This window comes from Bufo bufo, chromosome 1 (genome assembly GCF_905171765.1).
Source record: "Bufo bufo chromosome 1, aBufBuf1.1, whole genome shotgun sequence".
NCBI lineage: Eukaryota > Metazoa > Chordata > Amphibia > Anura > Bufonidae > Bufo > Bufo bufo.
The window spans coordinates 799,019,157-799,163,335 of record NC_053389.1 but is presented as its reverse complement, the minus strand read 5'-3'; the positions used below and the strand labels follow the sequence as shown (position 1 = coordinate 799,163,335).

At 44.2% G+C, this 144,179-nt stretch overlaps 2 protein-coding genes across 2 annotated transcripts in view; both read right to left on the bottom strand.

Moving 5' to 3' along the window:
• Positions 1 to 2,679, bottom strand: part of LOC120986503 — a 13,528-nt gene extending 10,849 nt beyond the window's left edge. The window contains exon 1 of the mRNA XM_040415125.1: positions 2,536 to 2,679. Coding sequence (XP_040271059.1) covers positions 2,536 to 2,593 — 58 coding nt within the window. The 5' untranslated portion in view covers positions 2,594 to 2,679. The remainder of the gene's footprint in view (positions 1 to 2,535) is intronic.
• A 39,438-nt stretch (positions 2,680 to 42,117) lies between these two features.
• LOC120986502 (complement C3-like) lies at positions 42,118 to 117,766 on the bottom strand. The gene is made up of 41 exons (XM_040415124.1): positions 117,616 to 117,766; positions 114,673 to 114,865; positions 112,411 to 112,573; positions 111,143 to 111,213; positions 101,750 to 101,844; positions 101,041 to 101,123; positions 100,242 to 100,329; positions 98,773 to 98,875; positions 97,605 to 97,725; positions 96,455 to 96,570; positions 94,586 to 94,729; positions 91,457 to 91,669; positions 91,174 to 91,374; positions 90,581 to 90,742; positions 90,214 to 90,343; positions 83,088 to 83,153; positions 81,631 to 81,840; positions 80,496 to 80,637; positions 79,862 to 79,947; positions 78,766 to 78,905; positions 77,835 to 78,047; positions 74,079 to 74,145; positions 73,815 to 73,904; positions 73,359 to 73,562; positions 73,197 to 73,272; positions 72,773 to 72,932; positions 71,820 to 71,915; positions 71,378 to 71,528; positions 70,067 to 70,230; positions 69,813 to 69,971; positions 69,102 to 69,161; positions 64,507 to 64,597; positions 64,131 to 64,182; positions 63,943 to 64,030; positions 63,146 to 63,235; positions 62,733 to 62,838; positions 61,929 to 62,018; positions 56,912 to 56,998; positions 44,857 to 44,940; positions 43,108 to 43,243; positions 42,118 to 42,662 (listed from the first exon to the last, which is right to left on the bottom strand). The coding sequence occupies exons 1-41, from the start codon at positions 117,681 to 117,683 to the stop codon at positions 42,524 to 42,526; spliced, it is 4,998 nt and encodes a 1,665-aa protein (XP_040271058.1). The 5' UTR covers positions 117,684 to 117,766; the 3' UTR covers positions 42,118 to 42,523.
• Between the last annotated feature and the right edge of the window lie 26,413 nt (positions 117,767 to 144,179).

The following is a 144,179-nucleotide window of genomic DNA, read 5'->3' as shown; positions in this document are numbered from 1 at the left end:
CAGTCCGATCTGACAGGGCGGTGTATCTCAGGCTGTCATGTGCGGTACGGTCCGATCTGACAGGGCGGTGTATCTCAGGCTGTCATGTGCGGTACGGTCCGATCTGACAGGGCGCTGTATCTCAGGCTGTCATGTGCGGTACAGTCTGATCTGACAGGGCGGTGTATCTCAGGCTGTCATGTGCGGTACGGTCCGATCTGACAGGGCGGTGTATCTCAGGCTGTCATGTGTGGTACGGTCCGATCTGACAGGGCGGTGTATCTCAGGCTGTCATGTGCGGTACGGTCCGATCTGACAGGACGCTGTATCTCAGGCTGTCATGTGCGGTACGGTCCGATCTGACAGGACGCTGTATCTCAGGCTGTCATGTGCGGTCGTGTGCATGAGGCCTAAAGTAGGGAATCAGGGCTACATTCAGGGCTACATTCTGTGAGGACCCAGCGCAGCCAATCAGGAGAGCTCGGGGCGCAGCGTCATCAGTTGCTGGCAGATAGAGTAGCAGCCAGGATACAGAGACCAAGCGGCGGCTCCTCTGGAATGTGTCCGATACGCTTCATTTAAAGGGGCGCTCCACTAATAACCCAGGATACAGAGGCCTGTCAGAATGCAGTGCCCGTGGCTTTAACACTGTATAGGAACAGGGAAACCCCAGGTTATCACTGTCCCGGACTGCACCGAGCAGCACAGAGGATGTCAGGAGCGGAGTGTGGTGATCTTGTGCCGGGCACTGAGCTCTCCACCGTGTGATGTTAGGACTGAGCCCTTTGTGACAGGGGAATTGTCAGGATGGGGTGAGGGGACAGAGCAGGGTCCTCAGCAGCACAGAGGATTTCAGGGAGTGTGTCAGACATATAACATGTATGTAGCTGAGATCTGTGTGCGGCAGGTAATACAACTCCCATCAGAGCTCCACCTCGCTGAATACACAGGAGCAGGCCACGGCTTGTAGAGCGCATTCCTCAGGAGACCACACGTACCAGGAAGCCTCACCTCTCGGTATCCGGGTCCCTCACCGTCCGCAGGGGGCGCAATGTGTAACTGATCCCCAATAGTATGGACAACAAAGGGCTGCCCTCCCCCAACTGTATAAACTACAACCACATATCAGTACCATACAGCCTACATAATACCGCCATACAGTGCCTGCATACTACTGCCATACAGTGCCTGCATAATACCGCCAGACAGTGCCTACATAATACTGCCATACAGTGCCTGCATACTACTGCCATACAGTGCCTACATAATACCGCCAGACAGTGCCTACATAATACCGCCAGACAGTGCCTGCATAATACCGCCATACAGTGCCTACATAATACCGCCATACAGTGCCTACATAATACCGCCATACAGTGCCTGCATACTACTGCCATACAGTGCCTGCATACTACTGCCATACAGTGCCTACATACTACCATACAGTGCCTACATACTACCGCCATACAGTGCCTGCATACTACTGCCATACAGTGCCTACATACTACCATACAGTGCCTACATAATACCGCCATACAGTGGCTGCATACTACCATACAGTGCCTATATAATACCGCCATACAGTGCCTATATAATACTGCCAGACAGCATCTAGATAATACTCCCATACAGTACCTGCATACTACCCTACAGTGCCTGCATAATACCGCCATACAGTGCCTACATAATACCGCCATACAGTGCCTGCATACTACCATACAGTGCCTACATAATACCGCTATCCACAGTGCCTGCAAAATACAGCCATACAGTGCCTACAAAATACCGCCATACAGTGCCTACATAATACTGCCTGACGAAGGCCAGACACGGCCGAAAACGTTCGCACAAAATAATTTTTTTGCCGCATATCCATTGAAAATAAATACCAATGAAAGAAACCAATTTGCTGTGATTTATGATTTTAGATATAATACTGCCATACAGTTCCTCCATAATACTGCCATACAGTGCCTATATAATACCGCCATACTGTGCCTACATAATAAGCAGCAAGTAACAGAACAGGGACAACATTAATATATAATATAATATACATAAGCAGCAAAGCAGGATGTATTTGTGAGATGTAGTAGTGCTGAGTTTGTCAGATTCAGCAGACCAGGGTTTGTTTGTGAGATGTAGCAGTGAACCAAACAACACTGCACCGACACCACTCCTCTGTAACAGCATTAACTCTTTATAGCAAGCCACAACTGGCTGGACAGTCACAGCGTTTCCGTGGCGCTCGCCTCCAAAATCAGTTGCAAACATGAAGCAGACCAGGGTTTGTTTGTGAGATGTAGCAGAGCTGGGTTTGTCAGGTGCAGCATAGAAAGGGTTTGTGAGAACTGTTTTGCAGGATAACAGGCCAAACTGGATGGACAGACGTCTTTTTTTCAGCCTTATAAACTATGTTCCTATGTAGATGTAGCAGAGCTGAGTTTTGCTATCACAATACGCAGTCTTCCGTAGATCTGCAGTGAGATAGCGTACGTGAGGAAACACGCTCGGCTCTGCTACATGTGTGGGCTCCAGTGTGAGTGGAGGACGTACCTGGCCGTGGACTCAGCTCCAGAATCAGGAGGAGGAGGAAGGACGATGGACTCCACATGGTCAGAGGCTCCGTCTGGCAGCGTGCAGCGCACCGACTGTCTCCGCGTGTCTCCGCCGCTCGCTCTTCCCCTCGTCCGCTCTCCGCCCGTCTCGCCCGCCCGTCCCCTCCGCCCCCTGACGAGGTGATTGCTTTCACTTTCATTGTCCTGGACTTTCCCATGACTGATGTGAAATCCCCAACCAGCCGTGGACGCCCACAGCCAGTGACTGGATGGGACACTCAATGTCACTGCTTTCAAGATCTCTGCTTGCTGTCAGTGAATGGGTACATGGAAAGATTATTTCTATTCAGAGGGTGAAAACGTATACAGACCTAACCCTTCTCACTGCTGAGGGTTCGTTACAGTTGTATCCAGTCTAGACAATCCTCTGAGGTCTCCACAATGATACATTTTACCTCTGCTTGCTGTCAGTGAATGGAAGCATTAAAAGATTCTTATTTCTATCCAGAGAGAGAAAGCCTTTACAGACCTAACCCTTCTCACTGCTGAGGGTTCGTTACAGTTGTATCTGGTCTTAAAAAAACAAACTAAATCCAGCTTCCCATAAGGGCTCATTCACACGACCGTGGTTTGGTTCCGCATCCGACCCATTCACTTCAATGGGGCCGCAAAACACACTCCGCTTGCTGTCCGCATTAGTTGCTCCGTTCCGTGGCCCCGCAACGGACAAGAATAGGCATTTCTATAATGGGCCAACAGTTCCGTTCCGCAAATTGCGGAAGGCACACAGGCGGCATCCGTGTTTTCACGCATGCGCAATAGATAGAACAAAAACGGAGGCGGATCCGTTTAAAATAAGAGAAACTGAGTTTCCGTTTTGAATGATCCGTATAAAAAAATACAGCAAATTTGCTTCCGTTTAGACGGATCCGTTATAACCCTGCCTCACCCGGAGCTTCTTTTCTGTATGTAGAGGTATGTACCGACGGACCGTCATGGTCACCCCGCAAACGCAAATCCAAATAAAAAATAGAATGTGAATTATGATGCATCTCAAGGAAATAATCGTCAAAGAGAGGAATGGCCGCCACATCGCCTGACCATACAAATAGCAGGTCATCGATGTAGCGGCCATAACATCGCAGGCTATAAAAAAAACGGATTCGTGTCCGCAAAAAGAAATTGGCTTTCCCACCAGGCCATATAGAAAATTTCGCCCCCATAGAAACTCCTTCTTTTTCTTCTGGCGACCATCCGCCACCGCGAACTCTGATCCTCCGTATTGCGGCCCCATTAAGATGGTGATCTCGATAGTGAAGATTGTGCATGATAAACGTATAAAAAATCCACTCCGGCAGAACGCGGTGATGAGTGGCGACTTTTAAAAAATACTTCTTGGCCCGAACCGGGTTTCGTCAGGCGCAGAAACATGCACTGGGCGGTATTTAAATTCTAGACCGCCGCTTACTATTTTCAATTTCTAAAAACCTTGGGCACTCCAGCTGCTGTCAAACTACAACTCCCAGCATGCACACTTTCTTGGCTGTTCGCCCATAGACGTGAACAAAGCATTCTGGGAGTTGTAGTGTCAGAACAGCTGGGGGGCCGGAGGTTGCCGATCCCTGCTCTATCCATAGTCTTAAAAACAAAACTTTTGTCTTGAGAAACACATAAAGGCCTTCACTCAGAAGTGTCATCTAAGCGCCAGGTCCCGGGTCTCCTCGCTCTCGATATACGTAGACGTACGAGGCCGCTGCTTCGTAAAACTCTTCATTTATACACCTCAGTAATACCGCGTGCCCGGGACAGCCCACCACTTGTCTCCTCCGTGTGACGGCAGGACACTTGGCCTGGAACCTCCTGTGTTATATCCCTATCATTTAGAAGTAGGGATGAGCGAACCCGTGGTGGTTCGGCTTCTTCAGGTTCACCCAAACTTCAGGTCAAAGTTCGGGTTCGGGACCTGAACTTGACCCCAAATCCGATTGAAGTCAACGGGGAGCCGAGCTTCACTTTATAATTTTCTGTTAGACAGGGCTGGCGTTAGGGGAAGGGGGGCAAACTGGGCAATTGCCCGGGGCCCCCATCCTCTAGGGGGCCCCCTCTGCTTCAGTGCCGCTGTTCAGCTGAACGTCCCTGGAAGCGGATGGACGGACAGCTGAACTTTACAATGCAGTGTAAGGCCCCCTCACTGTACACATAACACAAGTCATTACCACAGTGCTGCTCTGCAAACTGACAGCTCTGGACACCAGCAGCACTCTTCTACTGGAGCTGTAGGACCTGCGATGATGTCACCTGCAGGAGGCGGAGCTCAGCAGAGAAGAGGGGGATGAAGGACCTGCCATGACCTCACCATCATTTGACCAGAACAGAAGGCGGAGCTATGCAGTAAAGTAATGAAGAAGACCAGTGATGCATGGGAAGAAGTGAAGGATTCAATATGAGGGAGTTGTAGTCCTCTCCTCTTATACCTCCTGTTATGTAATATCGGAGCACATTACAAGATGAGGTATGAGGAGAGGACTAAAACTCCCAGCATGTCCAGCTTGTAATGTAATATCAGAGTACATTACAAGAGGAGGTAAAACAAGAGATGACTACAACTCTCAGCATGCCCAGGCCATTATTATGTAATATCAGGGTACATTACAATACCCTGGATATGCTGGGAGTTGCAGTCCTCTCCTCTTATACTTCCTTTTATAATGTACTCTGATATTACATATTAACTGCTTGGACATGCTGGGAGTTGTACTCCCATCCTCTTATACGTCCCCCTGTAATGTGCTCTGGTATTAAATAATAATGGCTTAGACATGCTGGGAGTTATAGTCCTCTCCTGTTATACCTCTCTGCATTAGGGCCGGGATGATGGATAGGGGAGGGTAGTCATCCGCCTAGGGCGCCACTTCGCTACCTAAAAAGGGGGGAGCACTTATTGCCGTCCAACTTCACCAGCCTCAGGCCGCTAGGCCTCAAGCCTGTGAGGCATTAGAACAGAGCAAGAAGCCGCAATTACATCACTGCGACCTCCTGCTCTGGGTCTCGCATGATGACGTCATCAAGTGAGACCCGGAGCAGGAGCGGTGATGTCATTGGGACCGCACGCATCAGGACGCAGCAACACAAGCCACAGATAACACTGCGGCGGGGGAAAGGGAGAAAGGTGTTTTTTTTGTTTTCTTTTTACTAAATGTCCGCACTGCTGGGGGCACCAGGGATGGGAATCATCATATATACCTGGCACTACTGGGGAGGAATGGAGGAGCATTATATACTGACACTACGGGGTACATTATATATATACTGGCACAATGGGGGGGAGCATTATATATTGGATCTAGTGGGGGCACTACAGGGGGACATTAGAGCCACTGGGAGCAATATGGTTATATTATTACTATTAGGGTCCTGTAGGGACACCCGGCACCCCTGCCGATCAGCTGCCCTGTACGCACGCGCCGTCTCCTTTCTCTTTTCCTGCTCACTGCAGTATGTCTATGGGGCAGCAGCAGTGGAGAGCAGCTGATCGGCGGGGGTGTCAGGTGTTGGACGTCGGACTGTGTTTTTAGCACATTATTACAAGATTTGGGGGCCCACTTTTGATTTCGCCCAGGGCCACATTTTGTCTAAAACCATTAGAACATGGTTATAGCGGAAAATAATCGCATTCTTAAAGGGGTTGTCCGGGTTCAGCTCTGAACCCGGACATACCTCCATTTTCACCCAGGCAGCCCCCCTGACTTGAGCATCGGAGCAGTTCATGCTCCGATGCTCTCCTTTGCCCTGCTCTAAATCGCGCAGGACAAAGGCATTTTTTGGAGATCCGGTGACGTACCGGGCTCTCCATGGGACTGCCAGGAAGCCCGGTGACGTCACCCGCACTGATGGGCGGTTTTTAGCGCTTCCCTAGCCAGTAAAACGGCTAGTGTAGCGCTAAAGCCCGCCCATCAGAGCCGGTGACGTCACCGAACACACTGCAGTTTCCGCCCGGCAGTGTGATATTGAAAACAAAAGAGCCCTTGCCCTGCGCGGGTGAAAATAAGGGTATGTCCGGGTTCAGCTCTGAACCCGGACAACCCCTTTAACCACCTCAGCCCCCCTAGCTTAAACACTGACCAGAGCACTTTTTACAATTCTGCACTACACTACTTTCACCGTTTATTGCTCGGTCATGCAACTTACCACCCAAATGAATTTTACCTCCTTTTCTTCTCACTAATAGAGCTTTCATTTGGTGGTATTTTATTGCTGCTGACATTTTTACATTTTTTGTTATTAATCGAAATTTAACGAAATTTTTGCAAAAAAAATTACATTTTTCACTTTCAGTTGTAATTTTTTTTTTTAAAACTACATTTCTATATAAATTTTTCTCTAAATTTATTGTTCTACATGTCTTTGATAAAAAAAAATGTTTGGGTAAAAAAAAAATGGTTTGGGTAAAAGTTATAGCGTTTACAAACTATGGTACAAAAATGTGAATTTCCGCATTTTGAAGCAGCTCTGACTTTCTGAGCACCTGTCATGTTTCCTGAGGTTCTACAATGGCCAGACAGTACAAACACCCCACAAATGACCCCATTTCGGAAAGTAGACACCTTAAGGTATTCGCTGATGGGCATAGTGAGTTCATAGAACTTTTTATTTTTTGTCACAAGTTAGTGGAAAATGATGATTTTTAAATTATTTTTTTTTCCTTACAAAGTCTCATATTCCACTAACTTGTGACAAAAAATAAAAACTTCCATGAACTCACTATGCCCATCACGAAATACCTTGGAGTGTCTTCTTTCCAAAATGGGGTCACTTGTGGGGTAGTTATACTGCCCTGGCATTTTAGGGGCCCTAAAGCATGAGAAGAAGTCTGGAATCCAAATGTGTAAAAAATGCCCTGTAAAATCCTAAAAATACAGCCTAGGTGGGCAAAGGGGCCCATATTCCAAAGAGCACCTTTAGGATTTTACAGGGCATTTTTTACACATTTTGATTTCAAACTAATTCTCACGCATTAGGGCCCCTAAAATGCCAGGGCAGTATAACTACCCCACAAGTGACCCCATTTTGGAAAGAAGACACCCCAAGGTATTTCTTGATAGGCATAGTGAGTTTATGGAAGTTTTTATTTTTTGTCACAAGTTAGTGGAATATGAGACTTTGTAAGAAAAAAAAATAATAAAATAAATCATCATTTTCCGCTAACTTGTGACAAAAAATAAAAAATTCTAGGAACTCGCCATGCCCCTCACGGAATACCTTGGGGTGTCTTCTTTCCAAAATGGGGTCACTTATGGGGTAGTTATACTGCCCTGGCATTTTAGGGGCCCTAATGCGTGAGAAGTAGTTTGAAATCAAAATGTGTAAAAAATGCCCTGTGAAATCCTAAAGATACTCTTTGGAATGTGGGCCCCTTTTCCCACCTAGGCTGCAAAAAAGTGTCACACATGTGGTATCGCCGTACTCAGGAGAAGTTGGGCAATGTGTTTTGGGGTGTCTTTCTACATATACCCATGCTGGGTGAGAGAAATATCTCTCTAAAAGACAACTTTTCCCATTTTTTTTATACAAAGTTGGCATTTGACCGATATATTTATCTCACCCAGCATGGGTATATGTAAAATGACACCCCAAAACAAATTGCCCTACTTCTCCTGAGTACGGCGATACCACATGTGTGACACTTTTTTGCAGCCTTGGTGCGCAAAGGGGCCCAAATTATTTTTAGGAGGACATTTTTAGACATTTGGATTCCAGACTTCTTCTCACGCTTTAGAGCCCCTAAAATGCCAGGGCAGTATAAATACCCCACATGTGACCCCATTTTGGAAAGAAGACACCCCAAGGTATTCCGTGAGGGGCATGGCGAGTTCATAGAAGTTTATTTTTTTTGGCACAAGTTAGCGGAAATAAAATTTTTTTTGTTTTTTCTCACAAAGTCTCCCTTTCCGCTAACTTGTGACAAAAAGTTCAATCTTTCATGGACTCAATATGGCCCTCACGGAGTACCTGGGGGTGTCTTCTTTCCGAAATGGGGTCATTTGTGGGGTATTTATACTGCCCTGGCATTTTAGGGGCCCTAAAGCGTGAGAAGAAGTCTGGAATCCAAATGTCTAAAAATGTCCTCCTAAAAATAATTTGGGCCCCTAGGCTGCAAAAAAGTGTCACATATGTGGTATCGCCGTACTCAGGAGAAGTAGGGCAATTTGTTTTGGGGTGTCATTTTTAGGCAGGTATTTACTGACAGCAAGCAGAGATGTTCAAAACAGAGAGACTTTTTTTTTTTATCCCAGATTAACCCAGTGTTGCCATTCACTGACAGTAAGCAAAAATAGGAAGCTGCTGACAGTGTTGGAAAACCAGTATGTGAGTGGCCCTGCGTCCTGGTGTCATGGTATAGCAGCTATAGGGTATGCTGTGTGCGCCACCTGCACAGGAAACAGAAGAAACAGAGGAATCCTGAGGAACCAGTTACTGAAATAATACAGGAAACTGTATTCACCGCCCGGGCACCGCTACATGTGTAATATACAGCGCCACCTCTGTCAGAGCGGCATGGGGAGCCCCGAGGATGTCACTCTGTCAATGAGCGGCCGGCTTGGTGACTGGTACTGTTATGGAGGCACCATGGCTGCTATATGGCATTCTGGCTATGACATCTATAGGGGTGTTTTTTATATGCCTGTCATTGTTATGGGGGCACTGTGGATGTCACTGTTATGGGGGCACTGTGGATGTCACTGTTATTGGGGCACTGTGGATGTCACTGTTATGGAGGCACTGTGGATGTCACTGTTATGAGGGCACTGTGGATGTCACTGTTATGGGGGCACTGTGGATGTCACTGTTATGAGGACACTATGGATGTCACTGTTATGGGGCACTGTGGATGTCACTGTTATGGGGGCACTGTGGATGTCACTGTTATGGGGGCACTGTGGATGTCACTGTTATGGGGGCACTGTGGATGTCACTGTTATGGGGGCACTGTGGATGTCACTGTTATGGGGGCACTGTGGATGTCACGGTTATGGGGGCACTGTGAATGTCACTGTTATGAGGACATACTGTGGATGTCACTGTTATGGGGGCACTGTGGATGTCACTGTTATGGGGGCACTGTGGATGTCACTGTTATGGGGGCACTGTGGATATCACTGTTATGGGGGCACTGTGGATGTCACTGTTATGGGGCGCTGTATGTCACTGTTATGGGGGCGCTGTGGATGTCACTGTTATGGAAGCACTGTAGATGTCACTGTTATGGGGGCACTGTGGATGTCACTGTTATGGGGGCACTGTGGATGTCACTGTTATGGGGGCACTTTGAATGTCACTGTTATGGGGGCACTGTGGATGTCACTGTTATGGGGACACTGTGGATGTCACTGTTATGGGGGCACTGTGGATGTCACTGTTATGGGGGCACTGTGGATGTCACTGTTATGGGGGCACTGTGGATGTCACTGTTATGGGGCGCTGTGGATGTCACTGTTATGAGGACACTTTTGATGTCACTGTTATGAGGGCACTGTGGATGTCACTGTTATGAGGACACTATGGATGTCACTGTTATGGGGCACTGTGGATGTCACTGTTATGGGGGCACTGTGGATGTCACTGTTATGGGGGCACTGTGGATGTCACTGTTATGGGGGCACTGTGGATGTCACTGTTATGGGGGCACTGTGGATGTCACTGTTATGGGGGCACTGTGGATGTCACTGTTATGGGGGCACTGTGAATGTCACTGTTATGAGGGCACTGTGGATGTCACTGTTATGGGGGCACTGTGGATGTCACTGTTATGGGGGCACTTTGGATGTCACTGTTATGGGGGCACTGTGGATGTCACTGTTATGGGGGCACTGTGGATGTCACGGTTATGGGGGCACTGTGGATATCACTGTTATGGGGCGCTGTATGTCACTGTTATGGGGGCGCTGTGGATGTCACTGTTATGGAAGCACTGTGGATGTCACTGTTATGGGGGCACTGTGGATGTCACTGTTATGAGGACACTGTGGATGTCACTGTTATGGGGGCACTGTGGATGTCACTGTTATGGGGACACTGTGGATGTCACTGTTATAGGGGCACTGTGGATGTCACTGTTATGGGGGGCACTGTGGATGTCACTGTTATGGGGGCACTGTGGATGTCACTGTTATGAGGACATACTGTGGATGTCACTGTTATGGGTGCACTGTGGATGTCACTGTTATGGGAAAAAAAGAAAAAATGTGCAGCAGCACTACGAAAAATATAGAATGTTCCTTACTGTGGTGGTGCTCGCTGTGTCAGAAGCCAGTCCTTAGCTTCCCCAGATCCAGATGCAATTGTAACAGAAAAACTGCAGCACTCTCCAGCCTTGATCCTTAATGCTTTATTTCACCAACAAATGCGACGTTTCGATCAGTGTGATCTTTCTACAGATTGCTTGAGAAAGATCACACTGATCGAAACGTCGCATTTGTTGGTGAAATAAAGCATTAAGGATCAAGGCTGGAGAGTGCTGCAGTTTTTCTGTTACAATTGCATCTGTCACTGTTATGGGAGCACTGTGGATGTCACTGTTATAGAGGCACTGTGGATGTCACTGTTATGGAGGCACTGTGGAGGTCACTGTTTTGGGATCACTGTGGATGTCACTGTTATGGGGGCACTGTGGATGTCACTGTTATGGGAGCACTGTGGTTGTCACTGTTATGGGGGCACTGTGGATGTCACTGTTATGGAGGCACTGTGGATGTCACTGTTATAGAGGCACTGTGGATGTCACTGTTATGGGAGCACTGTGGATATCACTGTTATGGAGGCACTGTGGAGGTCACTGTTATGGGAGCACTGTGGATATCACTGTTATGGAGGCACTGTGGAGGTCACTGTTTTGGGGACACTGTGAGTTCTTCTAGTGGCCGTAGTAGTAGTCACCCAGCTTTCCCAGGATCTTATATAACTAGTAAAAGCTGAACACAATAATGCTGATTCTGTGCCCGCTCATCCCTGCCCCCAGAACATGACCCCCTACTCTGACCACCCATGTGACTATGAAATACCACTCTGCTCTGTACCGGGGGTTTCCTTTTTAATGAAAGAGTGCAACTGAAACTGAAAGTCAGTGACTCTACCAGCAGAATAGTGAGTGCAGCTCTGGGATATAATACAGGATGTAACTCAGGATAAGTACAGAATAAGTATATATGTGCACAGTAACAATATTTTAGGCTACTTTCACACTAGCGTTTTTCTTTTCCGGCACTGAGTTCCGTCCTAGGGGCTCTATACCGGAAAAGAACTGATCAGTTTTATCCCCACGCATTCTGAATGGAGAGCATTACGTTCAGGATGCATCAGGATGTCTTCAGTTCAGTCTTTTTGACTGATCAGGACAGAGATATACTGCAGCATGCTACGGTTTTATCTCCGGCCAAAAATCCGGAAAATTTGGCAGAATGCCAGAACCGCCATTTGTTTCCATAGGAATGTGATAGTGCCGGATCCGACATTCAAAATACCGCAATGCCGGATCCGTCCTTCCGGAAAAAAAATTAAAAAAAATAAATGCCGAATCCGTTTTTCCGGATGACACCGGAAAGACAGATCCGGCATTTCAATGCATTTGTAAGACGGATCAGGACCCTGATCAGTCTTACAAATGCCATCAGTTGGCATACGTTTTGACAGATCCAGCATGCCGGATTCCTCTGCCGCAAGTGTGAAAGTACCCTTAATTATATTTATTCATGACGTGTAAATTGTGGGCATGCCCTTTAACTGGATGTACTGGGGTCACTGCAGTCATGGAGTAAGCTTTTAGATATTTCTGTTAAGTTCCACATAGTACAATTTTCTGAATGTCTCAATGTGAGAGGTGGTGATGAGTGGGTGCAAAATATACATTGAGAAATGATCTAACCATTCACTGACAGAAACCTGGTTGTTTCGGCAGTGGGTGTGAACCCAATGTGCCATATAGCCGGTTTTGATGTGGGCTAGCTGTAAGGGCGTTTTCCCCTGGTATTTACCCTTTAACTCCAGTACAGGGGTCTGTTTTTCAATGCAGGGAGCCACCAGGAGGCTTTCTCTTGAGATAGTCCCGTTGTGGTTGACGGCTGACTCACGGGGGTCAGAGACAACAGCACTGAGAGGTCAGATGATATGTATACGTAGTCTGGTAACAGGACAAGGTCAGGGCAGGCAGTGTACAAACGAATCCAAGAATCAAGTCCGAGGTCAGGGCAGGCAACAATGGATCAATACAAGAAAGCGGCTAGGTCTGGGCAGGCAGCGGTAAAGAGTCAGAGTCTGTTTTCAGTTTTGAGTATGGTGCGTGGGTAGTCAGACACAGAATGATACCATTGCTGGTAATTAGATAGTAGGTAACCTAATGCTCAGGCTGGTTAGGGCGCCTTAAATACCTGGAGATGCTCAGTCATTGGCTCCTAGAATAATTTTTGGGCAATATCTGGGCGATGAACAATGGGAAAAGCAGAAGAAGGAGCCTGCTTCAGACTTTAAGAAGCTGATTCTGCCTCTGGAGTCCACTTCTTGGCATAAACAGCTTTGTGGGTCAGAGTGGATATAGGTGCTCTAAGGTGGAGAAACAAGGGATGAAATATCTAGAATAGTCAAGAACAATTTAAGAAGGCGGACAACTTTTCAGGATCCATTTGAAGACCTTGTTTGGAAAGTATATAACCAAGGGATAGGAGGGAGCTTTTCTCAAAGATGCATTTGTCGAATTTTGGGTAGACTCTGTTCTGTTGACGTTACGATTAAGGATTTACTCCAAAACACGTCAATGTCTGTCCAGATGGTGGTGGACCTGGCTCGTTGTATTGCTACTGAAATGTTAAAATAAAGCCTAAGAAACATTCAAACGGTGCCGGAGTTTCCTTTTTCCAGTGTTGACGTTCTCTGGTCGGACCTGAGAGGCAAGTGAGCTGGAGTATTTTACTGTTTGTTAGACTCTGTTCTCTCTTTCCCTGCTAGAGCGCGGTGCGGACATGTTTGTGATGAAATATGAGGTCGGCTGAGAACATTAGGATGTAGTCGAGGTACACCACTACACACACACAGAGGAGATCCCTGAAGATATTATTCACAAACTCACCAAAGGCCATCTTGTGTTAATTTTGAGTATTGGAGGCAGTCTTCCATTCATCACTTTTGTGATCAGATCAGATGATGAGCGCCACGCAGATCCAATTTAGTGAAGAATTGTGCTGCACGCAACCGGTCAAAAAACTCAGGGATTAACAGTAGTGGATATTTTTTTTTTTATAGTAATGGCATTGAGGTCCCGAATGTCAATGCAGGGTCTGGCTGACCATCTTTCTTTTCCAGCTGGGGAAGCGGACTTGAAGATAAAATCTCTCTCTAGATATTTTTTAATAGTCCACTATAACTTGAGTTTTTGAAAGAGATAATGGATATATATACACGCCTTAAGGAAGCGCGGCCTGAGGTACCAAATCAATTGGGCAATCATAAGGATGAGGTGGCAACAACTCTGCTTCCTTTTTGTCGAATACACCCTCAAAACCATGGTATGCTACATGCAGGCCTTTTGAGGTAGTGGTGGACGTTGGAGAGGCTGTACATAAGTCAGGCACTTGGAATGGCCGGTTGATCCATAACAGAATTTTGCTGGACTTCCAGAATAGGACAGGACTATGCGTTTGGAGCCTGTCACGAGGGTATCAAGAGCCACGTCTGACTCCGTTATACCCGGGGTCAGGAAGTCGCAGCGGGTGGCTGCGCGCTCTATATCTAAAGATCATGGTGTTTCTTAGTTATTGTTTTCTGTGTTTGCCTTGCTATCCTTTTTGTCTCTCTCAGGGATCCGTAGCTTCTCCTCCTCAGCTGTTTCGTGTCTGCCACTCCCTACCTCCTTATATTCTCCCCTCACACTTCTCTAGTTGCCAGTTATAGAGCTTCCTGCCTGGACATCTATACTGACCCACTGGAGTGGTTAATCCTGGTTGTTGTTCCTGTGTGCTACCCTCCGGATCCCTGTTTGGCTTATTGTTGTCTCCTGTTGTCGCCCACCTGGGAATATATGTTGAGTCTGTGTTGTCTGTCCTCCCCTTGGTGTTTTCCCTTAGAGTTAGTGGTGCGTACTAGTGTTCCCATCGCCCTGTTCACTACCTAGGGCTCAGCTCAGGGAAAGCCAGGGCTTTAGGCACGTGATCGGCGTACGGGTGAGGAACCCGTCTAGGGACGTCAGGGCAGCCAGGTGCCAGCCGCCAGGTGAGTCAGGGGTCACCATCTTCTCTCTCACTTGGGCAGGGCCTTCCTCGTTCCCTCCCTCTGTGTCACGTATGTGATAGCCACGCCGACCGTGATAGAGCCAAGGTTGTCCCAGCAGCAGGGGACTAGAAGACTTAAGAAGATTCAGCAGAGAGATCTTCTCAGAGTCCAGAGTTCTTGCAGATCCATGGGCACAACGTCAAACTGAATGGACTTGGAGAGAGCCTTCCCATCAACAGGTCTCAGAAGCCGTTGCATGGGTATCCAATATTGATTCACTACGGCCTGATGCAGGAAGTTTCCTGCCGAACCAGAATCCAGAAGGGTCGATATGGTGTACCAAGTACCTGGGAAAGACATAGTCACATGCAAATCCAATCTTGGAGAGAATTGATCTTCACCTATAGTAGACTCTCCTACTGGACCTAAGCTCTGGAGTTTCCTGGCATGAGAGGGCACGGGCATAATGCCCCTTGTCTCCACAATAAATGCAGAGATTACTAGTATTCTTGTGCATGCTCCTCCATCAGCCTGAGCCTGTCCACCTGTTAGGCTCTGATCCAATAACTGAGGTGGAAGTGTACTGTCCCACTACGTAAGGGTGGGCACTACTCAAGGGTCAATTGGGTCACGTTGTTCTCCACCTCCTGTGGAACATGGTCATGGTATTTTATATTGCATTGTAATGTATAATTTCATGTTATTTCCTGTGTACCAGGCCTGTTAGGGGTGTAGTTTCTCCTCCCAAGCTGTAGAGGGAGCTAGGGAACCCCCTAGTATATATAGTCAGGTCTAGTCCAGGGAAAGTGTGTGTGGTCAGAAGCCAAGATTCACTTCAGCCAGGCAGGAGCTGAGGTCCAGCTTCTAACATGCAGCTAGATAGCCCAGGATTTTAACCTGCTTCACGGAGAAGACGTTTCCTGCATTTTGCAAAGTACAGAGCAGTGCTAATTGTGTCCAGCCAAGTAGAAAGCTGAAAGGCAGAAGTTTATTGTACAGCAAGTGGATTTATACCAGAGGAAGGTTTCCCTACCCAAGGATAAAGCCAGCTATTAGGCCTTGGAGAAAGTCAGACAGGATTCTGCAGAAAGTACAGCCTGATCTGTGAGTTTATTCCCTCTGAGTTATCTTGCTAGGATTCTACCTGCCATTAATGTAAAGCCTGCCTGTTACCAAATATCCTTCATATGGAACTGTCTGAAGCCTGTATATAGTTGATCTGTTCAGTAAAGAGGAGTTCTAGTTCACCATAATCGTGTGTACCTCAATTATTCCTCCATCAAATTGGTGTGCCACCGTTACCGGCACTGGCATCACAAACTGTAAGGGATCTTGCCACAGCCACGCTAAACTTCCAACTCCAAGGGCACCTCACCTACCACCCGGCCTGGTCCCTATATTCAGAGAGTGCCCCAGAGGATCTATGTGCCAGCCTCTCTATCACTGCTGTACGCCTGCCGAGGGTCTTCTACAAACTGTGAGTACCAAGAGCAACCCTCGGTCTGCCTATTAACCCGTGACCTCACATTCGCTCACCCTGAAGGACTGGCGTACTGCATATTTTGGCATCACGAACAGGATACGAATATTTCTACGCCATAGTGGAATCTGAACTGTGTGTCATAATTGCCTATTAATTGATAAATGCCCTATCTGTTTATTTGAAAATTGGGGCCAAAGAACTGTAAAAAAATTGCGGTGTGAAAAGTGTACATTGTGGACTGTTTGCTGTTTTCTGAGTCACCGCTTGCTGTCAGTGAATCGACAGCATTATGCTGCAAGATGGCTGCCTAAGCTGACTGGAATTATTGCTGCGCCATCACTACCTTTTGTTGGCGGGAAAAATTTGGCGCCTTCCACTGAGAGAGCAGGAAGGACTGTATGTTTGCGCCACCGCCTCTTCATTTAATCTACATGTATGTTAATATGGACTCCGCCTCCCCATGTTGGAGTACCTAGGGGGCGGCCTCCCAGAGCAGTGGGAGGTCGTGTGCGAAGTCCTGCGTGCCGCCCTGCTGTGTGCAATAGAGGTATCGGACATGTCGCTGAGTGGAGATTCTCCTGCCGGAATGGCATTACCTGCGGACAAGACCCTGAAGCCTGGGATGGTCGGAGAGGGAGAGGAACCACCCGCCTACACTCCAGGACCGGGGAGGCCACCTTTCCCCCCACCGCGGTCGCACACTGATTAGACAGCATGAATATTGCACAGGTGTGCCTTAGACTGTCCACAATAAAAGGTTACTCTGAAATGTGCACAGTCAGTATCTGGTGTGGCCACCATTTGCCTCACGCAGGGCAACACATCTCCGTCATATAGAGTTGATCAGGTTGTTGATTGTGGCCTGTGGAATGTTGGTCGACTCCTCTTCAATAGCTGTGCAAACTTGCAGAATATTGTCAGGAACTGGAACACGCTGTCGTATACGCCGATCCAGAGCATCCCAAACATGCTCAATGGGTTATATGTCCGGTGAGTATGCTGGTCATGCAAGAACTGGGATGTTTTCAGCTTCCAGGAATTGTGTACAGATCCTTGCAATATGAGGCCGTGCATTATCATGCTGCAACATTCCTGGAAGGATATTTTTAAAAGCATCCTAAAATCTCATTGTGAGAGGTATATATACTATAGAAAATCTACTAGTGCTAATGCTACGTTATAAATGTGAGATTCTTGGCAAATTAGTTTTGTCGAAAATTATTTGTGCCTGTCCGCCAACAGCAAGGTGATCTCTTTAGGATGAGAACCAACACAAAATACTACCTCCGGTGTTGCCATGCTGGCCTCCATTAAATTCACTCCTAACTAACCTGTCCATCTCATAGGCTGATTTTAATTAGTACAACGATAAATAGCAATCAACCCGCGCTTACTAGTAGGCACCTATCACTTCTTGTGGGGTATTGGTGGTGATATCAGTTAGATGCTAGTTTTAATATTAATATTCCAAACCCACCGATACCTATTGTGCCAACTGCAATAGAAATAGAATAGTAATAAGACTCCCAGACGAAGGTGACTGACTTTAAGGACCAGTACCCCTGACGAAGGAGACCGAGTTCTCTGAAACGCGTTTGTTTGTTTCTGGTTCCCAGAGGCTGCTGTACTTTTGTGACGTCACACCAACACTTTGGGAAGCCCGCTCTGACTTCTAAGACAGGAGCGTATGCCGCCGGCCGGGTAGGTATCAGTGGGTTTGGAATATTAATATTAAAACTAGCATCCAAGTGATATCAGCACCAATACCCCACAAGAAGAGATAGGTGCCTACTAGTAAGCGTGGGTTGATTGCTATTTATTGTTGTATATTCACCACATAAAGTACGGGCAGGTTACTTTTATTACAACCCAGCAGCTACACAGAAGCCAATAGGAAAATTATATCTATATACATAAGAATCTATACTGATAGGATATTTAGTACAGCACACCCAAAATATTAAGGAGCGCAGCAGTGGACCGTTATTTAAGTTGTGTGATTTGATTTTAATTAGTGCAAGTATAAAGCTGAAGCCCGCTCTCCCTGCTTTCATTGGAGACCATTGTGGCACCACAAGAGGTAAAATACAGAGTGGGGTCAGCAAATATGTGGAACCTCAAATTTTTCACTAAACAAAGGACTAAAATTTTCACCAACCAATAAACTGGACAAATTTTCTACTTTCATCGGCATTGAGAGATTTGTGAGAAAAGTATGCCTTAAGAAAGACTGTACAAGGAATCCAATAGCGCAAGGAAATACAAATCAATATGTATACGAACACACAGATCTTAAAGAAAAATCCAAATAAGAAATAGGACCAGAAATAGCTACATTTCGACAAAATATAGAATCAGATATAAGAAAATTTAAAAGTAAAACAATATTTGACAATCTGACAAGACAGGAGAGAGAAGCCATTAAACAGCTACAAGCTCAGCACAATATTGTTATGAGGCCGGCAGATAACGGGGGCTGCCATTGTGATATTGAATTCTGATCAGTACGATGGAGAATGCAAACGCCAATTGTCTGATCCAGATACATATAAAAGACTAAAAGGTGACCCCACCCTCCAATATCAAAATGAGTTGATAAATTACTGCAATAAGGGAATTCTACTCGAACATGAATACAAAACAGAACTGGAACACCCGTTTTTTACTGAATCCCTAAAATTCACAAAAATTATACCAAACCACTAGGGAGACTTATAATTTCACGCATCGGCTCAATATACAACCAATATAATCATCAGAAAGATGAAAGACAATGTGTGGAGATATACACAATGTATTATCATAACATATTTTATTAAATGACATCATTAAGAAGACAACATATAAATAATTGAAAGTATGAATGAATATATAGCAGCAATGCGGTTGGCGCTGCGAATAAGAAGCTCCCCAGCAGGTACACAGCAGTTAGAAATCCCCCCTCGGAATAATGCATGAAAAAGACATAAGGGACTCCTCAAAAAACAAAGGAGGAAGTCCACTCCAAATAATACAGGTAAAACCGCAGAGGCTACATGAACCCAATAGGTACAGCATGGACAACCAAATGCATATATTCCAACCCATATTGTCACGGGGTTCCGAAGGTGCACTCGGTCCCCCATTGCCCGCAGAACTGTTGCTTAGCTTTTGGAATGAGGTTCTGTGTTTGACCTCATTCCCAGGGCGGCTTTACTGCTGGGTGGCTTCCTGCTCCTAAGTCTGCCTTGAGCGCCGAGCTGATCACTCGGTGCTCAACTGGTTGGTCTGTCGGTCATGTGACGCTGGCCACGTCACATGACCCTCACTCCCACCATAAATACAGGCAGCCTGCTGGCCACAGGTTGCCTGTTAATTTCTAGGTTCCTGGCTATTTGTTGGACTACTGAATACTCACCTGATTCCGTTCCCTGACGATCCTTTGCCTGCTCCTCCTGTACTGCGCATCCCTCCTGGTATTGTGACCTCGGCTCCCACCTGACTACTCTGTTAGGACTCTTATTGTACTTCTCTACTCTCCTGGTATTTGACCCCGGCTTCTCCTGACCATTCTTTGCTTAACCCTTTGTACTGCGTAGCTCTCTTGGTTCTGACACGGTCCGTTCATGTTCCGTATTTTGTCTTGTCTGTCTTCCCTGCACGTATCCTAAGTTAGGGACTGTCGTCCAGTTGTCCCCTGTCATCAGGACTCGTGAGGCAAGTAGGCAGGGCCAGGGGTGAGGGTGGAGCGCAGTGGTCACTATCCTTCCCCCTGTGTGTGTGTGGACGTGACCGTTACACATATACAGACAAATAACAGCAAATACCGGATTAATACCTGGTTAATGTTGAGTAGGGAGAACAAGCCTGGACCTGCAGGGAGCGCACCACGGCGCGCGTTTCGCTCTGCTTTCTCAAGGGACGTGTCTAACCTGCCTTCCTTATCCTCCTAAATACCCCATGTAATTGGTAAATGGGAGCACTCACGTCCCGCGATGCTGTATGTGAATTCGCCGATAACGTCACATCCGCCCGTCCCATCTCGCCAAGATGGACGGTAAAATCTCGCGTGATCTTCAAGCGCTCACGTGATTATACTGGTCACATGATCGGAGTAAGCTACTGCTCCTCTGTCATCTCCGAATACGCAACAGTGTGGCCGTGGTATGGTGACATCACCGGTTCCCATGGCCACACTGTTATTCATCAGAATACAGGTGGATAAAGATCCCTTCCTACACTTAACAAGTTTATATATTTAAAGGGGAGCCATATGTATTCAGCTTGAACTTTTATATTCAGCAAAGATCGGATGTACTCAGCGCAAACTTTCATATTGTACGAAAATGTAATTAGATGTATTCAACGTGAACTTTTATATTTTACAAAAATTTGATGTATTCAGCGTGATCTTCTGTACTCAGCAGAGATTGGATGTATTCAGCGTGAACCGCTATATCGATACTAATGTATTCAGCAAGCACCTGATATATTCAGCAAACACCTGATATATTCAGCAAATACCTGATATATTCAGCAAATACCTGATGTACCCAGACGATTAGCTGTTTATTATCAGCAGGACTTTCTGATCTATAATAATATATTTATAATTTTTTGTTTTTAATCTTATATGTTTTATCTTTTTATCTTTCACGCATTTAGCAATTACTTCATGTATCCAGCCCAAGTTCCTATTTTGCATATGCAATGCTAATGCATTCTGCCCGCACCTATTTCCGTGAGTACTGAGCTTCATTAACAGTTATACTCTCACAGAACAATTACAGATCATGGTTACAGGTCACGGATAGAGATACACACAGTTACACCATTTTTTTTATATGTTTTCTTTTTTCCTCTCCCTATATATTTTTAATTCATATTTTTTCATGTTCAAATGGTACGGTTATTTTATATGAATAAATTAATATTTTCCTACTTGATAAATCACCAGATATAAGAGTGCCTTCCAGGGGCGTACATAGAAATCACTGGGCCCCATAGCAAAAATCTGAATTGGGCCCCTTAACCCCGCCCACTACCCACCATGGCCCCTCCCACTTCCTGACCTGGCTCCTCCCATGCCACACCCCCATTAAATAAATTTATACATGACCTACAGAAACTGTTAGGGATAAACATTTTTATTTTATTATTAACCAACTTTGTTGCAGTAACGTATAAAATGTGCATGTATTTTCCAATAAGGATTTTTGCCATATGGGGAATATATTTTTTTTTTTTCATACAATGGGCGTGTCACTTGCCAGGCTTGCCAGAGTGGGCACAGGACAGTGGACACAGATGGGCCATGTCACTTGCCAGGCTTTAGCAGAGTGGGCACAGGACAATGGACAATATGTATGCCAATACAACTGAGCGAGTGCAGGGCAGGAGCGCATACACATCACTCCTCCTGCCTCTGTCCACTGTGCTAAAGCCGGACGTAAGCCATCCCCCACATCTTAACCCCTTTGCTACCTGCGCCATTTTGTCATCACTTCTCTTACCCCAAACCCCTTTAACTCCTTGCTGCTGATGCTGAGTGTGCACATATGTGCATGTGTTTGTGTGTGTGTGGGGGGGGGGTGGTTTGGCTGGTTGGTGAAATATCATTTGGTGGCTATGTGCACACTCAGCATTAACAGCAAACAGTTAGAGGGGTTAATATCCATCCAACCCCGCCTAATGCCCTCCAAAATGCCCGGGGGGGGGGGGGGGGGTGTTAGGAAGGAGTAGGTGTAGGTGTAGGAGGAAAGCACACTGTCCTCTATGAGCCCCCCCAACCCCAACCCCTAATGCCCCCCAAAAATCTCAGGACAGTGTGCTTTCTTCCTACTTCTCCCCCATGGGCATTTTGGAGCTCATAGAGGACAACAGGACTCACTGGAGTGGGATTGAAGCATGTCCCACCCTGTCCTCTGGCTGTCCCCCTCCCCACCCCTCCTCTCTCTTGCTGCCTGGCCTGTCAGGCTGTCAGTGTCTGACAATATGACATTATCATACCTAGTCTCTGCAGTGCTGACTGAGTCTGCTCTAAGTCTCACTCGTCTCAGGCAGCCAGGCAGGCAGTGACACGGCAGCCTTCAGTTTCAGGACGAACCGTTCAGGTCAGGGACAGATCACACTCACAGGGTGCTTCTTCGTCTCCTCAGGCACAGCCACACTGGCGACGGCCGACTGCAAACTGATTCTCGGGCGGAGATTGCGGAAGAAGAGTTGGCTGAGAAGAAAAGCAGCACAGCTGCATGTCATGAGTGGGCGGGGCCAAATAGTGTGGGCGGGGCCTTTCTCTGCGCTCCGGGCCCCCCAGTGCCACGGGCCCTATAGCGATGGCGTGGTCTGCCTCTATGGGCGGTACGCCACTGGTGCCTTCCTTTCTATATAATTTATACTTGTTCTTTTTATTGGCGGGGGTGTCGCCATTGGATAGTGCACCAGGTCCCTTGGTTATCTGTTGGTGGAGCGACCTACAATATATAGATATGTGGAACCTGCCTTCTCTGAATTTAATGGAGGCCAGTATGGCACCAGAGGAGGTAGTATTTAGTGTAGGTTTTGTGCTAAAGAGATCGCCTTGTCGTTGGCGGACAGGCACAAATGATTATGTATAAAGTGTATTTCCCAAGAGTCTGACATTTATAACGTAGAACTAGTAGATTTGTGCTCCCAGCCATGGCGACATGCACCTGCGCATTGGAATGTGATGACTGACCTTCATTTCTTTCTTTACATTAGAAAGGCTGAGGGGTTGTAGCAGTTGGAGGGGAATTGGTGGGGCTGGAGCTCAAAATGCAAAGTACACTGGTTAATGAATCCCTGCCGTTGCTTAGAATCACCATCATAACCTGGAGGACATGTTAATATGGGGACCGGAACCTCTCGTAGGTGTGGTTTGAGGTGGTGGTACGGGTTCTGTGGCTGTTGCTGAAAACATAAAATAGTAGGACTATCAGGACTATCAGGGGGAGCACATGTCCTGTGTCCCTCACGTCCAGATGGCTGATAGTTGGAGCCCACAGTCGGAAAGCAAACAGAAATTTCTTGAAAAGTGGGGTATCTTTATTCTAGCTCGATGCATTTTGAGGAACCAGTATTTCCTCTTCATTAGGAGTAAAAATCTGAACAAGATCCTTATGTACTTACTTCAAATAGGTCAGGAGGAACTTCGTAAGCGACTTGATGCATGTCAACGTGGAACACAATGGAAGTGTAAAGTATATAAAGCATTCCAGTCTGGGACACATTGCAACTGGAATATCTAGAACATCTCTTTCCTACACAATTGTTGGAATGAACCTGATTTGGGTTCAGTTGGAGTAATTTTGAATCCTGTGCATGGTACTCGAGAACATGTCTTGAGAAATACTCTTTCTCAGAGACTGAGAAGCTCATCCAATATACAGGAGGCCACAAGGGCACTCCACCATATAAATCACAAATCTAGACCCACAGTCCAAGAGTGTTTATTCTGGAAGGTCTCCCCACGTTTCCTGATTGTAGTGGTATGGGTGTTATGTGTGATGTTAGAACTGGGGCATAGCAAGGGGGGGGCCAGCTGGGGCACGTGCCCCGGGCGCAGAGGCTGGGGGAGAGCAGTTCATTTCCATGGTGAATCAGGGAGCTGTCTGCTCCCAGCTTCACTGTTTTGCTGGTCTGAGGCGCTCCCCTCTCAGGTCACACATCGCCATCCTGCTGCTGGATGTGCCAATCATCAGGGAAACGGGTAAGCATTTGTGTTTTTTTTTTATTGAGCTGGAGGGAGCACTAGGGACCAAAGGAGGACATAGTGGCCATAAGAAGAACATAACTACAGTGAGGGAGCACAAGGAGGACATAACTACAGTGAGGGGCACAAAGGTGGGCATTGCTACTATGAAGGAGCTATAGGGAGGACATAATTACTGTGAAGGGGCCACTAGAAGGACATAACTACTGTGAGGGGGCATAATGTGGGCAGAACTGCAATGAGGGGTACAATGTGGGCATTTTTGCTCTAAAGGAGGCACAATGTGGACATTACTACTGCGAGAGGGGCACAATGTAGCCATCGCTTCTGTGGGTGGGCACAATGCAGGCATAACTACTGTGAGGGGGCACAATGCAGGCATAACTACAGTGATTAGTACTGAGTGGTAGCACTAATGTAAAATGCCCTAGATTATACATTGTGATGGCTCAGTCTTACAGGCTGGCACAGATATTTAACATAGACAGTTGCCATCCCTTCCTTATGTGATTATTCTTTTTCACCACAGTGACCTTGTTTCAGATCCAGCGGACATCACGCCTACACACCAGCAACACTCTGGATGAGGTAGGATCAGTTGGTTCTTCTATATAGTGCAAGGTGTATTGGTACTGCTATGTACCCAATGATAGATTTTATTAGGTGGGACTTGGTGAGTATAATTATCCATTGGGAGGAGTTAGAGGAGTTGCTTAGTCTAAAAAAATTTACACACTTTGCTGAACTTTTTCCTCTTTATGTAAATTTGAGTGCCACATGTCCAGGGCTTTGGGTGGGTGGGGTGGGCGCCATGCTGAATCGTTGCCCCAATTGCTGGAAAGCCTAGCTACACCTCTGTGTTAGAACAACATTTATTCCTCACTTATAAACGCCCATCTCCTTGTTTTGTCCTAAGGTATTTACCGTGATCTTTGGGTTTCCAGGAAGCTTTCATTTGGGTATGAGGGAACCACCAGATTCTTCAAAATACGGACTCTCCTGTCTTCGGTCTAAAGGGCACTAGATTCTTCAACAGTGGATCTCCAAGAATGATTGGCCAAAGGGATTCCAAAACAGTTTGTCTATGACAATAGTTCAACCGCCATTTTAGGTAGTCACTCTGCGTCTTAATCTTAGCCCTATCTATAGAATCTCCAAGAAACTTCCTTGGATATCCCTTTGGAAGAAAACAAGTTGGCTCTCTAGATGAGTATTATGTAAGCATCTACCCTGAATTCTCCTCATTTGGCTGTAAGGGATGTTGGTTCTTTACTTACGGTAATGCCAACTGTTGTAATCTAAATAACTGTTGGAATCAACCTTCTTAAAGTGGGTCCTAGTTGTAATGACGTTACTGGAAAACTCCTACAGTAAAAACATAAGATGACTAGCTCTCGTATAGGAAGGTAATTTGAGAGCAAACCTTTGAAGCTTGTTGTCTATAGATTCAGAAAGGTTGGTGGTACGGAAACCAACCCCTCATATTGTCTGATCTCTGGGTGGTTTAGTTAAAGATTTATGATTTTTTTTGTAAAAACAAAGAATATGGGATAGCTGGGTGAAAGATTTTAATATATCTCTTTAAATATTTGTAACCGTCCACTCTATCAACTCATGGAGGGATTTGGTAAAATTGGAGGTTGGGTCCTCCTCCATTTTGGCATAATATTCTGCATACAAACTCTTCCTGGTGGTAATCGGTGGAGTTCATTATAACAATGCCCCCACCTTTATGTGCATTCTCAATCACGAGTTGAGGGTTAGTTCTCAAGTAGTCAGTGGCCAAAGATTGTGGCTTTGAGACATTCCTGTGACCAATATCCCAGTGGGTTCCCCATGGACCTCAGATCAGTCAAGACCATATTATAGAATGTTTTAAAGTGGGGGCTCTGATTCTCAATGGGGTAGAAAGAAGACTTATTTTTAAGGCCAGAAGGAATGGGTTCTTCCTGAGGTACGCTGATAGGGTTCTCACTTTCAGTTTAAAAGGTCCCACACGTAGAGTCAATATCTGAATGGAGAAGAATGGGCCTCCTAGGCACCTCCAGTTCCTTCCTCTTTCGATAACTTGTCCCATTAAGCTTCTTAAGGACAAAAGGTCTCTTTAGGGTTAATTTAGGAATAAACTGGTTTAGGTCAACAAATAAATTTAAACAAATTAGGTTTTTTAGCGGGACCAAAGGTAAGTCCTTTTCTTAAAGGCCTCTTTACACAGGCTGAGAATCCACCAGGTAATCGCTAGTGTTCATAGGAACGCTTGTTACTGATTACTCTCAGTAATGTTTGTTTGTGTAGGCACCTAAATCACTGTTTGATGGCAGCAGATCAGGGTGTCTAAACAGCATATGCTGCCATCAAACAACGAGTTAGTATGGGAACAAGCAATGGCATTAGTGATCTCTCCTCCCCATACTGTAGAGGGGATCGCTGTATGTAAATGTCTCCTTCACTGACCAGCAGGTCATTGTTGTAAAGGAACACTTGCTTCAATACAATTGTCTGCTAAATTCTCCTGTGTAAAGGGACTTTTGCACACTTATTTAATCTCTATTGAGTATAATCCGATAGATTAAAAGGTCCTTTGGTTCTACGTTTGGCCATCAATTGTTTGTTTATTGGGTTCCTTCCTCTTCCCACTCTACATCCCTGTCTTCTGAGTTTAGTCTATTTTTGTTGTGTTGTTGGAGGTGACTGTGAAATTGTCTTATATTGGTGGATTGGACAGTCGGGAACCTCAGTTTGGGTGTTGAGTAATAATAGGAGTCAGTAATTGGATGCTGGACAACACTGTCCTCGAAGTCATTGGTTGGGGGTGAAGGATAAAGTTGATTGAGAGGACGGTCCTCGGAAAGGTTGGTGGCAGAGAAGATATAATATGGACTGAAATATTAGATGGTAGTAGTGTATTATCCTAATCTATGCAAAAAAGGAGGGCTACTAGGTGTAGATGCTGATGGATCAGAGGAAGAAACCTCAGAGAAAGACAATTTGAATGATGTGTATTGTTGAATAGCATCTAATAACATCTATGATAACATCTGAATGAGTCAGCGATAAAACCTCAGAAACATCATAAGGAAGGATCTTTGGATCTATGGATGGAGTAGTCTTCATGATACCATGTGTTAAAGGAGTAGGAAGTTCTAGGCAAACAACTAATGGTGAAGGGTCAAGTTGAGGGTTGTTTTCTTTGGAGGGGGGGGGGGAAATGGTTTTAAATGAGTTACTATTGTGACAGACACAATGTCTATGGCTGTGAAACTACTTGGGTGTAAGTTCTAGTAAGGGGCCCGGCTGTCTAAAACTTTCGAGTAGAATGGAGTGATGAATCCCTAACTTTTGTTCTCATAACCTAATTCTCTTGATATGTTAATCCATAATACTGTTTAATCCCTCTAGATTATTTAGATGATTTTTTCACTGCTTCATTATATTCAAATCTCCAAAAAAAAACACAAATTTTTAGATAAAGACTCAATACTTCTCTCTGCATGCAATAAACATTTCTTAACTTAAACAGTCCCTGTACTTCCACACAATGTCATATCTTTTAATAGAGAATGGTGCATATAGCAATTTTCTAAATCACTTCATTTAGAAAATCTGCCTGGATCCACCTGAAAAAAAAAAAAAAAACAGTAAAGTCATGGCCAGTAGGGGGTCATCCCTGGTAACAGAGACTCAGAAGACAGAAGTGGGGGCATGTCAGAGCTAGCTGAGCTCCTGAGCCAGATAAAGCAACTGCTTCTGAACATCACAGGAGCCTATTGTGTGTCTGTGAGATCTGCCTCCTCATCTGTTCTGTGAGCTCCAGAGCTGAAAGGACATCACAGCTGTACAGTGCTGGCAGAAGTGATATGCTCCCTACTTCTGAGTGAGATGCATCTAGCTGTGCAGCTGAAAAACAGGGAATAATATGGCTAAATGGCTACAAAAATGCTAGAGAAGCCCACACATAGCTGTTCCTTCACAGGTATTATTGTACAGAGAAGCACAGCTATTGTGTAAAATGTTTTTTTTTTTTAAAACCATGTACACTTTAAGTCTCCCCTTTAAGTCTTCACATAAATGAGTCCATGTACTGGAAATCTTGAAGTCAGATTTAGATTTTTCTCTTGTGGTGGTTGTATGGTTAAAATGATACATACATCTTTCTAATAGTCTTGGGAGGTCCCTCAGGATATACTCTCTTCCTGAGGCTGCCAAAATATCGCTGAAGGGAGCGGAAGCGGTAGTCTGGTCTGTCATGATACGTAATCCTCCCCCCCCCCCCAAAAAAAGAAAAAAAAGATAACGGTTATAAACTTTACGCCAGGGGACACTGAATATAAATATGAGAAGGAGGGGACAATAAAAGTGGAGGACCATCAATCAATGATCAGAAGTCCAACCAAGGAGGCAGCCTTGTCTAATCACCAACGTTTCCCATGTATTATACCAGGAACCATGTGACCCACACCACATATACAGTGTCCCACACCTCTCTTGACAAAATCGCTTGTAGTTGGAGCCCACAATCAGAAAGCAAACAGAAACGTGTCCAAAAGTGGTGTAGCTCAACGCGTTTTGGTCAGCCAATACTTTCCTTTCATCAGGAGTAGAGTTGAGCGAACACCTGGATGTTCGGGTTCGAGAAGTTCGGCCGAACTTCCCGGAAATGTTCGGGTTCGGGATCCGAACCCGACCCGAACTTCGTCCCGAACCCGAACCCCATTGAAGTCAATGGGGACCCGAACTTTTCGGCACTAAAAAGGCTGTAAAACAGCCCAGGAAAGAGCTAGAGGACTGCAAAAGGCAGCAACATGTAGGTAAATCCCTTGCAAACAAATGTGGATAGGGAAATGAATTAAAATAAAAAAAAAAAAAATAAAAATTAACCAATATCAATTGGACAGAGGTCCCATAGCAGAGAATCTGGCTTCACGTCAGCAGAGAATCAGTCTCTTCATGCCATAGCAAAGAATCTGGCTTCATGTCAGCAGAGAATCAGTCTCTTAATGCCATAGCAGAGAATCTGGCTTCATGTCAGCACAGAATCAGTCTTCATGTCATAGCAGAGAATCAGGCTTCACGTCACCCACCACTGGAACAGGCCACTGTCACACATTTAGGCCCCGGCACCCAGACAGAGGAGAGAGGTCCCGTAACAGAGAATCTGGCCTTATGTCAGCGCAGAATCAGTCTTCATGTCATAGCAGAGAATCAGGCTTCACGTCACCCACCACTGGAACAGGCCACTGTCACACATTTAGGCCCCGGCACCCAGACAGAGGAGAGAGGTCCCGTAACAGAGAATCTGGCCTTATGTCAGCGCAGAATCAGTCTTCATGTCATAGCAGAGAATCAGGCTTCACGTCACCCACCACTGGAACAGGCCACTGTCACATATTTAGGCCCCGGCACCCAGACAGAGGTGAGAGGTCCCGTAACAGAGAATCTGGCCTTATGTCAGCACAGAATCTGTCTTCATGTCATAGCAGAGAATCAGGCTTCACGTCACCCACCACTGGAACAGGCCACTGTCACACATTTAGGCCCAGGCACCCAGGCAGAGGAGAGCGGTCCCGTAACAGAGAATCTGGCCTTATGTCAGCGCAGAATCTGTATTCATGTCATAGCAGAGAATCAGGCTTCACGTCACCCACCACTGGAACAGGCCACTGTCACACATTTAGGCCCAGGCACCCAGGCAGAGGAGAGAGGTCCCGTAACAGAGAATCTGGCCTTATGTCAGCGCAGAATCTGTATTCATGTCATAGCAGAGAATCAGGCTTCACGTCACCCACCACTGGAACAGGCCACTGTCACACATTTAGGCCCAGGCACCCAGGCAGAGGAGAGAGGTCCCGTAACAGAGAATCTGGCCTTATGTCAGCGCAGAATCTGTCTTCATGTCATAGCAGAGAATCAGGCATCACGTCACCCACCACTGGAACAGGCCACTGTCACACATTTAGGCCCAGGCACCCAGGCAGAGGAGAGAGGTCCCGTAACAGAAAAATGGCCTTATGTCAGCGCAGAATCTGTCTTCATGTCATAGCAGAGAATCAGGCATCACGTCACCCACCACTGGAACAGGCCACTGTCACATATTTATGCCCAGGCACCCAGGCAGAGGAGAGAGGTCCCGTAACAGAGAATCTGGCCTTATGTCAGCGCAGAATCAGTCTTCATGTCATAGCAGAGAATCAGGCTTCACGTCACCCACCACTGGAACAGGCCACTGTCACACATTTAGGCCCCGGCACCCAGACAGAGGAGAGGTTCATTCAACTTTGGGTTGCCCCGCAATATAATGGTAAAATGAAATTAAAAATAGTATTGAATGAGGAAGTGCCCTGGAGTAGAATAATATATTGTTAAGGGGAGGTAGTTAATATCTAATCTGTACAAGGGATGGACAGGTCCTGTGGGATCCATGCCTGGTTCATTTTTATGAACGTCAGCTTGTCCACATTGGCTGTAGACAGGCGGCTGCGTTTGTCTGTAATGACGCCCCCTGCCGTGCTGAATAAACGTTCAGACAAAACGCTGGCCGCCGGGCAGGCCAGCACCTCCAAGGCATAAAAGGCTAGCTCTGGCCACGTGGACAATTTGGAGACCCAGAAGTTGAATGGGGCCGAACCATCAGTCAGTACGTGGAGGGGTGTGCACAGGTACTGTTCCACCATGTTAGTGAAATGTTGCCTCCTGCTAACACGTTCCGTATCAGGTGGTGGTGCACTTAGCTGTGGCGTGTTGACAAAACTTTTCCACATCTCTGCCATGCTAACCCTGCCCTCAGAGGAGCTGGGCGTGACACAGCTGCGTTGGCGACCTCTTGCTCCTCCTCTGCCTTCGCCTTGGGCTTCCACTGGTTCCCCTGTGACATTTGGGAATGCTCTCAGTAGCGCGTCTACTAACGTGCGCTTGTACTCGCGCATCTTCCTATCACGCTCCAGTGTAGGAAGTAAGGTGGGCACATTGTCTTTGTACCGGGGATCCAGTAGGGTGGCAACCCAGTAGTCCGCACACGTTAAAATGTGGGCAACTCTGCTGTCGTTGCGCAGGCACTGCAGCATGTAGTCGCTCATGTGTGCCAGGCTGCCCAGAGGTAAGGACAAGCTGTCCTCTGTGGGAGGCGTATCGTCATCGTCCTGCGTTTCCCCCCAGCCACGCACCAGTGATGGGCCCGAGCTGCTTTGGGTGCCACCCCGCTGTGAACATGCTTCATCTTCATCCTCCTCCACCTCCTCCTCATCCTCGTCCTCCTCGTCCTCCAGTAGTGGGCCCAGTCTGGCCACATTTGTACCTGGCCTCTGGTGTTGCAAAAAACCTCCCTCTGAGTCACTTTGAAGAGACTGGCCTGAAAGTGCTAAAAATGACCCCTCTTCCTCCTCTTCCTCCTGGGCCACCTCCTCTTCCATCATCGCCCTAAGTGTTTTCTCAAGGAGACATAGAAGTGGTATTGTAACGCTGATAACGGCGTCATCGCCACTGGCCATGTTGGTGGAGTACTCGAAACAACGCAACAGGGCACACAGGTCTCGCATGGAGGCCCAGTCATTGGTGGTGAAGTGTGTCTGATCCACACTGCGACTGACCCGTGCGTGCTGCAGCTAAAACTCCACTATGGCCTGCTGCTGCTCGCACAGTCTTTCCAGCATGTGCAAGGTGGAGTTCCACCTGGTGGGCACATCGCATATGAGGCGGTGAGCGGGAAGGCCGAAGTTACGCTGTAGCGCAGACAGGCGAGCAGCGGCAGGGTGTGAACGCCGGAAGCGCGAACAGACGGCCCGCACTTTATGCAGCAGCTCTGACATGTCGGGGTAGTTGCGAATGAACTTCTGCACCACCAAATTCAGCACATGCGCCAGGCAAGGGATGTGCGTCAAACCGGCTAGTCCCAGAGCTGCAACGAGATTTCGCCCATTATCGCACACCACCAGGCCGGGCTTGAGGCTCACCGGCAGCAACCACTCGTCTGTCTGTTGTTCTATACCCCGCCACAACTCCTGTGCGGTGTGGGGCCTGTCCCCCAAACATTTGAGTTTCAGAATGGCCTGCTGACGTTTACCCCGTGCTGTGCTGAAGTTGGTGGTGAAGGTGTGTGGCTGACTGGATGAGCAGGTGGAAGAAGAGGAGGAGGAAGCTGAGTAGGAGGAGGAGGAGACAGGAGGCAAAGAATGTTGTCCTGCGATCCTTGGCGGCGGAAGGACGTGCGCCAAATAGCTCTCCGCCTGGGGCCCAGCCGCCACTACATTTACCCAGTGTGCAGTTAGGGAGATATAGCGTCCCTGGCCATGCTTACTGGTCCACGTATCTGTGGTTAGGTGGACCTTGCCACAGATGGCGTTGCGCAGTGCACACTTGATTTTATCGGACACTTGTTTGTGCAGGGAAGGCACGGCTCTCTTGGAGAAGTAGTGCCGGCTGGGAACAACATACTGTGGGACAGCAAGCGACATGAGCTGTTTGAAGCTGTCTGTGTCCACCAGCCTAAATGACAGCATTTCATAGGCCAGTAGTTTAGAAATGCTGGCATTCAGGGCCAGGGATCGAGGGTGGCTAGGTGGGAATTTACGCTTTCTCTCAAATGTTTGTGAGATGGAGAGCTGAACGCTGCCGTGTGACATGGTTGAGATGCTTGGTGACGCAGGTGGTGGTGTTGGTGGTACATCCCATGTTTGCTGGGCGGCAGGCGCCAACGTTCCTCCAGAGGCGGAGGAAGAGGCCGAGGCGGCGGCAGCAGCAGCAGAAGAGGCCGAGGCAGCAGCAGAAGAGGCCGAGGCGGCAGCAGCAGAAGATGTAGCAGGGGGAGCCTGAGTGACTTCCTTGTTTTTAAGGTGTTTACTCCACTGCAGTTCATGCTTTGCATGCAGGTGCCTGGTCATGCAGGTTGTGCTAAGGTTCAGAACGTTAATGCCTCGCTTCAGGCTCTGATGGCACAGCGTGCAAACCACTCGGGTCTTGTCGTCAGCACATTGTTTGAAGAAGTGCCATGCCAGGGAACTCCTTGAAGCTGCCTTTGGGGTGCTCGGTCCCAGATGGCGGCGGTCAGTAGCAGGCGGAGTCTCTTGGCGGCGGGTGTTCTGATTTTGCCCACTGCTCCCTCTTTTGCTACGCTGTTGGCTCGGTCTCACCACTGCCTCTTCCTCCGAACTGTGAAAGTCAGTGGTACGACCTTCATTCCATGTGGGGTCTAGGACCTCATCGTCCCCTGCATCGTCTTCCACCCAGTCTTGATCCCTGACCTCCTGTTCAGTCTGCACACTGCAGAAAGACGCAGCAGTTGGCACCTGTGTTTCGTCATCATCAGAGACGTGCTGAGGTGGTATTCCCATGTCCTCATCATCAGGAAAAATAAGTGGTTGTGCGTTAGTGCATTCTATCTCTTCCACCCCTGGGGAAGGGCTAGGTGGATGCCCTTGGGAAACCCTGGCAGCAGAGTCTTCAAACAGCATAAGAGACTGCTGCATAACTTGAGGCTCAGACAGTTTCCCTGATATGCATGGGGGTGATGTGACAGACCGATGGGCTTGGTTTTCATGCGCCATCTGTGCGCTTTCTGCAGAAGACTGGGTGGGAGATAATGTGAACGTGCTGGATCCACTGTCGGCCACCCAATTGACTAATGCCTGTACCTGCTCAGGCCTTACCATCCTTAGAACGGCATTGGGCCGCACCAAATATCGCTGTAAATTCTGCTGGCTACTGGGACCTGAGGTAGTTGGTTCACTAGGACGTGTGGCTGTGGCAGAACGGCCACGTCCTCTCCCAGCACCAGAGGGTCCACTAACACCACCACGACCATGTCCACGTCCGCGTCCGCGTCCCTTATTAGATGTTTTCCTCATTGTTCCCGTTCACCACAATTTTGAGAATGGCAAATTTGGGAATGCTTTTTCAACCCAGAACAAAAAGTCTGCTTTTACGGTCACTACAAATAACTTGACCAGCTAAAACTGTGCAGATTTGGTTGAATAGAGATGTGAGACCTGTTTTTTTTTGCGCTGTGTGACAGTTATAGGTTTAATCACAGAATGACACTTCTATCTGCACGCTAGCGTGTGTCTTAGGTTTTTCTGAATGACACTATCAATACCTTCAATGTAAGATTTTCTTTTTGGGATAGATTTCAAGTAGGCCTCAAATACCACAAACTAGTTATTTTCAGAATGGCAAATTTGGGAATGGTTTTTCAACCCAGAACAAAAAATGTGCTTTGACGGTCACTACAAATAACTTGACCAGCTAAAACTGTGCAGATTTGGTTGAATAGAAATGTGAGGCCTTTTTTTTTTTTTGCGCTGTGTGACAGGTATAGGTTTAATCACAGAATTAGACTTCTATCAGCACGGTAGCGTGTGTTAAGTTTTTCTGAATGACACTATCAATACCTTCAATGTAAGATATCCTTTTTGGGATAGATTTCAAGTAGGCCTCATATAGCAGAAACTAGTTATTTTGAGAATGGCAAATTTGGGAATAGTTTTTCAACCCTGAACAAAAAATGTGCTTTTACGGTCACTACAAATAACTTGACCAGCTAAAACAGTACAGATTTGGTTGAATAGAAATGTCAGGTCTATTTTTTAGGTGCTGGGTGACAGGCTCAACTTGCCCCTGATGTAATATATGCCAAAAAATAACCAGACTATTGATGGTTAAATGCACTTCGGTGACACAGGCTCAGCCTGCAGCTGATGTAGGATATAGCACAAAATAACCACACTATCGATGGTTAAATACACTTGGTGATAGCTCGTGCTGGCGCACCACAAGTCACAAAATGGCCGCCGATCACCCCAGAAAAAAAGTGATCTAAAAACGCTCTGGGCAGCCTCAAAAAAGTGAGCAAGTCAATAATAGCACTTCAATGATCCACAGCTGCAGATCGATCACAGAATTAAGTCTTTTGGAGGAGTTAATCTGCCTAATCTCGCCCTAACGTCGCAGCTGCAACCTCTCCCTACACTGATCATAGCAGAGTGACGTGCGGCGCTACGTGACTCCAGCTTAAATAGAGGCTGGGTCACATGGTGCACTGGCCAATCACAGCCATGCCAATAGTAGGCATGGCTGTGATGGCCTCTTGGGCCAAGTAGTATGACGCTTGTTGATTGGCTGCTTTGCAGCCTTTCAAAAAGCGCCAAGAAAGCGCCGAACACCGAACCCGAACCCAGACTTTTACGAAAATGTTCGGGTCCGTGTCACGGACACCCCAAAATTCGGTACGAACCCGAACTATACAGTTCGGGTTCGCTCATCCCTAATCAGGAGTAAAAACCTATACAAGATCCTCATGTACTTATGTTAAATACACCATCTTCATACCTCACTTCTCTTGTTTGGGACGGCGGGGAAAAAAATCACATATGGTGCTTCGGAAAAAGGAAATTACTTGGTGCGTGTCAACGAGGAATGCACCGGAAGTATAGGACAGACGAGGCCTGCGCTGTGCGCTATATAAATTTGACAGAAAGCTTCATACTTCATTTTGCTGACCATCCCTTCCGAAAAGTTTGCCACACCAGTATTATTCATTTATCGATATTAATTCACTCAATGCTTCTTTGTGTAGATGTTGCTGTTACACACTTGTTATGGCGCCCCCTGGTGTTACACACTTGTTATGGTACCCTCTAGTGTTACACACTTGTTATGGCGCCCCCTGGTGTTACACACTTTTTATGGTACCATCTGGTGTTACATACTTGTAATGGCACCCCCTGGTGTTACGTTCTTGTTATGGCTCCCCCTGGTGTTACATTCTTGTTATGGCTCCCCCTGGTGTTACATTCTTGTTATGGCTCCCCCTGGTGTTACATTCTTGTTATAGCGCCCCCTAGTGTTACATACTTGTTATGGCGCCCCCTGATGTTACATACTTGTTATGGCGCCCCCTGGTGTTACACACTTGTCATGGCACCCCCTGGTGTTACATTTTTGTTATGGCACTCCCTGGTGTTACATACTTGTTATGATGCCCCTTGGTGTTACATACTTGTTATGGCGCCCCCTGGTGTTATGTTCGTGTTATGGTGTCCCCTGATGTTACATACTTGTTATGGTGTCCCCTGTTGTTCTTTAGATTCCCTCACGTTAATTTTATCTAATGTGTCAGCGCTGGTGAGAAGAGGCGGCTCTAGTGCTAATTCATATTGTTTGCACACATAGGAGGAATTACTCCACTGCCCATTTACAGGTGGCACAGAGCTACTGACCATGTATGACCATGAGCCCTGGACACATCAGACAGACCTTCTAAGACAGAATAAAAATAGTAAGAAATCTCTGTGTCCTGAATAGCCAAAAAGCCAGATCCGAGTGGGTTAAAGAAATAGAGATTTACAGGACATGTTCATATGACACAGATGTCCGCCCTTCATGACCCTGACACTGGAGTAATGGCTGGCTGAGCTGTGGAGAAGCCTGCAGGAAATAACAGGAAGGAAGCTTTGCTCCTTAAAGTGCAGAAGAATGTGCAGAGAGCTGTAATAAAACCTAACACTTCTGCATCACTGCTGGAGATGTTGCTCCAGTTTCTGTATGTCGCCCCCTACTGGAGCAAGATTGTGCCATTTTTATGACTATTTAAAAGTCGCAGTTTGTAAATCTGGAATGTACTTAATGTAGATAGATAACCACACCCACTTCCACACAAAAGTGACGAGAGCGGTGTAAAATCCAAAAAGTTGCAAATATGGCTTTCACCATCACTTGGGACTTTTTGACGCTGCTTTTCTGCCACGAATGGAATTATAAACTCTCCATATTGATTTTACTTGTTTCATCAGAGAAAAAAAAAACACAATTGCGGTAAATATGCATGCAGTTGCGTTTTATTACGGCAATGTGAAAACCCAGCCTTAATGAAAATAAAGCTGCTAGATTTTTGATTCACAGAGGCTGAAGAGAAGGCTGTAGAGCTTCAAGCTGAGCTGGCTGGTCTCCCATGGGGTCAAACTGGGTTTACACTTGTCCACCAATTATAGTGTCTCTGCCAAGAAGTATAACTGTCAAGCGTAGTGCCTCTGTAAAGAACTATTGTAACCAGTAAGCCTGTGAGAGAGACACTGGAATCACGATGTTTGGTCCAAGAGTTCTGAAGAGTGGTGTTGCTGCCACCTCCATACCACTATAGAGTGGAGCTGAGATCCAAGAGACAGATGCAGAGATATTCTCCTTCTCTTGGACATAATCTGGCATACTCCTTGACTTCTGGTCCCCTGTTGAAGGTACCAAACTGCCATTTCCAGTGTACAGAGATGCACTGGTTCCAAGGGGGTCAAGCTGGTCTCCACTCTCTTCCAACAACCCCTGTATCACTGTAGTTGCTGTGTTCGGTGTAGCATGAGGATCAGCAGTGAAGAAATCAGCCTCGGACCCCACTGAGCCAAGAAGAACATCAGGACCAGCCGTGGACACATTTGGTGGGCCTGGGTCACAGTCTGCTGAGTTGCCTGCTTCACTACTTCTTGATCTGGTACCCCTAGGCCCAATAATAATATTGCCAGTGCTTGGTGACAGGGAGGGCGAGCCAGGTTACATTCAGCCTTGCCCCCCTTCTGCCATTAAAAAGGAGTGGTTGAGTTGTATTATGGAGAGGTTATGCCATGTGATATATCGCCTCTTGACTTTCCTTTACGAGGGTCTAGCAAATAAAAAAATTAGAAAAATGAATTTGTAGATATTTTATTTCTCCTTCCTGCTAGTAATAAATTAGACAGAAAGGATGAGAAGTCTGAGGAGGACAGTCCCCGGCCAATACCACACTTGTAGTAATTGGTTGCAGGCGTTCTGCATTTTTTCTATTATAATGGTTGAGACATATCTGGAGAAATGTTCCGACTTCAAGGCCTATTATGCTGAAGACTTGTGAAAACTTTGGTGGGTTTGGCCGGTTCCAATAAGACGGGAATTTTCTATGAGAATTGGCTTCTCATGCTCAATTACATTGTGGTCCAAAAGATGTCGGCTTGTGACTTCATCTAATGATTCTGCAAATCCGGTGGTCCCTGTGCAGAAAGTTTATTTTGCTGCCATCATGCCGAAAAGGGGCACTCATTCTTTTTTTTAATGACCTGCTAGCTGTAAATCTACAAGCCAAAGCTGATATACAGTCCTTTTTTTATCTCTTACCCATTAGTCCAGCTGCCTTGAATTCTCTTGGTTGTTTTAGAGGCACCTTTTACTTTGACAGATGCCTTCCGATGGGTTGCTCATTTGTCTTTTTTAATAATTTTCTACGTTTTTGGAGGAGGCTGAGGCCATGAATACTATGAAAGGAGGTAGTCTTCATTATTTGATAGATTTATTTGTTTTTTGGTCCAGATGATTTTTTTTTTTTCTTTTAGAATTTTTTAAAATAAAATTTGTTCTGATGTTATGGTGCTATTAGTGGTTGAGAACATGGATCAGTTTCAATTTTTTTATGAGATTTCAACGGCTATGTTTTTTCTTGGTCAAAATCAGTTGGAGCTTTACACGGGTCTGTTGGTTTTAGGATTTTTTGGTCAGATCACTAGTGTGCCGAGGTTGCCTCCCTCATGTGTAGCTAATGGTGTTGTTCCTAACTTGGTTTTCTTGGAACATTTTTGTGGGGTCGCTACTTTACGAATAGAAAACTTATTTTTCATGCTGATAATAAAGGAGTCATGTTTGTTATCATTTATTTGACTTCCAAGTGCCCTCTGGTGGTTAAACCTGAGAGATGTGGTGTTATTACGTTATGTAAAAAAAAATTCTGGGTGAAAGCGGTTCATTTCTGGTGTTTTCAATACTATTGCAGATTCTTGTTCACGTTTACCAATGAAAACATTCCAGGAACTAGTGTTCTTGGCCAATGAAATTGGGGAGCAGAACCTGGATCACCTTGGTTTTGATTTGGTTCTGACTAGAGATGAGAGAATTTCTTGAAATTTGTTTCAGGTCTAATTATAGTGAATCAGTCACAAAATTTGATTCAGGTCCAAATCGATTCCACCTGAATCCAAAGTGCTCAAATTGCCCTGAAAATTGGTATATGATATTCATATTTCTTACTCTCATCTTTCTCTCTTGTTTTTATTTTATTTTTTTAATTTTTGATCTTTCCTCCTCACCCCTTTTAAGCTCATTAACAGAATGACAGCGGTAGTAAATAATTTCAGAGTGACATATATAGCTATGTTCACGTTTACCAATTAAAACATTCCAGGAACTAGTGTTCTTGGCCAACGAAATTGGGTAACAGAACCTGGATCACCTTGGTTTTGATTTGGTTTTGACTAGAGATGAGAGAATTTCTTGAAATTTGTTTCAGGTCCAATTATAATGAATCAGTCAAAAAAAATTGATTCAGGTACAAATTGATTCCACCTGAATCAAAAGTGCTCAAATTGCCCTGAAAATTGGTATATGACGCTCTGAGGTTTCCTAGAACTCATATTTCTTACTCTCATCTTTCTCTCTTGTTTTTGTTTTATTTTTTAAAATTTTTGATCTTTCCTCCTCACCCCTTTTAAGCTCATTAACAGAATGACAGCGGTAGTAAATAATGTCAGAGTGACATATATAGCTATGGGTAAAGGCATGGTTCACAGTGTCAACAAACAGTGTGTTTAAAAACACAGTATTATTGGAAAAAAACTGTGGCTTGTTCTGAGCAAGCCCCCCAAAATTCTTCCATTTTTTTGGAACAGCAGCAGCAGAGGAGAACTTCAAGAACAAGGCAGGAGATGTGAAGCTGTTTAGGGGTAGTAGTAGCGACAGCAGGGGAATAGCAGGCACGACAGACAGTGGCAGTTGCAGCCACTGTCAGCAATGGCAGACCTTTCATTGCCACCAGAGATGTGTGCAAATCCTCATGGATCCATGTGCCTTATTCATTTTGACAATGGTAATGTTTTGGACACTTGTGCAGGACAACTTTATCCATTTGGGTCTGACAAAGCCAAATACCACTCTGAAAACCCTCACTGAGATGACACTGGGGGCTGGACAGAAGTAGTAACACTAGTATAGAACAGAATACAATTTGGGTAAAGACATGGAAGTACATGGCATGGCATCAACTACACCACCAGCAACTTGGCCAGGTGGAAGTTCTGCTTATGTGATGGTCGACGGCCCACAGGGGTAGTGTGAGGTTGCGAGGGCAGATATGGTGGCAGTGGGAGGAAGGAGGTAGTGGTTACTGATGGTGGCGATCCTTCTCCAGCAACGCATACAGTGAAGGTAGGGACACACCTTTTCTTCCCCTTGGGACACACCCTGTCTGGGGGTCTCCTGGTGTTGGACCACCACTGATCAGATAGTGATGACCTATTCAAAGGTTAGGTCATCAGTATTTAAATCTCGGAAAACCCTTTTAAAACTTCATAGATCCAAGTCTGTGAATACCACCTTCTCTGAAGGCATCTACTCACTTTTACTAAAAGCGGCAACGATGGTGTAACATTAGGAAAAGTCGTAAACTTTGATGCAAAATGGTGGTAGCCTCAAAACTTTCCACTTTTGTTAGCTGGCGTACATCCTTTGATAAGATTCCCCTGAGGTGTGTATTTGGAGGGTGGTAAGGGCAGGTTATTTAGTGTGCCCCGGTGGTATAAGTCAGAAACCATTCCAGTGTCAGTTTTTCACATAGCTTAGGTTATGTAATGCTGGACAATCTGACTTGCACCGCTGTGGTCCCGGCTTTAAAGGGGTTTTCCCACTAATAGAATAGGGGATAAGTGTCTGATCGGATGTGGGTTAACCACAGGGACCTCTTTACCGCCAACATCTATATGGTGTTGATGTGTCCCACTGTATTTTGCTCCAAGAACTCCAGATTACATCCATGTGCCAAAAACTAACCGTTTTGGCATTAAGCCAGCAGTAGATAAAAATACTTTAATTTTCACATAGATAATGCATGGGAATAGCGGTGATACTGGAGCGGTGATACTGGAGCGTCGTCACACTGCTCTGACAAAGAGAGGTGGGGGCATATAAGCTCTGGTGGTATATATCTCTAAGGGTTCTGGTGTGTGATTGTGTGTAATGTGCTCACCCGCTGGGGGTGCGGGTCAGTCACAGTGCAGCAGGATCCTGCCACCGATAAGAGCGGCTGTGAGCTAGGCAGACAGCTACAAGCAGAAGGACAGTGAGATCCAGAGACTGCCTGGCAGGATTGAGAGAGAGACCCAGGGCTGGAGGAGATCACAGGCTCGAGAGATAAGTCCTTGTGTGGATACTGGTGGTGTCAATGCCGCTGCACCACAAAGCAATTCACAGACTGACGAGCAGCTGCCCCGTACCCCGCTGATGTCAGGGGCTGTGTATAGTTTGATGTACAGTGCCTTTCAAAAGTATTCACCCCCCTTGACTTGTTTTGTGTTTTGTTACATTACATTACGTTATTATCTTGCACTTAAATTTTAGTTGCCAGATTTTTGACCATTCCTCTAGTTTTCCTAAATCCTTTTCCATTTGGTGTATCCCTCCAGGAACATCAACCCTGTTACAAATCTTTGTGTCATCAGCAAAAAGACACACCTTACCATCGAGGCCTTCTGCAATTTCGCTGATAAAGATATTAAACAATACGGGTCCCAGAACAGATCCCTGAGGTACCCCACTGGTAACAAGACCATGGTCTGAATATACTCCATTGACTACAACCCTCTTTTGTCTGTCCCTCAGCCACTGCCTAATCCATTCAACAATATGGGAGTCCAAGCCCAAAGACTGCAATTTATTGATAAGCCTTCTATGTGGGACAGTATCAAAAGCCTTACTAAAGCCTAGATAAGCAATGTCTACTGCACCTCCACCATCTATTATTTTAGTCACCCAATCAAAAAAATCTATAAGATTAGTTTGACATGATCTCCCTGAAGTAAACCCATGCAGTTTTTCATCTTTCAATCCATGGTATTTTAGATGTTCCACAATCCTCTCCTTAAGTATGGTTTCCATAAATTTCCCCAATATTGATGTCAGGCTTACTGGCCTATAGTTGCCCGATTCCTCCCTTTCTTGTGAATGGGCACAACATTTGCTAATTTCCAATCTTTTGGGACGACTCCTGTTACCAGTGATTGGTTAAATAAGTACCGTATTTTTTTACCCCAAAAGCACCTGCCATATCAGGTAGTTGAACTTACAGAACGCGCGACAGCCGCTCACCTTCTCTTACGAGACATTTCCATTTATTGATACATAGATTATTTCACACTAGAAACTATATAACAGTGATTTACCACTAGTGAAGAGAGGAACAGGCAGCGGTGCTGTGACTACCTGTCCTTTTATCTAGGGAAGCTGTCTGACAACCAACATGGTGTTCAGTTAAGGCCCCACAGGGGTTGTTGTCAAGCCTTCCTGGATGGTAAACCTGCCTTCTTATGAAGTGATACATATGTGATGGGCCATTCCCAACTCTGGGAAAGCTGGATCATGTGACAACCACAGTGGTGGCCATACTGGTTGTCACCCAGCCTTCTCAGGAACACTTGCAGTGTGAGGGCACCTCAGTGAGTTCTGGTAAGGGGCTGGAGGCAGAGGACACTGGACAGGTGGACTCCAGCCTCAGTTGTGGCATCCAAACAGCATCAGATCATCAGCAAATGTTTCCATCTCTTTACACTCCTTCTTCCTGGTGGTGGTGCACTCCTGATCGGAGGGGACATTCTCAAACCACGTCCCACCATTGATGACATAGGACATCCTAAGGAAGGGCAGGCACACAGTCATGGACAAACAGAGAAAATCTATATCTATCTATCTATCTATCTATCTATCTATCTATCTATCTATCTATCTATCTATCTATCTATCTATATCTCTCGTTATATTGTCTATATATTTATTATCTATCCTTCTATCTATATATCTATCTATCTCATATCTATCTCCTATCTATTATCTATCTATCTATCTATCTATCTATCTATCTATCTATCTATCTATCTATTTATCTATCTATCTATCTATCTATCTATCTATCTATCTATCTATCTATCTATCTATCTATATATCTATCTATCTCATATCTATCTCATATCTATTATCTATCTATCTATCTATCTATCTATCTATCTATCTATCTATTTATCTATCTATCTATCTATCTATCTATCTATTTATGCTTTGGTTCGCCCCTCTGTACTCACTTGTTCTGCATTTCCCATATATCTTCTTTGCTCCCCCAGATGATGTAGGTTTGGCCCACTTGGACCTCCACTGAGTCTCTGCAGCTTTTGTGGATGAAAAATCGCCGTTTGTCACCATCCTGTAATTCATCAGATCCTATAAAGAGAAGATCGGGAGGTGACATCATCTGGCCCAGTATTTACAGTAGTAATTGATACCCAAACAATAGAACTAAAGCTCCATCTCATGGTAAGAAAAATCTTTATTGAATAAATATTGTCACAGATATTGACACATATAAAAACAGCAGTAGACAGGCATATTTCAGTAAGGAAAAAACCCGAAGGGGACTGGGGGATCGACACACATGGGCATACAAAAATATTGTGGAGCGCCACATAAAAGCCAAAAAGACAAGGAACCCTGGACAAAAATCCGATAAGAGCATAAATAGGCAATGTGGAATACAAGAAACTAAGAAAAATACCCAAGGTAAGCGCGCCGATCCCTCAGTCTCCTTCTCCCAACGTCGTTTCGCCAGCAACCAGGCTTCTTCCAGGCATAAGAAACTAATAAAGACTCCACCTTCTTATATATCGCTCTCACAGGTGTAAGTTAATGAAATCATCCTCGTTTGGTGTGTGTTGGAGCTAGACTCACCAATAAGGGCTCACATCGTGGGTCAGGTGGTAAGGAAAGGGGGAAGTCAATTTTTTCTTGTATTTAGGGATAATTGTGTATAATACCATACTACACTCTTGGAGATGCCCCCCCCCCCTCCTTAAGGGAATTTGATTTGGATGTCTATTATGATGATCATTAGTATTTAAATGTATTATCCGAACGCTGATGGGCGTGGCCGGCGTGACGATGTGCGGACGAAGCGGTCACGTGTGTATCACGTGACCTATGCGTTATGACGACTGCGCGCTGAACTCCAATGACCCCTATTGACTTCCCCCTTTCCTTACCACCTGACCCACGATGTGAGCCCTTATTGGTGAGTCTAGCTCCATCACACACCAAACGAGGATGATTTCATTAACTTACACCTGTGAGAGCGATATATAAGAAGGTGGAGTCTTTATTAGTTTCTTATGCCTGGAAGAAGCCAGGTTGCTGGCAAAACGGCGTTGGGAGAAGGAGACTGAGGGATCGGCGCGCTTACCTTGGGTATTTTTCTTAGTTTCTTGTATTCCACATTGCCTATTTATGCTCTTATCGGATTTTTGTCCAGGGTTCCTTGTCTTTTTGGCTTTTATGTGGCGTTCCACAATATTTTTGTATGCCCATGTGTGTCGATCCCCCAGTCCCCTTCGGGTTTTTTCCTTACTGAAATATGCCTGTCTACCGTTGTTTTTTATATGTGTCAATATCTGTAATAATATTTATTCAATAAAAAATTTTCTTACCATGAGATGGAGCTTTAGTTCAACTGTTTGGGTATCAATTTTTGTATAGTGAAGGCTCTCTCTACTTTATTATTATTTTTTCATGACCCAGTGTTTATAATTGGTGGGTCTAGTATTTACAGTAGTTAACCACTTGGTGCAGATGTTTGAGCTCCAGAGCTGTACTTGAATCAGGCAGGTACAGCCACAAGCAGCCATTATGCTCAGGATGGAGAAACGTCTGTTCTATCTTCATACTGTTAGTTACTCCACTAGACAAGTATTAGATGGCAGCACACAACTAGAAATAAAACCTGCCTCAGGGCAGTACAGCTGTAATATGGAGAGACAGGAGCACCCTGAGGCAGAGGTACCTACCCCTCTTGATGACATGTAGGACCTCCATGATGTAGATGTCATAGGCCCCCGTCTTCTCAATCATACCCAGTTTGCACTTATATACTGTAATAAAGAGAGAGAAAATATCCATTATAGTCTGGAGATCCATCCCGGCCGACCGGAGACAAGATGTCACCATGGAGCCCAAGCCATGGGAAAATAGATATGAAATAGATAGATAAACAGATAGATGATAGATAAATAGATAGATAGATAGATAGATAGATTATATGAGATTATAGATAGATATGAGATGGATGGATAGATAGATAGATAGATAGATAGATAGATAGATAGATAGATAGATGATATGAGATTATAGATAGATATGAGATGGATAGATAGATAGATGATAGATAGATGACCCCAGGAGTAAGCAGAACTGAAGATGAGCTCCTGAGTTTTCATCACTTTATACCTTGTAATGAGCAAATTTTAAAACAAAATCTGGGAAATATCGACTCCATGGGATACAGAAACGAGCAGGACTAAAGCTCTTCATGAAAAGGTAAAACTTGTGGATTTTAAAGGACAAAACAAGATTTTTGCTTAGAGGACAGATGGCAATTAACAGGACAGACTACAAACAACAAGCACCATCATCCTCCAGAGTCCAGAGAACTGAGCAACCACAGGTAAGAGCTCCTACTCCAACACCAAACCCCCCACAACCTCACTAGAAACTGCTAGAGACCAAGCTCCTTAGAAATAAGGATATCATTTAAGAAATGGAAAACCACAATTTGGAACAAGGAATGTGTAGGAATGTAGATAAGGAAAAGACACAAGTTTCAGCAAGCAGGGGGTCAGACATCCCTGAGATAACATACTCAGAAGGACTTGATACAAATGTAACACCCCAGAGTTGTGTTACTAAACTATTCTACCCCGCTACAATCTGTTAAGAGCCTTAACCTTGTCATCTAATGTGATTTTACATAATATCCTCACAAATGTGCATTGAAAACTTTGTTAATTGTATGTTGCTGTAATTTCCATGTTCACCAGCAGGTGGCAGCAAAGTGTTAGCAGGGACTTAGTTTCATTTTAGTGTTCCTAGGCTGGAATAGTTCATTCCAGTTTAGCTCCCCCCTCTGTGAGCAGAAGTGGGCTATGCCCATATTCTGCCTCATGGGGAGAAAAGGAAGTTAGAGTTAGTCTGCCAGCTCTCCCTGCTAGGGGAAGGCTGTGCGTGTAGAAGCTCCCAGATATAGGGAATCAAGCCAAGATCTTGTCTCGGCTGAGACATTGATCATCACCCCCAGCCTGAGCTCTGCAGTCTCAGCTGGTAGAAGCAGGCAGACATCTCCAGAATTCCAGGAAGAAAGCATACCCTACGAGGGTACCTTACCTGAGATCCAGGTCTCCCATCTCGTGAAGAGAGCTGGCCCCTGCACGTTTGGAGTCTCCCTGGAACCTGTGCATGCTGCGACTGGTGGAGAGACAGTCGATGCCGAGCAGACATCCCCCAAGATGGCCACTGACCAAGTCGCCCAGGCATTGGACCAGTCTGCACCGCTGACGGCACCAGAAGCCCCAGATGACCACCAGGAGGCACCGGAACTGGCCGCCGGCCGCGACATCAGGTAGGAGCAGTCGCTCTCCCTGAGGCCCAGGCCCGGTCCGAAGCTGCCCCTGCATCAGGCCCAGTGGACTTCAATACCCCTGATGGGCCCAAGTCAGCTCCGTCACGCACACATACTTGTGCGGTGGAGGCGGCCGGAACTTCCACTTCGCCGCCCAGAGCCAACACCTCCAGAGCGGGATGCCTTAACCCAGAGGTCCCATTGGAAATCACTGCACATGCCCAGACGGCCTGGGAATACAAATCGGCCGTTGAGGAATGGGTAAAGCAGGTTATGGACGACCCCTGGCACAGCGAACCAAAACGTATAAGGCGTATAGGGACTGTATTATGGTTCGCTGTAGAAAGAGGAGAGGGCTTCCTCCAAGATAGCCATTCAGGGGAGGAAATCTTTGTGGGCCGCTGCTCTGTCAAGCGCCATTACCTACCACAGGCCCGTCACGACCTGTACACAGGGGATCAAGTGGAGTATACCCCTATGCGCTCCATACAAGGCCCATTTGCTGCCGGTGTGACCCTGCTGGCCAAACCTTTGTCCCCTGCAGTTACCCCAGAGTCCTGGCAGGAAGACCCAGGCTCTGCAGGGAAAGTTAGGTGCCTTCAAGAAACTCAAGATGGCAGGTTTCAGTTTAAGGAACAGCATCAACCAGAACCTGAACCACTCATCCCTGACCTGGCCGCACCACCAACCCTATGGGTGGGCCAGATTAATAACTCTGTCCTCACACTTAGTTTCAGTTTAGTGTTCCAAGGCTGGAATAGTTCATTCCAGTTTAGCTCCCCCTCTGTGAGCAGAAGTGGGCTACGCCCATATCCTGCCTCATGGGGAGAAAAGGAAGTTAGAGTTAGTGTGCCAGCCACCCCTGCTAGGGGAAGGCTGTGCGTGTAGGAGATCAAGCCAGGATCTTGTCTCGGCTGAGACATTGATCATCATCCCCAGCCTGAGCTCTGCAGTCTCAGCTGGTAGAAGCAGGGAGACATCTCCAGAATTCCAGGAAGAAAGCATACCCTGTAAAGGCAACTGTGAGTACAGACTAGAGACCCAGGAGAAGCCATATTCCTCCTCAGCTAGTCAGTCCCCAGAGAGCAGAAGATAGAAAGTGCAGAAGCCAAATTCCTGCCACAGTTTAGAGCTACAAAGCAGACGTCTTTTCCTGAAAAGCTCCAGGTACATGAGAGAGCAGAAGATAAATTCCTGCCAACCATTGCCAATACCTGCTGGGACCTAAGACTAAAGCTGTACCTTGCTGGGATGAAAGCTACAACCAGTAAAGACAAGTTTGAACTTTACCCTAGGTCTGGATCTCAATTACTGCTGCAAATTCCTCTATTACTTCTACTAGCACCACACTCATTTTATTGCAAGTGAGCCAGGATCCAGGAGTCCAGCCGTACCCAGGTAGGAGACACCGTTGACACCATTCCCACTACCATACAGAGATATTACACCACTCTGGCATTCCTAACCTGGGGCATGAGTTACAACACCTTAAAGGGCCCTGTGTTAGTACCCTGCGCACGCTGCAATTGGCATCACGAACAAAACTCTAAACTATCACCTACATCTGACCCGGCCATTGCATAATTTGGCGTCAGAGTGCATACCCCGGTCTAGCTCTATTGCACAAGGCAATGAGGACAACTTAACATAGTTTGAAAGAACCTTTCTCCATATTAAAAACCTGGCCCAAAAATACAAGTCAGAAGAAAAACCAGAGACAACCCCCAAAGACCCCCCTGAGGCTTGAGGTGAGGATGCTTCCCACCCAACACCCGGCATTCTCAGAGACTGTTTATCTCAATTAGAAAGAGACTTCGTTGAATTCAAGGAAGAACTTCAAAGAAACCGAAGTGACAAAAATGCAAATGACAAAGCATTTAATGAAATAAACAAACTGAAAGGTGAATTTACAACAGTTCTGGGAGAAATGAAATGTAAACTGCATGCCCTACAACAAGAAAATAGAAAGCTACAACAAGAGATAACAGATCTAAAGACGCAGATACACAGTCAGGAAGGGGGGTCAGGGAAGAGCACAGACACAATGACAAACAGCATCCAGAACTTTATACTAAAGATCCGTAACACATTAACAACACCAGAAATGAATATAACCACAGCAACCAATAGTGGACTGCTACACGCGGAGACAGAGCCAACAGTTATTAGAACCCCAAGCACAAACCAACATGAAGACCCAGTAAAAGGACCGAACAGCACCCAGGAAACCTTCACCAAAGTGGCCCGTAAGCCCCAATGTCCGGATACAGTACTAATCATAGACTCCAATGGGAAATACCTGAACATGAGGCGGCTTTTCCCAAAAGAAAGGGTTAAAAAAATTAATTGTGCAACGATCGAACAAGTCACAGCAGTTATCAACGATTCACACGTCACTAATCCAACCAATATCATCATACATACGGGTACAAACAACCTTCAACACCATCAGCAGAAGATTGTGGAACAGCTGGCAAAAATTGCACAACAGAAGTTCCCGGCCAGTAAAATAATAGTGTCATCCCTGCTGGCCAGAAAGGATGTGCCCAACGATACCATCCAAACCATTAACACTGAACTAGCAGCTAAGATCAGCTCTGTGCCAAACGTCACCCTGGAACAACACCCCACTATCAACCGCCTTCATCCATATGACAGCAAACACCTCAATAAGCAAGGAGTCAGCCTCCTGGCCAAAGAAATGAAGGGCATTGAACTAAACAGAACCCCCCGGCCTAGACCCAACACAGGCCAATTTGGAGACAACAGGGAAAGTCCACAGACAACACAAAGACCTCAAGTATCAAACGCCACACCACAAACCGGAAACAAGGCCCTGTACCCCAACGCGGGCCACCAGAGGCAAAAAACATGGAGGAAACCACCCGCCTCACACAGAGAAATACAGAGCAGAGACGTAGATGAGTTATAAAACCTGCTTAGAACTTTATGTAGAACATTCAAGTGACTGGACAACACAAGCCTTATCTATCATACTAGAACCAGTCAGACCCCCAGCTCGTCCTATGAAACCCGCTCATTGCAAGGTATAAGTGTAGTGTCCCACTAGGTAAAGGTGGGCACATTGTAATGTATATGATGTGTTATGTGTATTTTCCTTGTGTTATCTGGGTATCAGGCCTGTTAGGGTGTAGTTCCTCCTCCTAGACATTAGAGGGAGCTAGGGAACCCCTAGTATATATAGTTAGACCCAGACAGGGAAGGGCAGAGTAGTCCAGGAGGCTAGTAAGTGCAGACTAGCCAGCCTGTGGATATTGAGCCAGAGTTAGCTCAGAAGATTTGTCACCAGGGGAAGAGTTGCCTCCTGAGAAACCAAGTTCCCATAAGCAGAGCAGAGCTAGTATTCCAGCTAGACAAGTAAGCTGAAGGGCAGAAGAATTCACCCAAAGCAAGAATATAAATACCTGAGGAAGTTTGCTACCAAGGATAAAGCCAGCATTAGGGCATACGGGCCTTGGGATAAAAACAGCCAGGAGTTCTGAGGAATAGTGCACAGGATTTCTGAGGAAGAGTGCAGCCTGATCTGTAAGTGTTGTTTTTACCCTCTGAGTATCTTGCAAGAACATTGTACCTGCCATTGATATGAAAGCCCGCTTATTACTGCTGCATTACCTGGAACTTACAAAAGACTGTATAAAGTTAACTGTTTCCAGTAAAGGAAGTTTTGGTTCACCACAACAGCGTGTTCCTCACTTATTACCTCTATCATCAACCGGTGTGCCACCGTTACAGGCACTGGCATCACGAACCTTAAAGGGACCTTGCCCTAGGCACATTAAACATCTGCAACATCCAGGGCACCTCACCCATCATCCGGCCTGGTCCCTATATATAGAGAGTGCCCTAGAGGTCTCCTGTGCCAGCCTCTCCATCACTACTGTACGCCTGCCCAGGGTCTTCCTACAAACTGTGAGTAACCCATAGCAACCCTCGTTTGCCTAAGTAACCGTGACCTCACATCGCCATACCCTGCAGGGCTGCGTACTGCATATTGACCTGCTATGACATCCTTTATAATCAGCAGCTGGAACGTCCAAGGTCTGAACGTGTCAGCCTTTGGATGTAAAGTAAATGATCCAGACTTCTCCCAGAGTTTGAGAAACATCGACATTCAAATCCTTCTAGAAACATGGACTAAGACAGAGAGTAGTCCCTGGCGCCCACTGGATACAGGGAAATCTCTGTCTCTGCTCTGAAAAATAAAACCACCAAACTTGGCCGCTGTTCGGGAGGAATACTAGTGTGGTATAAAGTGGAGCTCCATGAGCAGATCAGACCAGTGAAACGGGGAAACAGCCACATCTGGATTAGAATAGACCGCTCCATCCTCACCTCCCAGTCCGACATCTACCGCTGTGCGGCCTACATACCACCACTGAGTCCCCCTACAACAACCCAGAATGCTTTGAGATCCTGCAAAGGGAAGCCGCCCACTATCAAACCCTTGGCAAAGTACTTATCATGGGAGACCTCAATGCCAGAATAGGCAGGGTAAGAGACTACCTGACCACAGATGGAAACATCTATATATATGGAGCGACAGCTCAGTACATACAGAGAGGAACAGTTACGACAGCACGGTAAATAAAAGTGGCAAAAAATTGTTGAATCTTTGCCGAAGCCTAGGACTCCACATCCTCAATGGTCGCACCAAGGGAGACTCTCTAGGAAGGACTACATTAAACTCCCATGTGGGTAACAGCGTAGTGGACTATGCCATCACAGACATGGAACCCGCAAACATTGGGGCCTTCATAGTCAGCCAACAATTGCACTTGTCTGATCACAACCAAACATCCCTATATATTAAGTCCACAAACAAACCACCAGGACAAATACCTCAGCAGGCCGGGCTCTTCACACTACCTCCATCTTATAAGTGGTCCAAGACATTGGCTCAGAAATATAAAGAGGTGCACAATAAACCAGAAATCCAAGGGATGCTCTACTACTTCAACAACAAGGTGTTTGAGATAAACCCAGAAGGAGTCAATCAAGCTGTAAGAGATCTTAATAATATATTTTACACCATGGCAGAAATGGCTAACCTGAAAAATTATAGCCAACTGAAGCAAAAAGAAGATAACTCCAACCCTTGGTTTGATGAGGAGTGCAGAGCTGTAAGGAAGACCTTAAGATCGGCCTCAAATAAAAAGCATAGAGATTCCAACAACACCAACCTGTGGGAAGTCTACGACACTACGCAGAGGCAATACAAAACCCTCCTCAGAAGGAAAAAGCAAGAATATACATCAACCAAACTTACACAGCTTCAAGATGCCCTCCAAGATAACTCCTTCTGGGAACTATGGAAACACCTGGGCACAAATGAGAAGAAAAACAACCTCCATATTCAGAACGGCAACATCTGGCTCCAGTATTTTAGAGACCTCTACAGAGACATCCCAAAAGAAGAACGTAACCCAGGCCAAGAACAAATGAGGTCAAAACTGAAGAGCATGGAAGAGATACTTAAAGATTTCCAAAACCCGCTAGACTCACCCATAAGACTGCAGGAGATATCAGAGAGAATATCAACCATAAGAGGTAAGAAAGCCAGCGGCACAGATGGCATCCCACCTGAAATGATTAAGTACAGCCCACCAGCAATACAGGCAGCCATAGCAAAACTGTACAACACTGTGCTAAGCTCTGGCTACTTCCCCCAAGCCTGGAACCAAGGTGTCATATCCCCAATAAACAAGAGCGGGGACTGGTGTGACCCGGCCAACTACCGAGGGATATGTGTCAGCAGCAATCTGGGGAAACTATTTAACAGTATCCTGAACCAGAGAATCCTCGGATTTCTCACCCAGCACAATGTACTCAGTAAAAGCCAAGCAGGGTTCATGCCAAACCACCGCACCACAGACCACGTCTACACCCTGCACGTCTCATCCAGAGCCATGTCCACAACACAAAGCAGGGAAAGATATACGCTTGTTTCGTGGTCTTCAAAAAGGCCTTTGACTCTATGTGGCACCCAGGATTGCTCCTGAAGCTATTGGAGAGCGGAATAGGAGGAAAGACATATGACATCATCAAAAGCTCCTACACCGAGAACCGATGCTGCGTGAAGGTAAATGGGAAAAGAACGGATTACTTCCAGCAGAGCCAAGGAGTCAGACAGGGCTGCAGCCTCAGTCTAACTCTCTTTAACATTTACATCAACGAGCTGGCAGCGGCTCTGGAGTCTTCCTCAACACCAGGTCTCATCCTCCATGGCACTGAGGTGAAATTTCTCCTGTATGCGGATGACCTGCTCCTACTATCACCAACTGAGAAAGGTCTCCAAGACCAGCTAGGCATTATGGAGAAATTGAGCACCACATAGTCCCTTCCCATCAATTTAAAAAAGACCAACACTATGGTGTTCCAGAGAAGGAAAACAAAGTCAGCCAGGCCCCCTACCTTCACGCTACACAACCGCCCTCTTACATCCATCAACAGGTACACCTACATGGGCCTGATAATTGACCAAACTGGGAGCTTCAAATCAACCATTGAGGATCTGAAAGACAAAGCATGCAACACCTTCTACAACATCAGAAGACGACTGTACCCCCACAAAGCACCCGTGAGGGTCTGGCTTAAAATCTTTGACTCCATCATTGCTCCAATCCTCCTGTATGGCAGTAAAGTCTGGGGCCCTCACATGTACCCCGACTGGTCAAGATGGGATTCAAGCCCAAAATAAATATTACACCTGGAATTCTGTAAGCATCTCCTCCAGGTCCATCGGAGCACCTCTAACAGTGCCTGTCGAGGGGAGCTGGGCAGATTCCCTCTACACTTTACAATCCAGAAGAGGGCGCTGTCATTCTGGGGCCATCTACATGGTAGTAGTGAAGGTTTCCATCACCATAAAGCCTTGCTACACCAAGGGATCCTAGGCAAAGCAAAGCCCTAAAATCAACTTACTGAAACCCAGCCCGACCAGATAACCACCCCACACCACCTCACAAAAGCCGGGATCAGGAACACAGTAAACAAGAGGCAAGAGGAATACGTCAGTGAATGGAGAAAGGAGGTGAGAGCATCCCAGAAGCTGACGGTGTACCATAGCCTGCAGATAGTCTACAAACTGGCCCCATATCTGGAGAAACTAGGGAAACCCAGAGACCAGAAAATCCTGAGCCGCTACAGACTGAGCGCCCACAGCCTGGCCATAGAATCCGGACGGTATCGACAGAGCTACATGCCTACAGAAAGCAGACTGTGCCAGCAGTGCCACCTGGAGGATGAGGCCCACTTCCTGATATACGGTCCCAAATACTCAGCAGTGAGGGACATCCTCTTTAGGAGACTCTCTGATCTACTCCCAGACTTCAGCTCCATGGAGGAGGAAGAGAAGCTGTCCATCCTGCTGGGAGAGGAAGAGAACACTGTGGACATAGCAGCACAATATATCAGTGCCTGCCACAGACTGAAAGGAGCCTAAAATGCCATGGACTCCGATACCCTGACCCGGGGGGTGTCCGCACCCTTTCCCCCCTGTCATGATACGCCACGGACTCCTATACACCGACCCCGGGTGTGTCCCATTCCCCAACCTACAAACTACAAATTGGCGTGGTATTAAAAAGCAGGAAGTGCTCAACCCCATATGCAGTGGTGCCTCTATACCGGGGGGGGGGGGGGGGTGTCAGATCCTGCACTTGTGGTCCGCTGCTAATGGCAACCCCCAGCAAAAATGCATACAATGGAGGATGTCTGCCCATATGGGCAATACCAGGAGCCAGTGGGCGAATTACAGGAGCGCAAGGTCCGACTTACGAATTACAGGACGCAAGGTATGTTTAGCGTTAGGTCCCGAGCTCCTTGAGAAACCTTGGCGCGGTGCCCGGGCTCAGACATGTCCTCCAAGTAGGATATGTTGGCTAATTCTCAATTTTAGACCAGTACGAGGGTTAGTAAGACCGCAGAGTGCACCTGTCTTTGTTTTTGCTATATTATTTTTACTGTTTATCACATCCACACATTTACTATCCTGTGTAGGATGTCCATTGTGGTACTTGTGGTCCGCTGCAGGCATCCTCCATTGTATGCATTTTTGCTGGGGATTGCCATTAGCAGCGGACCACAAGTGCAGGATCTGCCCCCCCCGGTATAGAGGCACCACTGCATATGGGGTTGAGCACTTCCTGCTTTTTAATACCACGCCAATTTGTAGTTTGTATTTAGAATTTTTTGGAGGTGTAGAAACTCCTAGTCTGAATGTGCCTTTATTTCCATCCACAGGCAGCATTCTGGTGCATATGTGAGGCCTGGGCTATATCAGCCAGTCTTGGGTGGGGCTCAGAGCTCTCTGCCTCCTCCCATTGTATGCATGGTCACATGCTGGAGGTTACTGGGAGATTGCTTTGAGTCGGACTTTGCGCTCCTGTAATTCGCTCACTGGCTCCTGGTATTGCCCATACGGTCCAGGTAGGTTTAGCGTTAGGTCCTGAGCTACTTGAGAAACCTTGGCGCGGTGCTTGGCCTCAGACATGTCCTCCAAGCAGGAGATATTGGCTAATTCTCAATTTTACACCAGTACGAGGGTTAGTAAGACCGCAGAGTGCACCTGTCTTTGTTTTTGCTATATTATTTTTACCCATTCCTCAACCCCCTATTTCCCACAGGCTTTGGCAATGCTAATGTATAATTTTAGACCTGCCAATAAAGCTTTATTGATTGATTGATAGATAGTTAGACAGATAATATGAAATACAAACCGGATTCCAAAAAAGTTGGGACACTAAACAAATTGTGAATAAAAACTGAATGCAATGATGTGGAGATGGCAAATGTCAATATTTTATTTGTGATAGAACGTAGATGACAGATCAAACGTTTAATCTGAGTAAATGTATCATTTTAAAGGAAAAATAAGTTGATTCCAATTTTCACGGTGTCAACAAATCCCCAAAAAGTTGGGACAAGTAGCAATAAGAGGCTGAAAAAAGTAAATTTGAGCATAACGAAGAGCTGGAAGACCAATTAACACTAATTAGGTCAATTGGCAACATGATTGGGTATAAAAAGAGCTTCTCAGAGTGGCAGTGTCTTTCAGAAGCCAAGATGGATAGAGGATCACCAATTCCCACAATGTTGCGCAGAAAGATAGTGGAGCAATATCAGAAAGGTGTTACCCAGCGAAAAATTGCAAAGACTTTGCATCTATCATCATCAACTGTGCATAACATCATCCGAAGATTCAGAGAATCTGGAACAATCTCTGTGCGTAAGGGTCAAGGCCGTAAAACCATACTGGATGCCCGTGATCTCCGGGCCCTTAAACGACACTGCACCACAAACAGGAATGCTACTGTAAAGGAAATCACAGAATGGGCTCAGGAATACTTCCAGAAACCATTGTCAGTGAACACAATCCACCGTGCCATCCGCCGTTGCCAGCTGAAACTCTACAGTGCAAAGAAGAAGCCATTTATAAGCAAGATCCACAAGCTCAGGCGTTTTCACTGGGCCAGGGATCATTTAAAATGGAGTGTGGCAAAATGGAAGACTGTTCTGTGGTCAGACAAGTCACGATTCGAAGTTCTTTTTGGAAATCTGGGACGCCATGTCATACGGACCAAAGAGGACAAGGACAACCCAAGTTGTTATCAACGCTCAGTTCAGAAGCCTGCATCTCTGATGGTATGGGGTTGCATGAGTGCGTGTGGCATGGGCAGCTTGCATGTCTGGAAAGGCACCATCAATGCAGAAAAATATATTCAGGTTCTAGAACAACATATGCTCCCATCCAGACGTCATCTCTTTCAGGGAAGACCCTGCATTTTTCAACAAGATAATGCCAGACCACATTCTGCATCAATCACAACATCATGGCTGCGTAGGAGAAGGATCCGGGTACTGAAATGGCCAGTCTGCAGTCCAGATCTTTCACCTATAGAGAACATTTGGCGCATCATAAAGAGGAAGGTGCAACAAAGAAGGCCCAAGACGATTGAACAGTTAGAGGCCTGTATTAAACAAGAATGGGAGAGCATTCCTATTTCTAAACTTGAGAAACTGGTCTCCTCGGTCCCCAGACGTCTGTTGAGTGTTGTAAGAAGAAGCGGAGATGCCACACAGTGGTGAAAATGGCCTTGTCCCAACTTTTTGGGGATTTGTTGACACCATGAAATTCTGATTCAACATATTTTTCCCTTAAAATTGTACATTTTCTCAGTTTAAACTTTTGTTCCGTGATTTATGTTCTATTCTGAATAAAATATTAGAAGTTGGCACCTCCACATCATTGCATTCAGTTTTTATTCACGATTTGTATAGTGTCCCAACTTTTTTGGAATCCGGTTTGTAGATAGATAGACGATATGAGATAGAAGATAGACGATATGAGATAGAAGACAAATAGATATGAGATGTATGGATAGATAAAGAGATAGATAATAGATAGATAGATAGATAACTCTCCTCACCATAGTCCACCCCAGGAAGACAAGCTAAATTCACTCGTGAAGCAGAGTCCAGATTTCCCTTGTAGGAGTTCCTAAGGTTGCATCGTTCTGAAAGACAAATATTTAGACTTCTATTTAGTATTTCATTTACCTTATTGCATGTATATGGGGACAATTCATCAAGAGCAGCACTGCCCCAGCCATTTGTGCCTCAAGAGCTGAATTCATTTATACCAGGCTCTGTATACCATGGTTAGATAAATATGGCTGTTTTCCTACCATACCTGTTCACAGCCACATTTGTCTAATCCTGGAGAACCCCTTTAGTTCTGTTCACGTAGAATACTCAGTCAAGATCTGCTTTTTGGGGTTGGCTTCTGTGTATACGGGACTAGTGATGGACGAACTTCGGCCGGAACGGTTCGCGAACGCGATCTAATGTTTGTGAACCGCAAGTTCGCGGTGGGCCCCATTCACTTTAAAGGCAGGCGAACCTGGAATACCTTCAGGTCATATTTGCTGCCACCAAATACTTACTAGAAGTGCGCAAATAGTCCCACAACATGGACAGTGACATACCAGATGTATTATTCAAATTTGCATTCATTATTTTTTTCAATGCGAAATATCGGCAATGTAATTTTCGCATATGCGCATGCGCAAAATATGTGCGGCCCTACTACAGCAACTGGGTTTCCACCAGACCGAAGTTAGATGCGATCAGAAAAGATGGTTGGCAATAATTTTCGCGACGTTGAGGAAGAATTTCTGATCACTGTAAGTAAATTGACATTAAAGCAGTGTATTTGATTACATTTCACATGCATGTTATAACAATCGCTGTTTATGCAGATTGAGTGTTTAAAAAAAGCGCCTTTGTGAAAATCCCTAATATTGCGATTAATTTTTTCGCGATACACAACTTCACATCTTATAAGGTCTCATGAGATATTAGTGATTGGTGCAGTATTGTTGTGAGAACTTGCCACTCCAGTACAGGCCCCAAAAATTAGCCAATAGGCATTCACCTGACAGCACAAAACTTTGTAGGATTCTGTGGCTGGAGGGACATTAGGCAGTCACAGGATAAAAATGTAACTGTCGGCCAGTACAGGCCACAAAAATTATGCATTCAACGGACATAAAAGGCCTTTTATGCCGCTGTATTTACCTAAGACAGGGACCATTATTTGTTCTGGGTGGTGGCGGATATTTGTGGGCTGTCATGAGGAAATTCAATCAAACGTGGTCGACTCGTCACATGTGTTGAATTCCTCCGAGATCCATGCCTCATTAATTTTTAGAAATGTGAGGTAGTCCACACAGTGGTGAGCTAGGCGAGTGCGCTTATCGGTCACGATCCCCCCTGCAGCGCTAAAGGTCCTTTCGGACAGGACACTGGACGAGGGGCAAGCCAACAGTTCCATGGCAAATTGTGCCAGCTCTGGCCACAGGTCAAGCCTGCCCACCCAGTAGTCCAGGGGTTTCTCGCTTCTTGGAGAATCCATATCGGCCGTTAACCCGATGTAGTTGGACACCTGTCGATCTAGGCTTTCCCTGAGGCTGGATCAGGAGGGCGGCTGTCGATGGGTTGGCTGCAAGAATGATCTCATATCCAAAGTGACCAACACATCTTCAAACCGCCCTCTTCTTGCAGTCGCTGTTGGATTGGTACCCGCAACTGTTTATCTGTGAATGGAAATTCCTCTGCCAGCGCCCGCAAAAGCAGAATGCAGCATTTCTCGAGGCAAAGCCTGGAAGTGCTGCATTCTGACAGCCTTCTGTGATGTGGTAACATGTCCGCCATTTTGTGTTTGTACCGTGGGTCTAAGTACGTTGCCACCCAGTACTGGTCCTTGCCCTTTATGCTTTTTATACGGGGGTCCCTCTTCAAACATTGGAGCATGAAGGCCCCCATTTGCACTAAACTGGAAGCGGTGGAGTGGCCTAGCTCCTGATCATCGCCCAGGAAAATGTCGTCCTCGTTCTCCTCCCCCATCCACGGACAACAACAGGGATTCCAGAAATGTTTGAAGCATGCTCTTCTTGCTCCTCCTCCGCCCCGGCACCATCCTCCTCTGACTCCTCTTCAGACCCCTGCTGACTTGTCTCAGATGTGTCCTTCTCCCATACCATGTAGATTGTAAGCCCTCACGGGCAGGGCCCTCTCTCCCTCTGTACCAGTTTGTAACTCGTCTTGTTTATGATTAGTGCAATTGTCTGTATTATGTATGTATACCTCTTCTCATATGTACAGCGCTATGGAAAGAATGGCGCTTTAATAATAAATAATAATAATAATAATAATAATAATAATGAAGTAGCCCCCCCTGGGAATTCATTCAGCATTGCGACTTCCTCATCTTCCAGCTCCTGGTCCTCGACGGCTTGATCAATGACACGACGCAATGCACGGTCCAGAAAGAAGGCGTAAGGTACGATGTCACTGATGGCGCCCTGGCTGCGACTAACCAGTTTGGTGATCTCATCAAATGTCCACAGAAGTCTGCATGCGTCGCGCATTAGCAGCCACTGGAGCGGTGAAAAAAAAACCAAGCTCCCCAGAACCTGTCCTGCTGCAGAGTTCGTACAGGTATTCGTTAACACCATGGTCCTGCTGGAGCAGCCTATCCAGCATATACAAGGTGGAGTTCCAGCGCGTCGGGCAGTCACAAATCAGACGTCTGACGGGCAGGTGGTGTCGCCGCTGAATGTCAGCAAGGAGAGCCATGGCCGTGTAAGATCTTCTAAAATGGGCAGAGAGTTTCCTGGCCTGCCGCAAGACGTCCTGGACCCCAGGGTATTTGGCAACGCTGCACGACTAAGTTCAGGATGTGTGCCATGCACGGCACGTGTGTCATTTTGCCCTGTTTCAGCACGCTCAGCAGATTGGCACCATTGTCGCACACCACTTTACCAACTGTCAAATTGAGCGGGGTTAGCCACTGATCGGCCTGTGACCGCAAAGCTGAAAGCAGTGCAGGACTGGTGTGGCTCTTGGCTTCCAGGCTGCATGCAATCCATGGCGGTAACACCAAATCCAAAACTGCCCTTCACGGGTTACATGCTTGACGGCCGTCAGAAGGTTCACCCAGTGGCCAGTAAAAGTTATGTACCTTCCCTGCCCGTGTTTGCTAGACCATGTGTCTGTGGTCAGATGTATCTTGGCACCGACACTGTGTGCCCGAGATACATTCACTTGCCGCTGAACGTGGCCATATAGGTCCGGGATGCCCTTCTGGGAGAAATATTTGTCACTCTGTGTAGCTGAGGTAAGGCAGCAAAACTGCAGACAAATGGTATATAGCACCCCTGCTTCAATCATTTTTTTTTTTGGGGGGGGGGGGGGCAGCTGGTAAATCACACCAGTAGAAATTATTTCTTCAAATAGTGTTTGTCATTCTGTGTAGATGTGGTAAAACGCAGCAAAAACGCAGACAAATGCTGCACTACCTAAATGCAATATATAGAAAGTATATAATTGGTAAATAACACCCCTTCCTCAATCAGTTTTTTTGGAGGGGCAACAGGTATATCACACCAGTAGAAATTATTTGTTCCAATAACGCTTGTCCCTCTATATACCTGCAGTATCGCAGCAGAACCGCACACAACTGCTGCACTATACAAATGCACCATAATATACTTTCTATGTTAGAGAGTATATTATAAGTATATCCCACCCCTCAGTATGTCACACCTATCGATAGCACACCTATACCAGTCCTTAAAAGGACTTTTGTGGCCCTATTAGCTAGCGGTTGGTGTCCCTAACAGTCTGTCCCTGCTCCACACAGCAACCTCTCCCTACACTGGCAAAAGACTGAATGTAAAATGGCGGCCAGATCGGGTTTATTTATAAGGTAGGGGGTATGTCCATGTGCTGAAACATCTCAATTGGCTGTCCTGTACCACCTGATGGATGTGTCATGGGTCAAAGCTATTCACAATCTAAAAGAATATGGCGGGTGCGAATATCGCCATATGTTCGCATGTTCGGTGAATCGAAACGCGCAAAGTTCGTCGCGAACCGACCACCAGGCGAACCTAAAGGCCATCTCTATACGGGACTTCTTCAGGACATCAGTGCCCGGAGAGTTGAGGTTTGGTGAAATATGTGGCTATAAGGAGTTGTCCCAAGATAAAAACTATCCACAGGACAGGGGATGAGTATTTGATTGGTGGGGGTCACATGTACCCTGCTACTCCATTCATTCTCTTTAAGAGTGCTGGAAATAGCCAAATCTGCATGTACTGGATATGAGGGATTTGGAAGGAATAGGTATCTACTGAACAATCATCGAAAGATGAATCAACCTGATCGACGGAGACTCATGACTCATTGGTCTACAAGACTAGGAAAAATTGGTCTAGTTCAGAAGCCGTGGTGCCACGAATGGTATAACTTGTATTCTAAAGTCAGCAAGATCATAGAACACAAATAATAAGGCCATTCACATAAAGGAACCCATGATCTTGTACATACAACCTTACAGATAGAAATTCTGGAACCGACAAGTTGAATGTCAATGTTATGGCACCACCATGAAAAAGTCAATGAAATACCAGGCCATCATGTAATGCTACATTGCAGTGACCACTGTGATGAAAATGTGAGGTTGTCCTCAGTTGTTATCTTTTAATGAAAGATCTTTTGTCTGGCTATTGGACAAAAATACTAAACATGGCTGACTTTTTTTACTGGTCTGTCATTAGTTGGCTAAAACGATTGCTCGTTGTTTAATTTCAAACAATGAAAATACATTTTGGTTGAAATTGACTGTTTTGATCAATTTTAGACCAATGTGTATGGCCACTTTTTGAGGCATAGCTGAAGGTGTACAGGAATAGGCTGCACTGGGACCTTGGTAACAGAGGAGGCCCAAAAGTCTCTCTGCTGCATAAGAAAACAATAGGTTTATAATGACTACATTATCATTAGGTAGACTTGTTGCCCATTTTGGCGCCTAGCTACTCCTCAGACATTACCCTAAATTTGTAATATTAATCCATGTAGCCACAATATCATATCTATTACCTGAAATACAGTGACATTCAGCGTCCTTGCAGATCTTTTTCAGCTCTCCCCCTTCCTCAGTCGGATGATAAAACTTGGTACACCGGTTTTCTAGAGGGTTAGAAGGAATATGTGACTCATGGTCAGATGGAGGTCTCAATATGAAATTACTGTTACAGCAGTGTCCTGTGGCTGCTATCCTTTGCTCAGCTGCACTCCTGGTTCCAGCTGCTTGGATCCACCAGACTCTCTCTCCTCTTTCCAGCCACCCGGCTGATAGAGTAACCCTATCCCATCCCGCAGGCCACAGGCCTGCTATTTGCCTGCTTGGCCTCTCTGCCTGTAGGGTGGCACTCCCTCCGGCTCTTATGGGCCAGGGCTCTCACCCTATTCTTCCCCAGCCAATGGCTCACTACCCTGGAGTACTTAAGACTCCTTCCTTTATGGGAAGGTGCCTGAGCAATAGGTTCTAGTCAGCTAATGTCCTGAAAAAGTGTGTTGTTATATGTTTGTCTACCTGTGTACTGACTTCTGCCTGTGTCCTGGATTTGACCCTGAGCTGTCTGCCCTGACTTTGGACTTTTTTGTGGGATTGCACAAATTCTGACAGCCCTGGCCTTGGCCTGTCCCTCACTACAGTTTTGCTTCCTTGGTGCTCCGAGAGGTAGCTGCCTGGAGGTTCCTCTGCAGCGAAGTCCAGATCCATGTACAGGGGTTAAAAGGGTGAAGACCAGAGAAGCCACTTAGATAACGTTCATAGGAGTAGCCCCAAGCCACATCTGTTCAAGAGACACAGCAGATCCACAGCCACTTTGAAACAGTTACCTAAAGCATAATATTCATAGATGGTGACCGTTGCTGGTTGTAAGATTCCAACTTCGAAATTCTGATGGATCTTAAACTTTAGACATTCAGTCTCGCGGTTTGACACCTATAGGGATTAAATCAGAAGGACATTATAATATGCCAAAAAAAATGGACAATAGAGACGTTTACAACAAAAAAATGATGACATATGTCACGAGACACAAGTTGGAGAATGAATGCAGCAGTAGAATTGTAGGCATACAATGGTTCACCATAGTTAGAACAAAGTCAGAAGACAAGAAAAAAGTGACAAGGATCACTAAAAGAAAAAAAAAAACTGACAGGGATCATGAGAAGAGAAGATAAATAATCAAGAACAAGTTCACATGAATGATTTAGACTGGGCTGGCTATTCTTGAGTGATCTCTTACCTTGTCCAGATATAAAATCAAGGACCCCCGTTCGGAACGTTCTGTATCCATCTCATATTTAGAAATATATTTGTCCACATTATTTGTCAGCTAGAACAAAGTTTTGAAACAGAATCAGAATATATTACCATATCTATTGTTTAATAATCGCAGCACATTCTAGCAACTCCCTCTGGACCCAGAGGGCTATGTTAAACCTCATAAATTAGGATTGTCTTAGACAGGTAGATACATTTCTGTGAATGGAATGCATTTTTTTTTCCATGGAAACATCTATTGAAGGAAAGGATATTCACATTCTCTACCTTAACTGGGAATTTCCTTTTGTTTGCCCTAAATGGGAACTGCCCTTCAGGTATCTCAAATACTTCAATAAGTCCTAGCTAAATTGACAGGAAATCCATAGTGTAATATAGAGCAGTAACAGCGAAGGAAACCTATATCTCTCCATACATCCATTCATCTTCCCCTTCGAGTTTCCCTCCCCAGGAGTTTATATGAATATTGTGATATATCCTTGATACCTCATGTAACATTGGCCCAACTTGGACAATCCCTATCCCAATCATGGCGTAATCCCTCTGTTGGGAACCACCTCCACTATCAGTTTTCTTTAAGAAAGAAAGGCATTGTAAAAGGACATTGCTTGCTGCATTAGTGAAGTCGAACTGTCCCCTATGGCAACATTCACTTGAGAGGCTCATGAACTGAGGATCCCCTTTACTATTTTAGGTGGCTCCCTAAAAGCTTTGAATTTAGACTCATTGAATCTGTCTTCAGCAAAGATCACAACCAACCCTATTGAGATCTTCCTTGTCAGGTGTGAAGCCTGTGAGAAGAGTCAAATCCACAAGGGTCATTGTAGAGTCACTGTCTCCTAGGTATCTGCAATAGAAACACCATCATGATGATCACACACTTGACACCACAAGAGTGACAGAAATCAAATCCCCCCCCCCCCAAAAGAAAATCCCAGTGTCCTTACTTCATACAGATGGTTATGAACATGGATTTTTTGGCTCCAATGGGCATCACGTCTGAAAAACATGCAAGAAAAATGAAAAACTATTTAAATCCCTACATTTTTGGACTGAGCAAGGTCTACTTTTTGGAAAGTTTGATATCAATGACAGGAGAAGGAGGAGATTTCAGACCCAAGGGAGGTCATTGTGAAAATGTATTTCTGCTTGAAGGGATATTTACATTTAGAAGTGCAATGGTTTCCCCTCAGACACCAGAGCTGAGTGCCACTGCCACCTTTACACGCTCCATAGCTACGTATCTGCTCATCACTGGCCAAAGAGCAATTTTTTTCTTTCTAGAAACTCTAAGACCCTGCATTTTATTAAATAAATGTTCACCATTTAGTGCATCCTCTAGCTTGACAGAGAAATCAAATTTCTTGCAGGGGGCGGTTCCTTCAGCTAATGGTGCATAGTAGATGGACATCACCTGGAATGAGATGGGTCAGACATAAGACAGGAGAAAAAGTGTATATAAACTTTTGGTCTATACAGGGAGTGCAGAATTATTAGGCAAGTTGTATTTTTGAGGATTAATTTTATTATTGAACAACAACCATGTTCTCAATGAACCCAAAAAACTCATTAATATCAAAGCTGAATATTTTTGGAAGTAGTTTTTAGTTTGTTTTTAGTTTTAGCTATTTTAGGGGGATATCTGTGTGGGCAGGTGACTATTACTGTGCATAATTATTAGGCAACTTAACAAAAAACAAATATATACCCATTTCAATTATTTATTTTTACCAGTGAAACCAATATAACATCTCAACATTCACAAATATACATTTCTGACATTCAAAAACAAAACAAAAACAAATCAGTGACCAATATAGCCACCTTTCTTTGCAAGGACACTCAAAAGCCAGCCATCCATGGATTCTGTCAGTGTTTTGATCTGTTCACCATCAACATTGCGTGCAGCAGCAACCACAGCCTCCCAGACACTGTTCAGAGAGGTGTACTGTTTTCCCTCCTTGTAAATCTCACATTTGATGATGGACCACAGGTTCTCAATGGGGTTCAGATCAGGTGAACAAGGAGGCCATGTCATTAGATTTTCTTCTTTTATACCCTTTCTTGCCAGCCACGCTGTGGAGTACTTGGACGCGTGTGATGGAGCATTGTCCTGCATGAAAATCATGTTTTTCTTGAAGGATGCAGACTTCTTCCTGTACCACAGCTTGAAGAAGGTGTCTTCCAGAAACTGGCAGTAGGACTGGGAGTTGAGCTTGACTCCATCCTCAACCCGAAAAGGCCCCACAAGCTCATCTTTGATGATACCAGCCCAAACCAGTACTCCACCTCCACCTTGCTGGCGTCTGAGTCGGACTGGAGCTCTCTGCCCTTTACCAATCCAGCCGCGGGCCCATCCATCTGGCCCATCAAGACTCACTCTCATTTCATCAGTCCATAAAACCTTGGAAAAATCAGTCTTGAGATATTTCTTGGCCCAGTCTTGACGTTTCAGCTTGTGTGTCTTGTTCAGTGGTGGTCGTCTTTCAGCCTTTCTTACCTTGGCCATGTCTCTGAGTATTGCACACCTTGTGCTTTTGGGCACTCCAGTGATGTTGCCAAACTGGTGGCAAGTGGCATCTTGGCAGCTGCACGCTTGACTTTTCTCAGTTCATGGGCAGTTATTTTGCGCCTTGGTTTTTCCACACGCTTCTTGCGACCCTGTTGACTATTTTGAATGAAACGCTTGATTGTTCAATGATCACGCTTCAGAAGCTTTGCAATTTTAAGAGTGCTGCATCCCTCTGCAAGATATCTCACTATTTTTGACTTTTCTGAGCCTGTCAAGTCCTTCTTTTGACCCATTTTGCCAAAGGAAAGGAAGTTGCCTAATAATTATGCACACCTGATATAGGGTGTTAATGTCATTAGACCACACCCCTTCTCATTACAGAGATGCACATCACCTAATATGCTTAATTGGTAGTAGGCTTTCGAGCCTATACAGCTTGGAGTAAGACAACATGCATAAAGAGGATGATGTGGTCAAAATACTAATTTGCCTAATAATTCTGCACGCAGTGTAGTGTCTATAGTGTCTATATCGACCTATATAGACCAAAAATTTTATATGCACTTTTTCTCCTGACTATCGAAGCGTTTAGCTTGCTGCTATATGTTGATAATCTATTAATAGTCCTATCACCATTGGCGCCTCTTGAGTGGGATATTCCTTGTCAAAAGGTCTTCCAAACCTCCTCCTTTGTTGTTCTGTTTGTTTCACTCAGACATAAGACACCAGTGACAAGGAGATAGGCTATTTTACATGGGTCAACAATTAAGAAGGAACGTTCACAGGACTGCTCGTTGGACCATTCATTGGTCAGATATTTTATATTGTTTGTCAGGTACAAATCATTCCAAAACCATAATGTTCTTCAGATTATGGATCATCTCCTTCAGGATTGTTTTGTAGAAAACAAAGAAGAACCCAAAGGAATATCTTAAAATGGGAAGAACTTGGTCAGCTATCTTTAGGAACAGACTGATCACCATTGTTGAATTGTTGAATTGCATGGCTAAAAACAATGCTAACACAGAGGAGCTAAAGCAGGGATGGCCAACCTGCGGCTCTCCAGCTGTTTCAAAACTATGACTCCCAGCATGCCCAGACTGCTTACAGCTATCAGCCTACAGCAGGGCATGGTGGGAATTGTAGTTTTACAACAGCTGGAGAGCCGCTAGTTGTCCAGCCCTGAGCTAAAGACATGTCTCAAATTTGTGAAAAGCCCCCCCAAACCTGCTTAGGGGAATGTTCTGTGGCTTTATAATTCGAAAGTTGATATTTTTTTTGAAGAGATGGATAGATTGGAGGCTTGGGCAGATAAGTGGCAGATGAGGTTTAACACTGACAAATGTAAAATTATGCACATGGGAAGGAATAATGCAAGTCACCCGTACATACTAAATGGTAAAACACTCGGTAACACTGACATGGAAAAGGATCTAGAAATTTTAGTGAACAGCAAACTAAGCTGTAAAAACCAGTGTCAGGCAGCTGCTGCCAAGGCCAATAAGATAATGGGTTGCATCAAAAGGGGCATAGATGCCCGTGATGAGAACATAGTCCTACCACTTTACAAATCATTAGTCAGACCACACATGGAGGACTGTGTACAGTTCTGGGCTCCTGTGAACAAGGCAGACATAGCAGAGCTGGAGAGGGTCCAGAGGAGGGCAACTAAAGTAATAACTGGAATGGGGCAACTACAGTACCCTGAGAGATTATCAAAATTAGGGTTATTCACTTTAGAAAAAAGACGACTGAGGGGAGATCTAATTACTATGTATAAATATATCAGGGGTCAGTACAGAGATCTCTCCCATCATCTATTTATTCCCAGGACTGTGACTGTGACGAGGGGACATCCTCTGCGTCTGGAGGAAAGAAGGTTTGTACACAAACATGGAAAAGGATTCTTTACGGTAAGAGCAGTGAGACTATGGAACTCTCTGCCTGAGGAGGTGGTGATGGTGAGTACAATAAAGGAATTCAGGAGGGGCCTGGATGTATTTCTGGAGCGTAATAATATTACAGGCTATAGCTACTAGAGAGGGGTCGTTGATCCAGGGAGTTATTCTGATTGCCTGATTGGAGTCGGGAAGGAATTTGTTTCCCCTAAAGTGGGGAAAATTGGCTTCTACCTCACAGTTTTTTTTGCCTTCCTCTGGATCAACTTGCAGGATGACAGGCCGAACTGGATGGACAGAGGGCTTTTTTCGGCCTTATGTACTATGTTACTATGTTACTAAGACATGGGTCCTACTACATCTTGCGAAAGTATTCCTTGATAAAGTTGTTATTCATGGTGTTTTCAGTGTGAGCGTATATGGGGTGAGACCTTTTTGCAATTAACAGGACCATGCATTTTCCTGTCCACAGGAAAATCCTAAGGCCTTTTGCCCACGACCGTATGCCCTCCGAGACATACGGTCCGTGAGCGGGCCATATGTCCCAGAGAACCATTGATCATGCGCACAGGAGTACACAGCATCATAGATTACAATGATGCTGTGCACGTCGGGCCGCCCGCGGGGCTGTTGTCCCGCACTCATACGATCTTATCAGTGCAGGACAATAGTCCCATGAGCGGCCCGACGTGCACAGCATCATTGTAATCTATGATGCTGTGTACTCCTGTGCGCACGACCAATGCCGCTCCGGGACATATGGCCCGCTCATGGACCGTATGTCTCAGGGGGCATATGGTCGTGTGCAAGTGGCCTAAAGCAGATGTCCAGTCATCCGTCCACAATCTGGTGCTTGAGCTTTGGGTCGTTACCTAGCTCCACAACAAAGCCTAAGTCCTGTTACTCAGGAGAAAAAAAGTGGAGTTTTGACTCTTGACTTGAACCCTATTGTGGCAGGATCTTATTGATCAGTTCGTGGTCAAAAGCTTCCATTGGTGCTCAATTAAAGCAATTCCGGAAAGAAGAATAGTCCAACGTTCCTCCATAACTATGGAAAGACTGATCCCCAGTTCTTGGAAGCATTTGAAGCCATAATTCGGTATAAAATTGGTTGTCTTGAAAGGAACGTTGTAGTTAATAGTCTTAGCCGGGCAATCAGCTGTTAATCTGCATCTAGGCACTCATTTCACCTGCAGCGATCTCTGCAGGGGAAATGGAGCATTACATTCCAAAGATAGGTGGTTTATGTAATTTACGGATGCACTTAGTCCACTAGAGCAGGAACTGGTTTTACAGAGCAGCTCTCCTTTCTGGCATATAGAGGAGCACCCAGAAGGGGAACCGCCTTTATGATATCCCTGGATATAAACAATGACATGTTTTATTACAAGTATTATTAGTATCATCACCCCCATCATCATTATAATTACTGCTATTATGTTCACGCAAGTTTAATACCTTGTAATATTGCATTGATTACAAGGTAAATCCGCCATATGGTTACTTACCGTTAAGGTGCCCGTTCCCCTTCCTTTGGCAGTGACTTTAATCTTGTCTTTCATTCTGGTCTGAATGTGAGATAAAAAGATGTATAATTGCCTGACTCACAGACAACACATTGGTCACCAGAGCCCATCCACACTGGGCGGCACCAAGCTACTTCTTATCTGACCCACCCCAAGATTGTAGTTAACAGGCACTGGCTGAAAATGCCACAGACTATTGCACTACCATCCATTGGCATGACTTTCTAAGAAAGTGTCTCCAGAGATGTTAGTTAAGTTTGCAGGACACTTGAACAGAGTTGTACTGCAGATGTTCGTGCCATGGTGGTTGTGGCCTACGGCATGCAAAGAAACTGTTGAAGAGGGTCCCAAAGGGTTTGAGCCCCACCATTAATGACATGATGGCATATCTTTCGGTTGGACATATTATTGATAATTGTCCTTAGGATTGGTAATTGGCATTTGATCGATGGGCACTGAGCTGCAATACCAGGCAAAGCCACAACTGCCTGTGTAAACAATCGACTGAGCCGCAGTGCTCTCTGCAATGAGATGGATGCAAGATTTGTATCCCCTTGAAACCAATATTGAAGGCCTGTCTCATCTCAACACCCTTTAACATGGAAATATCCCGTTAAGGACATTTTTATATGACGCCTTTTATCAAGGTTTAGTATTTTTATCCAAGACAACAGAGCTGTATACTGAGGTCACCTTCTCACTGCGCTGGAGCATAATATTCTGTGTGTTGATCTTCCAGGTAAGATCTGCTGCTCTCCCAGGAAGAGACAGAGTCACATCCATGTCAACTTCATTGATTTCAGGTGAAAGAGTCTGGTACTCTGACATAGCCTGGAACACCATGATGGTGGCCTGGGACAATGACAAGACAAAGATAAAGATGATGGGTGAGGTTCATATACAGGTTTTTAATTTAATTTAATAACCATAGTTTAGAGGCGGTCTACCTGTGTGGAGCCATAGCCTCCTCCATAGAATCTCTGCTCGGTCAACCATCGGGCCACCGCCTCAGCCGAGGTGTAGTCATTGATCTTGAGGAGAGCAAGCAGAGCGTAGGAGGTTGATTCAATCATGTAGAGATCAGAGGAGTAATCATCCCAGTGGGTTCCATCTAAGTATAGGAGAAGTCATAAAGTGATGTCATATGTGTACTGATCCCCCCTGTTTGATGGTGAACTACATGGAGAAATAGGTTCCTCCATTTGGTACATCATCCACATAACACTAACACCAGTATATAGTATATGTATGATAGCTTATACTTTGCTCGCAAATTGGGGTCCTGTTGGCATTTCAACAATCCTATCAAGTTAAAAAGAGATGGCCATGCATTCACCTAACTCTAAGGCAGTGGCTGTCTCAATTACTTAAGTGGAGAGGTCTATGCATAGAAAGTTAAGTGGGACCCCGGATCTCAAAGGAGGGATGAGGACACTTTCCAACTTTGATCTGGTCCTGGCTAGCACTTTCATAGCATTTAAATTATTGGAAGTGGGGTCTACCCTGGTTCACAACAAACGGTACTCAAAATTTTCACTTAGGCATCATCAGATGGCTTGAAATATTTGAGGGATCAGGAAGAAGATGCAACCTTCCTCCTCAAGATGCTCCTGTGATTTTTGAGGGAGCAATTAAGGTTGATTGACCTTTATTGTTCAAAATCAGTTAGTACTTGATGACATGAACCTCATTCTATCAGTCTATTTTATGTGATAGAGAGTTGCTTTGCAGCCATATGTCCTATTTGCTGTCAAGAAATCCACCATGATCTCCTTTTTCAGTGGCATCACTTGAAGTTCTTGCAGTCCCAATGCAAAATCTATAACACAGCTTCCCCATCTACCATGTGACATTTATAATATGGATGTCTTCTTATGTACCAGAGGGACCTTTGCGTCCCCTGAGCATCCGGGTCTGGGTGAGACTGGTACCTCTGCACCCTCTATAGTTACATCTCTGCACTCTATCACCAATTGATATTTTATGAAGGAAAACATATAGAATGAGACTTCTTTGATACGACTACCCAAATTGGACTAATAAATGGTATACAGAGGGAATCTTTTAAAAAAGATTAAGTAATAGGCAGAGTAATGTCTTTGAGATGGCTACAACAAATCGCAATGAGAGGTCTAATATACATAAAAATCTAGTCTAGGGCATAGGTGATCTTCTTAAATAGGTTTTGAAAAAAGACAAGACTGAACCATCCAGGATAAATGATGTCATAAATAGCTTTGAACCAACACAATACTAACCGGTTGAGCTTCTCATAAGTTTATCATTATTGGGGAGTCTGCCAACCAAGGACAGCGCGTAGGATGTGATGCAGATACTATACGTTTTCTTCAATGTCTTCACCCGATCCTCCAAGTAAGCAGCACTCTTATCCAGGCCAGACTGCAGGTTCTGAAAGATGACTTTATGATTTAGTTCTTTCTCCAATGGCAAAACATGGCATAATTCCAGACTCCTAAGAGGCTGGGTGACAGCAGATACTTAAATCATAGCTTAGACTCTAGCCAACCATTAATTGTATCATATAGTGATGCTTAAGGCCTGTGGTTCCTATGACTAGGTAGCGCTGTCCTGAGGGAACCAAAACAAAAAAAGGTCTTCTCACAGAAAAAAAGATATTATCCTAGTTTTCTAGGTATGTCAACAGCATGAGATGCCTTGGTACTTGGACACATAACTTACCGGGACTTTGTCTTTACAAAAACTCTTTGCCTCCACGAGGGCAATCAAGACAAATGCTGTCAGGCTGGCATCGGGTTCAGTGTTTCCAGTTCCACCCTACAGAGAAAGGACAGGACCTTACAGATTTTTTCAAGATTCGAGTTGTCACAGTAGAGTGATATGTGTGGTCTTAGGCTACTTTCACAATAGTGTATTTTACGTATCCGTCATGGATCTGCGAAAACCCTTCCGTTACAATAATACAACCGCATGCATCCGTCATGAACGGATCCAGTTGTATTATGTCTTCTATAGCCATGACAGATCCGTCTTGAACACCATTGAAAGTCAATGGGGGACGATCCGTTTTCTATTGTGTCCAGATCCGTCCCCATTGACTTACATTGTGTGTCAGGACGAATCCGTCTTGCTCGGCAACGATGCAGCGTCTCAATAGCGAAATTGAAAACGCTTATGTGAAAGTATCCTTACTTAGGAATGCATTATTTTAACAGGCACCAACCATTACAATATTCTTTCCTCTTGCAGTAGACACGATATGCTGCGGTTACCTAGTACTTCAATTTTGACAAACAGAGACTCACTTTCTGTTGCCACCACTAGAAGGCGAGGTATAAACAGCTGTGTCCACCTCTTATTGGCTGGTATACAGACACCACCTAGTGGTGAAAACAGTCAGCTGAGATTTTTCTGTGTGTATGGAAATTAATTTTACCAAATGTTGTAGGAAAATGCAGTGAAATACTGTATTTATTCTGCTAGTATTTATTCTGCTAGAGAAACTGCATGACATATAGATGTATCACAATGTGCGACCTGTGGTGTCAGGATATCAGGTAAACCCTTTTCCTAACTGAAAAGGCTGGGTGTCAATCCTTGTCAATTTCTATGGTATGGGGATATCTTATTTACTAGGGATGGACATAACAATCATGGACTAATCCCCAACGTACCACCATCTCTCCATGTATGACAGGGGCATCTTCCTTGAATACGCCATTTGGTAGCTGTTTCTCATTAAGGAGCCATTTGATGGAACCACATAGAATGTCTATATCTATGTGAACCAACTTGTAAGCCATTGAGAAGACCTTCACCACATATGCAGTAAGCCTGCCAGGAACAAGCATGGTGGAGATAAACAGATAAATGGTTAACTGGAGAACATTTTAAGCATGGCAATTTTAAGCATGGCAATTTTTAGAATTGAGTTGACCACCTCGTTACAGATAGACTAGTTGCTAGGAAGACACTTTCCAAGAGCTACATCCATAGAAACCAGTCTGTCTTGGATTATTAAGGTCTTACTCAGACGCTCAAGTCAAGGTTGAATTCGGTTGGAGAACATTTTTAAGTGGTGGCCTACGTCTATCTCACCAGGTGCTTGCTGGTCGGTTCGTAAAGGCAGAGTAAGAGTTGTCAGTTTTCCGATATACCAGCTGCTGCATATATCCTGAAAAACAAATATATTTTGGGTAAAAACATAATTTATCATCAGTCATTGCCATTCTTACCCTTTTCCGTACTGTCTTCACTCACCTTGGTTAATGTTCTTAATTGCTTCATCTCGGCGCTCCAGTCCAATTTTTACCCATTGGTTGGTGACGTCCAGGTAATGGGTGGCAATCACAGTTGGCGTCATGCTCATCATGTTCTGTTCTCCACAACCAGATGGCACAGTGATTAAGTTCTTCAGCTTGGCACCATCAATGGAGTTCTCCAGTGTTTCTCCAAGAAGACCACCTGATGTTAAAATTTTGTTAAAGGTTCATCTCGAGCCAGACTTAAGTCAATAACCTGAAAGGGCCACAAACCTAATATTTAGCCCACGCTACTGTTGAGACCTCTAGTACAGAGCAATTACACTGCTAGTCCAAAGTCAGAATGGAAAGTTCCAGTCATAACCTTAACATCATGATTGTTTCACGAGTGGTGAGTCTGGAATACCAAAGAACTCTTCCCTCTATCCTTTATCCTAAATATTATGATCCTTACCTTTGACACTGACATAGGTCTCTGGCTCGGTGTTGGGTACAATATCATTTGGTGGAAATGTGTCAACAGTTAATACCTGTAGTCCAGGAACTGTAGGGTTATCATGAAAAATGGATGATTAGGACAATGGACATTAAGATACCCAACAAATGAATGATAAGTAACAGAGGAGACATCAACTAGAAAACAGCTGAAGTCAACCAAAGTACAGCTTTAGAGATAAAGAGTCTGTTGTACTCTGACTGCATCGCCAGATGATCTTACCATCCCCTGAACGTAGAGGCTCCAGGATGACGCTCTTGATATTTTTAAGGATTCTCATTCCTTCTGGCTGTGAAAAAATAAATTAATATTAATGAAATGATCAATGTTATAGTCATTACATTTTTGCATGTAGGGGATAATATTATAATTATATATATTTGTACATAGGAGGCAGTATTATAGTAGTTATATTCTTGTACATAGGAGGCAGTATTATAGTAGTTATATTCTTGTACATAGGAGAAGTATTATAGTAGTTATATTCTTGTACAGAGGAGGGAGTATTATAGTAGTTACAGTCTTGTACATAGGAGGCAGTATTATAGTAGTTATATTCTTGTAAATAGGCGGCAGTATTATAGTAGTTATATTCTTGTACATAGAAGCAGTATTATAGTAGTTATATTCTTGTACATAGGGGGCAGTATTATAGTAGTTATATTCTGGTACATAGGAGCAGTATTATAGTAGTTATATTCTTGTACATAGGAGTAGTATTATAGTAGTTATATTCTGCTACATAGGAGGCAGTATTATAGTAGTTATATTCTTGTACATAGGAGCTGTATTATAGTAGTTATATTCTTGTACATAAGAGGCAGTATTATAGTAGTTATATTCTTTGTCAAATTTCTTTTTATTGAAATAGTAGTTATATTCTTGTACATAGGAGCAGTATTATAGTAGTTATATTCTTGTACATAGGAGGCAGTATTATAGTAGTTATATTCTTGTACATAGGAGGGAGTATTATAGTAGTTATATTCTTGTACATAGAAGCAGTATTATAGTAGTTATATTCTTGTACATAGGAGCAGTATTATAGTAGTTATATTCTTGTACATAGGAGCAGTATTATAGTAGTTATATTCTTTTACATAGGAGCAGTATTATAGTAGTTATATTCTGGTACTTAGGAGCAGTATTATAGTAGTTATATTCTTTTACATAGGAGCAGTATTATAGTAGTTATATTCTGGTACATAGGAGCAGTATTATAGTAGTTATATTCTTGTACATAGGGGCAGTATTATAGTAGTTATATTCTTGTACATAGGAGACAGTATTATAGTAGTTATATTCTTGTACATAGGAGCAGTATTATAGTAGTTATATTCTTGTACATAGGAGGGAGTATTATAGTAGATATATTCTTGTACATAGGAGGCAGTATTATAGTAGTTATATTCTTGTAAATAGGCGGCAGTATTATAGTAGTTATATTCTTGTACATAGGGGGCAGTATTATAGTAGTTATATTCTTGTACATAGGGGGCAGTATTATAGTAGTTATATTCTAGTACATAGGAGCAGTATTATAGTAGTTATATTCTTGTACATAGGAGTAGTATTATAGTAGTTATATTCTGCTACATAGGAGGCAGTATTATAGTAGTTATATTCTGGTACGTAGGAGCAGTATTATAGTAGTTATATTCTGGTACATAGGAGGCAGTATTATAGTAGTTATATTCTTTTACATAGGAGCAGTATTATAGTAGTTATATTCTGGTACATAGGAGCAGGATTATTGTAGTTATATTCTTGTACATATGAGGCAGTATTATAGTAGTTATATTCTTTTACATAGGAGGCAGTATTATAGTGTTATATTCTTTTACATAGGAGCAGCATTATAGTAGTTACAGTCAGGTCCATAAATATTGGGACATCGACACAATTCTAACATTTTTGGCTCTATACACCACCACAATGGATTGGAAATGAAACGAACAAGATGTGCTTTAACTGCAGACTGTCAGCTTTAAGTTGAGGGTATTTAGATCCAAATTAGGTGAACGGTGTAGGAATTACAACAGTTTACATATGTGCCTCCCACTTGTTAATGGACCAAAAGTAATGGGACAATTGGCTTCTCAGCTGTTCCATGGTCAGGTGTGTGTTATTCCCTCATTATCCCAATTACAATGAGCAGATAACAGGTCCAGAGTTCATTTCAAGTCTGCTATTTGCATTTGGAATCTGTTGCTGTCAACTCTCAAGATGAGATCCAAAGAGCTGTCACTATCAGTGAAGCAAGCCATCATTAGGCTGAAAAAACACAACAAACCCATCAGAGAGATAGCAAAAACATTAGGCGCGGCCAAAACAACTGTTTGGAACATTCTTAAAAAGAAGGAACGCATCGGTGAGCTCAGCAACACCAAAAGACCCGGAAGACCATGGAAAACAACTGTGGTGGATGACCGAAGAATTCTTTCCATGGTGAAGAAAACACCCTTCACAACAGTTGGCCAGATCAAGAACACTCTCCAGGAGGTAGGTGTATGTGTGTCAAAGTCAACAATAAAGAGAAGACTTCACCAGAGTGAATACAGAGGGTTCACCACAAGATGTAAACCATTGGTGAGCCTCAAAAACAGGAAGGTCAGATTAGAGTTTGCCAAACAACATCTAAAAAAGCCTTCACAGTTCTGGAACAACATCCTATGGACAGATGAGACCAAGATCAACTTGTGCCAGAGTAATGGGAAGAGAAGAGTGTGGAGAAGGAAAGGAACTGCTTATGATCCTAAGCATACCACCTCATTAGTAAAGCATGGTGGTGGTAGTGTCATGGCGTGGGCATGTATGGCTGCCAATGGAACTGGTTCTCTTGTATTTATTGATGATGTGACTGCTGACAAAAGCAGCAGGATGAATTCTGAAGTGTTTCGGTCAATATTATCTGCTCATATTCAGCCAAATGCTTCAGAACCTATTAGACGGTGCTTCACAGTGCAGATGGACAATGACCCAAAGCATACTGCAAAAGCAACCAAAGAGTTTTATAAGGGAAAGAAGTTGAATGTTATGCAATGGCCAAGTCAATCACCGGACCTGAATCCGATTGAGCATGCATTTTACTTGCTGAAGACAAAACTGAAGGGAAAATGCCCCAAGAACAAGCAGGAACTGAAGACAGTTGCAGTAGAGGCCTAGCAGAGCATCACCAGGGATGAAACCCAGCGTCTGGTGATGTCTATGCGTTCCAGACTTCAGGCTGTAATTGACTGCAAAGGATTTGCAACCAAGTATTAAAAAGTGAAAGTTTGATTTATGATTAGTATTCTGTCCCATTAATTTTGGTCTCTTAACAAGTGGGAGGCACATATGGAAACTGCTGTAATTCCTGCACCGTTCACCTGATTTGGATGTAAATGCTGACAGTCTGCAGTTAAAGCACATCTTGTTCATTTCATTTCAAATCCATTGTGGTGGTGTATAGAGCCAAAAATGTTAGAATTGTGCCGATGTCCCAATATTTATGGGCCTGACTGAATATTCTGGTACATAGGAGCAGTATTATAGTAGTTATATTCTTGTACATAGGAGGCAGTATTATAGTAGTCATATTCTTGTACATAGGAGCAGTATTATAGTAGTTATATTCTTGTACATAGGAGGCAGTATTATAGTAGTTATATTCTTGTACATAGGAGCAGTATTATAGTAGTTATATTCTTGTACAAAGGAGCAGTATTATAGTAGTTATATTCTTGTACATAGGAGCAGTATTATAGTAGTTATATTCTTGTACATAGAAGCAGTATTATAGTAGTTATATTCTTGTACATAGGAGGCAGTATTATAGTAGTTATATTCTGGTACATAGGAGCAGTATTATAGTATTTATATTCTTGTATATGCGGACAGTATTATAGTAGTTAGTAGTAGTATATATTATTGTAGGGGACATTATATATATATAACATTTCCAAGTTGGTAGAAAGAGCATTTGTCTCTGTAACTTACTACAACTTTTAGTTGTTTAACCACTCCATCGGTCATAAAATGGTCTTTGACTGATGATTTTACTTCAATCCGAATGTTCCCAGTCTCTAGAGGAACAATAACAAATGGGATAACCATGGAGGCCATCGGCTCCAATTTGACCACTTGGCGGAAGTTGGCTTCTTTCGTTGCGGAGCTGCACATCTTCTCATTGTACATCAGATCCACTCGCGCCTAGGAAGAATATGATTTCACATGATTTAAAGAAGGACAGCAATGTTTTTCATCTCTTGAGTAGGCCTGATCCTTCATAGTACCCTTCACTCAAAGAAGTAATGTGGTAATTGGTAAGATATTTTGGTACTTATAAGCATATTGGCATATTAAAGGGGTGTAAGATAGAAAACAACTTGCCACATCTGCTTGTGCCCTCCTACTCACACCTCCCTGAAGGTTCATACCAAATACTTCCCTGTGCCTTGGTGGTGAGGCACATTTAGTGGTGGGAGTTGAATGGCTTTGGAACTGATGTACACATGGTGGTATAGCATAAGTGTTCTGTGTATGCTGCAGGATTCAGCCCCTAGGTCGAATTATTTTATTATTATCAAGAGCTTTAACAGGATTTTTTTGTATTTCCCCTGAATATGTACTGAGCAAATCTATGGAAAGGTTCAGGCCGTATTTCTGGTTGACCTTTTGAGAAGGGGTTCCCTGGCTTAATACCAACTGGGGCAAGAAATTATTGCTACAAGAATAACAATAGTGAAAAGCAGGCCCTACTAAACATTAGAAAAACATGCGGGATAAGGTTGGGGCTTGTTTAAGAAAGCCAGTGCTTGAAGAAATAGCCAACCAGCTCGTTGCATCTGAAAAGCTGGGGTTCCCCAGATAATGACACATATGGGTGGCAGACCTAACGTCTAGTGTCATCCAATCCATGGAACATTACCTCAATTTTTTCAGACACATAACTGTACAGGATGGCTCGGATCTCCACTTGCTCATTTCGGACCACTGAATATGGAAGCCGAAGATCGATGAAGAAGTCTTTCCTGACAAGCATTTCATAGGGTTTCGCAACACAGATTCCTGTGGGCCAACAAACAGTTCATCAACTAACCATGTAAGTATGGACTTGTCATATGTTGGAGTTATTTAACCATCTGGATACATATAGTCATGTTTCCATAGACCACCATTCAGAATTCTACAGTCATATATCTGTCCATGTTTAATACTGCCTATTAATTTCTCTTCCATGGTAATGAGGACTTATGAGAATGTGTTGGTGCCTCTAGAGTAGATTTACAATGATGTGGACACATCTTCTGGGTGTGTATTCAATAATGTTGACACCTTATCCAACATGAAGACTTCATGGTCTCGTTATAGTGCTACCTCTATTAATTAACTTCTAATGATGTTGACTCCTTTAGGGTATCTCTACTAACTCACATCTAATTATGTAGGCACTTCGATAACCCTCAGTGATCAGCTGCAATCTGTGGATGAATCCAGCAGCTGGTGTTCAGCGCTGCCACAGGGGAGGTAGAAAATTACATGATTTCCAATAAAATCTGTGTCCTGTTTGCATGATGCATGGATGTGCAAGTTCCTCCAGAGCAAAGAAGCTCTATATCCACTCTGGAAAATGGGTACTCTAAATCGGACCCATGTCAACACCTCAATGTTAATATAAAGCCATCTCAGCATCTCTAGCATCTGATGTATAATAATGGAGCTGCTTATAGAGGAAGGTATCAAATAAGGTGGGCATCTGTTAGATGCTGGGACAATCCCTAATGAGTATAACGAAATATACCCTAAATCTCAGGGTCAGAGGGACAACAGAGTCCTACAAATATTGGTTGACTAGGAGGATAATGTGAGGTAAATAATGTTCAATTCTTTCAACTTTTTATAGACTCTTTTGCCTACTTTTACTGTAGGCAGAGGTTTTCATACGTTCTGTAGATATTAAGGTCACCAGAGGCTATGGGCAAGGAAAGGATGCTTCACTGCCTCCACTGTCTGGAGGACATTACCTGATTTGGGAGAAATACCGATGGCCAAAAATTGCCAGGTGGTGATTGACTCTGGTAAATTGGCATCAAAGACCTTTGATGAAAGCCTGTATGAGATAAAACAGAGAACACTCATTGAGCTCAGAGGAAGGACTGGACCATATCACAATGACTTCAGTTGACCATAGTCATGAGATATTGGTTGGCAAATCCAACTAATTGTGGTTAGACCTGCCAGTAATCTAATATCTATAGGTCAATAACTCTCAAGTCTATTGCTCCAGGTTCTTAGTGCCTAAAGGGCATCTGTCTCTTTCATTCTATGGTATCAGTTAGGGCTTACTCCGGATGTATGTGGGCTCTTGAGTTACAATTTAAGTTAAAAAAAAGGGAATGTCTCCCACCATTACAATCAGCCCTCCAAGCCCAGAAGTCCTGGCATCTCCCCAGTGTCTTCTCATCTGTGTCAATGGCAAGTTGAAGGTTAGCTAAAGCTTCAAAGTCATTTTGGCAACTGGGTGGTTGAGGCTCATGCACCACTGCACCATTTACCTTTGTCAGTGTCAGCATGGGAATGGAAGGGCCTAGAATGATATTGAACGAAGCTGGCGCCACAAAGTACATATTATACTACAATAGTAAAGTGTACACTTACCCATTCGAATCTGCTTTCATGGGGAGAGTCTCTACTTTCCACAGCCAGCTCTCATAAAAAATACTGCGTGAATTGAAATTTTCCATCTTTTCGTATAAATCATCTTCTACGTCATCTGACGTAGCTGTGTTGGAAGGGCGAACTACAAGAGGTCAAAGATGGAATAGAACAAGATCTCAGAGATCAAAGTAGAACATCAGAAAAGGATGAACAAGGTACAATAATGTTGCAGCCTGGGTTGAGCTCTTGACCCATAAAAAAAAATATTTCCCAGATGGACTGTACCCCTCTTTTGTCCTTTGTTCACCTTTTTTCTCATGCCCTTGGAGCCTCATGGTATTGTTATTGTCTCACATGTGTGCTCACAAATGCCTTAGTTGAAAACTAATATTACACTATCCCACGAGGAAGACCGTCGACAAGAGAGACAATGCAATGGGTTTCCAAAAACTGTAGCTCGCTACATATGAAACCAGCCATCACTGTTTGAGTCATAAAATAGGGACATTTGTTGACATGTACTCGGGGAAAGATCAATATAATATAATGGAGTTCATGCAACCTACTTCACTGCGGTTTTCATTCAGAGGAAGACAAAAAGCCCTACAAGTTGATGCAAATTGTCCTTTCCAATACGTAACATCATACTTAGAATAAATCCCAGAATCAAAGACCCAGCAACTACCAGAAAAACTCAGTAATGTTATGTAAGGATTGAATCGAGACACCTCAAGGCAAAGAAATGCAACAAACATAGTGCCCACATGATAGTGCCAGACAATACCCTGTGCTGATATAATACAGCAACCATTACTATGCTAGAAATTGAAGAAGACCCGTAAGAGTAGACAGCTTGATGTGGTGGTCCTGGGGCATTTTCCCCATATGCTTTAATTTTGGCCTCAATTATGTCTTACAAGAATTTCATCCAGAGCCCAGTAAAAAAAATATATTGTTGGCAACATCCTGTGGCAGAGTACCATAGCGTGACTGCTCTTACAAGTATAAAGACCTTCCTACACACGGGTGCCTAAAATTGTACACAGTAATCCATACATGGTCTAAAGACACTTGTATACATGTTTCCTGTACACGGCACTATGGAATACATCATTATTTAGATTGTAATACTTACAAACCGTCATGTCTTTCATAGGCAGCCTTTGAAATTTTCTTCTGATCGTTTGGCGTTCAAAGATGAACTTGCAGCATTCCAAGAAGACCTTGGCACATTCCCCAACCTCTAAGACAAACTCATAACGCTTAGTGCATGTGTAGCCCATGGGGTTTTCCATCATTCCATCTTGACAGCACTTCCTCAGGTACATATCTGTATATTCAAGCGCTGATGACAAAAAGGGGAAAGACATTTTAACGATGATTTGTCACCAGGTGGGTACATAGAGTAGGGGTAGGGGCTGAATACATTATTATTACGGAGGGTACTGTAGGGATGCATTATTATTATTGGGCACAACATGGAGGGCACCACTACTAATGGGGGTACTCTCAGGGAGCATTAATACAGTGGGGGACACTGTTAATAATGAGGGCACTCTGGGAGAGCAATATTACTATTGATGGGACTTTGGGAGCACTATTACTATGAGGGGACAATCTGTATGGCACTATTATTTCTGCAATATAGTATTTAGCGACATTGGGGAGCATAGTGGGCACAGTACTGGGAGTACCATCAGGATAACATTTTTGGGGCACTCAGAGGGGGCAACGATGGAAAACTAAGAAACTTAAGATGTGACAAACTCTGCAGAGACAAGACAGGGCTAAAAGAGGTTGCCATAAAGGTCTGGGGCAAATGGAGAAGAGAGGGCTCACTGGATTTAATTGGTATGTGGTGCTGGATTCTCTTGTAGGTTTTGCAGCATTGAATGTAATATTCATGGAAATATGTCTTTAGCAGTAGGACTGGTGTGTGTGGGTGGATTGAGTGCGTATGCATTGATCTTTTGAGACCTTCTTAAATTTTGGTTTAGATTTACAAGTAGTGATGGATTGATTAAACGGTTGGCTACTTGGCTTTTCTACCCTTAATTTTTATTTCAGTGGGGTGACATTTAAATTTTTACTTCAGCCAGCAGAGAAATGTGAATCAGCCCTGAGCAGGGGTGCAGAATGAGGGGGAAAGAACCCTCCTAATTGCACATTGATATTGTAAATGCCACATAGAAGGTGGGGAGCCTTCTCGAATTGGAGCCCAGGAGCTTCAAGTGAGGCCACATCTGCTATGGAGCCCCTGGAGAAAGGTGGCCCATTCCAGGTTGAGTTTCCACCCATTTTAATGCATTGTGAAAAGCTGTACAGGGATGTGGTCTACACCCCCCCCCCCCCCCCCCCCCCCAAATTATGAAAAGGGGATGTTGTTACCAGAACCTCCTGTGTTGGGTGGCTAGCTTTGATGTGGTGTTAAGCACTTAATTATTATTTTTGTATGTTCATAGTGCACCGTTTGCCCTCTTTCCCTCCTATGATACTACACCCCAACAATACACCATGACTAGCCTGCCGCTGGTGTTACTCAAAGTCTTTGTGAACCATGGATGAAAGCAACACCACATGTTAGTCAAATACCTTTCTTGGCTTTCCTTTGAGAGAGTGCTGACCGCTTTCTTCTCCGATGTTCTTCCTGATGTAAGTCTGCAGATAAACAATTCATCAAAAAGAGTTTAAAAATGCTCACCATCTAAGCAACATCACATGTGCACCTTGGTTTTCCCATCTGAGACATTACTGACCACAAGAGCAAGATAATAGACTGATTCGGTAAATCCCATAGACTGGAATGGAGGGATGACCACATGGGAAGCTTTATCCCCATCCACTCTCAGAAAACTCCTTTATCTGAAAACCAAAATCTGATTTTTATTCAACTTAAAGGGCTGAGGGATGTTTGGCCTGAATACAGCCACGTCTTGTCCTTTTAGGGTGCCATTGTGCCCTGGGACTCGACTGTTTAAGGTCGAGATGGGTGAAAATGGAGGCGCTGAGGGGGAGGAGCATGACACAGGGATTCTTTCTTTGGTGTTTTCTAAATCGCTGTGTGATACCCCATCCTCTTGAGGCACAACTCAATATAGGTATGTTCTTTAAACTGCTTTATGACTGCCTGCCGAATACAGTACATACAGTATGGCAGGTGGTGCGGGTGCTTATAGGGGTTTTCCGGTTCCTTAATATTGATGGTCTATCTTCAGACTAGGCCATCAATATCTGATCTAAAGGGTCTGATGCCTCACACCATGATGATCTAAATTACAGCGGTAACCAGCTTTTTCCACTACAGAAATGGACAGAACCGTGTACTTCCAGCACCACAGCTACTGCAAAACAACTGATCAGCAGAGGTATGGTCACCGATCAGGCATCGACGGTCTATCCTAAGGATGTCTAGAAAACTCTCTCACAGAAATCATTGAGGTCCCCTCCTCTCCACCGTGTCTATGGCCCATGTGACTGCTCAAAAAGAAAAGGAAGTGTTGACATATTTTATGCCTAGTGGCCATATTTTATGCCTACGGGGCAGCAATAGTAAATGATGTCTGAGTGACACTGAAATACATAGCTGTGGGCACATTTTATGGCATTAACTTACAACATGTTTAGAAAACCCACCGAGCAGTTACATGTCTCATGCGTTTTTTATATTCCAAAGCTTCCAAAAATGATCCCTTATCGGGGCAGATGATGTATAAATAAACACGGTGTTATGGGATAAAAAAAAAAGTGGCATTAGTGGCATGATGCAGGCTGCAGAAGCAGCCATACAGAACGTGATGGTAGGTAGGCAGGCAGGCAGACAGCAACTGTGGCAAGATGGGTAACCGGCAGGATAGAGAGGTCTATTGATCACATTATCACATTTCTGTACTAATACAGGAATCTCGTACATATGCCGCATCATGAAATGTAACCCCCCTCCCCAATCAAACCCAACACCCACCCACCGCAAGAATATTTTAAAATCTGGAGTGAGTACATGAAAACTGACCCTCAGGCATTAGTGGTATGATGCAGGCCGCAGCAGCAGTCGTACAGAATGTGATAGTAGCAGGCAGACAGCAACAGTGGCAAAATGGGGCACCACCAGCAACTAGAGGTGGGCGAGGTCTATACATCAGAGTCAGCCAGAGGAGTGTGAAAAGCCTCCCACTGGACACTGGTGGAGGACAACTTGGTCCATTTGGTTGTCACCACCTTCCCCCCCCCCCCCCCACCTTGCTGAAAAGATGACACTGGAGGCTGGGCAAGAAAGAAAATAGTGTGCTGTGCCAGTTCAGGTCACTGTTCCAGTTTGCCTACCCAGAAATCCATAAGGTCAGGGAACTGGGTATGCGACAGAGACTGGCCATAGTTTAGGTAGGCGTGAACCTGGGCATTGAGGCGGAAGCTGTTGGTGTGCTGACTGGCCTCTGTCTGGTGTGGAACATGAAAAAAAATCCTCCATGATATTGAGGAGACTGAAATGGCTGCTGATGCTGTGGCTTCTGCTTCTTGGGGTGGCAAGAGGGGAACAACTCTGCGGGGGGCGGAGAGGGGCCTCCTTTTCAGACACCCTGGTGGAAGGCTTCTGCTTGCCATAAGCTGCATACACAGTGTTTCCTGGTAATAACGTAATTTGTTCTCCCTTTCTACCAGAGGAAAACATTTCCCTATTTTACCTTGGTAGCGAAAGTCTAAAAGCATGACCATACAGTAATCATCAGACTGCTTGATGTCAATGATATGTCTGTCACTGAGTAAGCAAGCCAGCATACAGAACGCCATTCTGGCCAGTGTGCCAGAGGAGCCGCTTCTTTCCTGCTCCGCCCTCCACTGAGACGGTGTCTTGGAAAGTGTCATCCTCATGATCATCCTCTTGCTCCTCAACCTCCTCCTCTTCCAGTGGCAGCTTTTCATCATCATCTTCCTCATCCCCATCTTCGTCATACTCCTCCTCCATGACAGATTCCTTTTGTGTCCCCAACATCTATAGAGCGGATAGCAAGATGCGTCAGCTGCTCTTCTTCCGCCGTGGTCTCCTGCTGCATGAGCGTCAGCGTTTGTTCTAAGATAAATATGAAAGAGATGTTTGTGGCCACTGTCTGACCTGAAAGCAACACATGCCCACTGCTGCCAAGGCTGTCTGGTGCATGACAAAATCATTCACGGCTTTCTGCTGCTTGTACAGACGCTCGAGCATGTGCAATGTTGAATTCCAGCGAGTTGGCACATTGCAGATCAAGCGGTGTAGAGGCAGGCCATTCTGTCGCTGCAGGTCTAGGTGAGCATTCCTCGCCACATAGGAATGGCTGAAATACTTGGACAGTCTTCTGGACTTTGCCAGCACCTTGCGCAAGCCAGTGTACATATTTATAAAACGTTGCATCACTAGGTTGAAGACATGCACCATGCAGGGAGCATGTGTTATTTCACCCAGGTTAACGGTGGCCACGATGTTGCACCCAATGTTGCTGACCACCTTGCCCAGTTGGAGTCAGTGGGGTGAAAGCCAGCAGGATGTTTGCTGCGTGATGTACTCTAGCAACTGCTCACCAGTGTGGCTACTCTCTCCCAGGCCATTCAGTTCCAACACAGCATGATAACGCTTGACCTGTCACAGGTGATGGGAAGGAGGGGTAGTGCTAGCAACCCTCTGCCCAACTACTGTTGGGGATGGGAACATGTCTATGATGGCAGATAAGTGCCTGGTGTGGGAACCAGGCTGACATAATCGTAGGGGGGTCAAAAGGACCTGGTCTCGTTGCCAGGGTGCTGCCTCGTTGCTGCCAGAAAAAACATTGACCCAGTGGACTATGAAAGCATGTGCTGTCCCTGCCTGTAAGAGCTGCTCCAGGTGTGCACTGTGGCATGAACCTTGCCGCACATAGCGAATTGCAGGGAGTGACCTAAGTTGTGGCATTTTGGGAGAAATAATGCCGGCTAGGAATCTTCCAGAGATGCTGGGCGCACGCTTAAGCTCCCTAAAGGCAGCAGACTTGACTAAATAGTATGGCAGCAACTGCACCACCAGCAACTTGGCAGCTTGCACACAGACGGATTGCTGGGCGCATAGAGTTGTTTCCTGGCCCCACATTATGTTTCGATGGATGACGAGGGAGTGGAGGAGTCTGAGCGGGATAATGATGATGTGAAAGACACCGTACGGCTCGTGGATGCGACCTGGCTGCTGTAAACTGGACCGGGAGAAGGAAGGAACTGCTGCTTCATGTGGATTAATACAGCTGTGGTGGCTACTACTGTGTTTGCCTGCCCATGTTTTATTTTGCTCTTGCACAGCTTGCACAAGCCAATGCTTTTGTCTTCCGGCAGCATGGAGAAAAACTGCAAGACGAGAGATCTCCAGATCCCGAAGCAGACGTGGTCCTGGCTGTTCTTTGGGAGGTACGTGGCAACTGCTCTTTATTGCTGCTGCCTCCATCACCCTCCTCCTCTGTTGCATCCTCTTCAGCACCCTGATACGGCTTCAAGGTCCTTTCCAGTACACAATCGTCAGACTGTGGGATATCATGGTGGGTTCTTTGGCCCCCCTTTCCTGCTCTTCCCCCACAGCCACTGTTGCTGTTCCAATGCCAATAGTGCGGCTATGGGGGCCACTACTACTACCACAACCATCACGTCTATGCCTGGGATCTGCAGCCTCCTCCTACTTAGGGCAGTACAATCACTGACTGCTCTCACACAAGTCATCAACAGGGAGACTTTCTTGACTATCTGCCGTAGGAAGGTGCCCCACTAGGAAGAAGCAGTGAAGACTGGGAGGACTCAACTGAAAGCCTTCTTTGGACTGCAAGGAGGAGGATCAGGAAGAACGCTGTGACCACTGGCTCCACGACACGTGTCTGACTATGAAGTCACCTCCATGTCATCCTGCGACTGAGAGGAGGAGTGAACCATCTATAATGTTGCACCTTTCAGAAGGCAGCAGGGACAACTGCGGCCTACTACTACTACTACTACGTCTGGCCATATAGTTGGTCCTGCTACTACCCACATTCTGGCTCTGGGTCTTTCGTTTGAAAGACTTCCGTAGCCTGGACATTTTTGGGCCTCTCAGATAATGTTGTGCACTATCCTGTGTATTGGTGTAGTAAACATGTATATATGCTGCTAGTTTGAATATAATCAAAAAACAAAAAAAATTATTAAAAACTTTTGAAATAGGGAGGCGGATTTGGACCTGAATTCATTATCACTCCCAGATAATTTTATATGCTACCCTGTGTATTGGTTAGTAATCTTATATATTCTGGTTTAGTTACATATAAAGAGCACCTTTCACTGTTTCTGACTTGCCTGTTTTAATGGATTCATGCATTCCCAATGTAATAACAATTCTGGAGCCTCTAGTCTTATGGCTCTCTGTTGTGCCATTCCTTAATTATTTCTACTAGAAGTTATGAATGAATTGCTAACAGTCAGCAGTAAGGGTACAGAGGGGTGCTAACCAGTTGGGGGGTGTACCTGCACAGTCTGAAAATGGCAGCACTGATTGGATAGAGTGAGTCGGTGAAGGTACACACCCCCAACTAGTTACCACCCCTCTGTACCCTTACTGCAGACTGCTAGCAATTCATTCATAACTTCTAGTAGGAATAATAAAGGAATGGCACAACATAGAGCCATAAAAATACATGCTTCAGAATTGTTATTACGTGGAGAATACATGATGCTAGTAAAACAGGCATGTCAGGAGTGGTGAAAGGTCCTCTTCAACAATCCAGAAAAAACTGCGGAAACTCAAAAGACGTTAATGGACAACTGAGACTTGACGCTCAATTTCAACTTAACATACACAGTTAGATTGCTGCCACACCGTGGGTATATATGCACTTATATAGCAGGCACAGCCACAGATCCTGTCTCCTCTCTGTCAGCTTTCCTGCTTCTCTCTATTGTACACAACACACACAATTCTTCTTCTTTGGATCCTAGCCTTTCCCTTCACTCTCCCTGGCAATCAGCTTGACTCTCCCAGATTGATTTTTTACTGTTCCTGACTGGTTCGCTCATCCTTAGTTTTAACATAAATATTTGGTTTAAACAACAGATCATTATCTGATGACACATTCTCTTTAAGCTGGTTGCCCAAGTGATTGAGTTCCTGAATTTTCGGTTTTCTCAGCTTCTGTCCTATCCGTTCTCAGATACACAGCGTTCTATTGCTGCGGGTGATCATGTGACTGATGACATGATCGTCGGGATGTTGGTACTAGGAGTGATCATAGTCACTGAAACACCCGATTTTTTCTGTAACTAGGAGTTGCTGTGCAAAATTGAATGAAAAAATCATATATGCTACTCCCCCAGAAAAAGACTGCCCCCATCAATCATTATCATAATGATATATGACAATGATTGACTTAAAGGGTTATTCCCATCTCAGACATTGGGGGCATATAGCGCTAGGATATCCCCCCAATGTCTGATAGGTGCAGGTCCCACCTCTGCGACCTGCATCTTTGCTTAGAACGGAGATCACAAATTCCTGGAGGCCACCTTCCGTTCAGACGCAGCCACTCTCTGTTCACTCCTATGGAAGCGCCAATAAAAGCTGAGCGACGCGCTCGGCCATTTCTGGAAGTCCGACTGAAATGAATGGGATGCGCCAACGCTCCATTCACTTCTATGGGGCTAATGGGAATAGACGAGCCAGCGCTCAGCGATTTTCGGTGCTCTTATAGGAAAGAATGTAGTGCGGCGAGCATGCGCTGTGCGACCTCCAGGACTTGTGGGCTCCGTTCTGAGCGCAAGGTCTGGAACCTGAACCTATCAGACATTGGGGGCATATCCTAGCGATATACCCCCAGTGTCTGAGATGGGAATAACCCTTTAATTACCTCAGCATAGACATGTAATATATCAAATTTGTCAGTATATCATAAAGACAAATAAGTCTAACACTAAAGTGACTCTATATGATGACCAGAAACATTTTTTGTATAAAAGGTAAAAAAAATATAAAAAAAATTCCTTACTTTTTCAAACTACACACTTAAAAAACCCCATAAAAATGCAAAAATGAGGTGTTTAAATTGATAAAGAAAACCTGCAGTGGTCATGAAAATAGTAGCCTGAAAAAAGAAAAAAGTTCTATTTTATAACTAATGCCTACTAAAAACTGCTGTGATGTGACCCCAAATTCTCAAAATATCCAAGCCTCACTGTCACCACCAGACATCTGAGAAGCTCTGACAGACGTCCTTCAGAACCTCCTCCTTGAGGTTCCTTTTGTTTTGCTTTCATTTTCTCATCTCGTTAGCCTCTCTCAGCTGTCATGTAGTTGCACTGATTGCATCCCTTTAAATCCCTTCCCATACTGCATCACTTTGCGGTTTATACAACTTCCTGGAGTGTATACATGCTGGATGCTACTACTGAGTCTTCTACAGATAAGTTTTGTTTATTCATTTGTATTTTCCTGTTTGCTGGATCCCAGGAGACCCTGACTCCCTCCGTATCAAGTGTAGGGAGCCGGTGGTCGTGTCCCCTCACTATTATAGGGTGTTCAGGGGTTATTCAGTTGAGGTACGAGGATATGCGATCTTCTACCATTGAGAAGTTTGCATAGGCTGAGCAGTTTAGGGAGAGAGCCAGGTCTGTTGCAGGGCTATCCCTTTGGTTCCTTAGTTTTGGATCCAGTCAGCCGGATCTTCCTTTTGTGTCTTCTAGTTTGCTGTACACCTTCCGTGACACTCACCTAATCGAGTTGGATTTCTAAGGCCCATATTGGATTCCACAGAAAGCCCAGCATCTGTAAAGACCCCTTCATTGTCAATGCCACCACCTGGGGTATATCCAAGGTCACTTTTCGCCACCTGATCCCAAACCTTAAGAGAAGCAGAAAATACAAGCTAAGTTTTTCTTCTATGTACGGGTACAAATCCACAAGTTAAAAGCCATGTGACAACCAATAAGGCAGCCATTAAATTGGCAACAGGCTATGCCAAATAGTTTTTCCAGCTTCGTGTTTCAGGGCATTATTGGTTGTCACTCAGCATTTTATAACTCAAGGTCTTATATTTACTGGTGAATTCAGGGCACATCATTAGTGTTAGATGTCTAACCTTGTCCTGAGACATCCGATTCTTCTTGTTCAGGACAAATACAGCTTTGTCCACAGCCACCAGCCCAACACTGGCTCCAGGTTCTCCTGTTATTTTCATTGGCACCGTTGACCCTGGTTGAGGCTCGGAGACTCCTCTTCTTGGGTCCGGAGAGATGTCAAGCTGCACCAAAAAACATACAAACAAAACAAAGCTCATCACATACCTTATATAGATACTATCTATTGATGTGACCTACTGCTTCTATAATAGATCTGGATCCAGATCCTCTAAGAAATCCTTGTCATTGGGGGAAGATTTTTTAAGAGTGAATTCATTGGAAAATGTCCATGCCTCTTAATAAATTTGCTGTGTCCTTCATGGTCATCCCTGCTATTCCAACTGGTGGCAAACATGGCACAAAAAGTAAACAATTTGCCAGATCCTGAAGAAGAACCAAGAAAAGTATTCTTGTTTTGGATTAGTGACTTTAAGAAGGCAATGGGTGATCCAGTGAACCCACCCATGCTCCGTGTGGAGGGTTATCCTAAAGGTATATTGTGACTATTTAAACATTTCATGCCAAATATAAACCATACAACCTTGAACCTCACCTTTTGTATGCAAGAGTTCACCATGTCCACCCACACAGAATCCGACACAATTTCATTCTGATCGCCTGGCACGGTGTAATAGGCCACAATGCGGAAGGAAGGCATATATTTTTCAGTGACCAAGAGTGTCATCACAATAAGGGTCTGTTCAGGATCTCGAGGCTGTCGTTCCATTTTTATGACTTGACCTTTACTCAATATCTGAGAGGAGATGAGAATATCAGCTCCATGATGTTAACAATGAAGAAAGACATTAATGTTGCAGATATATACTGTGTGTTACCATATAGGTGATGTATGTGAAGCTTCTTTGGATGTTTATATTCTTGGTCTTCAGCACAAACTGAACATTTAGAGTGTCCCCGGAACTGACTTTGGTTGATGGAATTCTAATATCCAAAAAATTCTGAGATCCATGCAGAGGTTTGTAAGCATTCACAACTAATGTGGCAGCTGTCTGTCTATGATCAGGAATACCTACAGCCTTTGTTCTCATCTACATGAAAAAGGAACAATTGCAGTCACTATTCAAAGAGAAAATAATATGACTACTAATATAGCTACTATAATACTGCTCCTATGTGCAAGAATATAACTACTATAATACTGTTCCTATGTACAAGAATATAACTACTATAATACTGCTCCTATGTACAAGAATATAACTACTATAATACTGTTCCTATGTACAAGAATATAACTACTATAATACTGCCTCCTATGTACAAGAATATAACTACTATAATACTGCTCCTATGTACAGGAATATAACTACTATAATACTGCTCCTATGTACAAGAATATAACTACTATAATACTGCTCCTATGTACAGGAATATATCTACTATAATACTGCTCCTATGTACAAGAATATAACTACTATAATACTGCTCCTATGTATAAGAATATAACTACTATAATACTGCCTCCTATGTACAAGAATATAACTACTATAATACTGCTCCTATGTACAAGAATATAACTACTATAATACTGCTCCTATGTACAGGAATATATCTACTATAATACTGCTCCTATGTACAAGAAAATAACTACTATAATACTGCCTCCTATGTACAAGAATATAACTACTATAATACTGCTCCTATGTACAAGAATATAACTACTATAATACTGCTCCTGTGTACAAGAATATAACTACTATAATACTGCTCCTATGTACAAGAATATAACTACTATAATACTGCTCCTATGTACAAGAATATAACTACTATAATACTGCTCCTATGTACAAGAATATAACTACTATAATACTGCTCCTATGTACAAGAATATAACTACTATAATACTGCTCCTATGTACAAGAATATAACTACTATAATACTGCCTCCTATGTACAAGTATATAACTACTATAATACTGCTCCTATGTACAAGAATATAACTACTATAATACTGCTCCTATGTACAAGAATATAACTACTATAATACTGCCTCCTATGTACAGGAATATAACTACTATAATACTGCTCCTATGTACAAGAATATAACTACTATAATACTGCTCCCATGTACAAGAATATAACTACTATAATACTGCCCCTATGTACAATAATATAACTACTATAATACTGCTCCTATGTACAAGAATATAACTACTATAATACTGCTCCTATGTACAAGAATATAACTACTATAATACTGCTCCTAGGTACAAGAATATAACTACTATAATACTGCCTCCTATGTACAAGAATATAACTACTATAATACTGCCCCTATGTACAACAATATAACTACTATAATACTGCTCCTATGTACAAGAATATAACTACTATAATACTGCCTCCTATGTACAAGAATATAACTACCATAATACTGCCTCCTATGTACAGGAATGTAACTACTATAATACTGCCTCCTATGTACAAGACTATAACTACTATAATACTGCCTCCTATGTACAATAATATAACTACTATAATATTGCTCCTATGTACAAGAATATAACTACTATAATACTGCCTCCTATGTACAAGAATATAACTACTATAATACTGCTCCTATATACAAGAATATAACTACCATAATACTGCCTCCTATGTACAAGAATATAACTACTATAATACTGCTCCTACGTACAAGAATACAACTACTATAATACTGCTCCTATGTACAAGACTATAACTACTATAATACTGCCTCTATGTACAAGAATATAACTACTATAATACTGCTCCTATGTACAAGAATATAACTACTATAATACTGCTCCTATGTACAAGAATATAACTACTATAATACTGCTCCTATGTACAAGAATATAACTACTATAATACTGCCTCCTATGTACAAGAATATAACTACTATAATACTGCTCCTATGTACAAGAATATAACTACTATAATACTGCTCCTATGTACAAGAATATAACTACTATAATACTGCCTCCTATGTACAAGAATATAACTACTATAATACTGCCTCCTATGTACAAGAATATAACTACTATAATACTGCTCCTAGGTACAAGAATATAACTACTATAATACTGCCTCCTATGTACAAGAATATAACTACTATAATACTGCCCCTATGTACAACAATATAACTACTATAATACTGCTCCTATGTACAAGAATATAACTACTATAATACTGCCTCCTATGTACAAGAATATAACTACCATAATACTGCCTCCTATGTACAGGAATGTAACTACTATAATACTGCTCCTATGTACAAGAATATAACTACTATAATACTGCTCCTATGTACAGGAATGTAACTACTATAATACTGCCTCCTATGTACAAGACTATAACTACTATAATACTGCCTCCTATGTACAAGAATATAACTACTATAATATTGCTCCTATGTACAAGAATATAACTACTATAATACTGCCTCCTATGTACAAGAATATAACTACTATAATACTGCTCCTATATACAAGAATATAACTACTATAATACTGCCTCCTATGTACAAGAATATAACTACTATAATACTGCTCCTACGTACAAGAATACAACTACTATAATACTGCTCCTATGTACAAGACTATAACTACTATAATACTGCCTCTATGTACAAGAATATAACTACTATAATACTGCTCCTATGTACAAGAATATAACTACTATAATACTGCTCCTATGTACAAGAATATAACTACTATAATACTGCCTCCTATGTACAAGAATATAACTACTATAATACTGCTCCTATGTACAAGAATATAACTATTATAATACTGCTCCTATGTACAAGAATATAACTACTATAATACTGCCTCCTATGTACAAGAATATAACTACTATAATACTGCCTCCTATGTACAAGAATATAACTACTATAATACTGCTCCTATGTACAAGAATATAACTACTATAATACTGCTCCTATGTTCAAGGATACTACAGTGATGGTGTTCTTCAGTCACTTACCTGGATTTGCATTTCCTGGATGTCGGGTTTGGTGTTGAGGACAAGCTTGGTTTCTCCTTCCCTGTTTGTTTTCGCACATTCGTTGTCCACTGTACAAATCTCGATACCTGGTGCCGCTGACCCATCTGGTTTCTTTAGCAAAAGCTGGAAAAGAACAGTTTTGGAATTTGCAGCTTTTAGGATTGATCTACTTTTCTAAAGGGGGAGTCATTTAGCAGGATAAGAGAAACACAATTTTTATTTTTCCTTGGAGCACAACTTAAAGGGGTTCTCTGCTTTTGACATTCTGTACTTGTTAGAAGGGTCTCTTGACCACATGCTGATCCCAAAGTGTCTGCCTTCAGGGAGCGATCAGCTGTAATTTGTATGGAAACCTGACCATAAGTGATCAGATTCCCTGCAGTGCCACCACAGGAAAAATGAAGAATTACATTGTTCCCTTAAAAACAATGGGATTTCTCTGTGATGTGGGACAGGACTGGTCCTCTAGGGCGAGACAATCTCAAGAGATGAGGATTATAGACATAGGTCTATATATGAAAATGGGGTTTATAAATGGGACAACCCTTTTTCCACATGATGCATATGCGAGGAACACCAAGAGAGGAGAGCGAGTGGAGGAGAGTGTTTGTGATGGCATTGGCAAGGTTGGGGGTGGCAGTGATCACCCTGGTCCTCTGTGCGCCTTGCAGTGATAGGAAAAATGTCTGGTAACAATAAATAAAGTCTCCCTTCACTGAATAAATGATGGGAGTTGCAGTACATACAGAAGCAATAGGCACAGTTCTGAGGTATATTACCGAATAGGCTCTTCCCAATAGCTGTGTATTGGAGGTAACAATGATGGTAGCTATCCTCCTTGAGTCTCTCTCTAAGTTCACTTTGCAATCTTCCCAAATAACTATTCCATTCTCATTAACTCTTTTGGCAATGTGCAGGCGGCATTATGCAGAATTTAGATTGGATGGCCAGTCCTTCTCAAAGTGTGGTGGGTGCCTGAGGCAATATACCCTCTCCATGAGCAGTAAAGTCTTTTGCCATAAACAAGCAATACCATACTGTCTGTCCAGCATGGCCTTGAAATGGTATTAAAGGTTTTTTCTGGGATCTTTAACTGATGACCTATCTTCTGGATAGGTCATCAGTACCTGATCGGTGGGAATCTGACACCCAGGATCCCCTCTGGTCAGCTGTTTGAGAAGGCACCTGTCTCAGCTCACCAAGCACAGTGCTGTACATTGTATAGCGGCTGAGCTGCGCCTAGGCCATGTGACCAGTGAACGTGAGGTCACATGGCCTAATTAAAGTTGAGAGAAGGCCTCTGTGCGTCCCTGGTGTTGTACTCCCACTGATCACATACTTATTACCGATCCAGAGGATTGGTCATCAATAAAAAAAAAAAAACTCAGAAAACCCTTTTAAACTTTCTATGAAAGCCTGTTCTACTGTATTTCCCTCAAGAATAGTCTCTCAGTGAAGTACTTTTCTGGTTTAGAGGTTTTTTGGACCAAGCTTCAGTTTAGGCTTACTTTGCATGTGTTGTGTCTAGCCTTTTCACTAGCATACTCCCTACTCGAACAAGCCAGGGGGCAGATGAAGCCTGTCTCCCAGGAACCTAACAAGGACTGTCAGTGCTTACTATTTGTTGCCCATACATAACCATTTGGGATATACATAGTGCATAAGAAAATGAGTAGCTAGGGATGCATTCTGGCTGAAATTTACCATCAAGGTCTATCAAGGACTATTTACATCTGTGATCTTTGGTCTGTACTAAGGTGACTTGCATAGTCATCTTGTTGGGTTCTCCGGACAGTGGAAGGAAAACTAGAAGTTTATGGTCCCACCAGGAGCCCATGGTATACTTACATTTCCTATGTAGGGTAAGCCAGGCTTGAAATATTTGGAGGTTTTAGTGAAAAGCACTTTGAATGCGGTCTTCACTATAGGAATGTCGATCTTCTCAGCCTCCACGAAATCACTGCCTGCAAGTTCATCACAAAATGCAAAAGTATTTTATTGACTGAACCATAAAGTGACGGATCCTGCTGCTCTAAATGATTAAATAGTGGCTAGCTATGAAAAGGGGTTAGATATCTGCCTTGTGAAGCACAATATAAAGGTTTACTGGTGTTAAGGTAGAATATGGAACTAGTGATCTGTCCGATTGTCACTTTGGGTCAAGAAGCATTCTTCGCTTTCTCTGGCAAATTGAGGTAGTTTTTGTCTTGGTTTAAATGATATTTGTATGAACAAAAAGGTGGAACCTGACATACTTAGGTCTTGTTTCAACCTACTTAGGGTATGGACACATGTTGTGGCCAATGTAGGAAGCTGAAACACCGTGCACCTACAGTGACCAATGGCCACGCACTTTTGCTGGAAATATTCTTCGAAAAAGTGTAGCCATAGACCACCTCAGGTGGCCTGGACTTTGGCCCTGCATGGTTGTCACAACGTGTTAAAATATTTTGCATAAAAACTCCTATCCTTGGTCGTATCCCTTATTACATGGCTACATGCTGTCTCTGAAAATGACATCCGCACAAGAACTACATGTCAGGATCGTCCGTGGTCCAGCAGCTTCATACAAGCCTAAGGTCACCATGCACAATACCAGGTGTTGGCTGTAGTGGTGTAAAGCACATTGTGACTGGAATCTGGAGAAGGGGAAACACGATGTCTGAGGTGAGGTACCACCTATCACTATCTGGCAGTCTGATGGGTTAATCTGGGTTAGGTAGATATCCGGAAAATTCTGCCTACCAGTATTATAGTTTAGGTGGGATAATGGTCTGGGGCTGTACATGCCCATGTTTCCGTACTACTGGGTGCAAGAGAGGGTGTCAACAAGCTATTCTGCCTTGGCCAGGGTATTGAGATAGAGGACAACTATGAAAGGTTTCAGCCAACCTGATCTGAACCCCCTCTTCCAGGGATCCTCATCTTGTTCCTTGACTACGGGGCATGAATTGAGTGATGTAAATTCTGATACATGAGCCTCATCTTCTCTCCATACCTGCATTGGTTAACACCTTGGCGCTGACGTAGAGTGAGTTTCCAAGGAGGAATTCAAGGCTCGGGTATCGGCTGGTGATCATATAACGATGCAGAGTGGCTTGTCCTCTTCCACCTTTCACCTGTTAGGATGATTGTACATTGCTTTCCTGAAACTTATACAACTATGATGAAAATTTCTTAAAACGTTGTATAAAAAAAAGTATCTCCCACGAGAGAGAACCATCTCGCCAGCTCCACTCCCTGAGAGTCAAAATCCGAATTTCCAACAAGTTGTAGAAGACAATTCAACGTGCGGCATCTGAGCAGTTAGAGACAGAGGGAGGCAGCACCCTATGTCCTCCAATTGGAGTCCCCGTAATGCAGTAGCTGGATTTCAAGCAGATGTTATGGCAGCCAGGGCCGTTGAAGGCCTCAGACTTGTCAAGTTAAAAGGTCACTAACAAACTTTCTTTTTGTCATAGAGACTTATGAAAAGTGTAAATAGTGGAGTTCTGAACGCTGAGACTCTCAAGATCTCTAGAACGAGGGGAGTGATGCATGCACATATTGCACTCTGTCTCAGTGCATAAGGCAGGCTCTATAGACGTCTATAGCCCGTCTCAATTTCAGAGAGAGAGCGTGATATGCATATGACATATCAAAAGTTGTTTGAAAAGTTAGTGACCCTTTAAGACCTCTATTACACCCTATTTCTGGCAGGGTGTAATAGAATACTGGTGAATTCACCATACACTGCAATGCAGTATTATTTGCGTGTATGGTACAACAAATCGAGTGATCGCATGTTCAAGTCCCTGAGGGGGGATTAAAAATACATTAGCAAAACATTTTTTTTTTATTGTTTGTAAAAACATCAAAAACACAACCATTAATAATTAAAAAGCCCTTTCTTTATTTATCATGTTAAAATAAGAAACCAAAATAAAAAAACTGCTAGTATCCAAATTACTAAAATATCATTCACAGGAAAAAAAAAATTTCAGTGGCAGAATTAATCAGGTCAGCTCACCTCTCCAAAAAAATGCAATACAAAAATCAAAAAGTTGCATGATGCCAACAAAAACTACAACTCACCCTGAAGGGAACGAGCTCTCACTTACCTATGTTGATAAAAAAAATCTGGGCACAAGTTGCCCCTTATGGCACAGAGGGGCTTTTCTCCTTACCGTGATGTTGGTCACTGAATGTGGTAAACTGATTTTGACATTGTTAACAATTACGCCAAACACCACATATCCATAGCCATCCACCGGCTTCCCGTGCAAAAACCTAAAAACAAAAATAGTCAAAAATTTGATTTAAAACAATTCTTAAGTTACAAATACAAAACTATATGACAGAAATACGTGTCCTCCGTGAGACTGAACAGCAATACGAAGATCAGCCCATGAACAAGGGTGGCGCTATTTCTAAAAGAAGGTAGACATGTTTTTCTAATTTCATACAACCCCTTTAAGGCTAGGGCTATTTGCCATTGGGGGGTCACGGTAAAATCATAAGCGACTTCAACCATTACTCGATCTCGCTGTTTCCCTGTGAAGGAAAAATGTGTGTGCCAATTTCAAGGCCAGGACCCCATGGTGAACTTTGGAATCCTCACGATTTTTTCTTTACAGAGGTCATCGATCTACTACTTCTTTAGAAGGCAACAGTGACCTCTACAGGACGGGAGGTGACAGCGCAATCTTATAAACTCAAACAATTCAGCAAAGCTGAAAACATGAGAGGTTGGAGGTACAAGTCAACTCTGAGAACAGCTTCTCTGCCTTTGTTCCCATGCCCCATAGTACCCAGTCATATATCTTCTTATATTTATGAAATTTGGATTCTGATTGGTTGTTATAAGGTCTAGTGTCCTGTTGATAACACTGCCCTGTGATAGCAGATGGGTAAGAAGGCTTGTCATGGGGACAAAGATAAGCTCTTCTCATAGGCCTTCTGAAAAATATGTTTTTAACAAAATGAAAAAATTAATGAGAATCAGTGGAAACAAGTCCTTAGAATGTACAGGTCTTCCTTGTGGAGATCCGGCTGGTGTAATCTTACAAGCAATGCCACCTGGGAAAAAGTATGCGAATTAGGTCTCCTCAAGGAGGAAGAAAACTGTCTAGTGCCATCTATAGATAACTCTCTGTAAAGCAATGTCAGATACATCAAAAGACTAAGGCCATCGAGCAGCAGGTCGTGGTGTCTAGCAATCTTCGGCCCAGAAACAATGCAGATGTATGAGGACGAGCAATGGCAATAGCCATCCCTCATCCTCATACTGTGGAGGAGATCGCTGCATGTAAATACAGTGGTCTCCTTCACTGAACGAGCAGCCGACTGTCGGGAAGGTAGGCTTCCTTCCCGACAACTGGCTTTCTGGTCGGCACGTGTAAACCCTGAAGGTGGCACTAGAGAGACTATCAAGTTTTTTTCCTTCTGGAGCAGAGCTAATTTGAAAACAATGGAAGGGAGCAAAAATGTGTTGACTATAAAGAAAATTTGATAAAATGCGTACTGTATATCCATATACTCCATCATTTTTTAAATTGTTTTTCATCAATGTTTTTGTGCCCACTTCCATATGTACACTGTTCCTTTATGAACACAATATTTCTTATAGGTACCCTTTGGGAGGGAAATGTCTTACTTTGCAGTAATATCCACGGTGAATTGATCGTCATCCACAAAGTAGTAATTCTGTGGGGTCTCCAGAAAAACCTCAAAACTTGGCAGAACTAAGAAGGAGAGAAAAGGTTAAAACAATATGATGGAGTATGTCCCTGTCTAGTTACAAACTCTGCAACTCCTACAATTTTCATGATGTCTGCTTACTGTGAGTGTTTACCTTGAAGATGCATGTGAAAGCAATGCTGCTGTGCACCAAACCAACAGCAGCACAAATCTTTCCCCTGTCCTGGGCTCAAAGTGTGAAACCTCTTACCTAAACGGTTGCATTGTAATAAGATGCTACTTTTTACATGTCCCTTGGGGTGATTCCTCCTACCATTATTTGTTGATATTGCTTTTTGTACAAGAGAATCCTTCAGAGGTTTCTACCACAAAACAGCACAGCGGATGGGATCAACCCTAACTGGACTGTCTCCAGGGGCCCCATACCAGCTGCATAAGCTATCTTTATGGTAGGGCAGCCTTGACTAGAGCTATGCAGAGCATCTGACAGATGTTTGTGGCGCAAAACTATAATTTGTCATGGTAGTAGATCCTGAGCTCCTACTCATAAGGACAGAGTCCATCCATAGCTCTTCATGTGATGCCTCCAAGCTTCATAGAGTTGTATATATCAGTTAGGAATTGGCTGGAGTATTTGAAGATCTGGGCCATCCCACCAAGAACAAGAGTGTGTGAAATTACCATATAGGCATGCTTATGATGGTACGGACAGCATAGTTCTACAGTAGGTATGGGACTTCACTAATTCTGCTTACCATATTCTTTGACCTCAAATTCCGTCTGGAAAACTTCTTGAGGAGCCACCTGGAATTTGCCAGTAATCCGCCATATTCCCTCACTGTAAAGTAAACACATGACATCATATATCTAGTCAGACTATATAGTGAACATAGCTCAATAGTGAACAGAACTGAAAGCTTTCTACCCTGACCATTCACAAAATGTTTAGGTGATCAAGAAGTTACCTAACATGATGAGGGCAATGGTGTCATCTTCACTCCTATATTGAGAAAGTCAGCCCTGGCACCTCCAGTTAAGATATGTCTCTAAAATATATCCCTTCCTCATTCAGGAGGCCACCAGATTTCTAATCCCTGCCGCTATAATTACCCTACTGCAACCTCCTCCTGCCCGATTTCTCAATAACAAAGTGTCCTCTACTTGAATAAAGTCACAGTACTGCAAAGTAAGCCAGTAATAATGGATGGGGCCATGTGGGGTTCAGATGGTTCTACCCCCTCTCCAGAACATTAACAAGGTCATACTATCCATGAGATAAGAAGGGTGCAGGACAAAATAAGCCCCACATTTTCCTGTCGTCCTGAGGATAGGATGGAGTGGTAGGAGTTGGGTGACCCATTTTGATTTTTGTTCTGAAGCCCACACTTGGATTTATATGTCCCTGCACATTAGTCAGTGATGGACCCTTATATAACTGCTTACTTGGTTGGTATATATACTCACTTAGCAATCTCTGGAAGGGTAAAGCTCTTTTGAATGATCACACTTTGCTCATTGGAAGAATACTGGCTCTTCAACACAACTATGCCATCAGGATTCTGAAAAGTAGGAAGTATAAAAGTTATGGGAGCTTGGAGATATAAATAATTCCTTATTAATCCCTAATCTGATGCTATACAGTGTGCGGTCATGCGAGGTGTCAGCGTGTATACAATTACCTTCATACAGCCCCCAGCTTTCAGTTCCCGATCCACCCATATACATGCCCGGAGGACTGTCCTGAGTATGCCTGTATTGTCAATGATCTCAGATACCTCCCAGCAAAGGAACATATTGAAATCCAACATCCATTTCTGACCCTTCTTTCCTCAAACATCTGCTGCCGGGTAAAAGGACACCTCATTGGCCAACATTAATCTAATGTGCATTGTCAGCTTATTCCTGACTCAGGATGGAACATAGATTACTGGGTAAGTATTACAAACCGGATTCCAAAAAAGTTGGGACACTAAACAAACTGAATGCAATGATGTGGAGATGGCAAATGTCAATATTTTATTTGTAATAGAACGTAGATGACAGATCAAATGTTTAATCCGAGTAAATGTATCATTTTAAAGGAAAAATACGTTGATTCCAATTTTCACGGTGTCAACAAATCCCCAAAAAGTTGGGACAAGTAGCAATAAGAGGCTGGAAAAAGTAAATTTGAGCATAACGAAGAGCTGGAAGACCAATTAACACTAATTAGGTCAATTGGCAACATGATTGGGTATAAAAAGAGCTTCTCAGAGTGGCAGTGTCTCTCAGAAGCCAAGATGGGTAGAGGATCACCAATTCCCACAATGTTGCGCAGAAAGATAGTGGAGCAATATCAGAAAGGTGTTACCCAGCGAAAAATTGCAAAGACTTTGCATCTATCATCATCAACTGTGCATAACATCATCCGAAGATTCGGAGAATCTGGAACAATCTCTGTGCGTAAGGGTCAAGGCCGTAAAACCATACTGGATGCCCGTGATCTCCGGGCCCTTAAACGACACTGCACCACAAACAGGAATGCTACTGTAAAGGAAATCACAGAATAGGCTCAGGAATACTTCCAGAAACCATTGTCAGTGAACACAATCCACCGTGCCATCCGCCGTTGCCAGCTGAAACTCTACAGTGCAAAGAAGAAGCCATTTCTAAGCAAGATCCACAAGCTCAGGCGTTTTCACTGGGCCAGGGATCATTTAAAATGGAGTGTGGCAAAATTGAAGACTGTTCTGTGGTCAGACGAGTCACGATTCGAAGTTCTTTTTGGAAATCTGGGACGCCATGTCATCCAGACCAAAGAGGACAAGGGCAACCCAAGTTGTTATCAACGCTCAGTTCAGAAGCCTGCATCTCTGATGGTATGGGTTTGCATGAGTGCGTGTGGCATGGGCAGCTTGCATGTCTGGAAAGGCACCATCAATGCAGAAAAATATATTCAGGTTCTAGAACAACATATGCTCCCATCCAGACGTCATCTCTTTCAGGGAAGACCCTGCATTTTTCAACAAGATAATGCCAGACCACATTCTGCATCAATCACAACATCATGGCTGCGTAGGAGAAGGATCCAGGTACTGAAATGGCCAGTCTGCAGTCCAGATCTTTCACCTATAGAGAACATTTGGCGCATCATAAAGAAGAAGGTGCAACAAAGAAGGCCCAAGACGATTGAACAGTTAGAGGCCTGTATTAGACAAGAATGGGAGAGCATTCCTATTTCTAAACTTGAGAAACTGGTCTCCTCGGTCCCCAGACGTCTGTTGAGTGTTGTAAGAAGAAGAGGAGATGCCACACAGTGGTGAAAATGGCCTTGTCCCAACTTTTTGGGGATTTGTTGACACCATGAAATTCTGATTCAACATATTTTTCCCTTTAAAATGGTACATTTTCTCAGTTTAAACTTTTGTTCCGTGATTTATGTTCTATTCTGAATAAAATATTAGAAGTTGGCACCTCCACATCATTGCATTCAGTTTTTATTCACGATTTGTATAGTGTCCCAACTTTTTTGGAATCCGGTCTGTAATATATTTAACTAAATTTGTCATTGTGAAGGGTTGTGGAGAAGGTCAGCAGGAGTCTTCTTGCCCTTTCCTCCTTCCCACCTTTGTTTTCTGGAATTCTAGTGAATTCAGCGATTAGGGATGAGTCAACTTTATCCAACCGGGCTACAACCCAGTTGAAGATTAGTCCAGCTGTACCACTCATTATTTGCATTGCCCCACATGGGAAATTCTCAGCTTGAAAATCACCACCATGCAAGAAAACACATTGACTTTGATGAAATTTGATGGTCTTTTCATCAAGAGAGAATTACCCTACCAGTGGTCATTATAGGTCACATCTAGGCAGCTTCGGCCTTGAATGTTGATTGAAAGTTGAACCAATAGAAATAGATAAAATCCCAAATGGTCTACAACCTCTTGATTTGCAAATTTTCTTGATCCCATCATACTGCAAAGTCATTTGAAAACTGTGTCACCAGAGAGGTCTATGAAGGAGCAGGGCATTAACAATTGTCCACCCAATGTCAAACTATGACCAACATTGTAAAGAAATAATTTACGGTTGGAAAATCCATACAGTTGTAACGGTTAGCAGGTGTCCCATGTTAGGAACCTTGTCAGAGGGCGATATCTAAGTGTACCCCTCATTCTTCACAAAACCTCTGATGACGAGGATAGACTTTCCTGAGGGATGCACCAGGTGCTACCTCTGAGGGGGGTTGGAACACAAGGAAACAAGAACCTGGGTGTGGACCCTCTGGATTTACCTCCAGATGGTATGGTACGGGACACCCTGAGGGTGCTGGGAAGACCAGAGTCTGATCAGGCGGTGGTAAGGCAAGGTCTGAGTTTGAGATCCGAGGTCGGGGCAGGCAGCAAAATAACTAAGTCCGTAAACGTAATCCGAGGTCAGGTGAAGCAGCAATGTCAACCAATTGTCCCCAAAGCAAACTCCTATAATTTAATCCATACATACCAACTGTCCTGATTTTTCACAGGAAACAGACGGCAAAACGGGCTACCAAAAATGGGCACTAACGGCAGATTCTGGGTGTTTCTTGAGATAGGGCTTAAATTTTGGTCATGCAAATGCTAGCAAATTCTGCTCTGTTGGATTTTCAGTCAGCACTCAAGTTTTCCTTTAGTGAGGGGCTATATTTAATAAAACAACAGCCCCTTCCTCCTAAAAAGTCTTTCTCCCGCATTGGTACTTGGTGAAAGAAGCTGAATCTGAGGAAAGAGGAGGTCGCAGGAGAACAGGATTACTACTGCAAGGTTGAAAAGGAGCATATGCCCTGACAGATGTGCCATTCCCTAAGGGCCTTGACTTGGAGGGGCGGGTAGTGTATGGGCACTTTCTGTCTGAGCCCTGAAGATACAGTGGAGCAGAGCTGCAGAAAAGAGACCCCGGTTAAAGAGGATATGGGCCTTAGAGATGGCCTTGCAGTTCGCCCTGCGGTCGTTTCACGGCGAACTTTGCTCGTTCGCGATTCACCGAACATATGGCGATATTCGCACGCACCATATTTTTTTGCATAGCGCCGAACTTTGACCCATGACACATCCATCAGGTGGGACAGGACAGCCAATTGAGACGTTTCAGCACATGGACACACCCCCAACCCTATAACAGAACCCGATCTGGCAGCCATTTTACATTCTGTGTTTTGCCACTGTAGGGAGGTTGCATTTTGGAGCAAGGACAGTTAGGGGCACCAAACGCTAGTTAATAGGACCACAAAAGTTCTTTTCAGGACTGGTATAGGTGTGCTATTGATAGGTGTGATATAGAGGGGTGTAATATACTTATAATATACTTTCTAACATAGAAATTATATTATAGTGTATTTGTATTGTGCAGCAGTTGTGTGCGGTTCTGCTGAGATACCGCAGGTATATAGAGGGACAAACGCTATTGGAGTAACTAATTGCAACTGGTGTGATATACCCATTGCACCCAAAAAAACTGGTTGAGGGCTGTGATATACCCTCTTCCACAAAATCCTGATTAAGGGGTGTTATATACCTGTTTCTGCCAAATACTGATTGAGGGGTGCCATATATCTGTTTCCGCTAAATACTGATTGAGGGGTGCTATATACCTGTTTCCGCCAAATACTGATTTAGGGGTGCCATATACCTTCTTCCACAAAATACTGATTGAGGGGTGCTATTGCTAACGCATAAATCGCGGTAAGCCCAACACTCACCTAGGGATGACCGCCTTAAGAAGGCAACTGGCCTCCCATCACCGAGCCCAGTTCGAGCAACGCCGGCAAAACCCCAAAGCCACACTCCCGGCTCTCCACGTCCTGCCTCTTCTCCTTCTCCTCTCTCCTCCCATTTGTCCTCCACTACACCTTCCACCGTGCCGTCGTCGCATTCATCTGGCACAAGGCAGGCTTCTGTGGCTCAAATGTTTGAGCGTAAAAAAATGATGACGCCGGATAATCCTCTTGCCCAACGGCTGACCGCTAACTTGTCGGAACTGCTAGCCTGCCAACTACTGCCATATAAATTGGTGGACTCTGAGGCACTCTGAGGCCTTTAGAAAATTTGTGGCCATTGGCACACCACAATGGAAGGTCCCCGGAAGGAAATATTTCTCCCAGAAGGCCATCCCGGACCTATATGGCCACGTTCAGTGGCAAGTGAATATATCTCTGGCACACAGTGTCGGTGCCAAGATACATCTGACCACAGACATGTGGTCTAGCAAACATGGGCAGGGAAGGTACATAACTTTTACTGCCCACTGGGTGAACCTTCTGACGGCCGTCAAGCATGTAACCCGTGGCACCCGTTGAATTTGGTGTTACTGCCATGGGTTGCATGCAGGCCTGTCTCTTCTTCTCCTCCTCCTACTCCATCTCCTCCTCGGCTGACTCCTCCTTTTCCACTGCTACGGCCTATTCCGCTGCACCACCCAAGCTCCCCAGAACCTATTCGACGTCCCAGGTGAGACGTTGCCATGCTGTGCTGCGGCTGTTGTGCCTGGAAGCCAAGAGTCACACCGGTCCTGCACTGCTTTCAGCTCTGCGGTCACAGGCCGATCAGTGGCTAACCCCACTCAATTTGACAGTTGGTAAAGTGGTGTGCGACAACAGTGCCAATCTGTTGAGCGAGCTGAAACAGGGCAAAATGACGCACGTGCCGTTCATTGCACACATCCTGAACTTAGTCGTGCAGCGTTGCCAAATACCCTGGGGTCCAGGACGTCTTGCGGCAGGCCAGGAAACTCTCTGCCCATTTTAAAAGATCTTACACGGCCATGGCTCGCCTTGCTGACGTTCAGCGGTGACAGCACTTGCCCATCAGACGTCTGATTTGTGACTGCCCGACGTGCTGGAACTCCACCTTGTATATGCTTGATAGGCTGCTCCAGCAGAAACGTGCCATTAACGACTACCTGTACGAACTCTGCGGCAGGACAGGTTCTGGGGAGCTTGGTTTTTTTTTCACTGCACCAGTGGCTGCTCATGCGCGACGCATGCAGACTTCTGCGGCCATTTGATGAGATCACCAAACTGGTCAGTCGCAGCCAGGGCGCCATCAGTGACATCGTGCCTTACACCTTCTTTCTGGAGCGTGCATTGCATTGTGTCATTGATCAAGCAAGAAGCACAGGCTTTAAACTTTCCGGGGATCCCTGGTGTTGTCCGCGACTGGCGGGAGGTGACCGAGGACGACATTCTCCTGGGCGATAAGCAGAAGCCAGGGCACTCCACCGCTTCAAGTTTATTGCAAATACGGGCCTTCATGCTCCAGTATTTGAAGAGGGACCCCGTATAAAAAACATAAAGGTCAAGGACCTGTACTGGGTGGCAACATACTTAGACCCCTGGTACAAACACAAAATGGCAGACATGTTACCAGCATCACAGAGGCTGTCAGAATGCAGCATTTCCAGGCCTTGCTGCGAGAGATGCTGCATTCTGCTGTTGCAGGCACTGGCAGAGGAATTTCTACCCATAGCAAAACAGGTACAGGTAAAAATCCTACCGCGCCTGCAAAAAAAGGGTGGTTTGAAGATGTGTTGGTCACTTCGGCTATGAGATCATTCTTTCAGCCAACCCATCGTCAGCTGCCCTCCGGATCCAGCCTCAGGGAACGCCTAGACCGACCGGTATCTGACTACATTGGGTTAACGGCCGATATGGACGCTCTGAGAAGCGATGAACCCCTTGACTACTGGGTGTGCAGGCTTGACCTGTGGCCAGACTGGCACAATTTGCCATGGAACTCTTGGCTTGCCCCTCATCGAGTGTCCTGTCCGAAAGGACGGTCAGCCCAGCAGGGGGGGATCGTGACCGATAAGCGCACTTTCCTAGCTCACGACAGTGTGGACTACCTCACATTTTTAAAAATGAATGAGGCATGGATCTTTGAGGAATTCAACACCTGTGATGACCACGTGTAATTGAATTTTCTCATGCCAGCCCACACAGAGCCGCCACCACCCAGAAAAAGAATGGTCCTTGCCTTATGTATATACACCGGCATAAAAGGCCTTTTATGTCAGGTGAATGCCTATTGCCTAATTTGTACTGGCCGACAGTTACATATTTATCCTGTGATCGCCTAATGTACCTCCAGCCACAGAATCCAAAGTTCTTTGCTGTCAGGTGAATGCCTATTGCCTAATTTTTGGGGCCTGTACTGGCCGACAGTTACATTTTTTATCTCTAGCCACATAATCACACCACTGTCTCACTCCTCTGCCTCTCATTATGGTGGCGTATGAACCGCATTCACCATGTCACAGGGTCATGTGACTATGCCCCTCACCCCGTACTGTGCCCCCTTATACCCTGCATTGTGCCCTCTTACCACACCCTCTGCAGTGCCGCTAGTCATTCCCTGTACCGTGCCCTTTTATACCCTTTTATCCGGTCACGGTATGGCAGTGTTATCCTGTCACTGTACAGAGGTATTATCCGGTCAATGTATGGCGGTGGCATCCAATAACTGGATGGCCATAACTGTATACCTTTCCCTGCCCACGCCATCCTTTTTTAGACCTGGCATGAGCAGGAAAAATATGCAGTTTGCGGTGTTAAGGACCTTTGCGCCACAATCTGTGTCAGAAATATACCTAAGGCCTCATGCACACGACCATTGTGTGTTTTGCGTTCCGCAAATTGGGGATCCGCAAAACACGGATGGTGTCCGTGTGCATTCCGCAATTTGCGGAACGGCACGGACAGCCATTAATATAACTGCCTATTCTTGTCCGCAAAACGGACAAGAATAGGACAGGTTATATTTTTTTAATTTTTTTGCGGACCACGGAACGGAGCAAAGGATGCGGAAAGCACGCGGAGTGCTGTCCGCATCTTTTGCGGCCCCAATGAAGTGACTGGGTCTGCATCCAAACCACAAATACTGCGGCTCAGATGCGGACCAAAACAACGGTCGTGTGCATGAGGCCTAACATAGACGTATTTCTATATAATAAATGACCCCCTAATTGTATTATTATTCGGGGGTAGGGCTAATATCTTTATATTATATAGATTCTAGTGTATTATACTGTGCCCTGTATTTCCCAGTAGAAAATGATCCTTGGGAAACACAGTCCTCATCCCTGACCACCAGGACCAGGTAGCGCTCTGTCAGTCCATGGCGGCCTCCCCTCTCCCCCACGCTGCTCCGATTTGTACTGGTGCTTATTCTGATACTTGGGCTGGGTTCACATCCTATTTCTGCCATCCATTTAATGTATACCAAAAATGTATGCGTTAACAGATGCCTCAGACTGATGCCGTACAGTGGCGTCCGTTCACCATACAGTTCCATGGTAGAAGAAAAAATTACGTTAACGTATGCATTTTTTTAATGGACTCTGCAGGATACAATAACGTGGAGTGCTGCACATCTGTATACATCAAACCGATAGGAAATAACATTTTTTTAGGCTCCAGCAGGGCACATTTTTGAGAGTTTCCCTTTAAGACGCATAAAAATGGCCCCTGATTAAAATACATATTTTTTGTGGGAATTTTTGCCAATGATCCCCCTCTGGTATGTCACTGTCCATGTTGTGGGACTATTTGTGTACTTCTAGTAAGTGTTTGCTGGCTGAAAATATGAGCTGAACGTGCGGCTCGCGAAAATTTGATCGTGAACACGGGTTCGCGAATCGTCCCGGCCGATGTTCGTCCATCACTAATGGGCCTAGGAGAAATACCTATTGTCCCCTGCATTGTAGGAGGGGGTGTAGATCTGAGCACTGGTTTCCATGGAAGGTCTATATGTACTTTGTGCTTTACAATAATGCCCCTAGGCCTTCAGCCAGATCTTATCTTATGCTGACAGAATGTAAATCCCTGTGTGTGTAGATCTTATCTGTATTAGCCTGAGCTCAGCTGAAAGGAGAGATTGCCTCATTCTGTTTACTTCCTGATAAAAGCCAATTTCCCATCATTTGCTTTTATTTGAAGGCAACAGCCATGACCACATAGTTTGTTTTTCTTGTTTTCGGGTTTTCTCCCAATCTGTGTGTACTCAGTTGAGTAATTGTGTGGAAATTACAATGGTAATTTTATTTTTTTTAAGCTAGAACCCATGAAATAAACGGTGGCCTCAACCATTTAGCTGATCTAGGACTGTTGTTTTTGAGGAGATAAGTTTCTTCTGGCCATGGCTTCCACCTCTCTTCCCACTTAGAACACTTTCATTCTTGACCGAGTCTAGGGGCAGAATTGATTTAAAAAAAGAAGCATTACTCAGCCAATCAATAGCCCCAGCGCTGGCATCTCCAGACATTTCCTGTAGAGCCATGGACAGAAGACCAGTGGGAACACGGTAACCTTCGAAATGGCCACAGCAGGGCATTGTTGGGCATTATTAACCCTTATTTAAAAAGTTTAACCCACTGGAGAATTCCTTTAAAATGTAGAACAGTTTTAATTTAGTTGTCCAAAGAATGAGGCGAAGCTGAAGTCAAAGAAATATTCCTATGTGGACTATGAGTGGAACTCCACCTACTGTGTTGATAGTGGAGGCTGCAGATCTCCTGAGGAATGTCCTACAACCAACCCACTGGTGATTTTGCCTACTCTTTGGATGAACTCTAGGGCTGAACATGACCACCCCAATCTTGAGATGTCCCAAGATTTCCAGTTACAATGCCCAACAGAGGAACATAAGCCCTTCCCCCCCCCAAAGATTATCTGGATCCAAGAGGAAAGATGAGGAAGAACCTATCTCTAGTGACATGTCCTCATATTTTAGATCGGGTTGGCCTTTCCCGGAAGTTTCCCATCAAGTTTTTAAAGTTGTGGCTGCGTTACGTTCAGTCGGTGGAGGCTACAACTAGAGGCTTTATATGTTATGTTACAGATCTTACCGAAAACTCCACATCCACCGTCCGTGAGTTGGGCTCCAGGGAGAGTCCAGTGACGAAGAGACGAAACAGAACTAGAGAAGGCAAAAGAGAAGACATCACAGAAGATAATTCTCCTCAGATTGTGTAATCACTTATCTAGAAGTAATCCTGGGATACATTTCTGACTGTGCTAGTTCTGATGAATGCTATCTCTCCGGAGCCCCCCACACATGCATGCTTGGAAATTCTTCTCTACCCAGATATCTGCCATCAGGGGAGAGCTGGAAATCAGCAGGTTGGGCCTCCATTAGTGCAATGTGTGGCCTGTGGTTATACTTCAGTCACTTCCAGAACTAAACTGGTTGTACTCAGTCACATCTACAGCTAAACTGGTTATACTCCAGCCACATCCAGAGCTCCAGAGCTAACCTGATTATACTCCAGTCATATCCAGAGCTAAACCGATTATACTCCGGTCACATCTAAAGCTAAACTGGTTATACTGCAGTCACATCCAGAGCTAAACTGATTATACTCCAGTCACATCCAGAGCTAAACTAATTATACTCCAGTCAGATCCAGAGCTAAACTGATTATACTTCAGTCAGATCCAGAGCTAAACTGATTATACTCCAGTCACATCCAGAGCTAAACTAATTATACTCCAGTCATATCTACAGCTAGACTGGTTATACTCCAGCCACATCCAGAGCTAACCTGATTATACTCCAGTCATATACAGAGCTAAACCGATTATACTCCGGTCACATCTAAAGCTAAACTGGTTATACTGCAGTCACATCCAGAGCTAAACTGATTATACTCCAGTCACATCCAAATTTAAACTGATTATACTCCAGTCACATCCAAATTTAAACTGATTATACTCCATTAATCTGATTTAAACTGATTATACTCCATTAATCTGATTTAAACTGATTATACTCCAGTCACATCCAGAGCTAAATTGATTATACTCTAGTCACATCCAGAGCTAAATTGATTATACTCCGGTCACATTCAAAACTATAATGGTTATACTCTATTCACATCCAGAGCTTCAATGCTAAAGTGATTATACTCCAGTCACATCCAGAGCTAAACTGATTACACTCCAGTCACATTCAGAACTAAGTAGTGCCGTGCCGGCAGATTACTGGGCCTCTGTATAAACTCAGTATCCCCTGTTAGAACATACAGCAGGGGGTGTTGTAAACCAGAGCACCCCTTTAATTACTATGATGGTCTGCCCACTGAGGGCTACAACAAGATGGCTTCCTGCCCCTCACCTGTACTCCCGGGGTTGTAGATGGGCTTGTCGGTCTGTATGAAGATGTGTCCGATGTGGAATGACAGCAGCACAATTTTCTGGAGGCTGCAGGTGTCCGACCTCACAGACACCGAGACAAACTGCTTCTGCTTAGAGTCTTTCACAAAAGGGTCAGCGGGAATCTAGAAAGTAACCAGAGGAGAAGACATCACATGGGAGTGCTACCACCGACTCACTGCAGGGGAGGGTCTGCACCTTCTAATCAACTTCATGATGCCCTAGAAGTAATGTCTATCATTACAGAAACGCAACGTGCAAGGAAATAGTCCTCTGTAACAATATACCCTGTGGTTAGGTGCGGTATGACAGACTTGGATGTGACTGGAGTATAATCAGCAACCTAGGTTTCTGATTATACTCCAGTCACATCTAAAGCTAAAGTGATTATGCTCCAGTGGCATCCAAAACTAAACTGATTATACTCCAGTCACGTCCAGAGCTAAAGTGATTATACTCCATCTAAAGCTAAAGTGATTATGCTCCAGTGACATCCAAAGCTAGAGCGATTATACTCTAGGCAGGGTCTCAATAGGAACTAATGTGTGACAGCCTCATATCACTCAGGAGGACAGAGGCTGCCGCACACTACATCCAGCTTCCCTGATCCTAGTGGGAGCCGTTGCACGGCCTGGAGCGTGTGCTCCTGATTTCTGAACTCCCATGCATCTGAGGGGTCAAATGTCTATGATCGGCATTATTGTCGATCGTATACATTAGCCCGGGGTGTCTGCTGTTTAAAACAGCAGGCACTCCGCGGTTATGGTACCTCCTGTGCTTGCGAGTGGGCACCATATTTAAAGACCCGCCCAGTGCCGGGCGGGAAGGGTTAACTGAGAAGCATTATGTTTGGAGAAAGCTGCCTTCAACTAAAACTTCATCCCATCTGTGAAGCACGGCGGTGGTCGTATCATGGTTGGGGCCTGTTTTGCTGCATCTGGGCCAGGATGGCTTGCCATCATTCATGGAACAAAACATTCTGAATTATACCAGCAAATTCTAAAAGAAAATGTCAAGACATCTGTCCATGAGCTGAATTCTCAAGAGAACATGGGTCATGCCTCGAGACAACGAACTTAAGCACACAAGATGTTCTACCAAAGAAGGGTTGAAGAAGAAGACTGTTTACATTAAGGAATGTCCAAGTCAAAGTTCTGACCTTAATCTAATAGGAATGTGATAGAAGATCCTGAAGCAAGCAGTTCATTGGAGGAAACCACCAACATAGCAGGAGGTGTTCTGTACAGAGGAATGGGCTAAAGTTTCTCCAAGCCGATGTGCAGAACTAATCAACAATTACCGGGAACTCTTAGTTGCAGTTATTGCTCCACAAGGTGGTCACACCAGATACTGAACGCAAAGGGTTCGCATACTTTTACCACTCATGGACATGTGATATTGGATCATTTTGCTCAATAAATAATTGACCAAGTATATTGTTTTTGACATTTGTCTGATTTGGGTATTTTTATGTAATTTTAGGACTTATATGAAAATGTCATGTAGCCTTATGGTAGATTTATGCAGAAATGTAGACAACATAGACTTTCAACCACTGCTGTAAATTTGGGGATCTTAAAGAGGACCTTTCACCTTGAAAAGCATTGTGAACTAAGTATGCTGCCATGGAGAGCGGCGCCCGGGGATCTCACTGCACTTACTATTATCCCCGGGCGCCGCTCCGTTCTCCTGCTATGTCCTCCGGTATCTTCACTCACTAAGTTATAGTAGGCGGTGTCTGCCCTTGTCCTGTGGGCGTCTCCTTCTCCTAGGCTGCAGCGCTGGCCAATCGCAGCACACAGCTCACAGCCTGGGAGAAAAAAAACTCCCAGGCTGTGAGCTGTGCGCTGCGATTGGCCAGCGCTGCAGCCTAGGAGAAGGAGACGCCCACAGGACAAGGGCAGACTCCGCCTACTATAACTTAGTGAGAGAAGATACCGGAGGACATAACGGGATAACGGAGCGGCGCCCAGGGGTAATAGTAAGTGCAGTGAGATCCCCGGGCGCCGCTCTCCATGGCAGCATACTTAGTTCACAATGTTTTTCAAGGTGAAAGGTCCTCTTTAAGAAGGAGAATCTGAACAAATTCTATTTTTTTTTTTATATCTTTTATGTCTTTACCACATCTATTGACCTCCCAGCATTCCAGATTGTAATGTCTTCTACTGTCACTGTAATATACTGATCTACAGGTGACTATGTCTTAGTGGTCACATCTCCTCACCTTTACATTCACTTTGTCCACGAAGCCATTAGCACTGTTCAGGGTAACCTCGGCCTTGGCCACCTGAAGTTTCTTTAGAGGGTAGTCTTGGATAGTAATTTCAGCCTTGAATGGATTTTTTTGTAAATGGGCATCTAACACAATAGTCTCCTCTACCTCCACATGCAGGACGCTGGGCATGATGAGCATGCATCTGTTAGCAGAAATAGTTAATTATTTTGAGTTTTTATGCTTTACTTAATATTTTATATATATTTTTCAAACAACCAAGGGGATCCTTGAATACATCTCAAGGAACTTGACACCAAACATGACTGGAACAGTGGACAACAAGACCACAAAATGACTCTATTATGCTGTGTACATTGAACGTGACAGCACCCAACCAAGACCTGGTTATCACTGGTGATCCTTGAGCTTCATCTACACAACAATACTGCCTCAATGGGCCCCTGTATTAGTCCCCAGTTTCTCAGTTTCCAAATGGCTAAAGCAGGACTATGGCATGGGACCTTGCAGACCCATGTAAAGCATGGTCATAACATGTATGTACACATAAATCTGTAGAGTCCTTCGCCATTGGCGCTTGCTAATTGTGGTCTGTCCCTTTTTTGTTGCGGTGACCTCACGTCACGCTAATTTACATAGCCTCGCTAATGATTGCAGACGGGAAAAATCAGGATCCTCCAAGGAAGCAGATATGAGAGGCAGCACCACCAATTCCCTAGAGGAGACTGTTCATGGGACTAGAGTGAGAGATATGTGGTTGGAAGCTCTAGGAAGATGTCTCCTGTCAAGAAGGCAGAGCTCAAGATGGGTTACTCTGGCCTGGTAAAACAGCGGGCACAGAATCAAGGGAGTTGGGTTCCCTGGTAAAAAGTTAACGGAGAACAGAAAGTGGGTGGTACATAACCTATCGATGTGTGAGACCACAACATTAGTAAGGAGCCAGAGTATTAGTTGCCAAGCCACCAAACCAGTTGGTTTCATGCAGATGGTTCCAAAGGTGAGGTATACTAGAGAGCCAGAGACGAGTGTCCACAAGTAGACTTGGCCAAAAGCAGGAGGCACGTGGTGTACTGATGCCACCATTGAGGTGTGAGATAAACAGACTGTGATGTACTCAAGTGATTGCTCTTTTCCTGAACAAGTTTATAGGACTTGTGTCCGTTGAGTTCAATGTGGTCATCTACTGTTTGTTCTGCAAAAGGTCTTTTGTCTGCAACATTTCCTCACCTGGACACCTACAAACACCCCTCCCCCCCTTGCACAGCTCAATGACCTCTTAACTGGTGTCCTACAACTGGTGGCTTCCCAGAAGTTCATGTAACAAGGCTTGCTCATCTCAGGTACCTTGGCCTTCCATAGATTATTTTTTTTTTTTTCAGGAAACCACAACATGCCTTGATAGTTTCTAACTTTTCCCAAAATGTTGTGAACCCTTTAGGGTTGGGGCAAGAGGTGTGCACCTTATTATTTGTGTACGTCTTTCAAAAACAGCACCACACCTGTCCATAGTTTGTGTCTGGTATTGCAGGACAGCTTCACTGAAGTCAAAGGGGCTAAGCAGCAATACCACCCTCAACCTGTGGAGAGGAGAAGTGCTGTTTTTGGAAAGAAGAAAAAAGCAGTCATGTTTTTGTAACCCTGGTCTGCCTCTTCAAGGTTTATTTCCTAGTGTGCTCTTATTATTATATGGTATATTATATGACTAACAGAGGCGCTATCAGTTTTCAGATTATAGTATGATAAGGACTTTTCTGTCCTGTAAGGCACCTGCAGCCAGGAGAGCAAACAAAATGTGTTCCCTGGAACAAAATAGTTATTTTGTTTCATTTTTTAGATCAGTTCCTTTGGAAGGAAAAATACACTTGAGCTGGGATGTTACAGCGCTCGTCACCCCTCAAGTCTAAAGAGCCTCAGAATCTGAAGAATGTTAATTAATGTAGGGGTTTGGTCTGAGGTCTGAATTAATTAAGGTGTTTGGTCTGGGGTCTGAATTAATTTAGGGGTTTGACCTGAGGTATGAATTCATTTAGGGGTCTGATCTGGGGTGTGAATTCATTTAGGGGTCTGATCTGGGGTGTGAATTCATTTAGGGGTCTGATCTTGGGGATAAATTCATTTAGGGGTCTGATCAGGGGCATTAATTCATGTAGGGGTCTAATCTGGGGTGTGAATTCATTTAGTGGTCTGATCTGGGGTATGAATTCATGTAGGGGTCTAATCTGGGGTGTGAATTAATTGAGGGGTCTGATCTGGGGTGTGAATTAATTGAGGGGTCTGATCTGGGGTGTGAATTCATTTAGGGGTCTGATCTGGGGTGTGAATTCATTTTGGGGGTCTTACCTTGGGTATAAATTCATTTTGGGGTATGTTCTTGTGTAATGTTGAGCAAATCGAAGCATCTCAAGTGGAATTTGATCCGAAGTTAAGGAAAAATTTGATTCGCCATGAATCTGAATTTCCTCGTGCATCGTGGTAACAAATAATTATTTTCTAAAATGGTGGCTGAAAAAAAAAATAATTACACTCATCTCATCCACTTGATGGCGGAGAGGCCGTCCACTCCCGTCTTGATTGTAGAAACCTGCCAAAGGACCTGCGGCCAGCGTGATCACATGGTGATGTCTTTATCGCTCGCTGCAGGTCCTTTGGCGGGTTTTCTTCAATCAAGACGGGAGCGGACGGCCTCTCCATGATGAAGTGGATGAGGTGACTATAATTATAATTTTTTTTTTAACCCCGGATTTACCCCCTGAATGTGAGTCTCATATGCTGTGATCAGCGTTGAACGCGGCATCTGAGGGGTTAAATGACAGGGGGCAGTGCAATCGTCTTTCCCTATCAGTGCCATGAAATACAATTCTATCTTACTATTTGCACAAAACACTACAACCCTCAACATGCGCCGTCCACTGGACAAATCTTGCTATTACTCACGGTAATTTGGCGTAGGTTGCAGTCAGGTAGGTGAGGAGCAGAAGGCACAGGACTGCTCTCTCCATCATCCGGCGGGATTCTGAGCAGTCCTTAGTGGGGGATTAACATTCAAAGCAAACAGAGCCATTAATCAGTAACTGGGAGGAGAGCCAAAACCAGCAGGAAAGTACAGGCTTGTGCAATCCTTCACCCAGCACTGGACAAACCCTCCTCCCGATCAATGGTACAGTGCCGAAAAGTATGTGCCCCCCCCTTCATCATCCATCATGTGCACAGTCAGACTAATATATGGAAGGAAATCCAGCAAATCTGGAAACATCCCAAAAATATGAAAAAACATACTGACGCATCTTTACACTGACGCGTTTCAGGCGCTATGTCCATTCTTAGACATCGCGATAATCAATGATTTTAGCTACAGGTTAAACCCCCCCCCCCTTCATACCCAGAGATCAATAGTGTGCGCCAATCTGCCATGATTATTAGATAATTCAAAACATTTTTCGGCTGCTCCGCCGAATTTTCAAAAAAATTTGCTTTGTGGCGAATTACTTTGTCACAAAGAGCATTTCTTTATAAGTAGCGGGTGCAATGACAGGGAGTGGAGATTGCGCTGTCGCCCGCCATTGTACCACTCATATATCTCGCGCAATCTGACAGTAATTACACCCTGTAAAATTTATTTCAAAAAAAAAAAAAATGAAATCATACTTACCCTCATCCATTTGCTCGCAACGGGCTGGCCACCGTCATCTTGACTGTAGGTCTAGCTCGCAATATCTGACATCGTCACATCGGCCGGCATGCTGATGTCATACGTCACGAGCAAGATCTGGCCCATCATGAACAAATAGATGAGGTAAGTATGATTTGTAAAAGTTTTTTACCACCATTCAGGGAACATCGATTCACTACCACAAAGTGTGAGGAAATTCTGCTTCGCAGCAAAGTAAATTTTCCCTGAAATTCAAATCAAAGTCCACTTCGTGGACTTCGATTCGCTCAACGCTAGTGATTATCCAGCTGCGCTTGAGACATGGTCAGTGTTCGGCCTCATGCACACGAACATATTTTCTTTCCGTGTCCGTTCCGTTTTCATTTTGTGGACCATATACGGAACCATTCATTTCAATGGATCTGCAAAAAAAACCGAAGTTGCTCCGTGTGCATTCCATTTCCGTATGTCCGTATTTCCACTCCGCAAAAAATAGAACATGTCCTATTATTGTCTGCATTACGGACAAGGATAGGACTGTTCTATTAGGGGCCAGCTGTTCCGTTCCGCAAAATACAGAATGAACACAGACGTCATCCGTATTTTTTGCGGATCCGTTTTTTTGCGGACTGCAAAATACATACGGTCATGTGCATGAGCAGTGGCGGATTACAATAGGGACGTTCGGGTCGGCAGCCCTGGGCCCAGCACCGCTGGGGGGCCCAACGCTGACCCGAACGCCCACATACTGCGGCGGGGCACGGGAGTGCATAGCTCCCTGTCCCGTCGCCGATCACCGCCATAGGCTTCAGGCCTTGTAGCCCTGAGGCCTATGCGGTAGTGAAATCCCGGCGCAGGCGTGCGTGATGACGTCATCGCGCGCCTGTGTCGGGACGCAGCACTGTGACGCGCCTGACTCATCCCGCCTTCCTCTGCGAGCAAGCGCCTGGCCCTGGACATAGGTGAGTATTTATCTTTTCATTTTTTGTTCATTTTTTATTTTTTTATTTCATGTGCCTACTTTGGGGGGGACACACAGGAGGACATATTAGGGAAGATAAATCGAGTACATGTGGGGGGGGGGGAATGTGGAGGCTGTATGGGGGCAAATTATTATGGGAGGGAATACTATGTGGGGGCAAATTACTATGTGGGGGAAAATTATTATGAGAGGGACTACTATGTGGGGGCAAATTATTATGGGAGGGACTACTATGTGGGGGCAAATTTCTATATGGGGCAGTGTGGGGGAAACGATTGTGTGGGGGTAATTGCTATGTGGGGACAGTGTGGGGAAATTGCTATGTGGGGACAAATTACTATGTGGGGGCAGTGTGGGGAAAACGATTGTGTGGGGGCAGTGTGGGGAAATTGCTATGTGGGAACAGTGTAGGGAAATTGCTATGTGGGGGAAAATTACTATGTGGGGGCAGTGTGGGGGCAAATTACTATGTGGGGGCAGTGTGGTGGAAATTACTATGTGGGGGCAGTGTGGGGCAAATTACTGTGTGGGGGCAAACTACTATATGGGGCTGTTTGGGGGAAATTACTGTGTGGGGGCAAATTACTATAGGGGGATTACTATGTGGGGCAGTGTGGTGTAAATTACTATATGGGGGTGTTGCTATTGGGGAGGCACTGTTGGGGCAATTCTATTATTTCTGGGGACACTATACAGGGATTATTACCTGGAGCACAATAGAGGGTGTTATTATTACTGGGGGCACTCTAGGGGACATTATAGCTGCTGTGGAAACTATAGTGACATTTGGAGTAATTTATCAAACTGGTGTAACGCAGAACTGGCTTAGTTGCCCATAGCAGCCAATCAGATCCCACATTTCATATTTGACAGCTCTTTTGGAAATCCAGTTCTACTTTACACCAGTTTGATAAATTACCCCAATTATGTCTATTAGGGTCACTAGTTTTTCAGCAGTATAGTTCCTTGGGCATTGGGGAGCACAACGGGCACAGGTATTGGGGGTGGCAGCAGGATGACACTGTGGGGACACCAGGATGAGGAGGTTGATGGAAAAATTGAGAAATCTAACATGTCTGTGAGACGAGATGCGGCTGAAAGAATTTGCCATGGTGGTCTGGATCAAATGGAGGAGAAGAGGAAAGAGAAGGTCTACATGACAGGAGATGTCACTGGATATAAGAGGTCTGTGGTGCTGTATTCTCCTCCATGTCTTTTTTATTACAATTATATGTATTTTAAAATTGGCGACCAAATTTTTCAGTTTAGGACCCAATTTGGGGTATTTTTTTTTAGTCTGAAGATGTCATATGGCCTAAGAAGAGACTCTGGCGCCCATGAAGCACCGCAGCCTCTTCATACAACTTGCATGTCTACAAGTTGGGTAGACAGCCCCGGGCCTATCATGCACTTAATCCGCCCCTGTGCATGAGCCCTTAGTAATTTAATTCAATTGCTCCAAAAATGCGGACCTTACATTTTCTGCTGTTGCTGCCAACATACGTAAGTTCACACTCAGTACATCAAATAGCATAAATAACAACTAATATATAACGTAAAGGGGTTGTCCCACAAAAAATATGCAGCATTTTTAAAACCAGAACCTAGATATGAATTCTTTTGTAATTGCATGGAATTAAAAATGTAGCATAGCCACTTAGCTATTCAATAAAATGTATCTGTATAGCGCCACCTGCTGTTTGTTCTGTTTCTTATTTATTTGTCCTGCTCACTGAGATGGCCGCACATGCTCAGTTTTATCCTTCAACTTCCTCCTGAGCTGTGATAGGGAGAGAGCTGCAGCAGAAAAGCCACACCCCTGATCAGCAGAAAAGCCACACCCCTGAGCAGCAGAATAGCCACACCCCTGAGCAGCAGAATAGCCACACCCCTGAGCAGCAGAAAGCCACATCCCTGATCAGCAGAAAAGCCACACAAGACAAACATATAGTTTCTCCCACCTGCAATGTTTAGCAGGTGGAACTGCATTTTATTGCCCTCTATTATCTTTTATTGATACTAAACCAATAAAAACGATTGAAACAGAAAAGCCACACCCCTTGAGCAGCAGAACAGCCACACCGCTGAGTAGCAGAAAAGCCACACCCCTGAGCAGCAGAAAGCCACACCCCTGATCAGCAGAAAAGCCACACCCTTGATCAACAGAAAAGCCACACCCCTTAGCTGAAGCAGAAAAGAAACGCTGCCAGCTTGATATAAATCCAGCAGAGCAATGAATGTGGAGATCTCTGGATCCATGTGAGGTACAGGGCTGGTTCTATGGGGACCCAAACTTTTGAGCACTAAAATGGCTGTAAAAATGTCATGGAAAGGGCTAGAGGGCTGCAAATGGCATCAAAATGTGGTTAAGAGCATGGAAAGTGCTCTGCAAACAAATGTGGATAGGGAAATTACTTAAAATAACATAAAATACGTAAAAATAAAAAAGAATAATCTTGATCTAGGAGGACGAGGTCCATATGGAGTAGGAGGTTGAGGATGCAGTGGATGTGGCGGTGTAGGTGGAAGCAGCGGTGGAGGAGGAGGAGGTAGCCTACACTGCTTTTTGGTTTTAAATTTTATTTTTAAAATTAGGGTACACCCCAAAACATTGTGAAATATAACCTGTGATAACCCCCTCCAGTCATGCTAAGCACACGTTCAGACAATACACTGGCTGCAGGGCAGGCCAGCACCTCCAAGGGGTAAAGGGCAAGCTCAGGCCATGTGCCCAATTTGGAGACCCAGAAGTTGCAGGGGCTGACCCCTGTCAGTCAGTTTGTGTAGGCGTGTGCACACTTACTGCCCCACCATGTCGCACGTCCCCGTGATGTTCACCATCCAATTTGATATCTGCTCTATCAACTTTCGATGTTCTTTTATGCGCCTACCATGGTGATCACGGGTGGCGGAGAATCAGGGTTCCAGGCCAGAGAGGGAGCGTGAGAAAGAGAGACCACATCCAAGGGAGGATTCATTTTTTCAAATTTAAAATTATAGAGTTGAAATATGGGAGAAATTATTAAAGTGTAAACTTTTCAAAGTTTAAGCATTGAATGAAAGGATGTGGCACGCATTAATTACTGAATAATTTATAACATTTTATTCCATGTCACCTATGCAGAGCAAGGGTTTATTCACGTCTAAAATTGTATAATGTCAACCCAAGAATGTAACAGAAAAATTATTGAAATTTATTAAGCTGTCAACTAGGTAGAGGAGGGGTATATTACACCCAAAAATTGGTGAATTTCACCCAAAAATGTAACTGACAACTTTTTTTTTTTTGTTTAACCTGTCTACATACACTCCCTGAAGTGTATGGTAGCCGTCATGGTGCCTAACAGGTAGAATTTAGCGTAGGAACCCGTCTAACAGAGATCGCCTTGACGCTCGGCAGACGGGCTCAAATAATTTTGTACAAAACGATTTGCCAAGTATCTCGCACTTAGTGTAGCTCTTGTTATTATTATGCAATTTTGTACTCTATATTCCAGTGAATTTTCGCATTGCATGTTTTCGTCTTTCAATGTTGTTCCCTGCCTTAGCAATGTGCTCCTGCGGTTTTGGCATGTGCTGACTGACCCCCTTTTTTGTCTAGGTATAGCAGTGGTACATCACACCCCAAAATTGGTGAATTTCACCAGAAAATGTAACAAACAATTTTTTTTTTTTTTCGGTCTACTAGGTATAGGAGTGGTACATCACACCCAAATATTGGTGAATTTCACCAGAATATATAACTGACAATTTTTTTTTTGTTTAACCTGTCTACTAGGTATAGCAGTGGTACATCACACCCAAAAATTTTTTTATTTCACCAGAAAATGTAACAGAAAATGTAACTGACAATTTTTTATTTTTTTTTGCCGATCCACTAGGTATAGTAGTGGTACTATACACACCAAAATAGGTGAATTTCACCCTAAAATGTAAATGACAATTTTTTTTTAACCACCTCAGCTCCCCTACCTTAAACACCCTTAATGACCAGACCACTTTTTACAATTCTGCACTACACTACTTTCACCGTTTATTGCTCGGTCATACAACTTACCACCCAAATGAATTTTACCTCCTTTTCTTCTCACTAATAGAGATTTCATTTGGTGGTATTACATTGCTGCTGACATTTTTACTTTTTTTGTTATTAATCGAAATTTACCGAAATTTTTGCAAAATAAGAAATTTTTCACTTTCAGTTGTAATTTTTTTTTAAAAAAAACGACATCTATATATAAATTTTTCTCTAAATTTATTGTTCTACATGTCTTTGATAAAAAAAATGGTTTGGGTAAAAGTTATAGCGTTTACAAACTATGGTACAAAAATGTGAATTTCTGCTTTTTGAAGTCTCATATTCCACTAACTTGTGACAAAAAATAAAAACTTCCATGAACTCCCTATGCCCATCACGAAATACCTTGGGGTGTCTTCTTTCCAAAATGGGGTCACTTGTGGGGTAGTTATACTGCCCTGGCATTTTAGGGGCCCTAATGCGTGAGAAGTAGTTTGAAATCAAAATGTGTAAAAAATGCCCTGTGAAATCATAAAGGTGCTCTTTGGAATGTGGGCCCCTTTGCCCACCTAGGCTGTAAAAAAGTGTCACACATGTGGTATCGCCGTACTCAGGAGAAGTTGGGCAATGTGTTTTGGGGGGTCATTTTACATATACCCATGCTGGGTGAGATAAATATCTCGGTCAAATGCCAACTTTGTATAAAAAAATGGGAAAATTTGTCTTTGGCCGAAATATTTCTCTCACCCAGCATGGGTATATGTAAAAATACACCCCAAAACACATTGCCCAACTTCTCCTGAGTACGACAATACCACATGTGTGAAACTTTTTTGCAGCCTAGGTGGGCAAAGGGGCCCACATTACAAAGAGCACCTTTAGGATTTCACAGGGCATTTTTTACACATTTTGATTTCAAACTACTTCTCACGCATTAGGGCCCCTAAAATGCCAGGGCAGTATAACTACCCCACAAGTGACCCCATTTTGGAAAGAAAACACCACAGGGTATTTCGTGATGGGCATAGTGAGTTCATGGTAGTTTTTATTTTTTGTCACAAGTTAGTGGAATATGAGACTTTGTAAGAAAAAAAAACCAAAAAAAAAAAACATCATTTTCCGCTAACTTGTGACAAAAAATAAAAAATTCTAGGAACTCGCCATGCCCCTCACGGAATACCTTGGGGTGTCTTCTTTCCAAAATGGGGTCACTTGTGGGGTATTTATACTGCCCTGAGAAGTAGTTTGAAATAAAAATGTGTAAAATATGCCTTGTGAAATCCTAAAGGTGCTCTTTGAAATGTGGGCCCCTTTGCCCACCTAGGCTGCAAAAAAGTGTCACACATGTGGTATCGCCGTACTCAGGAGAAGTTTTGGGGTGTATTTTTACATACACCCATGCTGGGTTAGAGAAATATCTCGGCCAAAGACAACTTTTCCCATTTTTTCTATACAAAGTTGGCATTTGACCGAGATATTTATCTCACCCAGCATGGGTATATGTAAAATGACCCCCCAAAACACATTGCCCAACTTCTCCTGAGTACGGCGATACCACATGTGTGACACTTTTTTGCAGCCTAGATGCGCAAAGGGGCCCAAATTCCTTTTAGGAGTGCATTTTTAGACATTTGGATCCCAGACTTCTTCTCACGCTTTAGGGCCCCTAAAATGCCAGGGCAGTATAAATACCCCACATGTGACCCCATTTTGGAAAGAACGCAGCCCAAGGTATTCAATGAGGGGCATGGCGAGTTCATAGAAGATTTTTTTTTTTTGGCACAAGTTAGCGAAAATTATTATATATTTTTTTTCTCACAAAGTCTCCCTTTCCGCTAACTTGGGACAAAAAGTTCAATCTTTCATGCACTCAATATGCCCCTCAGTGAATACCTTGGGGTGTCTTCTTTCCGAAATGGGGTCACATGTGGGGTATTTATACTGCCCTGGCATTTTAGGGGCCCTAAAGCGTGAGAAGAAGTCTGGAATATAAATGTCTAAATAAATTTACGCATTTGGATTCCGTGAGGGGTATGGTGAGTTCATGTGAGATTTAATTTTTTGTCACAAGTTAGTGGAATATGAGACTTTGTAAGAAAAAACAAAAAATAAATAAATAAATTTACGCTAACTTGTGCCAAAAATATGTCTGAATGGAGCCTTACAGGGGGGTGATCAATGACAGGGGGGTGATCAGGGAGTCTATATGGGGTGATCACCACCCTGTCAATGATCACCCCCCTGTCATTGATCACCCCCCTGTAAGGCTCCATTCAGACGTCCGTATGTGTTTTGCGGTTCCGCGGTGTCCGTGTTTTGCGGATCCGCAAAACACATATGGACGTCTGAATGGAGCCTTACAGGGGGGTGATCAATGACAGGGGGGTGATCAGGGAGTCTATATGGGGTGATCACCCCCCTGTCATTGATCACCCCCCTGTAAGGCTCCATTCAGACGTCCGTATGTGTTTTGCGGATCCGATCCATGGATCCGTAAAACACATACGGACGTCTGAATGGAGCCTTACAGGGGGGTGATCAATGACAGGGGGGTGATCAGGGAGTCTATATGGGGTGATCACCCCCCTGTCATTGATCACCTTCCTGTAAGGCTCCATTCAGACGTCCGTACGTGTTTTGCGGATCCGATCCATGGATCCGTGGATCCGTAAAACACATACGGATGTCTGAATGGAGCCTTACAGGGGGGTGATCAATGACAGGGGGGTGATCAATGACAGGGGGGGTGATCAGCGAGTCTATATGGGGTGATCACCCCCCTGTAAGGCTCTATTCAGACGTCCGTATGTGTTTTGCAGATCCGATCCATGGATCCATGGATCAGTAAAACACATACGAACGTCTGAATGAAGCCTTACAGGGGGGTGATCAATGACCGGGGGGTGATCAGGGAGTCTATATGGGGTGATCAGGGGTTAATAAGGGGTTAATAAGTGACAAGGGGGGGTGTAGTGTAGTGTGGTGCTTGGTGCTACTTATTACAGAGCTGCCTGTGTCCTCTGGTGGTCGATCCAAGCAAAAGGGGCCACCAGAGGACCAGGTAGCAGATATATTAGACGCTGTTATCAAAACAGCATCTAATATACCTGTTAGGGGTTAAAAAAATCGCATCTACAGCCTGCCAGCGAACGATCGCCGCTGGCAGGCTGCAGATCCACTCGCTTACCTTCGGTTCCTGTGAACGGGCGCGCCTCTGTGCGCGCGTTCACAGGAAATCTCACGACTCGCGAGATGACGCGTATATGCGTCTAGGAGGAATGAATCGACCGCCGCCAGGACGCATCCCTGCGTTAGGCGGTCGGTAAGCAGTTAACCGGCATACTAGGTATAGCAGTGGTACTATACACCCAAAAATTGGTTAATTTCACCTGAAAATGTAAATGACAATTTTTTATTTTTTTTTCGGCCTACTAGGTATAGGAGTGGTACTCAAAAATTTATGAATTTCACCAGAATATATAACTGATAATTATTTTTTTGTTTAAACTGACTACTAGGTATAGCAGTGGTACATCACACCCAAAAATTTGTGAATTTCACCAGAAAATGTAAATGACAATTTTTTTTTTAACCGGCCTACTAGGTATAGCAGTGGTACTATACACCCAAAATTTGGTTCATTTCACCCGAAAATGTAAATGACAATTATATTTTTTTAAACCTATCTACTAGGTATAGCAGTGGTACTATACACCCAAAAATTTGTAATTTTTGCCACAAAATGTAACTGACAATTTTTTTATTTATTTTTACCGGTCTACTAGGTATAGCAGTGGTACTATACACCCAAAAATTGGTGAATTTCACCCGAAAATGTTAATGACAATAATAATTATTTTTTAAACGGCCTACTAGGTATAGCAGTGGTACTATACACCCAAAAATTGGTGAATTTCACACGAAAATGTTAATGACAATAATAATTATTTTTTAAATGGCCTACTAGGTATAGCAGTCGTACTATACACCCAAAAATTGGTGAATTTCACACGAAAATGTTAATGACAATTTATTTATTTTTTAAACGGCCTACTAGGTATAGCAGTGGTATATCACACCCAAAAATTTGTGAATTTCACCCGAAAATGTAAATGACAAAGTAGTGAAATGATATAAAATAAAATACGTACAAATAAAACATTTTTTTTTATTTATGAGGTGGAGTTCCATATGGAGTAGGAGTTTGAGGAGGCGGTGGACGTAGAGATGTAGGTGGAAGCGGCGGTGGAGGAAGACGAGGTAGCCAACACAGGTTTTAGTTTTAATTTAATTTTTTAAAATTAGGGTACACTCCAAAAGAGTGTGAAATATCCAAAATACAAGAATGAGCAATTGCGCTGCAGTATAACAATGGCTGCTTAGTGCCGGTATACATGTCTATTCTGCACAAGGTACGGACAAGTCCTGTGGGATCCATACCTGGTTCATTTTAATGAACGTGAGCTTGTCCACATTGGCTGTGGACAGGCGGCTGCGCTTGTCTGTGATGACGCCCCCTGCCGTGCTAAACACATGTTCAGATAATACACTGGCTGCAGGGCAGGCCAGCACCTCCAAGTCGTAAAGGGCAAGCTCAGGCCAGGTGCCCAATTTGGAGACCCTGAAGTTGAAGGGGGCAGACCCGTCATTCAGTATGTGTAGGCGTGTGTACACATACTGCTCCACAATGTTGGTGAAATGCTGCCTCCTGCTAAGACGTTCCATATCAGCTGGTGGTGCTGGTTGTTGTGGGGTGCTGACAAAGCTTTTCCACATTTCGGCCATGCTAACTGGCCTGCTGTAAAATTGATATCCAATGACCGTGTAATCTACCTCCAGCCAGCCACAAACTTACTTGTTCTTTTCTCTATGCTGAATGCATAATTTTTGGGGCCTGCATTCCACTTGCCTGCTGTAAAATTTATATTCAATGACCGTGTAATGTAGTTCCAGTCTGCCAGCCATAAACTTACTTGTTATTTTCTGTACGCTGAATGCATAATTTTTGGGGCCTATAGTCCATTGGCCTGCTGTAAAATTGAAATCCAAGGAACGTGTAATCTGCCTCCAGCCACATACTTTCTTGTTCTTTCCAGTCCACTGAATAAATAATTTTTGGGGCCTGTAGTCCATTGACCTGCTGAAACATTGAAATCCAATGAACGTGTAATCTACCTCCAGCCACATACTTGTTCTTTTTTGTAGGCTGAATGCATAATTTTTGGGACCTACAGTCCACTGGCCCGCCGTAAAATTGATGTCTAATAACCATGCAATCTACCTCCAGCCAGCCACATACTTCTTTTCTGTACGCTGAATGCATAATTTTTGGGGCCTATAGTCTACTGGCCTGATGTAAAATTGATATCCAATGACCGTGTCATCTACCTAGAGCCAGCCACATACTTCTTTTATGTACGCTGAATGCATAATTTTTGGGGCCTGTAGTCCACTGGTCTGCTGTAAAATTGATATCCAATGACCATATAATCTACCTCCAGCCAGCCACATACTTACTTGTTCTTTTATGTACTCTAAATGCATAATTTTTGGGGTCTGCAGTCCACTGGCCTGCTGTAAAATTGATATCCAATGACCGTGTAATCTACCTCCAGCCAGCCACAAACTTACTTGTTCTTTTCTCTATGCTGAATGCATAATTTTTGGGGCCTGCATTCCACTTGCCTGCTGTAAAATTTATATTCAATGACCGTGTAATGTAGTTCCAGTCTGCCAGCCATAAACTTACTTGTTATTTTCTGTACGCTGAATGCATAATTTTTGGGGCCTGTAGTCCATTGGCCTGCTGTAAAATTGAAATCCAAGGAACGTGTAATCTGCCTCCAGCCACATACTTTCTTGTTCTTTCCAGTCCACTGAATAAATAATTTTTGGGGCCTGTAGTCCATTGACCTGCTGAAACATTGAAATCCAATGAACGTGTAATCTACCTCCAGCCACATACTTGTTCTTTTTTGTAGGCTGAATGCATAATTTTTGGGACCTACAGTCCACTGGCCCGCCGTAAAATTGATGTCTAATAACCATGCAATCTACCTCCAGCCAGCCACATACTTCTTTTCTGTATGCTGAATGCATAATTTTTGGGGCCTATAGTCTACTGGCCTGATGTAAAATTGATATCCAATGACCGTGTCATCTACCTAGAGCCAGCCACATACTTCTTTTATGTACGCTGAATGCATAATTTTTGGGGCCTGTAGTCCACTGGTCTGCTGTAAAATTGATATCCAATGACCATGTAATCTACCTCCAGCCAGCCACATACTTACTTGTTCTTTTATGTACTCTAAATGCATAATTTTTGGGGTCTGCAGTCCACTGGCCTGCTGTAAAATTGATATCCAATGACCGTGTAATCTACCTCCAGACAGCCAAATACTTCTTCTCTGTACGGTGAATGCATAATTTTTGGGGCCTGTAGTCCACTGGTCTGCTGTAAAATTGATATTGAATGACCGTGTCATCTACCTCCAGCCAGCCACATACTTACTTGTTTTTTTCTGTATGCTGAATGCATAATTTTTGGGGCCTGCAGTCCACTGGCCTGCTGTAAAATTGATATCCAATGACCGTGTAATCTACCTCCAGCCACATACTTGTTCTTTTTTGTACGCTGAATGCATCATTTTTGGGACCTACAGTCCACTGGCCCGCCGTAAAATTGATGTCCAATGACCATGTAATCTACCTCCAGCCAGCCACATACTTCTTTTCTGTATGCTGAATACATAATTTTTGGGGCCTGTAGTCCACTGGTCTGCTATAAAATTGATATCCAATGACCGCGTAATCTACCTTCAGCCAGCCACATACTTCTTATCTGTACGCTGAATGCACAATTTTTGGGGCCTGTAGTCCACTGGACTGCTGTAAAATTGATATCCAATGACCGTGTAATCTACCACCAGTCAGCCACATACTTACTTGTTCTTTTATGTACTCTAAATGCATAATTTTTGGGGTCTGCAGTCCAATGGCCTGCTGTAAAATTGATATCCAATAACCGTGTAATCTAACTCCAGCCACATACTTACTTGTCCTTTTCTGTCCGCTGAATGCCTAATTTTTTGGGCCTGTAGTCTACTGGCCTGCTGTAAAATTGATATCCAATGACCGTGTCATCTACCTCCAGCCAGCCACATACTTACTTGTTTTTTTCTGTATGCTGAATGCATAATTTTTGGGGCGTGTAGTTCACTGGCCTGCTGTAAAATTGATATCCAATGACCGTGTAATCTACCTCCAGCCAGCCACATACTTACTTGTTTTTTTCTGTATGCTGAATGCATAATTTTTGGGGCCTGCAGTCCATTGGCCTGCTGTAAAATTAATAACCAAGGAACGTGTAATCTGCCTCCAGCCACATACTTACTTGTTCTCTCCAGTCCACTGAATGCATAATTTTTGGGGCCTGTATTACACTGGCCTGCCGTAAAATTGATATTTAATGACCGTGTAATCTACCTCCATCCAGCCACATACTTACTTGTTCTTTTATGTCCGCTGAATACATAATTTTTGGGGCCTGTAGTACATTGGCCTGCTGAAACATTTTTATCCAATGAACGTGTAATCTACCTTTAGCCACATACATGTTCTTTTTTGTACGCTGAATGCATAATTTTTGGGACCTACAGTCCACTGGCACGCCGTAAAATTGATGTCCAATGACCATGTAATCTACCTCCAGCCAGCCACAAACTTCTTTTCTGTATGCTAAATGCATAATTTTTGGGGCCTGTGGTCTACTGGCCTGCTATAAAATTGATATTCAATGACCGTGGCATCTACATCCAGCCAGCCACATACTTACTTGTTTTTTTCTGTATGCTGAATGCATAATTTTTGTGGCCTGTAGTCCACTGGCTTGCTGTAAAATTGATATCGAATGACTGTGTAATCTACCTCCAGACAGCCAAATACTTCTTCTCTGTACGCTGAATGCATAATTTTTGGGGCCTGTAGTCCACTGGCCTGCTATAAAATTGATATCCAATGACCGTGTAATCTACCTCCAGCCAGCCACATACTTACTTGTTCTTTTATGTACTCTAAATGCATAATTTTTGGGGCCTGTAGTCCATTGGCCTGCTGTAAAATTGATAACCAAGGACCGTGTAATCTGCTTCCAGCCACATAGTTATTTGTTCTTTCCAGTCAAAACTGAATGCATAATTTTTGGGGCCTATAATCCACTGGTCTGCTGTAAAATTGATATACAATGACCATGTAATCTACCTCCAGCCAGCCACATACTTCTTTTCTGAAAGCTGAATGCATAATTTTTGAGGCCTGTAGTCCACTGGTTTGCTGTAAAATTGAGATCCAATGACCGTGTCATCTACCTCCAGCCAGCCACATACTTACTTATTCTTTTCTGTACACTAAATAAATAATTTTTGGGGCCTACAGTCCACTGGCCTGCTGTAAAATTTATATCCAATGACCGTGTAATCTATCTCCAGCCAGCCACATACTTAGTTGTTCTTTTATGTCCGATGAATACATAATTTTTGGGGCCTGTAGTCCATTGGCCTGCTGAAATATTTTTATCTAATGAACGTCTAATCTACCTCCAGCCACATACTTGTTCTTTTTTGTACGCTAAATGCATAATTTTTGGGACCTACAGTCTTCTGGCCCGCCGTAAAATTGATGTCCAATGACCATGTTATCTACCTCCAGCAAGCCACATACTTCTTTTCTGTATGCTGAATGCATAAATTTTGGGGCAGGTAGTCCACTGGTCTGCTGTAAAATTGATATCCAATGACCGTGTAATCTACCTCCAGCCACCCACATACTTACATGTCCTTTTCTGTACGCTGAATGCATAATTTTTGGGGCCTGTAGTCTACTGGCCTGCTATAAAATTGATATCCAATGACCGTGGCATCTACCTTCAGCCAGCCACATACTTATTTAGTTTTTTTCTGTATGCTGAATGCATCATTTTTGTGGCCTGTAGTTCACTGGCCTGCAGTAAAATTGATATCCAATGACCGTGTAATCTACTTCCAGCCAGCCACATACTTACTTGTTTTTTTTCTGTATGCTGAATGCATAATTTTTGGGGCCTGCAGTCTACTGGCCTACTGTAAAATTGATATCCAATGACTGTGTAATCTACCTCCAGCCAGCCACATACTTACTTGTTCTTTTCTGTACGCTGAATGCATAATTTTTGGGGCCTGCATTCCACTTGCCTGCTATAAAATTAATATCCAATGACCATGTAATCTACTTCCAGTCTGCCAGCCACATACTTACTTGTTCTTTTCTGTACGCTGAATGCATAATTTTTGGGGCCTGTAGTCCATTGGCCTGCTGTAAAATTAATAACCAAGGAATGTGTAATCTGCCTCCAGCCACATACTTACTTGTTCTTTCCAGTCCACTGAATGCATAATTTTTGGTGCCTGTATTACACTGGCCTGCTGTAAAATTGATATTTAATGACCGTGTAATCTACCTCCAGCCAGCCACATACTTACTTGTTCTTTTATGTCTGCTGAATACATAATTTTTGGGGTCTGTAGTACATTGGCCTGCTGAAACATTTTTATGCAATGAACGTGTAATCCACCTCCAGCGACATACTTGTTCTTTTTTGTACGCTGAATGCATATTTTTTGGGACCTACAGTCCACTGGCCCGCCGTAAAATTGATGTCCAATGACCATGTAATCTACCTCCAGCCAGCCACATACTTCTTTTCTGTATGCTGAATGCATAATTTTTGGGGCCTGTAGTCCACTGGTCTGCAGTAAAATTGATATCCAATGACCGTGTAATCTACCTCCAGCCAGCCACATACTTACATGTCCTTTTCTGTACGCTGAATGCATAATTTCTGGGGCCTGTAGTCTACTGGCCTGCTGTAAAATTGATATCCAATGACCGTGGCATCTACCTCCAGCCAGCCACATACTTCTTATCTGTACGCTGAATGCATAACTTTTGGGGCCAGTTGTCCACTGGTCTGCTGTAAAATTGATATCCAATGACCGTGTAATCTACCTCCAGCCAGCCACATACTTACTTGTTCTTTTATGTACACTAAATGCATATTTTTTGGGGTTTGCAGTACACTGGCCTGCTGTAAAATTGATATCCAATGACAGTGTAATCTACCTCCAGCCAGCCACATACTTACTTGTCCTTGTCTGTACGCTGAATGCATACTTTTTGGGGCCTTTAGTCTACTGGCCTGCTGTAAAATTGATATCCAATGACCGTGTCATCTAATTCCAGCCAGCCACATACTTTTTTTTCTGTAAGCTGAATGAATAATTTTTGGGGCCTGTAGTCTACTGGCCTGCTGTAAAATTTATATCCAATGACCGTGTCATCTACCTTCAGCCAGCCACATACTTACTTGTTTTTTTCTGTATGCTAAATGCATAATTTTTGTGGCCTATAGTCCACTGGCCTGCTATAAAATTGATATCCAATGACCGTGTAATCTACATCCAACCACATACTTGTTCTTTTCTGTATGCTGAATGCATAATTTTGGGGGGCCTGTAATCCACTGGTCTGCTTTAAAAATTGATATCCAATAACAGTGTAATCTACCTCCAGCCAGCCACATACTTACTTGTTCTTTTATGTACTCCAAATGCATAATTTTTGGGGCCTGTAGTCCATTGGCCTGCTGTAAAATTGATATTCAAGGACCGTGTAATCTGCTTCTAGCCACATAGTTACATGTTCTTTCTAGTCAACACTGAATGCATCATTTTTGGGGCCTATAATCCACTGGCCTGCTGTAAAATTGATATCCAATGACCGTGTTTTCTACCTCTAGCCAGCCATATACTTCTTTTCTGAAAGCTGAATGCATAATTATTTAAGCCTGTAGTCCACTGGCCTGCTGTAAAATTGATATCCAATGACCGTGTCATTTACCTCCAGCCAGCCACATACTTACCTGTTCTTTTCTGTACGCTAAATAAAAATTTTTTGGAGCCTACAGTCCACTGGCCTGCTGTAAAATTGATATCCAATGACCGTGTAATCTACCTCCAGCCAGCCACATACTTCTTTTCTGTATGCTGAATGCATAATTTTAGTGGCCTGTAGTCCACTGCCCTGCTTTAAAATTGATATCAAATGACCGTGTAATCTACCTCCAGCCAGCCACATACTTCTTATCTGTACGTTGAATGCATAATTTTTGGGGCCTGTAGTCCACTGGTCTGCTGTAAAATTGATATCCAATGACCATGTAATCTACCTCCAGCCAGCCACATACTTACTTGTTCTATTCTGTCCGCTGAATACATAATTTTTGGGGCCTGTAGTCCATTGGCCTGCTGAAACATTTTTATCCAATGAACGTGTAATCTACCTCCAGCCACATACTTGTTCTTTTTTGTACGCTGAATGCATAATTTCTGGGACCTACAGTCCACTGGCCTGCTGTAAAATTGATATCCAATGACCGTGTAATCTACCTCCAGCCAGCCACATACTTCTTTTCTGTCATCTGAATGCATAATTTTTGGGGCCTGTAGTCCACTGGCTTGCTGTAAAATTTATATCCAATGACCGTGTAATCTACCTCCAGCCAAATATTTACTTATTCTTTTCTGTCCGCTGAATGCAAATTTTTGGGGCCTCTAGTCCACTGTCCTGTTGAAACATTGATATCCAATGACCTTGTAATCTACCTCCAGCCAGCCACATACTTACTTGTTCTTTTCTATCCGCTGAATGTATAATTTTTGGGGCCTGTAGTCAAGGCCGGTGCAAGTATTTTTGCCAACACAAGCGAAGCTACATTTCACCCCCCCCCCCCCCCCCGCACAGAAGTTAAACTCTATGGTTCAGTTGACCCATTGTTGTCCGTTTGTTGCAGCCGTAATATAGACGCTAAAATGCTCCAATTGTTCGGCCATGTGAAAGCAGAGAGGTTTTCATGTTTTATGTAAATTTGGCTTAAAAATAAGCAAGATAAAAGGCACAATTAAAAAACAAACAAACCAAAATCAACGTAAAGAACCATAAAAAAGCAAATAGCGCATGCACACACCGCCATTTTCTGACCCATTCATTTCTATGGGGATTAATTTTTGCAACTGTTCTGAAAATTACAGAGCAAGTCCTATTCTTGTTCATACTTTCAGGCGATAACAGCCCTTGCAATTGATGGGTGTGAGAAAAATACAGAACTCACGCAGAAGGACCCCCCCTCGCAGCTCACCTGGCCCTGGTCCCATCAGCAGCAGCTGGCTTCTCCTCTGTGTGGTCCTGGTATCTTCTCTCTGCTTCAGACAATCGCTGGTTAGAGGACCGTATTTTTCGCCCTCTAAGATGCACCTAGGTTTTAGAGGAAAAAATATTTTCCATTACACCTTAGGTCAGACCAGCAATCAGAACCCCAATGTTAATCAGACCTCAGATCAGACCCCAATGCCTCAGATCAGACCCCATGTCAGACATCAGCCCCCATACACAGCCCCCCATGTCAGCCATCATGCCCCCATGTCAGCCATTAGCCCCATGTCAGCCATTAACCCCCCATGTCAGCCATTAGCCCCCATCCATCAGCCCCCCATGTAAGCCATCATGCCCCCATGTAAGCCATCATGCCCCCATGTCAGCCATTAGCCCCTCATTTCTCCCCCTCCTTGTCACACTTCCCCCCTCCTTTTTACATAATCTCCTCTGTCACATCACCTCCATGACACATTTCTCCCCCATGTCAGATTTTTCCCCCTCCATGTCAACTTTCTCTCCCAATGTCATATTTCTCCCCCTCAAGGCCTCAATGTCACATTTTCCCTCCTCCATGTCAATTCACCTATGTCACATCAGCCCTCCATGGCACACTTCTCCCCCTCCTTGTCACATTTCTCCCCCTCCATCCATGTCACACCACCCTCTTCGTGTCACATCATGATCACATCATTACCCCCTATTGTGTCACATTTCTTCCCCCTCCCCCCATGGCAAATCATCCCCCCTGGCCGGCCCTATCCCTATGTCACAGACTACAGACATTGTCCCCCCTCTCATCATGTCACTGTCACCTCCCCCCCCATTTATGATTGTTGTTTGTGTAATAATTTTTTTAAAACACATTTATTCCATGCACTCTGGCGCTAGTGCGCTCATCAGTGATCACTTACCCACCTGTCCTGCTGCTACGGCCATCTGGCTGTGTGTGAGTCAGACTCACAGACACCGCCAGCTCGGTTGATCCACTAGCCAGTCACAACCCCCTGGCCTGACCCCCTAATCACAAGTAAGTGATTAAAAAAAAAAAAAGAAGGTTCATTTTTCCGCCCTCCTCCAGGGTGCGCCCTAAGGCAGCCACTTGGTCTGCCTTATGGTAGCACCGGCCGTGCCTGTAGTCCACTGGCCTGCAGTGAAATTTATATCCAATGACCGTGTAATCTACCTCCAGCCAGCCACATACTTACTTGTTCTTTTCTGTAAGCTGATAGCATAATTTTTGGGGCCTGTAGTCCACTGGCCTGCTGTAAAATTGATATCCAATGACCGTGTAATCTACCTCCAGCCAGCCACATACTTACTTGTTCTTTTCTGTAAGCTGATAGCATAATTTTGGGGCCTGTAGTCCACTGGCCTGCTGTAAAATTGATATCCAATGAGCGTGTAATCTACCTCTAGCCAGCCACATTCTTACTTGTTCTTTTCTGTAAGCTGATAGCATAATTTTTGGGGCCTGTAGTCCACTGGCCTGCTGTAAAATTGATATCCAATGACCGTGTAATCTACCTCCAGCTAGCCACATAATTACTTGTTCTTTTCTGTCCGCTGAATGCATAATTTTTGGGGCCTGTAGTACATTGGCCTGCTGAAACATTTTTATCCAATGACCGTGGAATCTACCTCCAGACAGCCACATACTTCTTTTCTGTACACTGAATGCATAATTTTTGGGGCCTGTTATCCACTGGCCTGCTGTAAAATTGATTTCCAATGACCGTGTAATTTTCCTCCAGACACATACTTACTTGTTCTTTTCTGTATGCTGAATGCATAATTTCTGGGGCCTATAGTCCACTGGCCTGCTGTAAAATTGATATCCAATGATCGTGTAATCTACCTCCAGCCAGAGACATAATTACTTGTTCTTTTCTGTCCGCTGAATGTATTATTTTTGGGGCCTGTAGTCCACTGGCCTGCTCTCAAATTGATATCCGATGACCGTGTAATCTACCTCCAGCCAGCCACATACTTACTTTTTATTTTCTGTACGCTGAATGCATAATTTTTGGGGCTTTTAGTCCACTGGCCTGCTGTAAAATTGATATCCAATAACCTTGTAATCTACCTCCAGACAGCCACATACTTCTTTTCTGTACACTGAATGCATAATTTTTGGGGCCTGTTATCCACTGGCCTGCTGTAAAATTGATTTCCAATGACCGTGTAATTTTCCTCCAGACACATACTTACTTGTTCTTTCCTGTCCACTGAATGCATCATTTTTGGGGCCTGTAGTTCATTGGCCTGTTGTAAAATTGATATCCAATGACCGTGTAATCTACGTCGAGCCAGCCAAATACTTACTTGTTCTTTTCTGTAAGCTGAATGCATAATTTTTGGGGCCTGTAGTACACTGGCCTGCTGAAAAATTGATATCCAATGACAGTGTAATCAACTCCAGCCACATACTTAATTGTTCTTTTCTGTCTGCTGAATGCCTAATTGCTGGGGCCTATAGTCCACTGGCCTGTTGTAAAATTGATATCCAATGACCGTGTAATCTACCTCCAGCCACATACTTACTTATTCTTTTCTGTATGCTGAATGCATAATATTTGGGGCCTGTAGTATACTTGCCTGCTGTAAAATTGATATCCAATGACCGTGTAATCCACCTCCAGCCAGCCACATACTTACTTTCTTTTTTCTGTACGCTGAATGCATAATTTTTGGGGCCTGCAGTCCACTCACCTGCTGTAAAATTGATATCCAATGACCGTGTAATCTACCTCCAGCCAGCCACATACTTCTTTTCTATACGCTGAATGCATAATTTTTGGGGCCTTTAGTCCACTGGCCTTATGTAAAATTGATATCCAATGACAGTGTAATCTACCTCCACCCAGCCATATGCTTACTTGTTATTTTCTGTAAGATGAATGCATTATTTTTGGGGCCTGTAGTCCACTGGCCTGCTGTAAAATTGATATCCAAGGACCGTGTAATCTGCCTCCAGCCACATACTTACTTGTTCTTTCCTGTCCACTGAATGCATAAGCCTGTCGTAAAATTGATATTTTTATTTATTATTAAAGCGCCATTCATTCCATAGCGCTGTACATATGAAAAGGGGTATACATACATAATACAGACAATTGCATTAATCATAAACAAGATGAGTTACAAACTGGTACAGAAGGAGAGAGGGCCCTTACAATCTACATGGTATGGGAGAAGGACACAGTAGTTGCGGGTGAAGTTGGTCATGGCGGTATAGAGGCAGCTGTTTCACTGGTTGTAGGCTTGTCTGAATAGGTGGGTTTTCAGGTTTCTTTTGAAGGATACCACTGTAGGTGAGAGCCTGATATGTTGGGTTAGCAAGTTCCAGAGTGTGGAAATGAATGGGAGAAATATTGTAGGCGATTCTGGGAAGAGGTGATAAGAGGAGAGGAGAGAAGGCGGTCTTGTGAGGATCGGAGATTGCGTTCGGGGATGTATCGGGAAAGTAGCTTAGAGATGTAGGGAGGGGACAGGTTGTGGACGGCCTTGTATGTATTTGTTAGTATTTTGAACTGAATTCGCTGGGCAATGGGGAGCCAGTGAAGGGATTGGCAGAGGGGAGAGGCAGAGGAGTAACAGGGTGGGAGGTGGATTAGCCGTGCAGCAGAGTTGAGGATAGATTGGAGAGGTGCAAGAATGCTAGATGGAAGGCCACAGAGGAGAATGTTGCAGTAGTCTAGGCGGGAAATGATAAGGGCATGTACAAGCATTTTCGCAGATTCAAAGTTAAGGAAAGCGCGGATGCGGGAGATGTTTTTGAGTTGGAGGCGGCAGGTGGTGGAAAGGGCTTGGATGTGTGGTCGGAAGGAGAGGGCAGAATCCAAGGTCACTCCAAGGCAGCGGACTTGGATGACCGGGGAGAGTGTGCAGCCATTGATCGTGATAGATAGGTCTGTTGGGGGGGTTGAGCAAGATGGGGGAAATATGATGAACTCTTTTTTATCCATGTTAAGTTTTAGAAAGCGAGAGGAGAAGGATGATATGGAAGATAGGAATTGTGGGATTATGGATAGTAAGGTGGTGATGTCTGGACCAGAAAGGTAGATCTGTGTGTCGTCAGCATTAGAGTGATACTGAAAAGCCATGGTACTCTATGCGATGTCCCAGGCCAAAAGTGTAGATAGAGAAGAGCACGGGTCCTAGGACAGAGCCTTGTGGGACACCAACAGAGAGGGAATGAGACGAGGAGGTGGTGCGAGAGTGGGAGACGCTAAACGTCCGGTCTGTGAGGTATGATGTGATCCAGGAGAGGGCCAGGTCAGTGATGCCAAGAGATGAGAGGGTTTGTAACAGAAAGGAGTGGCGACAGTGTCAAAGGCAGAGGACAGGTCAAGGAGAAGGAGGACAGAGTAATGTTTTTTGGTTTTGGCTGTTAGTAGGTCATTGGTGACTTTGGTAAGGGCAGTTTCAGTCGATTGGTGGGGTCGGAAGCCAGATTGTAGGCGGTCAAAGAGGTAGCAGGAGGAGAGGTGAGAGGACAGTTCAAAATGGATATGTTGTTCAAGTAGCTTTGAGGCATATGGAAGAAGTGATATGGGGCGATAACTGGACAAAGAAGATGGGTCAAGTGAAGGCTTTTTGAGGATAGGTGTAATGGTAGCATGTTTAAAAGCAGAGGGGAAGACACCAGAGGTTAGTAATAGGTTGAAAAGATGAGTTAGGGCTGGGATAAACACTGTGATGAGGTGGGATGGGATTGGGTCAAGTGAACAGGTGGTGAGATGTGATCTGGAGAGTAGAGTGGAGAGTTTTTCTTCTGTAATGGTGGAGAAGTGGGTTTTGGGAGAAGAGGACCGAGCAGTTGTGTAGAGGGTCTGTGGGGAATGTGTACTGAAGCTTTTGTTTGAAGTATTTGATGTTGACTGTCTTTTGTTTAAAGTATTTGGCAAAGTCCTCAGCTGAGAAGAGAGGAGAGGGTGGGGGCGCTGGGTGACGGAGAAGGGAGTTAAAAGTGTTAAAAAATTGTTTAGGGCTGTGGGACAGGGAAGATATGAGAGATGAGAAGTAGGCCTGTTTGGCATCAGCGAGTGAGGATTTGAATATAAGGGGGGATTGCTTGTATGCGGTGAATTGATATTTAGAATGGGATTTCTTCCATCGCGGCTCAGCAGCCCTGGAAGTTTGTCTGAGTTTTTTGGTCAAATTGGTATGCCAGGGTTGTCTGTTGATTTTTCGGGTTTTGTTGTGTGTGAGGGGGCAACAGTGTCCAGAGCTGTACTTATGGTGGCGTTATATAGGGTGGTGGCAGCATCTGGGTCTTGGAGTCTTGAGTCTTGGAGGGAACAGATGGTAGAGAGTGGGAGAAGAGAGTCATAAAGCAAGTGAAAGTCAAGATGTTTAAGGTTCCTGTGGGGGTGTGCTAATGTGTGGACCGGGGGAGCAACAGAAGAGACCAATGAAGAGAAGGTGAGTAGGTTGTGGTCGGATAGGGGGAGAGGTGAACTGGAAAGGTTAGATAGGGAGCAGAGGCGGGTAAAGATAAGATCCAGAGTGTGACCATCTCTGTGGGTGGGAGCGGAAGACCACTGTGAGAGGCCGAAGGAGGAAGAGAGCGATAGGAGTTTAGAGGCGGCCGAGTGGTAGGTGTCAATAGGGATGTTGAAGTCACCCATGATAATAGTGGGGATGTCGGCAGAAAGAAAGTGTAGTAGCTAGGTGTTAAAGTGGTCAAGAAAGATGGTGGCTGGGCCTGGGGGGCGGTAAATGACAGCTAGTTGAAGGTTGGAGGGAGAGTAGATGCGAACAGAGTGTACTTCAAATGAGGTGAGTGTAATGGAGGTTGGCAGTGGAGTTGGGCTGTAGGAGCAGGTGACTGATAGGATAAGACCAACTCCTCCACCATGTTTGCAGCCGGGCGGGGGGTGTGAGTGAATTAAAATCCACTATATGAGAGTGCAGCAGGGGAGGAGGTGTCAGAGGGTGTCAGCCATGTTTCTGTGAAACCCAGAAAGGAAAGTTTTTGAGAGATGAAGAGGTCATGAATGTAGGACAGTTTGTTACAGACAGAGCGAGCATTCCATAATGCTCCTGCAAGAGGAACCAAAGGAGCACGGGTCAGAGGAATGGTTATTAGGTTTAAGGGGTTGCAGGAATTTGTAGAAGGAGATTTGTAGTGGGACATGGAGGTGATAGTGGGGATTTGCTGAGGTGGGCCTGGATTTGGAGAGATATCACCAGCAATAAGGAGAAGCAGAGAAAGTGTTAGTAGATGAGAGTAAGAGAGGGCAGGTGGTATCTGTGTGTGTTTGGGAAGGAAGTGTTTTATGTTGCCAAACAGGTTTGTGCAAGCTGTCAGATGAGAAGGTAAGATGGAGGAAGAGATGAATAGTTCCTTGCTGGGTGAATAGATGTGGGGGGTTTTCAGGAGGTTTTGGAAAAGTGGGAAGAGTAAGATGAAAAAGTGAAACATTGTTTGCATTAATTATTTCTGTAATTACCTATGGTCCCCTTCTGGTCCAATTCTGGTATAATTCGGTAGGTGCACTTGAAAGATAGTGCATTGAAAAGACCTAAGGACTTAGATTTATACCACTCAATGTTCAATCAGGTGTGACCAAGGGGGAGGGGGCTACATATGGCTTAATCAAGGGAGGACCAGATACAGGGTGAAATAGTCAATGTAAACAAATACTCAATCCAGCAGGGAAAGAGACATTAAAGTTCACTGCAGACATACCAGGAATTAGAAGGAAAGATTTGAGGTGTGGACAATCAGACTGTGGAAAAGCTGGGTGCAGCAGTTAGCTTCAATGTAGACATACCAGGAATTAGAAGGAAAGGTTTGAGGTGTGGACAATCAGACTGTAGAAAAGCTGGGAACAGCAGTTAGCTTCAATGTAGACATACCAGGAATTAGGCTACTTTCACACTTGCGTTGTTCTTTTCCGGCATAGAGTTCCGTCCTAGGGGCTCTATACCGGAAAAGAACTGATCAGGTATGTCCCCATGCATTCTGAATGGAGAGTAATCCGTTCAGTTTGCATCAGGATGTCTTCAGTTCAGTCGTTTTGACTGATCAGGCAAAAGAGAAAACCGTAGCATGCTACGGTTTTATCTCCGGCTAAAAAAACTGAAGACTTGCCTGAATGCCGGATCAGGCATTTTTTCCCATAGGAATGTATTAGTGCCGGATCCGGCATTCAGAATACCGGAATGCCGGATCCGTCCTTCCGGTATGCGCATGCGCAGACTGAAAAAAAAGGTGAAAAAATAAATGCCGGATCCGTTTTTGCCGGATGACACCGGAAAGACGGATCCGGCATTTCAATGCATTTTTTCGACTGATCAGGCATTTTTAAGACTGATCAGGATCCTGATCAGTCTTACTAATGCCATCAGTTAGAATACATTTTGCCTGATCCGGCAGGCAGTTCCGGCGACGGAACAGCTTGCCGGATCTCTCTGCCGCAAGTGTGAAAGTAGCCTTAGAAGGAAAGATTTGAGGTGTGGACAATCAGACTGTAGAAAAGCTGGGAACAGCAGTTAGCTTCAATGTAGACATACCAGGAATTAGAAGGAAAGATTTGAGGTGTGGACAATCAGACTGTGGAAAGCTGGGTGCAGCAGTTAGCTTCAATGTAGACATACCTGGAAAGGAGAGAATTGGGTGATGGTCAGTAGGCAGTGATGACAAAGTGGATTCCATATCCATAATATTACACTCTGGTATCCAATGACTGTGTAATCTACCTCCAGCCACATACTTACTTGTTATTTTCTGCACGGGGAATGAATAATTGTTGGTGCCTCGGAGGAATTCAACACCAGTGACAACTTCGTGTTATCAAATTTCAACTATTATCATTAGGGTTTTTTTCAAGAGGGGGGATTTCGTTAGCCGTGTTTTTAATCCAATTTTATATTTTTAGTTCTTTTAAACATATGTATTTGACCTGTATTTTTATTGGCCTTTAGTAAAATTGATATCCATTGACCGTGTCATATACCTCCGGCCACATAATCACTTGATCTTTTCTGTCCGGTTAATGCCTAATGTTTGGGGCCTGTAGTCCAGTGGCCTACAGTAAAATTTTTATCCATTGAACGCATAATGTACCTCGAGCAACATGATCAGAATTTCTTTTATGTCTGGTGAATGAAAAAGAGACTGCGCTGCCGAAAGAATATTCCTTTTCTTTTCTTTTCCTCTCTCCTCGGATTAAGGGTACTTTCACACTAGCGTTTTTCTTTTCCGGCGCTGAGTTCCGTCCTAGGGGCTCAAATCCGGAAAAGAACTGATCAGTTTTATCCTAATACATTCTGAATGGAGAGTAATCCGTTCAGGATGCATCAGGATGTCTTCAGTTCAGTCTTTTTGACTGATCAGGCTTTTCTGAAAACCGTAGCATGTTGTATTTTTACCTCCGGCCAAAAATCCTGAACACTTTGACTGAACGCCGGATCAGGCCTTTTTCCCATTGACTTGCATTAACGCCGGATCCTGCGCCGTGTTCAGTCAAACCGGATCCGGCTTTTGCATGTTAAACCCGAAAAATGGGGAAAAAAAGTTAAAGTCCATAAATGGCGGATCCGTTTTTTCCAATGCATTTTTTCATTGTGATCAAAATCCTGATCAGGATTCA

Bases quoted from the DNA above. Each gene is read 5' to 3' on its own strand.
- LOC120986502 (XM_040415124.1), bottom strand. From the start codon at position 117,683: ATGATGGAGAGAGCAGTCCTGTGCCTTCTGCTCCTCACCTACCTGACT. The intron at 78,048-78,765 runs GTAATGTTCCAT...TATTCTTCCTAG, and splicing joins ATGTGTCTGAAAAAATTGAG to GCGCGAGTGGATCTGATGTA. The intron at 70,231-71,377 runs GTTAGTATTGTG...TCCTATACTTAG, and splicing joins ACTTATGAGAAGCTCAACCG to ATGGAACCCACTGGGATGAT.